This window comes from Empidonax traillii, unplaced genomic scaffold (genome assembly GCF_003031625.1).
Source record: "Empidonax traillii isolate 1590-97213 ecotype Southwest subspecies unplaced genomic scaffold, ASM303162v1 scaffold608:size386988, whole genome shotgun sequence".
NCBI classification, from domain to species: Eukaryota; Metazoa; Chordata; class Aves; order Passeriformes; family Tyrannidae; genus Empidonax; species Empidonax traillii.
This window is the reverse complement of record NW_020955801.1, coordinates 236,215-379,551: the sequence shown is the minus strand read 5'-3', so window position 1 is coordinate 379,551 and position 143,337 is coordinate 236,215. Positions and strand designations below refer to the sequence as shown.

At 45.3% G+C, this 143,337-nt stretch overlaps 4 protein-coding genes across 8 annotated transcripts in view; 3 read left to right on the top strand and 1 right to left on the bottom strand.

The window, feature by feature from the left end:
* Positions 1–10,781, top strand: part of LOC114065036 (nucleosome assembly protein 1-like 4) — a 17,635-nt gene extending 6,854 nt beyond the window's left edge. Inside the window, exons 4-9 of one of the 4 annotated variants that reach the window (XR_003572859.1) lie at positions 933–955; positions 1,311–1,430; positions 1,723–1,752; positions 2,975–3,052; positions 4,232–4,269; positions 9,499–10,781. Coding sequence is in view for 2 of the 4 variants with exons in the window: in XM_027898616.1 (XP_027754417.1) it covers positions 933–955; positions 1,311–1,430; positions 1,723–1,752; positions 2,996–3,052; positions 9,499–9,537 (269 nt within the window). In the remaining 2 variants the exon portion in view is untranslated. The remainder of the gene's footprint in view (positions 1–932; positions 956–1,310; positions 1,431–1,722; positions 1,753–2,974; positions 3,053–4,231; positions 4,270–9,498) is intronic. The other 3 variants (XM_027898617.1, XR_003572858.1, XM_027898616.1) reach the window with 3 other exon arrangements.
* A 17,298-nt stretch (positions 10,782–28,079) lies between these two features.
* PHLDA2 (pleckstrin homology like domain family A member 2) lies at positions 28,080–29,579 on the top strand. The gene is made up of 2 exons (XM_027898618.1): positions 28,080–28,627; positions 29,153–29,579. Exon 1 carries the CDS (start codon positions 28,195–28,197, stop codon positions 28,591–28,593), a length of 399 nt encoding a protein of 132 aa, XP_027754419.1. The 5' UTR covers positions 28,080–28,194; the 3' UTR covers positions 28,594–28,627; positions 29,153–29,579.
* A 1,428-nt stretch (positions 29,580–31,007) lies between these two features.
* SLC22A18 (solute carrier family 22 member 18) lies at positions 31,008–94,524 on the bottom strand. 2 transcript variants are annotated; one of them, XM_027898620.1, is made up of 10 exons: positions 94,006–94,524; positions 91,820–91,917; positions 89,718–89,863; positions 88,428–88,560; positions 56,035–56,150; positions 55,435–55,545; positions 50,132–50,232; positions 40,214–40,315; positions 36,338–36,458; positions 31,008–31,289 (listed from the first exon to the last, which is right to left on the bottom strand). In XM_027898620.1, exons 1-10 carry the CDS (start codon positions 94,180–94,182, stop codon positions 31,102–31,104), a joined length of 1,293 nt encoding a protein of 430 aa, XP_027754421.1. In that variant the 5' UTR covers positions 94,183–94,524; the 3' UTR covers positions 31,008–31,101. The 2 variants fall into 2 exon arrangements, with proteins under 2 accessions (XP_027754421.1, XP_027754423.1); XM_027898622.1 differs by lacking the exon at positions 40,214–40,315.
* Positions 94,525–112,777: 18,253 nt separating this feature from the next.
* LOC114065039 (cyclin-dependent kinase inhibitor 1C-like) lies at positions 112,778–114,166 on the top strand. Its single transcript, XM_027898619.1, has 3 exons — positions 112,778–113,504; positions 113,595–113,721; positions 113,863–114,166. Exons 1-2 carry the CDS (start codon positions 113,054–113,056, stop codon positions 113,714–113,716), a joined length of 573 nt encoding a protein of 190 aa, XP_027754420.1. The 5' UTR covers positions 112,778–113,053; the 3' UTR covers positions 113,717–113,721; positions 113,863–114,166.
* The last annotated feature ends 29,171 nt before the right edge of the window (positions 114,167–143,337 follow it).

The window sequence follows — 143,337 nt, the reverse complement described above, 5'->3', positions numbered from 1 at the left end:
GTCCTTCTAATTACAATTGCAAATCCCCATGTACATGGGGGATAAGAACCAAGTGATATGTATTTCCAAAGTTGGGGGTTGTTTGGTGCAGAAATACCCTTTAAATTAATTTTCATTGCTGCTTTCAGAAGGGGATGGAGATTTGTTTATATCGTGTTGTGTTATACTAGTTTTTGAAATACTTAAAGCACATACTCTGGAGGCAACTGTGTAAGAAAGATAAGACTGACATCTGCTGGTAGCTGAGTTTTCAACTAAGGAACAGGCTGAACCAAATGATCACTTTTGTAGTAGGATCACAGTGCCATGGGACCCGAGTAGAAAAGGGAAATCCGTTTTGCTTTGTGTTGGGGTTTTTTGGTTTGATTTTTTTTGTTGTTGCTGGTTAGTTGGTTGGTTTTGAACAAACAAGAAACCCACCCTCTTCCTTACTGGTTACGGTATTGGGCCTCTTCGCAACAAATTTGCCTCTTTGCAAATTCATGGCAAAATGTTCATCTACGTGGTATCACCTCTGTCAGGGGAGATGAGAGGGTTTGTAGTGCTCTAGCGAAATAGTTACTGTAATTAAAGCATTAATGCAGAAATAAAAAAAAAATTCCCCTGAAAGAGGAAATGTGATCTGCATGCCTTCTGAATCCATCTTTGTAGAAAGAGTATTTTCTGTGCAACAATCTGTGACATCCTCATGGCAGCTTTGATGTTATTACAACATATAAAATTCTTACAAGTACAATATCTGTAGGTTTAACTTCATATGAATTAATGACATAATGACATAATGAATGTCATTAAAGGTTCAATAGCTACCTTCTGAAGTCTTTATAGCCCCAGTGTTTTCTGGTATTTATACTGTGTTTTGTTATCTGGAATATTGAGGTGGGCTAGACTATACATGCTTGTCTTAAATTTGCTGTCTTTTCTTTTTGCAGTATCTGGTGATGGAGAGTCATTGGTAAGTTTGTTTCTGAAATGGCACAATTGCACTTTGCCATGTCCTTTTTACTAAGTCACTATAGTGACTATTAGGGTTCTTTTATTGAGTACTTTGTATTTTTACTGTTATTTCTGCTTTTGACTCAGTAGTCTATATGTAGAAAGTAGGAAACTTTTACAGTAAATCTCAATTCTACAAATCTAGATTTAGACCTTAGATTTTTGTTACAAATTATACAGAAAGTACATGTGACCTGAAGGTTGATGATGACAGTGTAATGTTTTCTTAAACCTGTAACTTTGAAATACTTTTGTCTGCTTCTGTATAGCATAACACATTTGTATTAGAAAAATCAAGCTGACTTGCCTTACAGGATGAAGATTCAGAATATACTTTAGCTGCAGATTTTGAAATTGGACACTTCTTCCGTGAAAGGATAGTCCCTCGTGCTGTGTTGTATTTCACTGGTGAAGCTATAGAGGATGATGATAATGTATGTATGCTCTTAGCATTTTGTTTATTAATCATCATGTAGATAGAAACATTCTCCTCTTTTTCTAATTAGACTGATGTGAAGTATTAATTACAAGAGAATAGCAAAAAAACTGAAGAGATTCCTGTTACTGGGGAATAGGAAAGAATCATTCAGCTTGCTATGGGTTGTTAATCTGCTTCTGGAAGGGGCTTAGTTTCAGTTACTGTGTTTGAATATGTTACATCCATTACTGCAGAGGTTTTCATGCAAATATTAGTAGAGCTAATAAAACCTTGGGTTTGTTTTTCAGTTTGAAGAAGATGAAGAAGGTGAAGAGGAGGTGAGATGCACACTGTATCTTTTATAGATAACTGATTAGCTGCTGCATCCTAGTACCAGAAATAGTTCTATGCGGAGTAGAAAATAGTTGTTTGTAAATGCTCTCGTGGATAATTCTTTCCAAAAGAGTTCAGCATGCCTGACTTAAAAAAAATTCATGACTGGTTTTTCTTCTTCATAAAAGTACTTTCTGCAAGAACATTTATCCATTTTTTTTCCCCAGTATTTTGAAAGCTGCTTTCTGACTTCAGTCAAAAATTAAAGACAAGCTCTTAATTTCTTGAGTGCTGCATAAGAATCTTCAATCTCATCTATTACTTTGGAGGTAGTGGAATTCAGCTGTCACCTTTTAGTTACAGGCTTAAAGACTTTTACTAAATGTAAAGTAAAGGGAGAGTGTGCAACTGCTCAGGATAAAGGCTTGATTTAGGCTGGAGTTTCTAGTACACGAAGAGCTCTGCTCTGTTTGCAGTAGCATTGTGTGAATACAAGCATGTTGTGAAAGGCTTTGCATAAAACCACTAAATGTTACCACACTTCAGTGAACTAATATCCTTTACAAAGAATTACATTTTTTTGTTTTACTGCCTTTACTGTGATGTTCTTGCTAATTTGTCAGAGGTGCATACCTGACTGTTGTCAAGTTCACCATACTCTTAATACATGAGAAGTTATCAAGCTGGGGGTCTGATGTGAGCTGGCAGCCTTCAGCACGCAGTCTCTTTTTTTCCTCTTTGCTTAGGCTGTTGAATAACTAAACATTTTTTTTTTAAGATGGGTATTGATAGAAGTGTATGTGTGTTTTTCATTTGTCTCCCATGCCATATTACTTGGATGTAGTTGTGTATAGAACACAGTGCAAAGTACTGCAGAATCCTCTGTACAGGAATACATAGCCTGTCCACAGTAATCCAAATAAACAGACTCTTTGGAGGGACATCAAAACAAAGAACAAAATTAGACATATAGACCTGTTACCAGAACTAAAATTCCAGATCATATTAGATAAAAGTTTAAAAATTGCTAAGTGACTGGAGCAGAGTCTGAAGCCATGCTGAAACCTTTAAATCATCTTTTAAAGATTTTACAGATGCTGAATTCTTTTATATCAGCCCAGTGCTGACATCTGAAACACTCTGGAATACAGTGATAACATAATTTGCTGTTTTGCTTTTTGGCCATTACAAAAAGTTGCATTTTTAACCTGTTTTAATTTCTGTTAGTTTATCTCTATTTTGTCATAGGAGTTGGAGGGGGAAGAGGAGGGAGAAGAGGAAGAAGATGCAGAGGGTGATCCTAAGGTAAGGATTTTTGTGTACTTAGTCACAACACAGACTAAAATTACGAGCAGTGTAACTGAGGTTATAATAGTTTGTGAAAATATCAATAAATTATTTTAAAACCCCAAACCTCAGCCTAACTTCTGACTGCAACATTTTCATCTTCTTCAGCACTCAAATTGCCCTGAAAAGTTAAATCATTCCATCAGTTGAGAAAATGTAGGTTTTTGTCTTCCAACCTGCACCAAGAAAAAGATAACTTCTGAACTGTGTGCCTTTACTTCTTAATGGCATCTCTGTGTAATGCTGATAGATATTTTTCCTTTAGAAAGCGCATATTCAAATGTTCCTTGGCTGGACTTCAACTTAGACTTAGTCTGACAAATCTCAACTAGCTTGTTTGTTTATTTTCTTTTCCTTAGAATTGTTCTTTATCGTTGTCCTGATGGCTGCAGGTTAGACTCCACATGTCTGTACTTGGTTAGAAACCAAAAAAAGTTAGTCCTCACCTTTGAATTTGAAACTTTGATACTTGACGTAAAATTCAGCCTTAAGGGTTAGTCCTCCTTCTGATAGGTCTTTTTCAGTCCTTCGGTCCTGGTAAAGTTAATGCTTATCTTTAGTGAAGCTGGGACAGCGATGACAGATTTGGGTTCATTTAGTTCTTAAAACATCAGCTTGTAATTTTTTATAAAGACAGATGAAAAAGTGAAAGGTGTGCAAAACTGCTTGATCTTTGGATGAAAGTCTTAACAGCAGCTTAATCTGTTACTCCTCTGGTGTGGTTTTATATACATCATCATATCACTAGTAATGCTTTTTGCTACTGTATCGAGAATCAAGTTAGGTTTTCTTTAATGAGAAATACTGTGTACTAAAGAAAGTCTGTCTTGTGCAAAGATTAATCAAACAGGATTAGAGTGGCAGAAATAAGTATTCTGACTGCTTGGTAGGATCAAGATGCAGTGGTGTACCTGTAATGGGAAACAGTTGGACAGCTGAGAAACAGCGTTCGTTCTGTGTCAACGTATATTTTTGTCAAGTATCAAATATCCTTCCAAAGGATTTGGCATTCTGTAGGGGAAAAAAAAAAAAAGGTTAGGTTATCTTGGAAGGTTATGGTTTGTTGCCTCCTGTATTATTTTGTACATTTCACTTTTCATCCATGCTGACAGTTCCTTTCAATTTTTTCCCATTTAGGTGTAATATAAGTCTGTTTATCATTCATACATTTCTAGGTAAGGTGGAATTCCATTCATACCTAACTTCCAAGAGTCCCATTTGTAGTCATGTAATGTGGTTTGTTTTTTAGGGTTTTCTGTTTTGTTTTTTATTTTATCCTTTTATGGGGAAAAGAAATGTGGAAATTGTGACTTCAGAATTTAGGTTTTATTAGTAAAAAACAGGCAAAAATGTGTATAGAGATGAATTGTATAATTAAATTAGATTTTTCAGGACAACTCTGCCTTCCTGCCTTCTGCTTTGCCTTTGTAGCAGTCAAACTGTGTTTCGTATACATATGATAAAAGATACTGAGACTTGTCAGACTTTTTTCCTTGTTTCTGGTTGGATGTTGCATCTCTTTACTGTTTCTAGTGTACTTGCAAATTATTTCTTAAGTATCTTCTCTGCTCTTAAACTCTTGTAAGTCATCGGCTTACTTAGTATGTCTTTTCCATCTTATTTATGATGCCTGACAAAGGCAGTCAGTCACTCTTAGACACCTTTTCTTGATCTTTCATGATTCTGCACAGGTATTGTTCTTCTGCTCATCTGTCTCTTCGTTTAAAAGAAGAAAGAAAAAGTTCCTTCTATTGGATACTGTCATCTCTCACCTTTCATCCCATTCCTCATAGAGAACAATGCCTGCAACAGCCTCCATACTTCCCTGCCCACCCCCCCAATATTTTAGCTTGTCTTTTATTTTGCTTATTTAGGAGAAGCTATAACCTTTCCATGTCATTCCCTCTGCATAGATAATGCCCTTCTTTTCCTTGGTTAAACTCAAAATTGAGCTGTGCTTTTGTGTTGGTTTTTGGTGTTGATTTTCCGATGGGATGTGCTTCAAGACACCAGCCCACCTGCCTCAGCACACTTGCACTGGTTGTTCACCTGCAGGAGTAGAACATCCTTTTGTCACAATGGCTTATCTGTTGTCCTGTTGCAGACTGCTACACAGCTCTTTTCCCTTCCCACAATTAAAAATTGTCAGCCACTGGCTCCAATTTTTGAAGTCAACTTGAAATTCTCTGGTTTTGTCTTTTAACACTCATACCTCAATCCTGTTTTCCATTCTTTCTTATGTTTGTCCCATTTTCTGGTCCTGTCCCCTGCCTCTTTTTCCCTTTCAGTTCCCACCCTTGTTTTTTCTTATCTAGAATAGTTTTCTTTGTCATGTACAAAAAAATAATTGGTCTGTTCTCCTTTCAAATCCAGTTTCCTGTCTTTTCCATATTACGTCCTCCTTTAGCAAATGTATAACAGTACATGTCAACACTTTCTACTTTAATTTTTACTCCTTCCTTCCTCTCACTCTTGTCTGTTTTAAGTACATTTGAATTGTTCAGTTACAACCAGATTATTATCATCTCTTACACAAAGCACTTATATATAACATAAGTTGTGGCTTTGGAAGACTGAGCAGTCAGATGATTGGAAGTAGCTTCAAAAGATGCTACAAAACTGGATAATGTAGCTTGTTTTGTCTAGTATATTTTTCTTTGTGCTTGCATGCCCTGTGTTCCTTTAGCTGCCTTTATTTCACATGACTGAGGCCACGCTTGAATTGAGAAGTAGCTGACAGGGTTATACAGAGTATTGGTTTGAATCATGACCAAAAAAGCTGCTTTGGAGAAAGACTGCATGTGCTTCAAGGTGCTTTGTCTGTCTTCTAAGTTATAGAGGTAGTTTGGACTGCTTGCTGACTTAACTCTGGTTAGCTCTGGGTTTACTTCCCATGTGTATGTTTTAGATCCTTGCTTTTTCTCATTCAATAACATAGAATAGAAAATAACCCAAGATAGATTTCGGCCTTAGGACCCCTAACTGGACTATTTTATGGAAACCAGTTGAAATACTGAAAGGCTTTCTAACCTTCTCTGCTAGAATGGGCATCAGCTGTAATGCCTACTGCCTGTGTTGATTCCATTGTTGGCAGCAGAGTTGTTTGGGAGTCAGATGAGATCTTGGTGAGCTGCCTGTGCCTGCATGGCTACTTTTAGCAAATGGAAAGCTTCCCAGAAAGTGAATTGGAAAAGTAAGGAGAATAAAGGCTTGATTGCTCTTTGCATCACCTAGGAATGTATCCTGTCTAGTATGTTAAAACACTGAAGACCTATAGAAATAGAGTATTTCTTTTAGTAGTAACTTCATGTGAAGAAGGATCAGTCTGGAAAAAACCAAAATTATTAAAATAAATGGCACGGATATTTTGGGCTTACGTCCCCATCCTGTAGGACAGCAGTTTAACATGGTGGGCTTTGTGTAGGAGAGTCATGAAAGCAGCTTTTCAGACCTGCTTTTCTTCTCCATTTTACCTTATGTTCCTGCAAGTGTTAGGTGACATTTTTAATTCCAAGCAAGCATAATAGATTAGAGGCAGTGACAAAAAGCTTTATATTGAGCTTTGTTAGCAAAAGGGAAAAAATAGGTGGGAGTCTCACCTTGTTTAGCTCATTCACCTCGAAGTGCAGTCAAAAGCCCAGAGTAGTTTACACTCCTTGCACAGAGTAAGTAAATACTATGAAATACTTTAAAGATATAGAAAAAAAATTCTAACAGTTTTAAAATTAACTTAATTTAGTCACTGTAGCACTGGTAGTGATCTTCAGCACATGTGTTTACTGCTAAATTTATTTTAAAACAAGATGCAATTCCTCTTTATCTCTGCCAGTTAAGGCCTCTCTGGTCTATATTTGCCTGGCCAATGCACTTCACCACCTTTCTAAGATGTCCTAGGAAGGTAATTTAGGGAAATACAGATGAATGGAAATCTTGCTAGAAGGGGGAGATAAGGGTACAGGGTCTTTCTAAGGCAAATCAGTGGATTGGTAGCGATTGAGTGACCAAATGTCACTAAATAATCCAGACACTGCAGGAAGAACAGGCTCAAGCTTAATAGCACTGCCTGAGGGAGTGTGGGTGTAGGATCTCCATCCCACTCACAGCTTGGGGTCTGGTCCCTGATCTTAGAGGAGCCATTAGAGGCCAGAGATGGGTTTAAACATGCACGTGCCTGATGGAGCAGCTGTAACTTGAAGGGAATTGTAGGTTATCTGTGCTGTTGTTCTCTTGTGATCAGGCCGTGAGATGCTTTGCGTGAGGCTGACAGGGTAGCTGAAGGCAGTGTGGAGCTCAGGGCTGTGCTGAGGAAGACAAAATGGTGGGAGAAAACTGATTATGTTGGAATCTGGATCTGAGATACTGTCTTGATACTTATGACCTGCTTAAACACTTTGTATATATGGTCAAGATAGATACGCCTTCAACCATAAGCTAAAAATAGCATAAAGTAGTATTTGTTTCAAAATCCTCCAAGAACTGACTCAGATCCGGGAACACTGTTTGATTTTGGTTGTGTTTTTTTTTCTGAGAGCAGTAATCAACACTGAAAGATCCTTAAGAAGGAACTCTGTGATTTGTGTGAATCAGTTTTTACAGGATAAAGAATTATATGCAATAAATACAATTTAAATGTTTACAGAATTAAAATACGAAGAAGATAATGCAGTTTAATAGAAAATATAACAAGTGTTTTGGTTGATTATTAAAATTTGGCCAAAACGGTTGCAGTGGTCAATCTTGATGTGTGTTCTTGGTATAAATATAACAGGTGAATAGGAAGGAAGGAGGGAGATGGAAAGACTTAAGTATATTTTAAATAAGATTTGTTAGTTTATCATGGCTCTTACCCAGCATTCAAAGGAGAGAAGTGATGCTGTGCACTACTCTGTGGCCATGTTCAAATACAAAGCAGTTATAAGAAAAACATAAACCTTTAGAAAGTTTTTGATGAAATGCTGCTGGTTTTTGCCTGCCTCTAAATAAAAAGGAGTAGCATGCAAGGTACTACCAGTGGCAGTTAGATTTTTCTTTTTTTAAGAGCAAGAATGCTAATTTTGTGTTCTGGTTGAAGGTATCTCTCTTTTCCCATGCTTAGTCCCAGATCAGTGCAAATTAATTCACATCAGTGTTACTTGGAACCCCAGGCAGATAAGAGAGAACAAAGTTGAAATTAGCCAGATGTGCTGGGCGAGGAAAAGCACAAGGGCAAAGTCTGAAAGGTCCCTTGACGTATCTGCAGAAGAGACAGCATTTGGCTCTAATCCAGACTTGCAGTGGGAATGATAGTGACCACTCTAACCCTCAGGCAGTTTAGGTGAGGAACAGAAAAATAGTCTGGGCTTAGTGCAGGTTATCAAGGGCAAAACTATCAGGAAGCATAAACTAGTTGCACCTATTCTTCCTCGCTACAGACAAAAAGCTTAAATTGTCTTAGCTCTTGGTTACTTGATGTTTAATGAACTCTTGCATGATTACATCTTTTATAACATACAGAGCTCTTCATGATAGTTACTAAGAAACATTTTATGTTGTGTCAGTGACATTCAAGTCATGTTTTATACCTTTATTTCTCTTTACTAGTATTCAGTGACTGCTATTTGTTTATAACAAACTATGCTAAGAATGGTAAAGGGAGAAGCAAAGCAAAAATTCACTGAATAAATTCTACTTTCTAAGAATCCTATTTTACAACAGAAAAAGCAAGAAGTGCAGTGTAAACTTGAAGTTCTTAGCTGTTTAAGCACTTGTTCTCACTCCCAAATACACTTCCTTTTGCCAAAGGGGAAGTTGTTTTACTACCTAATCAAGGTGTTTCTACTTTTACATATTCACATTAACATATGGACTTCTTGCCCAGCATTAAATTCTTGAATAGTTACCTGCTGGTGATGCAGAACCTACAAGAAATCAACACATTAATTACATTTTTATCACCTTACCAGAAAGGGCAAGGCTCCTAAGGAAAAACTGGAACGTGCTGCAGAATAAGCAGCCTACCTTCCCTGCCTTCCTCCTTCCTCAGAGTTGGAGGAGGTGGCAGTTTATTGTTAAAATTGTTTAATGGGAACTGAAAGTCACATAGAGCCTCTGGTTGGGCAGAATGGGAGGTGGTTTACTGTATTGTTTGTTTGAACCTTGGCCTACAGGATGGAGTGTTAAGAACACAAAAGTAGATTAAAAATTACGGGGTACCAAGCAGCTGGGGGCAGGGGGGAACCCAATAAATATGGTGACTGCTGTTGGACCTTTATGATGTGGCCTGAGTTTGCATGTAGCATTTATGTACATGCTAATGACACCTAGTTAATTTGAAACTGCATAACCAGTTTCTCTTATTTGTTGAAGTGTGTTCTTATATGCCATTTTGATTTGTAACTGTTTATTTTCTTTTTCATTTTACACAGAAAGAGTCCAGCCAACCTGCTGAATGCAAACAACAGTAATAAGGAAATACCACTTGGAAGTGATATTTGAACAACTTGTAACAAATAGTTGGATACCTGGCCTGCAGTTCAGGATATTCCATCGCTGCAGCACAATCTTATTAACAATGCTTACAATTAATTTGTTTTAAAATGCATGATTTTCACTAACTTTATTGCTTAACATGTACAGTGGCAACTTCAATGCATTTGGGAAATATGAGGTTTAAATAAAGCACACTCTACAGCCGTTGGTACACTGTAGCTAAGTATGTCAATAGGCCTTTAGAGCCTTTTGCCCTATGCATAGGGGAATAGTCCAGACTACCATGTGAGGATTATCCATTTTCTCATTAAACATTGAAAATCGTGGAATAGCAATGTGCTGAGAAGCTAAAGTAAATGGATTACATGTATGGTAGCTGAAACAGATAGAGCAATATGACTTTTTTGCTAGTTCCCTCCCCCCTTTTTTAATGTTTCTGGCAACCTACAAATTGAACTAGTGCTTGAGCAGCTTTAAATGTCGTATTTATTATCTCAGTACAACCAATCGAGTTGAAGTAATTTTACTTCATTGAAGAGGGTGTCATATTTGAGACTTAGTTGTTCATCTTACTATTTATTTATTCATGTTTGTAAGTACTTTGACAGGATTAGTGCTTTTTAATAGTTTTTAATATACTTGAAAAATCTTCTTCCTCTTTTGCATACAATATGGGTACTTGTAAAACAAATAATTCAAATTGGTCTCAATGTAGTAGTCTAGACAGAAGAAACAAACTTGCATCAAAATGACAACTCTTCTGGACGAAGATCAAAATGCAAAGGCCAAACTGTTGCTGTTGATGGAAGTGGGTTGCAGCCAAAGAACCAGAACATTTCCAGTAGTCTTACTGCTTAGTGTCCAGCATGAAAGGACCTTTCGCTCTGAACACGGAAATTTATCAAAATGAACCAGTTCAATAAATCTGAAGTTTGGGTGTCTTACTTGCAACACTGAAATTATTCCATTCCACACTTTGTTTTATTTAAAGTTCTGAAGTCTTCAAAACTACCTTTTGTTGTTGTGTGGCACTTCAGGTACACGTTTCTAGTTTCAGCATCCATTGCCAACCTCTGGCAGCAGTTGAATAGCAGCTGTATCAACACTGTGACCAGGCATGTAGAGTGCTCCAGCCTTACCTTACACATTTGTAACTTAATACAGTGTTTTCAATTTGTACAGAATAGATAGAATATTCTATTAAAGTTGTGAAACATGATCGTTGGTGCCTGTCTGATCCGTGACGCTTCCTGAGTTAAATGAACACCTTTGCCTTCGGTAGGGAATGGTGAAGTGTTTTAACACGGCGCACTCCGGCTGTTTGGCCGTGCGGCTCCTGGCTCAACATCCTCCTTTGTTGTCAAAAGCCAAAGAACAGGAGCCCTTGTAAACATTAAATTATGGAGTTTTTTGATGTAAATCAGAACAAACTTGCTTAATTTGCAAATAAACAGTCTGCAGTGTTTTGTAGGATTTGGGGTTTTTAGGGAGGCAGTGCTATAAGGTTCCACATTATCTGTGCAGTTTGGTCATGGACTGGATGAGGTGCTGACAGGCAAACCAGTTTATGACGTGTTAAGATATTCCCACATCAATACCTTGCAGTCACAAAATGTGTAATGCTGATGCTCAGGTGACATAGTGCTAGGGCAGGAATGAGGGAAGAAGGCAGGAGGAACAGCGATGGGTTCTGGGCCTTATTTTTTAAAAAAGTAGATTTTGTAACCTACTACAACTGCAGTGCCCTAGGGCAGGCACAGGGTAAAGGCGTGTCTGACACGCAGGGAATAATGAATGGAGCTTGCCCATATGCAGGCTGGCTCAGGGCAGTGCCAGGGATGCTAGGAATTCCGAGTTCACCAGGTTTGTTCCTCTTTATATTGGAAGAAATTGAATGACAGTCCCCCCATCCTAAAGAAGCACTTTCCACTACATGGTTAAAGAGGAGTGCTGCTACCTGGAGATAAACATCTGCAAATTAGCACACTGAAGTAATTTATGTGCCTGAATCCTGAAAGGCGGACTTCAGTTTTGAGAAAACGGGAAATTCCAGAACATGGAGAGCAAATGTGCCAGCATCCAGGGAGTGCAAATGAGATGGGTGGGTAATGAAGCTGCCTAGCAAGATGTTCATCCTGGGGAAAGCGATGGGAAAGCTGAGCTGGGATTCGTTCAAGCAGAGTTCATGTGAGTCTACACAGCCTAATAGAAAACAGATCTTGTCAAAACCCAGCCGTGCTCTTCCCATTGCAGATCTCGCTGATAGTGGCAAAGATGAGCATTTCTTAGGCTTCTCTGTTTTCCATAGACTTTGTCTACAGGAAAGGTAACTAACTGGTACTTGCACAGCCCCTTCCTTTAACAGAAAGGAGTATGAAGAACTGATGAGTTGGTTGGCAGAATGTCATGGCCAGATAAGTCCAGGCTGGATGGTAAATACTGGGAGTGTGGGTGTGCACAAACCAGAAGTGATTAATTGTTTGAAGAGAAAATTTTTTTAAAAATCAGTGCTGGTGTTTTTTGAGGATTGGGCCTGAATGTGAAGCTAGCCGGAAGTTTGAAAAACAGTGAAGCGATACCAAAAAGTAAGTCTAGGTGCATCTGTGCCTGATTGCCATCACAGCACCTGATAAAAAACCGCTGAAGTTTAGTCTGTGGGAACACATTCTCATGATGCAGCCTTCACGTTCGTGGCTTCTCATTTGAGGGCGGGAAAAAAAAAAGCTCAGTTTCTGGATCTGAAAGTTGAAGCAGCTGGAAGTGCTCCAAGAGAAGTTCATTTGGCATGTTGCCTACTCAGGATGCACCACGATTAACAGCTCCTCCACGCCTGGGTTGTCTAGGAAGAAAGCCTTGGAGGTACTACCCTGCTGCCCTATCTGATACAGAAGCAAATGGCAAGTACTCTTCTTCCAGCTGAAAATCAGGGACAGTCTGTGGTTTCTCAGGAGTCTTGCACAGTGTTAGGGTACCTTCTGAGGAGTTTGGTATTTGGGATAACAGAGCTTTTGCTTCAATTTCAGTATGTTCAGTTATCTGGGGTTTGCTATCTGGTTAGGATTAGGATTTGTGGTAGCTGGAAAAATGAAAATGGTCTCTGTGTGTTTCCACTCTCCTTATTAAACAAGCTTTTCCTGTTTTAAAATAAAGGAGACTTGTAATAAATTCATCCTTGGTTAAATGCTGCCTTGATGGCAGTTCCTCAAACAGATGAGGTCTCACCGAGGCAGCCAGCTCAGCACAGTGCAGTGTGGAGGAGGCTCTCACTGAAAAAGAATGCATAAGAAGAGGTCAGGCTAGTTACAGCACGAGGAAATCTCTCGCTGCTTGCGAGCTCGGCGATTCGGGAGGCAAGTTTAGGATGTGAGACATGCCCCGACTGCCCGACATTGCATTGAGGTAGCACATAACCTTAGGACCTTGTGCACCTTCTTCTGAGGCATCTTAGCTTGAACCCTTTTGGAAACAATTACAGCCAGAAAACATCCTTTCTAGTTGAGCCTGTAAGCGCAAGTAGTGGGTTATGGAGTTGGGTGGGAGACTTGCTTTTCCTGCTGCTGGAACATGTGTTACATGCCCCAAAGCCTTGCCATCACTGTACTTCACCCAGTCCCGTGTCATTTTATGCCCACCAACGGATAAATATCCGAATTATTTCCTAAAGTCCACAAGAAATTGATTTTGTGTCAATATCTCTGTTCAGGACTTCTCCCCTGAAGCTCAAGTCCTCACAGTTTTTAGCTTTGTTTCCCATGTTTTTCATTCCAATCAGTGTGCAAACAGCTCTGTTGCATAGCTGTGACCTGCCCATGGAAGAACCTTCATCCTCCCTTTCCCAAACAGTTTACAGTCATCACACTAATAGCAGGCAGAGCTACTTTTTTCCATATGCTCATATTGCTGTCCTAAATACCACCAACCTCTGACAGGCCAGAGCCATGAATCTCAAACAATAAATGCCATAAATCACTCCTGTTTGACAAGCATCCAAAAAAAAGGGGGAAAAAAAAAAATAAGTAAAAAATTAAAAAAAAAAAAAAAATCCAGGCTTGTGTGTTGTTAATGAGGCATCATGTGAATGAAGACGGAACTGTTTGCCAAATGCCAGCTTTTGTTTCCAGACCGGCTTTCCTCTCTGCTGGTTCACCTCGCCATTACACAAGCAAAAACGCACGCTCCACCCAGCAGCGCGCTCGCCTCTTGCACAAGCTGCCTTACCCTCCAGATTTTACCGTGGGAATTTGGACACCTTGTGGGGATGCCAAACCAGGTTAACACAACCCAGTGAGTGTGTGCTCCAATTGCCAGCACAGCCCCACGCAGCCTCCTGGCTCGTATGAGCCTTCCTGGTAACAGTCTCGCACTGAGAGAAAAGAACCCCACTCGCAGATTTTCCTTTCCTAGAAGAGCCACCAGCAGGGACACAGTGGCCTCTCACTGACTCACCCCTCTTGCACTGCTTGCCCTCAGGATCTGCAAGGTAGACATAACCTATCTTAAGAAAAAGGGCTGAAAAGAAGGGAAATGGTAGATAAAGGAATTTACTCATTATTCAACATGATGCAAAGGGTGGAACAAAAAAACCCCAAACTAATAATTAGCCCCTTTTTAAGGCAGAAACCAAGCAGCACAGGATGATGCTGGAAAAGAAGGACCATTGGTCTAACACTGATGCAAATTTTTGCACTGTGCAAATATTCCTTGTGAGCTGTTAAACTGATCTTTTTGCAAAGTAAATTCACTCTGGTTGCTGAGTCCAGCTTTAAGGGATAAAGGAGGAATTTGCTTAGCATTAATGTCTACTCGATCAACTGCGTTACAGCCACGCTTAGGAGGGGGTTGGGATGCTTTTTCCCTTTTTTTTTTTTTTTTTTTTTTTTTTTTTTTTTTTTTTTTTTTTTTTTTTTTTTTTTTTTTTTTTTTTTTTTTTTTTTTTTAATATTCTTTTTTATTTTACTCAATTATCTGGTTCTCCCTCTTCCTTTTCATGGTCCTGACTTCAGGCACATTCCAAACTCTTTGATTTGCCTGAACAGAAAGAGCATGAGAGAAGGAGGGTTAGGTGAAAAATTAGTATTGGAGCTGCTACCAAAGCAAACTCCTGAAGTCGGCGATGGGATACAACTTGTTAGGGGAGTTAAAGCACTTGCTATAAAGGTCACGTAGAGCTCCTGCATGCAAGTGAATAGTTCAAGGCGTTTTGATGCAGAGAAAAAACAATTAAGATATAACTGCTGCTGACATTGCCCTAAGCCGTTTCATCTCTTACCGCTTCAAAAAAGCAGGGAAAAACAAATTATGTACTTTCAATCTGAGATTTATATAGGATGAATTGTTGCTTAGCCTATGAAAAGATCAAAAAGGAGATCTTTGAAGACAGATTGCCTACAAAGAACACTGGACTGTTATTACACCAAAAAAAAAAAGGTTAATAAGCACGGTTCAGGTCAAAACGTAGGCAAGTGTGTGTGTGCAATAAAGCGTTTGCAAGGGCTGCTTGCTCAGGCGTTTCAAGCCGAGCAGCAAGAGGGTAAATCACTGAGCCGACATCTGGAGCAGGAACGCTGCAGCATTCCATGAGTGTTCAGCTTGGCACTTGTAGTTTTGGTAGAGCTTCCTTGGAAACTCCTGTGGTTAGAGATGGCTTGGCTCATGTTGGGATCTCCCGGCCAAGAAGGAGAGGGGATGGAGCCCTCCCTCCCGCCGTACCCAGATTCATTCTGTGCCTTCTGGGGACCAGGTGGTTCAGTCCCTTTCTCACAATGAGGCTGAAGAGGCTGGAAATAATCTGTGTCATTTGGGACTGAACCCTCTGGGAACTGATTGCTGGTATGGACAGGGTCAGTAACCGAGCAGCACTGTGAATGTGCACCCCCACGTCATAGCATGAGGTCAGCATGGTTCCCAAAACCAGGCAGGGGTGGGAACCACCTGTATGGGTGCTCCTGGCCCTGGCAAAGAGCTGCTGCCGGCAGCAGGAAGGATCCCTGAGAGATGGAGACCAAAAGGTAGAGCTGCAGGAGTAATTTTAGAGAATTTTTGGGGTACTTTTGGAGTATTTTTAGGGCAGTTTTTTAGTATTTTCGGGGGTGTTTTTGAGTATTTTTGGGAGTCTTTTCGAGTATTTTTGGGTTTTTTTCGAGTATTTTTGGGGGTGTTTTGGTGTATTTTTTGGGGTGTTTTTGTGTATTTTTAGGGCAGTCCTGGAGTATTTTTGGGGTTTTTTTTGGAGTATTTGTAGAGGAGTTTTTGGGTATTTTTGAGGCAGTTTTTGAGGTTTTTTGGAACAGTTTTTGAGTATTTTTGGAGGTGTTTTGGAGTATTTTTTAGATAGTTTTGGAGAATTTTTGGAACAGTTTTTGAGGAGTGTTGCCCCGCAGTCCTGTCCTCCGTCCCTAATTCCCCAGAGCATCCGTCTCCCGCACTTGGCCTTATCTACGGGTGCAGGGGAGGAGGAGGAGGAGGAGGAGGAGGAGGAGGAGACAGAGGAAGCATCCCGGCCTCCCTTTTCCACTGCAGCATGTGGCAGTCTCTCCCGGCATCCAGCCCGACCAGTATGCAGGGTTTGCTGGGTACGAGAACCCGCCAGCATCATTTCATTCAGGGTCCTATTTCAAAGCCGGCCCTGATGAAGACGCTGGGTGAAGGCAAAGCAAACAGACACCGTAATTGCGGTGTGCGCTTTCTCATCTCCGCGGCGAGTTGCAAAATGTGCCGCCTCCTCCCTTGTCAGCCGGGCTTTAATTGGCTTAATGAAGAGGCAATTACATGATTTCAATTTTTAATTAAAGGGGGTGGCGGTGCAGGGGAGGGGGGACCGACCTCCTTCGAGCATGTTAGTGGCACAATGGGCAATCTCCGGGTATGGTGTGCAGTAGGGGTTGGGGGGAGGCTCCCCTTTCAACACCCTGAACTGGGAGGGCTTCATGAGGGGATCTGGGGTGACTGGCAGGAGTAAATCGAAGCAGCTGCCTCCCAGCAACGCTGCCGGCACTTTCAGATCCTGCCCCGGCACCCCCAGGCAAGCTGCAATCAGCTTTTTTTTTGTGTCAGAGCCAGCAGATCAAAGGGGCAGAAAATAGCTTAAAAAACAAAACAAAACAAAACAAAACAAAACAAAAAAAAACAACCAAAACCAAACCCAAAAAGTCCTCCAAAGCCAAAACAAGCCCTCCCCACACACTCCACCAGCCAGAAACACCTCCTGGATAAAGCACTGGGTTGTTGTTGGCATGGGGAGGAGCTGCTGGGGTGGGATGGATGTCTGAAAGTTAAAATAAAGTAGAGCCACAATTAGAGGATTATTTTATTTTATTTTATTTTAATTCTATTTTAATTAATGCCAAGCAGTAGGCATCCGTCCTCTGATAGAAACACCGTCCCTGTGACCCTATACAGTGAGCACAAAGGTGGGACTGACCCACCCAACTCATGTGTTCATTTTTCCTGTAGACACAACCCGGTCTGTGTGTCCTAATGCATGACTGGGGAGGGAAAAATGGAAGCACGTGGTAGAAGTCTCCCTTGGGAAACGGTGATAATTGCAGGGGCCAAACTGCCGGCTTAGTCTCTATGTTTTATTGCCTTCCCTGGCAGCCAAGAAACCAGAGCTTTAGCCTTGACTTGGTTCCATATTGCTGGGATGTCCGTCCTCATCATGTTTCAATAAAACATAATCGCTTTACGACTTCCTCTTGCCAGAGATAAAAAATCATTAAGAAAAGAAGCTGGAGGCTTTGTGGCTGCACTGCGCCCTCGGCATTCCCTCTGCCCCAGCGAGGGCTGCTGGGCTTGCCCTCGGATTGCAGGGACAGGTGGCCCCGGGACCCCCGAGCTGCCGACGGCGCTGCCCGATGTCACCGCAGCGCTGCCCCCCGGAGCACCGGCCGCAGGCAGGGCGAGCTGCCAGGGAGTGCCACTCCGGGGAGAGTGGCTCCAGGGAGGGGAAGGGGAAAAGTGAAGAAAAGTGACAGAGGGCAAAGTCCAAGGTCTTTCTGAGCAATGATCAATTCACCTGCTCGACAAATAGAGCTGGAACTGGATGGCGGCAGCTGCGTGGGCGGGCTGAGTCACCCTGCTGCTGCCGGCCAGTCGCCCCAGCCCTGCGCAGATGGGAGAACAAGGTCGCCTTTAACCAAAGAGAAGTGAAACCTGCCTTTTTAAACACCCGAATGAGAGCTGGGACTGTCAGCACTGAGCCAGCAGCCTCTTGCCTTTGAAGGCTGGGGCTGAGATTCCACTTCAGGCTCCCTGCCAGCCCCCCACAAACACAAACCTCCTCCCTGCCTTCCCACTTCCTTTGCCCTGGGGTCCCAGATGCTGGACAAAAGCTCATCTGCCTCGACGCCCGCAACAATCATCTGTTGCAGCCTGGAATTGTGGAAGGGACTTTTTTGCAGTGACACACAACCTGTTGATCTGAAGAAATGCCGTCTGCTCCTGTAGGGATGGCTGCTTCTCCATGCTAGTACACAGCTCTCTCACAGGGCTAAGGCCTTTTTTACTCCTGGATGAGAAGTCAGTCGATCCAAGATGACTCGCAGCAACTGCTTACGAGGAATGAAAACCACCCTCCTGCAGTTTAGGCTGGGGAACGAGGTGCTTGCGTGTCAGCAGCACTGAGCAGCTGCCCTTCCCTTGTTACAGGCCCCTCATCCTCATCCTCATCCTCAGCTGTGAGCAGACATCACTGTTACAGCCATTCTTCACGGCACAAGAGGAGCAGCAGAAACAGCGAGCAAGACACCGCGGGGTGATAAGCGATGCACTGAATGTGGCTAAAGGGGATTTCTGGGTGCTGGTGTGGCTGTGCTCCTCCTGCCCCTGGTCAACACTTCAGAGTTTTCCCATGGAGGAGGCCACCAGCCCTTGACGTGCAAGTGAAACAGGAGCAGCCATGAATCACCAAAGATAAAGGTCAGGCTCCTTATCAGCCGTGGGAGAGGCTGTGGGCTGGGTGCGCTGCAAAGAAATGTGCTCAGAGGCCAGCCAGAGCCAGAAATCCCAGTGCCATGGAGACCTCTGCCCAGGAGACCAGCCCAGGGGATGCTGGTCTTCTTCTTCTTCCATTGCCTATTTCCCAGTAGCATCTGATGATGATGATGGGTTTCAGTGGTGCCGTGAGCCAAGTGGCAAGAACAGGGTGGTTAAAGAAGCTGTGGGTGGTGAAGCACCCACACAGCTCCCTGCAAGGTGCTTGGCTGTTGTCACACATTGCTGGAGTGGCCACAGCTGTCCTTTATGGCCAGAGGAATAGAAGGAAGAAAGGAGATGAAGTCACTGACATCAAACATTTTTCCTCCTGTTCTCACACAGGTTTTCACCTCAGGGTCTCATAAGAAAAGCTAAGGATGGAGAAGTGCCTGTGTAAGCCCCAAGAGGCTTTTAGAAAGAGGCCGTGAAACCAGGCTGGCAGTGTCTGAGTCCGGAAACTCACTTTGCCAGTGTTTTGGCCAAATGAGTGATTTGCTATTTCTGCTCCTTGGTTACTTTTCTTGCAAAGCACTCACACTCATGGACATCAATCTCCCTTCTGGAGCTGCCCTGCCCATGGCCCCCCCCACCACTCACAGCCCACCACAGCTTCTGCTGCAGCCACGGATCCCACAGTTCTGACCAAGGGTTTCCAATTATGGGAATTGTGTCCGGTTCCATGACTGACTCCTGCTCCAGTAAGGCTGGAAGAATGACTTAGTCATCTTGGCTGCCTGCCAAGCATTTAACTCGTTTTACTCCATTTGGAGGTTATTTCCGGGCTCCAAAGGCCAGCAGGACTCCAGGCTTCAAATGTTCAATAGTCAGTAAATGGATTGAGGAAACAAGGAATTTAAAGCAGTTTTTCCCTGCTGTAGCAACATCTCTGGTCACACTGCCTCCAGAACAACTCAGATAAACCTGTCCCAGGTGGTAAATGCCAGTCAGGCTTTGTTCACAGGGATACCCTTCTTCTAAAGGACAGCAGTAATTTAGCTAAGCTTTCATGACATTTGTCCCAGAGAGCTCTCAGTGATTTCCCCACAGTAAGGGGATTTCTGTGTTTTAAGCTATCACACAGTGTTAGAAGGGTCCTGTGTTTTCAGCTCATTGAAAATCACTTTTTCCCCCACAGTTCTACCAGGCACTGAGCAGACAGAGGGCATGCAAGGGGGAAAGTATGGGAGCCAGGCTCCAGGAAAAACCCCTGGGAAAGGGGGACAAACCTGCCCCCAGTAAAGCAGGGGGATGCCCTTGGCTGAGTGATACATCTCTGTCCCCTCTGATCCCCTGTGTGTGCCATGGCTGCATTCCCCTGGCTCATCATTCAGGGGCTTTAACCTGGGTGCTGGCTGCCGTGCCTCCAGGGAAATCTATTTTTGGCTTGTCCCTGGGGAGCAGAGCCTAGCCAAGGTTATGTGCCAAGCACCCTCATTTCCTCCTCTTAACTGCCTCCCTGCTTTATCACGAACTTTCTCACTTCATCTTTTTTTCCACTCGTAAAGGCTGCAGTCACTGGTGCCTCCGGCAGCACCAGCACAGGCTGCCCCTGGGCCACCGGGCCACCAGGCTCATGCCCATCTCCAAAAGTCCTGGCTTTGGCTCTCTGCACCAAACACACTGAGGTTTCAGTGAACCCTTCTCCCTGCCCCCAGATTGTGGTTTCTCTAACAGAGCAGAAGAGAAAAATCAAACCTCCAGCTTTTTATGACTTCAGGTTCACCCAGGAGGCATCATTGATGCTCACCCAGCCCGAGCCCTCAGCCCAGTGGGACAGCTGGTCTTGGCCCCGGGACCCAAAGCTGGGACGTGCCCTGTGCCAGTTGTTGCAAATATTTGCCAAGGTGGGGCCTGGTGTTTGAGCATGAGGTGGGCTGAGTAACTGGCAGGAAAGAAGAAAGTTTGACTTTTACATGTTAGCCCCATCAGAAAATATTAACGTGAGTACTGCGTAGCAAGCAGACTGCTGCTGTCCCCCGCTGCACGAGCCAAAAGGCAAAGGACAGGTACAAATTAGGTGGCACATGGAGTTTATAGACACCATAGCCTACAGCTCAGGGCTGTCAAACTCACCCCATACCCTTTTATTTGGTGGATGGAGTGGGGAAACAAATCAGTGACAGGTTAGATTTGGGAAAACTAATCAAAACTGGAAAAATACGTGTTGTTGATTCCCCTTCTCATTGTATCCCATGCTTTTAGGATTATTTTTTTCTCTCCTGTGGTTTTTGGATTTCACTGAAGCACCTGAAGCTGATGTAGGGAGAATATTTTTTGATGTATGGAGAAGGTTTTTGCCAGTCAGGCAACATGGCATCCTCAGCTCCCAGCTGGCCTTGGGTGCAGGTTTAGGGTGAAGCAGCAGGGTAATGGTAGCCACTAAAGATCAGGGCAGCAGGAACATAGGCAAGGGTGAGAAACCCTCGGGAGAAGACAGGCAGAAAAAAAATCCTAAACCCTCATCAAACTGCTTCCCTTCACACCTGCCACAGTGCAGTGTCTTGGCTTCAGAAAGAAAAATCAGTGGCCATAGGACAATATGAAACACAGGATCAACTCTACTACCTGGCCTGCCACTCACACCAGCTGCCCAGAAGGGAAAGGATGCTCTTTGCCCTCCAGCTACTCCCCACAGCCTGGCCCTGGCCACTGCTGGAAATGAGGGTTTTGTTTGTGACAGCTTCTTAGCCTGCCTGGAGACAGGAAATGTCCCAAAGCTGGACAGTACCGTGACCTCATCTTCTCCCCAACTTCCTAAAGTTTGCTGATGTTGTGGTTAGGCAGTCCTGTGATGCTTTTCAGTGTTTACTCTTGAAGTTTACACACTGTTAGTTTAAAAAAGAAAAAAAAAAAAGAGAGGGAAAAAGCAGAAAGCAGGGCCAGGAGGATGAGCCAAGCAGGGAGAGCTCGGTCACCCACTGTCAGGACAGCCAGGCTGGGGCGCCAGGACACGGGTCATGCTGACGCCAGACAGCACAGCCCAACGACACACTCAGACATGATGCAGGACAGCCTGCTCATGTGCATTGTCAGAGCTGGACCTGTCACAGCCTCCACACATAGATAAAAATAGTACAAAGATGTTTAAAAGCCACTTTACTGATCTTTGCAGATTTTGAAAGGGCAGGTAATCTGGAGCAGTGACCTTCAGTATGGATTGTGATGTCAGCATGTTACTACAAGGCCTCACCCTTCATAATCTCTGGTAAATGCTACTGGTGTAGCAGAGCAGGGTAATAAAAGCTGGCTGGTACCAGGCAGGCATTGTCAGTGGCATGAGCTGTAACCACTGGAGACTTCATGCACAAAGAGCACATCAGCATCAGTCAGGGTCTCAGACATTTGTTACTGCTGCTGAAAAATAAAGATATCCCAAATATTTGTCCCAATAGACTTCGGAAAACTGAATGATTCACTGGGGGAATTTCCCATAATTTTAAAATTGTGAACTGTAGTCTAAACCATCTCTTGAGCTCATTAGATATAAGAAAATGTTGACAGCATTCAGAGGGGCCAGTAAATAACCTAATAGTTCAGGGCAGCACTTGGCAAGACACTGGCTGGTCTTTCCATGCTCTTGGCAGAAGTCCTTACTGAAGGGCAAGTACTGAGTCACCATGGGTCCCACAGCAACCAGGGGCAATGGGGCTCTCTTCTCCCTACTCACATAAATCTCAAGGTATTTGTGGATCCCCCCATGGTGCTCAGCAAGCCACTTTGTGAAGGTAGGCATGGGAACAGGCTATATCAAGGTCTGCCACCATTTAGACAACAGTCCTGGACCAAACCCAACCTGCTGGGTCGATACCTTCCTTGCCTGCGTGAAGATGCATCCAGGTTCCTCTGAGCTGCGCCAAGCTACACAGGGACCTTGCAGCAGCTTTCCACCTGTTGCACTTCTGCTGTATGGGCTTGAAATTGGGCCAAGAGGCTCAAAGATATGTGTGTTAGGTGGGGGACCAGAGCAGGGAACTGCATGACCAACAGCTCAAAAGAGCAGATAACACAGGGCTCTTGTTTTCCATTTTTATTTTCGTAACCAAACCATGCAGCTATATCATGTCCAAGAGTGGGGAAACACACTAGAAACAACACACACAACAGCCAAGGCTGCTGGGGAGAAGGAAAACAAAACAGCTGCTGTCTCCCCAATTTTTAATCCTGGTATTGGATTAAAATACCTGGAATCCTCCTAAGGCAGTTTGGCACATTCTACCCTTATTTGGCTGTCTCCTGCAGAGCACAGCCAAGGACTGGCTTACTGGAAATGACATCTTTTTTTCCCCAGCCCCTCAGAACTGCTCCATGACTGTCTGCAGCAGTTTACAACACGTAATGGTAACACACTGAGTCAGTGGGATGAGACATTTCAGGCTTCTCAGGAAAAAAAGAGTCTTAGTCAGATAAATATTAGTAAATTGAGCAAGCGGGTCTACGTGCTATTGCTGATTAATCCATGGCTTGCGTATGGTACAGAAAAAAATCTCACAGATTGAGCAAAGATGCTTCCGCTGCTGCCCTTGTTTAAATTAACCCAAAAGCTCCAGCCTTGCTGCGTAACATTTGCTGTAATCACATAATGAGCAACCCTGGTGTCCTGGCTGAGACCCTTGTAAGTGAACTGCCCTTAAGACAAGAGCTTCTTCCCCTGAATTTGGGCATCTTGGAATGAAGTGCCTGAGCTCCCTCTGTGCTCATGGAAAGACCTGAACACCGTCAAAGGAAGACTGAGCCTCCTCACAGGGCGTCTCCATTATAAGCAGCTGGCCCTGATGGGCTCCATGTCCCTCCAGGAGGTTCTGCCTGCAGAGGGACTGGTACCCACCAGCTCACCAGTGGGTTTGGAGGGACCCAGCGGCACCAGTTTGTTTCAGGACATTTCTGAAGGAAGACAATAATAAGGAAATATAATCAAAAACTTCCCAGATATAGTCTGAAATAGTCCAATTAAAAAAAAAACCAACAAAACAACAAACAACAAAACAGTATGAAAATGTAAAAGAATTGAGTAAAATGTGAAAAGCATGGAAAAAGCACTGCTCCTCACAGCCTTTCCCCAGTAGTTACCCACACTTTTCATTTACAGCTATTTAGGGATTTTTTGAGTACACGTTTCCTAGGAGATCTGGTGGCCACTATACTGAGCTCCAGCTATAAGTGCCTCTGGATACAGCTACGCCTTAATATAAACATGGAGGGTAACAATTTACAGTGCAAGACCATATGTTTCTCCATTACTAATCGACTTCAGCTGCCAGGATTATACTGTCAGTCCTGTAAACCAGCTTTTTCCCCTACAGATGTCATGTTGAAATCATTATAATAAAAGCAATTTTACAGCCTTCAGTATCCACTTCCCTCTGCTGCTGAGAAGTCTGCATTAACACCAGCCAAATTAGGGGTCCTTCTCCATGGACAGGCCCCTCGGAGAGGAGGTGCATGCCTCCAGGATTACAGAGTGATAGTGGGAATAAAACCAAGACAGCAGCAGGAACACCAGTACCCTGCAGTGGCTGATGGCTGCAGCTTGAGCTCCTGCATCTTTTGGGAGGGAGATGCAAAGCTGGGGCCAGCTGGAAAGCTTGGCAGGCTAAATGTAGTGCTAAATCCTACAGGTCTCGCTGATGGGCATGTGGGAAAAGTCACTGTGGAGTTAAATTGACAACCCCCCCCCCCCTTTTTTTTTTTTTTTCATTTTTCCTCACTGTGAGTGCTACCCATCCTCATCCTTGACCTTAGAGCATGGGCTCCTCCTGGCAGTGCCTGCATTGGTTGCTGTGCTTTGTTACCATGACTCACGTAGCTAAGGCAACCCCATGTTGCCGGGAGCGGGGTACATGATGCCTCATACTCGGAAATGATGATCAGATCCTTTCTCTGGAGCAGGCACTCACTTAAGAGACGTGTCATGGTAGAGCCAGTGACCCAGCCTGCAAAAGCTGGCGCCACCAGCCCACCCATGAAGGCTGAGTGTGACCATCCCATCCTGCCCATAAAAAAATCCCTATACACAACACCAACCCCCCACATCCACATCCACATCCACATATACAAGCATCCGCCCTCAGTGGCCCAGTGCTGTTCCCTTCATATGGGAGAGGGATGAAGCCACACTTTCATGCCAAATTGCCATGCAGGCTTTTAAAAATGCCCTTAATAGAATAGAAATTGCTTTGGGGCAATGCAGAGGGTGGTACCAGCAACCCTGGTCAGTGCAGGAAGAGGGAGATGGCCATGTGGGACAAGGCTACTATGACTGAATGTCAGTCCATTTCCCATCAGCTTCCCCTGGTTAACACTCCCTCCATGTTATTTCCCCTTCTTTCTAAGAACAGAGAAAAATTCCTAAATTGCCAAATTCCTGCAGAGGTCTTGTATTTGGTGGGCAACAAAGAGGTGGTGCCTGATGACTTCTATTAATGGCAGCCATGGTAGTTGTATTTGGGATCTCATGCACTGTTGAGGCACAACCATGGTGGCGTGGTGAGCTGCAAGAAAAAGAATTCTTGTCTTGGTCTCACTGGTAACGCAACTAAACCTAAACTAAAGGCAGCAACAGACTTCTCCCAGCTGCCAGCCCCAGCTTGGACAGAGACAGAGAAGGCACCTGAGTTGCAATCACCCAGAGCTTCTATTAGCTAAAGTCATGGCCCTTATTTGTCAAAGCCACCCACTACCTACACATACTCAAACTACCCTGTGACACTTGTACCAAACTTTGGTGCCAGGGTGTGGTGCATGGCTGTATCACGTCTCTTATGCCTCTCCACAAGTGCACTGAAGATGAAATTAGCACTCTGCTGTCAGCTCTTCACCTAAGTTATAACATTTGTTATTTAAAAAATAAGGCAATATACATATTTTTTCTTATTAGCAAAGCTAATGCTGTATTCTTGTCAGCAGTGACCAGCTGCCACAGCATGCACTACGATTAGTGCTGCTAACTTGTAAGCAATTGCCACGTTTCCCAGGTCAGACTGCTCTGAACTTCTTGAAGTTCTCCATCCTTTCCTGAGGCATGTTTCCCTAGGAGATTGCTCATGCTTTAGCTTTGCTGCCCACTTTGAGTTCAGAGTCACCTTTGCTTTCTGTCTTGGGTAAATAGATTTTTTAAAATCAGTTTACGGAATTTTTGCATGGTCAGAATATCAGACACCTAAAATTATGATATTTTAACACAGTAGGCTTTCTTTTTATATTGTTATCCACTTAACAGGCCCATGTTATGTAAAAAAGTGGAGCCTTCATACAGTGGACATATGTTCAAAACTAGGGTCCCTGTTCTTCAAGAACCTACCATTTTCCACACTGCAAGAATTTTTTCATGTTTTTTTTTTCCTAGTAATTTTTTTTCTAGCAGTTTTCTAATTTGGCCAGTGTTAAGGCAAGTTTACTGAGGTGACAGCTGGGGGAGGCTTTGAATATTTTAAAATGATGGATAAATGTACAAGAAAAATCACTCAGATGAAAGCAAAAGCAGAAAGACAGAGAACAAAGCAGGCTGCTGACCCTGCATCCATTGATACGAGCTTCACTTAAAAGCGAATTCATTTTTTTTTGTTTTACCAGAACTTTTGAAGCAAGGTGTGCACAAACATGCCAAATCCTGCAGCCTTTCCTCACCGGGAGTCTTCCACCAGATGTTGCTTGTGCTCCTGACTTGCTGACTTGTTTTTTTGCTCTTTTTGAAGTGGTGTCTCATTTCCTGTGCACAAAGACCATTCCCTGTTTCATTTTGGGGTCAATTTAAAAATACTCTAATGATTTCTGCTTACATCCAGCTCTACTCCTTGTTGGTTTAAGCTCCCTTATTCTTGTGGGGCCTTTTGTTCGAGACCTTGTTTTACAGAGCAGACCAGCATTTGTCCTGAAAATGTAGATGTGCAGCCTAATTGTAAGTTAATTTGTGCTGTTTGCCTTAGTGAAGAGAAATAAATCATTATGAAAATAAATTATTATGAAAACAGTGCCAGGGAACAGCCTGCAGCTCTTCACATGCCAGGGCCACAGCTACATGTATGGTCTGCAGCCACTCCCCCACCCCACAAGCAGTGATGGCCAGCGTGGTCTTCCTACAGCGGTCCCCAGCCCACCCCTCCCTGAGAAGCTCAGCCAAACCATTCTTGGCTCACTCACCAACCCTGGGAGCATTGCACAGCCCCCACCTTTGTTCTGACCCTCCCCACAGATGTGCACACTGCAGTTGAATTATCAAAGCGTGGTCGTGTACTCCAGCAGATGAGTGATTTTCAGCGGAAATGGGTTTGGCTCTATCTCTGATTTGTTCCTGGGAATGGGCTTCTGACCCTGCCGAAGTCCCCGGGAATGCTGCCAAACTCTTCAAAGGGGCCAGGCCTCACTTTGTAAGCTCTCCTCTGGGGGTTTGGCTTGCACCTGTTGAGGTGTCGGTCCTTCAAGGAAGATGATAGAGGAGAACAGGGCTCAAAGTCCAAAGGGTGATGCTGCACAAAGCATCACCTTTGTTCTGATTATTGTAGCTGAGCAAATAACTGCTTTGGAAACAGCGTGAATGAGTTCATTAAGCAAAGCCCTGCCCTTGGCTGCAGCATCAAGGCAGTGGCTAGGAAGCTGCATCAGCCTTGTGTCAACTGTCGTAAAAGAGTGATACAATGAATGGTGTTCAACAGGAAGGAACTGCAGGCTTACACGTGCTTCTTAAATACTACCTCCAGCTGCCAGAAGCTTTACAGGGCACTAGTCAAACTACAACTGTGGGAAAAGGGAGTGGGCTGGGGGGAAGAAAATGAGATAAATCAAGTGATTGCAAGGAGTAAAAATGGGGGGAGCAGTGTTAATACAAAACTGGAGAGGTGGACTGCCCTGAGGAAAAGATGAAGGAAGGGCTGATGGTGATGGTGCAGAGCCGGGTGGATGTGGGGCCTCAAACGAAGCCAGTGGGCTTGGCCAGGCCCTGGCTGAGCCTCTTGGGGTCACCAGGGCTGGACTCAAACCAGATATCCATGGGAGATGGCAGCGACCCACCACAGGCCCTGCTTGGACCCCTCTGCTCCAAGTGGAGATCGTGCCAGGGCAGACCCAGTGTAGTGAAGTGTCCCCAGTCGAGGACCACAAGAGCACAGTTTTGGGAGCATCATGTACCCAAGTGTGCATCTGAGAAGCAGCAGGGAGTGCTTAGAAGGCAAGCTGGGGGTGTCTAAAGTCGCAGTGGCTCCATCCTCACCGTGGAAGGGGGAGGTGCAGGGGGGCTAACCCTGCTGGGCAGAGGAAACGGGGGGCGAGGGGAGCGGCAGGCAGAATTGGGGTCCCCTCCTGCAGTGACCGCTTTGCCCCTGCCCACAGCGGCAGCAGAGATGGGGCTCCTCGGGGAGGTACCCCGTTGCCCACACCCAGCCCACCCGGGGCAGCTTCCAGTACCCTCCCCTTTGCTCCCTGCAGCCCCTCACTACCCCCAGCCCCGCTCCGACAGGCGGGGAGCGGCCCGGGGGGGCGGGCGGGAGGCGGGGCGGCGAGGGGGCGGCGGGCCGGGCTCCCTAGGGGAGGCACCGGAAGGCGCCCGGCGCTGATTCATTGCAATAAATTGTTCCCATCGCGGCAGGGCTCGGTCATCACCGCCCGAGCAGGAGTCGGGGTAACAGCTGGAGCCGCAGCCGCAGCGGAGCCGCCACCGGGGAACGAGGATGAAGATGCAAGCCGAGGTGATCCGCGAGGGCGAGCTGGAGAAGCGGAGCGACAGCCTTTTCCAGCTGTGGAAAAAGAAGCTGGTGGTGCTGACCAAGGACAGCCTCAGTCTCTTCCCCGACGGGCACAAACGGGCCAAGGGCAAGGAGCTGGGCTTCGGCTCCATCCTCAAGGTGGACTGCGTGGAGCGCACGGGCAAGTACATCTACTTCACCATCGTCACCAAGGACCGCAAGGAGATTGACTTTCGGTGCCCGGACCAGAGCTGCTGGAACGCCTCCATCACCATGGCCCTCATCGACTTCCAGAACAAGCGGGCCATCCAGGACTTCAAGAGCCGCCAGGAGATGGAGCAGGCGGCGGGCACCCAGGAGCGGCGGCTGGCCCGGGCGCCCTGAGCCGCCGACACCCGCCCGGCCGGCCCGGCCCCAGGTGAGCCCGCCCGGCCCCCTCCGCGCTCCTCCCGCTGTTCATGGGGTTTTAATTTTTTTTTTTTTTAATTTATTTTATTGACCTGCGCCTGCTTCGGGAAATTGGACGGACGTGGGGCTCCCCACGCACCGCTCAATCCCTTTTTGGCCGAAGGGGCCGCCGGCCCGCGGGGCTCCCCGGCCGCACCCCGAAACCGGCCATGCTGCCCGGCCGCAGCAGCGCAGCGCTTTGGGACCGCGCTTCCCCCTTCCCAGTGCATCTCAGGGTGGGGGGTTCCCCTTTTCCGATGCACCCCCTGAGAATTTCTGGTGGGAGCCGGACTTACACAGTGTGTTGAGGGTACGGCATGGAGGTGGTGGAGTGGAATAAGAAACGGCTCTTGGTAGCGCTGTCCTCACAGAACTTGCTAAAAATATGATATCTGTGAAAATAAATACTCAGCGCTTAGTCTCCCTTGAAAGCCCCCCATTTTTTCCTGTGCTGTGCCGTTCGTTTAACTAACCCACTTTCTCTTGTTGCCTTCAGAGCATACCACTGAGTGATAAACCAGATCGAGTGTCTTGGACTGAAATGGGACAGGGTACCAATGAAGGAAAGCAAAGAAGAGAGCTGGAAGCAGCTTGGTTTTCTCCAAGCCCGTTGCGGCTGCTGAGCAAAGACCCCTGAGCTTTGCCTGAGATGCATTAAAGAAAAACCAAAGACTTTCTTACAGGACTTCTAGCAAAGCGTCCACGTGTTTTGAGTGGCACAGCTTTGTGAACTATTATCTTCTATTTATGAGGCGCAAGGAAGATTCAACACTGACTGGTGGTGTTAAACAAAGTTTAAATTATTTGTAGTATCTATATTTGTATTTATTTTGTTGAATGTCTTTCAGCAGTTACTGGTCTTAATATTGCTTTTGCATTAATGTGTCCATTCCAAATAAATTACTTGAAATGTTCACTTTTTATTACCGTACTCTGGGCTGCAGTAACTTTTGTTGAGGCATGTTTGTGGATATGGCAGTGGTGAAGCGGCTTAAAAAGAGTGGGTAAAGCTCAGCTTTTTGGTGCCCTGGACTGGGCAGTAGGAGGTGGAGGAAGCCCAGATAACCTGTTCATGTTTGACCTCGTCTCCTGACCAGTGAGGGAGAGGGTGTTGAGGTTCAATATTGGTCAGTGGTGGAGGTAGAAAAGCCTACCACAGCTTGGATTAGTGCTCCTTGTGAAGCGCTTTCCCATACAATCGTGTAATGGAGGCTACAGAAGGCACAACAGCTCCGTGCAACAGTAAAGCACTGCTCTCTGCAAACACTCCCTATCCTCCCCCCAGCCCCCATAGCTTAGTGCCGTGCTAAGGCAGGAAACTGGATTCTGATTTTGGAATAAGAGCACCAATGCTCCGTGGGATTCCTCAGCTTTGCAGCAAAGCAAGCTGAACTTGCTCGCCTCTCCTCACCTCTGCAGTTTCTAGATAGATTTAAATTTCTCCAGGATAACTCTGAAGAACGGAGACAGGCTCTTTTCCTATAGCACCTGCACCAAGAAGCTTGGAGAAAAAAAGAAGGTGGGTTTTTTTTGGATAAAAGTACTGAAATTTTATTTTGTGGAGCTCAATTATCACTAACTAACCTGGGCTTCCTTGAGAGCACACGATTCAACTCTGGCAGTCAGGACTGTGAGCTTAGCAGGCAAAGTACTTGCTCCAAATTTGGTAATTTCAAGCAGGTATTTTCCCCTTCTCAATATCAGTGCAATTCTTGCAGGAGACTTTGTACTAGAGGAAGTTGCAAAATATGTAATTACATAAGCCCACAGTAAGAGCAAGAGAGACTCAGTACAGGGGGGAAGAAACCTGGAAGGAGGTTTGGCCCAGTTTCTGGAAGCAGCAGTGTGGCACTGCAGTGTGGTACTGACAGGCTTTGCATCCTCCTTGCTGGCTCTGCTACCACCCATCAGGCTCATGCAGAGTCAGGGTTACAGATGACTGAGCTGTGGATGTAGCAAACCTCTGGCCACAGCGTTTGAAAGCCTTTGGCCTTGTTCCCCTCTAGCATGAGAATGCTAGGAGGTACATTTAATACACCAAAATAATACCCACATTTTATTCCCCACCATTTTCCTTGGTATCATTTTGCAGGAGTGAAATAAGAAGCCAGCCAGAGCAAAGGCACTGGCTTCTAATCCCCTCAGTTTCAGTGAATTCAAGCAGGAATGCTGCCTGACAACAGGTGAGGATCAGGGGCTATTGCCTACAATGACAGCCACTGCTGCGGGGGGTTGGGGGGAACCTGATAGCTCCTGGGGTCTCACGGGCCCCAGTTGCTCCAGCATGATTCCAACGGCTTTGCAAACTGATCTGCTCCTTACTCTAGATGCAAACGTTGACAAAATGCAAGGATTGTTCACGTTGTTTTATTCTAGGTTTACAGAATCAAAAATAAAACCCAAAACCATCTTTATGGAAAAGTAAGGCAGTCTCTTGCACATGAGTTATTGGCCTTTCACCTCTCTCAGTGGGATTTTACTCTTTAAGAGGTAAACAAACAAACCTATATTGACCACTAGCTGTAAATAGCCGAAGGAGGAGACTCCAAACTGTTTATATAAAACTCCACCAATGGTTGGGCCCACTGTCCGTGTCAAGGGCTGCACTGAGGCGCAAATCCCGAGCATGGCACCTAGGAGAGACGGCAGAGACACACAGGGTGAGAGCAAGTCTTGGGATAGAAAAGCAGAGCAGAGCATGGGGGATCCCCTGCATCCCTAATGGCGTTCCTCTGCAGTAGTGGCAAATCACTTCAAATAACTTCTTGCATTAATTTATAGCGGTCCAATTAGGGTTTGCTAAGGTTAAAGACTCCTGGAGGCACGGGGACTAGTTTCCACCACGAGCCAGCTCAGCTCTTTACTGAGCAGTCTGTGTGATTGTAGCACTGCCCAAAAGGCAAGTCGGTGCTCACCACTGCTGTCACCAGGGTCCAAGGATGCCTTTGGCCTCAGAAGATACTGCTGAACATCACACCCGGCAGGGTTGGCAGCTACTGCATGGGATTAGGGATGGAAAGGTACTTTCTAGGGTTGTTTTTGAGACTTCCAAGCAAATCACACAGGTTCTTTCAATCTCATAAATACCTGAGTGGGCCTTGTTCTGCTCAAGCTAGTACTGCAGTTTATTCTCTAGTGTGGAACAGAGAAACAGCTCTTGAGGGCTCAGCAGGAGCGAGAGGGTTAGGCCTAACTAGATCTTTAAGAATAAATAAATAAAACCACAGATAAAGACTGAACACCCTTGAGATACTCCCCCAGCTCCCTTTGCAAAAAGAACAGATATTTCCATTTGGATGGATATGCAAGCCCTTCTCCCGGCTGGGCTGGTTCCCCCTCCAGCAGCCCTCACATTTGCATCATTTACAGGAACTCAGAGCATGGGGAAGCACCTCCAGTTTGGTAAAGGCAGGGTTTTTTCACGTACAGACGGACAGCCAGGACGTCACCCAGAACACAGAGCTGGCCCCCAACACAGCTGCTTACGCTCTTCTGTCTTGTGGTCTTTGTGCACGACAGTTGTCATGTTCAGTGGAGCAGAAAATACATTAGCCCCAAACACTGAGAGGAATGGCAAGCTGGCAGCGTATATAAGAAATCTGTGCCCAGTTCTGAAATTATTTTTGCAATGATTTTTTTACTATCAGTATGACTATTTGGGCTGCTGGCATCAATTTTCCATCAACATTCATTGAGGTGGTGTCACCTCACAAGGACAGCAGCATCTGGGAAGGATGAGGAGGATGCTGTCCCATATACCAGAAGATGTGGAGCTGAGTGTGATATTTAACATGGGCAGCCACGGGGAAATGATCCCCAGCTCTCAGAGAGAACAGGCAGCCAGGTGTTCTTGTAATGCCGGCCAGCGACTGCTGGGCTTTTATCAGCATGCTTAAAATACTTGTGCAATGAGCCCAAGCTGAGGGCGTAGCCATGTGGAGAGGGAAATCTCCCGGGAAGCGCTGCTGAGCGCTCCTCCCGCGCATGGGAACACAAAGGCGATGGGTGGGACCTTGCCTTGACCCTTTGCCAATGGGAACCATCCCACAACCACTGAACTCTCTGGGCAGGTTTTGCAATTATTTTTTCCCCTCCAGGTATTTGAATTAAACTAATTACTACGTACAATTGCCAAACTGGCTCTTACGATTGAGGAGGCACTTTTTTCCCTTTCCTTTTTTTTTTTTTCTGGAGCAGAAATCCATCCTCTTAAAAGGCTGGGCTCTCCCTCTGCACTTTTCCAACATGTTGCTGAGAAAGATAATTTCTATTTAATGGGTTTAAATTAGATCCCTCATGTCAGACACCCTCAGGCTTTGGGACATTGTAAATCTCAGCTCTGCAGCATGTCCCTAGCTCTGTTGCAAAGCTGCACATGTGATGGATCTCATTTAAGGCAAGACCTTTAACTGGGATAAGTCACCTTATCAGCAGAAAAATTCCTGCATTGCTTTGCGCAGCTCTGCCAACGAACACGCTCCCCTTCTTCGTCATTGCTATTCTACTTTCTGCACCTTCCTTGCCCTTTTTTCTCCCTCTCCAGCTTTTTTCCCCCCTTTGCCTATACCTGGCATGACCAGTCCCAGCCAGGAATCCAGCCTCCCCTCTCACCCCGGCCCTTCTCTCCTCCCGCAGGTTTCAGGGTTGGGTGCTGGCAGCTCTCCAAGACGGGCGACTCCTTTCCAGCTCACATCCTGTTGCCTCGCTCAGATGATGGTGCTGGCCCAGATCAGCCACAACGCCCATGGGGCGATCGTGGGGCCTGATTTAACGATTAGGTCATCATTGCCAGCGGCTGCCTTTGAACCATCACAGCCCGAGCGAAGCTGGGGGGTTCAGTGCACCAAGCCCTGCCTGGCTGCAAACTCTCCTCCTAAGGTTGTGACGTGCAAGTAGAATCATGACAGAGGGGCCCGTTAATCAGGGAGGTTCTGCTGGGCTTCCTGCCTCCCTCCCCCCCCCAAGAGGGGGAGGGGGGGGAATCTGTGCAGAAACAAGACCTCCATTCTTGAGGAAGGACCAGGGTGGACAAGGAGGGTTTGTGTGAAGATGTAAGTTTCCCTGGGCTTGGGGCTGCCCTCCCACCAGCTCACATATTCAGCTGAACAGCACGTGCATGTGTCGCTGAATTTTCTCTTCCTGCCTTTGAAGATGAAGAGAAGGAAAAAGAATATCAAAGGGAAACTAATGAAATAATTTCTGCTACCTTTGCTTCAGTGCAAAGCCCCAGCCACAAGCAACGAGCAAGTGCCAAACTCATCAGTCTTGGTAGGAAGCAACTTCAGATCAGTCCTGAAAGCAGGACGGGTGCAAGGGATGGTGCCATCCTACCTCCCACTCTTCCCTTTCCAAGACACCTATTTAAAATGCAACGATGGGTGACTCAGTGTCTAACAAGGGCGGACAGGCTACGCTCCTGCAACGCCCCATCCATTCCAGCCCTGTACTGAGATGGACACCTGAGCTCAGCCCAAATTCCAGCTCCTCGGAAAACTTTTTCCTGGCCCAAAGAAAAACCCCCTTTGGGCTCTAAAGCTAACAAGAATATCAGGAAAAGACAGCGGCGAGGTTCAAAAGTCGTATTTCCACAGGCAAATTCTCAATGTGTGATTTTCTTAAGTAAAAGTCATTGCAAGTTAGTGCTCAGATTTTTGACCAGTGACAGGAAAGCTTTTCATAAGAACAGATTTCCCATGCTCACAGCAAGGGTTTCTAATGCCCCACCAAAAAGCTCTGTTTGCAGAGCTGGTCTGGGGCTGGCATAGGAAGGAGCAGCCTCTGGGAGGCTGTATGGGTGGAGTAGCAGTTGCGGGGTGCCACCCACGGCCAGGGATGGATGGCAGGCATTTTAATAGCCGCATTTCTCTGCGAGACACCCACGCCATCACTGCTGCAGCTGCTGTGGAGAGGCAGCTTGCCGGCTCTGCTGTGTCAGGCATTCCTGCCTTCGCCCCGGCCTCTGCATGGGTACATGCAAAACAAGCACAAAACCATTAGATGCCTCTTCCCTTGGAAATGTTGCAAGGAAAAAGCATGCTTTGAAAGGTGAGGGAGAAGTGTCAGAGACAGGGGTTTGGCCCAGCACCACAATCCTCTGTGCCAAAACGTTCCTCCTCAGCATGCCCAATTATGAGCCAGCTGTAACTCTGCAGTTTGTAGTAGCACTTGGAATGACATCGGACCAGGATAGATGGGCAGGAGAAAGCCCCCAACAGCCCACGGCCGCCCTGATGATCTGCAACTCTCTCCTGACCATGTGCACAGCTCCACAGGCTGTCTTCATCCTAACCTGCAATCCTGCCCTGCAATCCAATCCTGCCAAATGGAGACCATCCATCCCACCAAGGCACAGGCTGGCCTAAAAACATACGCAGGCAGGGAGCAGGGTGAGGCAGCTGAACCCATTTTCCTCTGACCAAAGGTTGCCTCAGGGCTTTAAAAGCCAAGCAGTGCTCCGGTTTTCCTCACAAAACCCCTTTGAGAAGAGCCTGGATGAATTCCAGCTTGGTTTTATGTCCCAAAGCCGCTTGGTGCCCTTCCCCTCAGCTCTCCCTCACATGAATGTTGTGCCAACTCATGAAACAGCAAATTTTCTTCTGGGCTGAGTGGAGGGGCTGAGACAGTTCCCAGAGAGGTGAGGACTGAGGATAAGTGGTCCTCCCGGGTAGAAATATCACAGTTGGAAATCACAGGCTCATAACATTTGTTGGAGATGTGGTGGGTCAGCTCTACAAATAAACTACTGAAGTGATTTTCAGAAAAGCTCTTCACCCAGAAGCATCTCAAAAGTGCTTTATAAACTTCACTAATGGGCTGTGCAAACTATAACTCGCATTCTCAGTAGGCTCTGTGCAGAGGTGTCTGCTCATATGGCTGTTAGGGAAGATGAAGGGTTCAGACCAGCCCAGGAAGGCTCAGCTAAAGCAAAAAGTCTCTTGGGTACCTGCTCTGGGATCAAATCCTGGAAGAGCTTGAGCAAAAGGCGTCAAACTGGGTTAAACCAGCTCCATCCCAGCACAAACCCAGCAAGGCTCCCATGACAACTATGTAGGCATATTTCCTTCATCGACAGAACTAGAGCCCCAGGTATAAAGACTTACATGTCTACCACTGCATTTCAGCTGCCTTGCTCAGAGAAATACAGTAACTCTTTGACTGAAACAAGGCCAAAACAGAGAGAAAGGGGGCAATTACTGCATCAGGCAAAGCATGTTTGTGAAGGGCAATCCAGAATACCCTGCTGAGATGCTCTAAGTTAAACGGTGTGAACAAACAGCCCTCTCAGTCACAGTGGAAGAGCAGCGTTTGTTGGGGTTTTTTTTGTTTGGTTTGGTTTGATTTTTAACCATACCTTGGCTTTCCATGGAAAGGAAAGTTTGGGAAAGCCTTAGCTTTCTGCGCCCACCACTATGGATGTCAGCAGATGGAACAGGACTGGGAGCACTGGGTCATGGGACGCTTACTCAGTGTTGTTCAGGTTCATTCCATATAGCCCAACCAGTCCTTGTTCATCTGCTCTGCTGACACCCATTGTATGCAACTGCCCAGCCAGATCTGCTGGAGAACTGGGCATTCAACATGAGTGTATTACAGTGCTTGACAGCGGTGGTGTGAGCTGGGAAGCACCTGATGGACTCATATCTGAGAAAATACCAGTCTGATCTTTTCTGATGAGTCTTACCAGTGTCAGAGGAGGGGACAGCCTTGGTGAGGATGCTGTCGGTGATGGTGGCCAGCATGCTGAAGGCAAACACCAGTGGCACTGCAATGATGCAGTAGTGCCACACAGTCCTCATCAGGGCCTAAGGGACAGAACAGAACAGACCACAGATCATTAGAGAGTACAGACGGTGACTTTGTGGCATGAAACAACCTTGGGAAAAAAAATCACGAGTCAAACCCATGACTTAGGGGAACTGTGGGAGCCACAAATGATACAGGATGGTGCGGCTTTGGCTGTTGCAGGGTCTTTCACAGCCTGCCATTTGTATTCAGTGAATTATTCCAAGTATGTGGATCAAGTAGCAAGTGATACCCTACAATCTGGCAGCACGTTTCTCCGGCACTGCTGTGGGTATTTTTAGCATCTGGGAATTAGTGACGTCCCTGCACCCTTCCCCCTGTCTTCTGTCTTCTGTCCAACTCCCGAGGAAATGTTGAACAGCAGATGTATGTGGTGTACTTCAGGAAGCTTCCATTACTTATACAAAAGAGCCTAGAGAAGGCTTTTTGGTTCATTATCATAAATAATTAAAACTAAACTGAGGTTGTCAAAATAAATGAGCACGGTGCATTATGTAACACTGTACCTTTGGGATTTCTAATCCTGTTCTGCTGCCTCCTCACTAATAAATTCACCAAATTCAGTAATCTGGAATAGGTCTTCTGGCCATAAATGCACATTAGCGAGCATAATTAAGGAGAGTAATGATTTTGTTATTGCACATATTCTTAACGGAGACATCCCTCCAGCTGTTTAATACTGAAACAAAAGCGGTGAGGCTCCCTAAGCCGTGGGGCTAGAGCGGCTCTCAGCTCATTCACATGCCCTGCTGGTCAAATGAATGGATTTCTCTGGGGCATGGAAAGGAAATTCCCCCTTTATTGCAAGTCTCTTGCCCTCACCCATGTCTCAAGGTGTGTTATTGTGGCTGGAAAACATTTCTGTCACTGGTTTAGCCAGAAGTTTCATTCTCTGGAGTTCTCTGCCCCAAGATCTTGTCCTTGCCTTTTGGCTACAGAAGATGGAAAAGCCCAGAGACATTGCTCACTAATGACTTGGAAATGTTGAGGTTTATTCTTAGTTCCTCTCTAGAGTCACACACAGCCAGGTTTTTCTCCTCGAAGGAGCTTTTTGCCTACATTTTGGTTAAGATCTAGGCACTTCTGATTAAGGAACCAGAGAAAAAAGACACAGGAACAAGTGTTTGGTACATAAACAGAAGGAAGGAGAGTAATTCCTTGCTAGGGTAAGTGTCATTGTGGGACAACACTATGGAGCTCATAGGAAAAATCAGGTGTAATCCCTCCTTCTTCGTACAAATTCCCTCACGAGCTGGAGTAAGTGTGCAGGAAAGAGCAGAGCCACATCTGTGTCTCCTGTAAAACCAGGGGAAATGGCTCCTTATTTCCCTGGGGCTCAGGAAGAACTGTCTTTGATACTCCTCAGCTGCTGGGTAGGTAGCAGATTTTTTGACCTGAGCAGATCTGAAGGTGTTTTTCTGGTGAGGGAGGCAGAACCAGGAGTTTCAGGAGACAGACTCTGAAAGCGAATGCCTGGGAAATGCAGGCAGTGAGGCAGGATGAGGCACAGCCGTGCCTTCAGACAAAGAGAAAAGCTTCCCCGTCGCAACCGCCAAGCCCTCCTACAGCCCTGCCCACGCTCTCCTGGCTCGCATCTGCAGATCAGACACTAGTTCTCCCCTCCTCTCCTTTTCCAGGTGTTATTGCCGAGCTCCCAGCCCACCCTTTTCCTTCTCCAGCTGCCTAGTGCTGGGAACATCCTGCAGCCTCTTCCCAGATGCAGTGCTGTCTGCCTGCTGCTGCTTGTGCTAGCCTCCCAGAAACGCTTCAGCTCACCTCCCAGGGATATAAAGATGGGTTCTGGAATCTCTTTTATTAACAGCTAGTCTTTTCCCTCACTTCCATCCTTTGAGAGGGGAACTGCTGCATTTGGAGGCCACATGCAGCAGGGGCACAGCAGGTGGGATGCTCCTCCACCCGCAGTTGTGCAGGATTAAAGCTACACCCATTAACTTCCACATTTGTGCTTGCTGCTGTGCCGGCGCTGATCCCCACCCAGACAGAAAGCCACCCCAGAAACGGATGTTTCCTTGGTAGCCGCTCAGACAGAGAGCTTTTTAAGAAGGCGTCCCGGGCAAAGAGAATCACAGCTGCATTTGCCTATGAATAGTTCTCGTGGGAAGTCACTGCTGACCCTTGTCCCCAGGACTGTGCTGTCAGGATGTCCACAGCCCTCCGGGCTTGGCATAACTGCCAACTCTAAGATGATTTCCCTTCCTGGCTCCCAGTTCCCCTCCCTGTGCAGTCAGTGTGAGCCTCCCCACACTGGGACATCCCTGTGTGTGCCCCTCCACTGCCACTGAGGCTTTCTCTCCAACCTCCACCTGGCACCAGCCTTCCCCGGAGGTCTGTGAGACCTCAGTGCGCCAAAGCTATTCACTCCATATTGCTCCTCTGCCTGATTCCCATGGGAGGGGTTTCAACTCACAGATGCAATCCCAGCAGCACTCTGCCCTGCGACCCGCTAGGTGTGCTAAGGTCTCCAGATGGGCCAGGTCCACCTTGGCCCCACCTAACTGCTCCCAGCCATGACCAAAAGATACTGGTAAGACCTTCAAAGTCCTTCCCAGGCCATGCTTTGGAGGACCAAGCACTGTGCAGATGTCCCATATTAAGGGGGCATGGCAATGCCAGCTAAAACTGTGACACCAATCAGAAGGGACCCTTTCCAAGCATTCTACACCTAACAGAATCTCTGTGAGCCCCAAAATCCCAGAGAGGGGGACCACACTCCATCTGCAGAGCCAACCCTTCATCTGCATCCATCATCCCTTTCCAGCCTCATCTCAGACACATGATTTAGCCTCAGATTAGCTAAGCTGTGTAAGTGCTTCATCTCATCCATGTAGCTGGGAACCACAAACCTCAATCCCCTCCAGAACTTGGCCCTGACCTCCCCATGGCTGTGGTATGGCTGTGGGAATGGCACTCATCCTACCTGCACCAGTGGGAGCCCCAGGGCCCCAGCAGCAAGGCTCGAGGCCAAATCCTGCAGGGAATATTGAAAGGCTGACGCAGCTCAACTGTCCTTGGATGGGACACAGAGGGGACCGTGCATGCCCTTCCTCAATCCCTGTGGCCTGGGCAGAGCTATCAATTCCCTGAACGTGGCTTATCTGAGCAAACACAGCTGGCAGCAGAGCTGCCTACATGAAATCAGTTTTCCAATTACCCTTTGAGATTGGCATCAACCGTCACCCAAGCAGAGACACAGCCAGCAACAGGTAGCGTCACTTATCCCAAAATGGAGGAACAGCATTATTGCCTTGCTACCTCCTTCCCCAAATCATCTCACCTTGGGAGATTAGGTAAAAATAAAAGCCCAGAAGAAGAGGGCACAACCTTCACCGTCTCACAGCAGTGTACAACTGCAGTGATTTATTTCCCCTCCTCATAATCTTCATTTACTTTCTGGGTAGTTCAGGAAAAGCAGTTGCTGACAAGACCGGGGCAGGATTTCTGTGCAAATCCGGTGACTCAGGAGGGACTTAGCAAGTTTCTGTGCGAGATTAATATTTTTCTAATCCTTGTAACTATTACTCACGCGGCTCTTTATCATGGTTTGGCGCAATGCTTACGTTGAGCGCAGCTCTGTTTGCGCAGAGGCCCAGGAGAGATGGTTTTCCCCTGCCCTGAGGACCACCCAACAAAGCCAGGGGTGGCATTTCAAGGGGCAGAGCTCACAGACAGGTCTCACGGACCTTGTGTCGCTGCATTACGAAGGGCATTGTGGATGATCCCACACCCGCCTTACCATGCCCAGGCCCACGCCGGCAAAGACGAAGACGCTGAGTCTGAGGAGCGTCATCTCTGTGCAGTGGTTAGCGAGTTTTCCAACGACCAAACCCTGGACAACCTGGGAAAGAAACACATGAGCACCATTAAGCCTGATATATAATCATTTAAACAAACGAGAACTGCTATGGTGCTGCAAGCAAACGAAAGGCATTAAATGGGTTATTCCACTGGGAGTTTTTTGAAAAAAAGGACCTCATTGCCACAGTAAACAGTTGGAAGACATGTTCAATTATTTCAAGCATTTTGCATCCTAGGGAGAGAGCCATCCCATCAGCTGGAAGTCTTTACTCAGGGTGCATGCCTTAGTTTACCGTCACTGCCTTGCCACCAGCACTGACCAAAACTTTCTAAAAACTCTTGCAGATACAAATTGTTTTTGCTAACTTGTGATGTTGTGAAATACAGTTAATACTAAGGTCTTCGTTCTTGGCAAGTCTTTCCAAAGAAAGACTGTACTTTTGTACGCAGAGGAGGAAAATGCCTGTACCTTCTCTTGCCATTATTTTAAACTATAAATATACAAATCGGTTGATGCATAATTTTTAGGCATGAAACAAGTATGGCAGAGATGCTAATACCCAGTCCCAGCAGTACATGCAGATGTAAGGGGTGGGGAACTGGTTTTACAGATTTTAAATAAAAACTGGGGGAGAGGGGGAGGGAAGGAGGAGCAAAAAATTTAAATCCCAGGAACTGTTTGACTTTTCCACCACTTTGCAGAGTGAATTCCCTCTTTTATTTCAACATCTCCCATACTTCAGGTGATGCTGGCCCAAGTGACCAAGAGAGGATAGAGGCTGGAAGAGATCACAGAGAAAATAACCCTTGATTAACTGCAAGTCAGGGGAGGGACAGATAGGAATCTACTGAGTTTTCTCTGCCTTAAAAGAGTTTGTATGATCCAAATGAAAACCCCACTGACTTGAAAGAAGAGCTCTAGTTCAAAATGCTCTGTTTGGTGGGATGGATTTGTTTCTATGGCAGTCCATCCTTCAGAAAACTGTGGTCTGCTTGGACCAGGAATGACTCTATGCCACACTCAACCTTGCTGTATTAGTCCTAAGGCTGAAACTCAAATTCAGCTGGAAGGAAATGAGTGCAAATTAAATGAGAAAGTAAGTTAATAAAAAGAAAGGAAATGTCAATCTATAACAAGCCGTCCAGAAAAATCAACTTAATTACTAAAACAAACAAAAAACCAAACTAAAATGCAAATAGTAGTAGAGTGAAAATAAAGTTGATATAAAGAACAATAGCTACAAAATGAATATACTTCCAACAAGCTGCAACTTCATGGAAAACCATAAAAATTTAACTCTTCACTTTGATTCAGAGCATAAAGGATTTTTGACAAAAGGGCACATCACGACAAGCCGACGTTTTGGCTCCCAGGAAGTGTTTTTTTTCCTGCCTCCTATTTGTCCTTGTCCCTGCCTTTTGCCAGGGCTTGAGAGCTTGGCTCACGTGTGCCCAGACACCGTGTGACAGTGGCACAGGTCCCGTGTGAGTTTCCCTGCCCAGAAGCTTCTGGGACAGCGGCTGAGCTGCTGTGGCGCAATGCTTGGACAATGCATGGGGTGACCTGAGTCATCCTGACTGAAAGCCCTGCTGCGGACACGAGAGGAGGCTGATACTGCCCCCGCAGCTCCTACTCGGGGGGTGGGTGGAGAAGCCACTGAGTAACGCTTCATTAAGCTGAGTGCTCCAAAAATCGTCATTAACTTTTTGCAACTTCCCAGTCCCTCCTACAGGCTTGCCCCAGCTGGGGCTGTGCTGAGTCACATGGGATGGGGGCTGAGCCTCATTGCAGGGCATGGATTGACTCAGCAGTGGCATCACCCAAACCCCAGTTTGGCTCAACTGAGCCATTGAAGGAAAGGACATGTTTCTTAATTTGCCCAGGCTTGAATGGCATATTTAACTGGGATACACCATACAGGCACAGCCTCGTCCCTGCCCTTCCCTGAGTCACTGGGGTACAACATCTTCCCAGAGCAACTTCCCAGAGCAGCCCTGCCTGATGGCCTTGGGAGTGGTGTACCCAAAAATGTCTCCATCATTACGTATGAGCACCTAAGCACAGGCAACAAGCACCACTGCAGCAAAGCCCGGCACTGGGCAGGAGGACCTGGGGATGTGCAGACCCCGTGCTGTCCCCAGAGTGAGCAGAGCAGAGGGGTGGTCCTTGTGCCAATACTGGCATTCCGCATGGGCTTTCCCATCACTCGGGCTGTGGCAATATAAGCACAAGGTAAAACATCACTGCTGAATCAACCAACTTGGCAGTGGGACTATTTCCAGGGGCAAGCATGAGCCCAAGTCACCTGCTTTCCCTTTGGGGCTGGGCAGCAATCCCTGGGTTACAAAGCCTGCAGCCTCTCCCAGGGGTTATCCGGACTCCCTGCCTCTCTCCCCAGCATGGTTGCTGCTGATCCATCCATTAGCCCAAGCAGGCAAGTCCCATCATATTGAATCTGGACACAGAGCCTCGATTTAAGTGCTGGATAATATTTCCAGTCACCAGGAGCTCTGACGTCACTTTCCAGTCTGAATTTTAGACCTGAAAACCCATTACTTCCAGCCTGCAATATTCCCTGTCCACAGAGCCCTTGGACTGGCATGAGCAGCAGCTGTCTGTGCAGGCACATCTGGGAAGGTGACAGTGAAAGGTGGTTCATGTGCACTCTCCCATGTAAGATTTTGGACATGTGTTTCCATTACCACAAGGTAGCAGGGACATCGCAGATGGCTTAGCCATAACTGCTCCCATGGATAAGCTCTGGTGGCTGACAAAGCAGCAATGGGATTTATCCTTATTTTTATTGCTGTTGGTGTGTTCTGGGCTTTTCCCTTGCACATAAACTCCCCTGAGATCAACTGAGATGGGCCTTCCCCTCCCGTATTTCATGATGCTGGATGGTGCTTGCCTTTGTAACCTGACCTCCTTTGAAGTTGGGGAAGAGCCAGTGTACCTGGCTGGAATGCCTTCTGTCATCAATAAACAAAAGAGAGAGGAAATTGTTTGCAAGTGAAATAACAGGCACTGCCTGTGGCTGTGTACACATGTCACAGGAAAAACCAACTCATCTTTTTTTCTTCCCCCCTCTCCTTCTTTAAAGGCAAATAAAAGTCTCCCAGTAAATGCATAAGAATAGCCAAATCTCTCCTTGGCCTTAAGCTGGATTCACCAAACTGAGTATTTGTTACACTAATTCAGCGAATCACATAGAAAAATACTCCCTGCTTCTGTTGCTGTATTTGTGTTCTGGGAAGGCAGCAGCTTCCGTTTGCTCAGAAGAGCCAATTACCCATTTTATTGTTAACCTCTAACAAATTTCAGCAATGTCTTTCAGGATGGAAAAGACTGTTTCTGTTTGAAAGTTTAAGGTGCTAGTTTTTGGAAGGCTTTTGAAGCACTAGCCTTGCTGCATGGAGTGGCTGCTGAACAGACTGGCACCTGCTAACCTCACCCGTGGAGGTTAGAGGAGTTATGCAGATGCTCAGCTGGTCCTCCATGCTCAGAGGACATGGCACTATTTCTAAAGAATCTTTCACCAGCATCAACTGAAAGCTTGACAAAGCCCAGCAACAAAATAAGTTCCCTTTCACCCAACAGCCTGGAAATGAAAAGATATGAGAAGGTCGGAAAGGCAGGTGCAGCAGGCCAGATAAGCTGGTACAGCCTAGTAGAGAAGATGCAGGGCCCCATCCCTAGTGCAGATAGCATGATTCACATCAGAAGCAGCCTCCCACGCCCTGGACCTGTATCTCTCCCCTTTGAAATTGTGCCCATCTGGCAGTTCCCAGGGCAAGCGCAGTGCTGGCTGGGGTGGGACGCGCGGGTGGGCACCAGCTGGGGCAGACCACAGGGGGTCAAACAAATCATAAGGCTTTTCTGCACAGGGTAAAGGTGGTACAAAGCCCTGGGCGGGGCAAAAGGGAGTTGTTTTACTGACACGGTGATGCCAGAAATCATTTGAGAAGTATTTCAGGTCTCGTAGAGGAGCAGGAGGGCGGTGGGACTGAAAGGAGGGCTGTCGGTGAGGACCAAACTGCTGAAGGCAGCACTTTGCCAAACTGGGGGAAGAGGACGGTGTGTTTTGCTAACTCCAGCCTAATTGCTTTCTCTCCCCCTCCAGCCCGCCCCCCTCCATAGATATAAATCCTTCAAAGCGAGGAAACTGGAGAACTTTCTGTTTGTTGTTGCAAGGTCCTTTCACCAAGTGGGTTTTCCCCCTAGGCATACCTGGCTGTAATTAAATCCTCGGCTCTTTAATCATCTCTTTTGCTGTGCAGGGAAAAAAAAAAAGTGAGAGGGACAGACTGGTGATAAGATGATACGCAATGTAAATCTCTCCTCCAGGAATCTCTCTCATCTTTTCAGGATCACTCCGTACCAACTTGTCCCTCCAGAAGCTGCACGGCTGGAGGTGGGGTTTGTCTAACAATACAAATTTAAATGCAGTAAATAGAACAGATGTCTTATGATTTCTTGATCCTCAGGGTTATAAATATCTACCCCTTTGTCCCACCCAGAGTTTTGTTTGGTGCATTTTGCTTTGGTTTTTCTTTTTGAGAAAAAGTTCTTAAAGGAAATCTTCCCCCACCCTCTCCCGTGGTTTGAAATCTAAGCAACAGATGTGACTTCAGATATCAGCCAGGGACTTGAGGTATTTCACTTGCCTAATCCTCCAGCAGTACTTTCCAAGTCACATACTATACCTAGAAGTTCTCCATGCTATTGTGCTTGCACCTCCAAAAAAACCCCCAAAAACCTAGAGCCTAAGTCCATTTCTGCCCAGTAAGCAAAATAAAAGTATTTTAAACCATTATGAAATTAATTATTATCCGGAGGGAGATTGAACGGCATTTCACACTCCCAGGCATTCACTATGAGGGAAATTTCACTCACATGCCTTCTGAGATGAGAGGACTCTGTAAGCCCAGCCTGGGGGACAGAAGGATTGTGTCCCTGACAGGCTCTCAGACGGCTTGCCTGAAGACCTACAAGTGATCAGATAAAGATGCTTCAAATATATCATGAGCAAGGGAACCTCTACAATGCAAGCTGCCTGGCACAGAGGTACCTCTCCTGCTGTCAGCCTTCCCCTCCTCATTTCGTTATCTCCCACACGACTTCTCCTCTGCAACTTACCCTGGCACGGTCCCAGTTCATCAGACAGCCCCACGCTATCAGGGTTCTTCAAGCATCCCTGCTGAGACCTAGATGGCTTGAATTATTACCCCCATTCGCTATTTTGATTTCCCCATCAGTCCACTCCAGCCTCAGTCATATTCCATCTTCTAAGCAATAACTTTGTTTCCTCATCAGACAGTTCTTTGTCTCAATGCTGTGACACCGCCTTCCCACACATCCTTCTCTGACCTTGTCTGGCTCTGTCCTGACCCAGAAGTTAGCCCTCTTCCCACCTTCCTACCTTCACTGTGCCTAAGCCTGCCCCCTACTTTCCCATATCCTCTGCTATTAGATGATGCTCTTTGCCTAACCACAAAAAACAAATTGGCACCAGTTTCATCCAGAGAGCCAGAAAGCCCCCATTCCCTGTGGACAGTCCCTATGAAATTTGCTGGGAATGTTTGTAACATGTATCAGCAGATGTATTATTCTGGGCAAATCAAGACTGGCTGGGAGCAGCAAGGCAACTCATGTCCCTTCATGCAGGGGGACAAGTTGCAGCAAGATGTACCACAGTGCCAGGGTGAAGGGTGACCATGCTGTGGGCAGCTAAATTGGTGAAGGAAGAAGGGTGCTGAGAACGGCCTGTGCCATGAGCAGTGGTCATTGGTGCTACATGTATGGTGTGGTGGGGACAAAACCCATCACCAGTGCCAGATGGAGCTGCTAGCAGGTGTCATGATCCGTTCCCATGTGGACAGAACTGATGCTCAGAGAGGGAGGCACCAAGAGAGTTGCTCCGGGGAGCGGTCAGCCAAAATGCACTTAGCTCCTGGGCTTCAAAACAGCCCCTAATCTGCCCTCTAAACCTGCAGGGATTCTCTCAGGGACACTCCCCTTCCCCCAGATTCTGGGGTCCTGCATGGACATAAAGCAACAAGGTGGGACCAAGCATGATGAGGTGAGGCTGAGGAGCTCCGGATGGGATCCCTCAGGTGATCATGAATGAGGAGTGGGGCTAACTAACATCCTCTGCCTGCAAAGGGGCAAACACCTCACCTCCTGCAGGGCTCATGCTTCTGTGCTGATCTCCCCATGCAAAGAGCTGTTTGAGATACTGATGACAAAGAACTTGAGTTGCCTACTTAAAATTAGGTGGACTGACCCAAAGCCACTCCAAATCTCCTCTTTAGGTACTCTGCCGCTGGCTTGCATGGGAGGAATGAGGAGAGACAGATGCTTACAGTGCATTGGCCACTTCTTACCACAGCAGGTTAAATGAGGCTGAGAAACTGAAAAACTGGATTAAGCAATTGGAGCATAATATCCTTGGGGTGGGAGAGGAAAGCAGGCAGACACCATCGCTATTTGAGTCATCCCGGGATTGCTGATCAAGCTGGGAAAGGGAGCTGCAAGATCACCTCTGTGCAAGAGGAATATGTTAGTTTTGAGAATATCTAATTTAAAAACCAGAAACTACAATAACACAAAGAAATAATACTATAAAAATTGCCAGGATTTGGCAGACCGGACAGTGCTTTTGTCAGTGTATGACTTCCAGGGAAGAGCTGACTAAAGGGCTCAGAGAAGATTTGCTTGCTGTGCTGCTCCCTGTGCACCTCTGAAGCCACTCGGTGCACGCAATATATGCTGGGAGCAGACAAGACCCTGGGACATGATGCTGGTTGCATCAGCTGGCTGTGCCGTGCAGCTGCCCAGGCACTGTGTTCAGTGCCTGCAAGGAGATTTAAAATAAACAGGACACGGATGGATACTTATTTTCCCCTTCATTTCTGTGACATCCCCTTCTATCTTTGAAAGTCCTATCCATTTTCAAGTCCAGGGAGAGATGCAAATGTGGGGGACATGTTTCCTCTAACAGGGGGGCTCAGAGCAAGTCCAGGAGGGTGGAAAAATCCTCAGTATGTTTTACAGAAAGGCAAACTAAGGAATGAGAAATCAAAACTGAGGATTTGGTTGATGAAATTAGTTGAAAATTACATTATATTCCTTATGAATAAAGCTATAATTTACTCAGTGAAGTGGGGAAGCCAGTCAGCAGATACTAATCATCGTTCACCTATGCAGACTGGTGGAATTTACTTGCACCTTAATCTGCATTTATATCTCAGCAGTATCAATTCACTGTTACAGCAGAAACAAAGGCATCTGAAATGCCAGCTCAGGCAATGGGAAGGCACACAGGCAGCTCTGGGGCTCAGCAGGACAGAGCTCACACACATTCTACACCCTGCATATACCTTCCACTGGAGAGACCCCAACAGAAAGCAGCCATAAAACATTACCAAGTCAATATCTGCGAGAGATATCCTTGGGCAGTTCTAGCCAGACACCTGGAAGTAAAGACACAAAATCTAATGTTTTACAGTAATTTAAAAGCCAGATAGTGAGAGTCTAATTTGGTCCAGTCGAGGATCTTGTCATGCTTAAACCAGAGCAGAGTTTGAAACTGCCAGTGATAAAGTGGAAAGAAGAAATGACAAAGCAGAAAGCAGTGCTTTGCAACCTGTCGGGCGAGATGGCTTTGCTGCCTCCAAGAATCAGGCATCCTGGCCTCTTAAAAAAAAGTATCACATTATCCACTTTCATTTTTGGTGTTCTTACAGCAAACCTTCAATGCATGAACATGAAGAAGAGAAGTTTGTACCCTATGATCACTTCACTTCTGTATTTCTGATGTCCAGTGTCATGCCTTATATGAATAGCAACATGGATAGAAACTGCATGGATAGATGAAAGCAAACTGCCTGATAAAAGCCAGTTTCTGTGTCAAATGTCCCAAGGCAAAGACTCTCCAGCAAAGTAGATACTGCACCCGAGCCTGCAGGCCACTGCTGGGTTAGATCTAGATTGTGGCAATAGGCTTGATTGGCCTCTGCGGGATGAAACTCTATGACTATGGGAAGGGTCAGGCCCCTGGTTAGCACTGCCATCTGATTATCCATTAGGAAGCGGAGTGGATGCTGTAATTCCTGTATCTTCCAGGGCTGTGTCTCTATGTGGGGTGCACCAGCACGGCAGTGGAGGTAACTTTATCTACAGTAGTTTCAACCAAACTAATCTGGGAAACAATAGCAGTGAAGACAGATAGATATTCCAGACATAACAGCAGTGTCCTGAAGACAGATATCCTGGACATAACAGCGGCATCCAAGCTCCATCTAGCAACACTAAGCCACTCCTGTAAAAGTACTATTGCCACCCACATTACCCAACTCGAAACAAGCACACCACAGCCATGCTGCAACCCAGAGTTTTATTTCAGTGTAGACACATGTACCAGGGATTTAACTCATATGTCTAAGTGAAAAGCACAGTTGTGGGGAGTCCCTTTACATTCAAATGGGGAAGAAGATGGGTCCCTCTAAAACCTGAGTGATTCCTGCAGATCCTGGTCTAGGAGGCAGCATACAAAAACTAATGTAGGGAAAGTCTCTGTAAGCAGTGGAGTTTGGGTCAGAAGCTTGCTTTGGAAAGCAGCTGCTGATCACCCCACTTTTCGTGCTGCAGACCAGTAAACTGGTCTTCTTTACAATAAGACCAAAAGGGAGAGTGCATCCAGCTGATGGGAGATGTTGAGCTCACAGGACCAAGAGACAGCTAGTCCAAAGTCATCCCCACAGAACTGACATGGCCAAGGCACCACCTCCTCATCTCCAGCCAGTTTGCCCTCCTGAATCCACTTGCTGATGTACAGCCATGTTCATCTGCTGCTCTACCATGACACCCAGATTCGGTGAGATCAGAGCAGAGCCCAAGTGACTGGCAACACCATGCCAAATCCAAATCACAAGGGAAGGAACTAAAGCTGTCATTTCCCAGATGAGAAGCTCCTCCAGATCCCACAGGAACTCTGTGGCAATGCCCAGGAAATGAAGGCGGATTTAATAACAAGACCACCCTCCTTTAGGGTATTGCTTAACTTGCATTCCTACCTTGAGGCTTGCTTATAATCATCTGCTGCTCTTTCTGCAAAATTATTAGCCTCTTCCTCCAGAAGGAACACACTCCTATAACAAACACCATATTTTTTCAGCCTTGCTATTGCCTAATTCAGCTGACTTTTCCCTTTTACCCATTTTGGTAGTCTCTTAATCATGTTCCATTGCCCACCTTTTTTTTTCTTTCTTTCTTCCCCCCCCCCTTTTTTTTCTTTTTTCTTTTTTTTTTCCTTTCTTTTTTCTTCCTTTTTTTCTTTCTTTTTCTTTTCTTTTTCCCTTTTTTCTTTTTTCAGAAAGCATAAGCTTGCTGTGCTTGTTCCCATGCAGCAGAAACAAGTTCTTCTTCTACACTAAAGGGATCTGTGAAAACACCAGTAAGATCATCCACTTGCATAAATGTACAGGGTGCTACTACGTAAATGCAAATCTGCTAACCTGCACCAGGAAAAACCCCAGCCAAAGCACTTTAGGTTCAATGTAAGTTTTTTTACAAAAAACAAGATATATCAGTCTGAGGAAATTTTAGCTCCACATCTTAAAGATCCACAAAGAGAGACGAGGCAAAGAAAGCTTTCAGGATACTCCTTCCTCCAATTTCTTCCCATTTCAAGGAACAGAATAAATTTGGAGTAACTTCTATTTTTGAAGCCAAATACTGTGTGGCAGAGCTAGGATTTGCCTGTCCATATCACAACTGGATTTGGAAGAGAATGTGTCAAAAATTAGATAGCAGTGTGGCTAATCTGTCTAAGAGGGGGACTTGCACTTCACTTACCATTTGAAGGACACCAAAATATGACATCAGGTATCCAGACTCCACTGCTTCCAAGCCAAAGAAATCCATAGAGATGATGGAAAACATAATCATGAACAAACCTAGAAGGAGGGTTAATGCAAAGAATACATCAATGCACTTGTATTGCATATAGTGGGCCAGATCCTGCTCTCAGTCACCCCCAGCATGAGCCAGGAGCTCTCCCTGGGGTTGCCAGCACTGGATATAAACATGAGCAGAATCTTATTCAAAGTCATTGTAGTAATTTAATCTTTAAGTATTAACTTTTTTATCCCTCTTTCTTTCATCTTTAAATAATGTGACTATGTAGGCTGCAGTTTCAGCTGTTTATTATAAACTGGTAAATATTTGTATCACCGAATCCAGACTAACCATTAAGACAGCAAGAAAACATCTGTTTTCTTGTTCAGACAAGACTGTAACCATAAAAATAATCTGATTGGATTCCTCTCCCCTTTTGCCTGACTTCAGATTTTCACCATGGGGAACAATCCAGTGACATCAGCCAAGATGCACAGATTTCACTGCACGCCTCAGCAATGGTGTCGGTGGCGTGTGAAAAATGTCTTATGGAGACCAACAGTGGTGTCCACACAAGCAGTCAGGAAAGCACAGACAGAAACAGCTCAGGCTGAGTCTGCTTTTCAGTTGAGGCGGTTTCTGAAAGTGTAACGGAAAATGCCCACTCAATCTCAAATGAAAATCTGACAGCGCGTTTCCCCCACCACCAAACACACACAAACACAGACGTGCTTACACACGCTCCCATCCTACACAAAGAGCCATCAAATTAAATGCATTATGACAAAACACTGCGCTCCAAGCGTGGTGTGGGGTAGGAGTCTGCTGCTTCCCCTAGTCTCTTGGGCACCCTAGACAGACCAAGACAGTAGGAAATTGGGGCTCCCTGTGTGTCAACAACCCCACAACATGCCTCTCAGAGACCACTGATCCTTCTGGGGACAGAAGAAGAGAGTAGGCAACCCTTAGAGGTCCTGCCTTTTCTTGTAGGATCCTCTGAGTTACAAAGACTGGGTAAAAAGGGAGCTGTGGTCCTCTTCTTCCTGAAAAAACAGGAGTCCGGGAGGCAATGTGCGAGGATTGAGAAGACAGCCAGTGGCCTGGCAAACTGAATCACTAACATTGGAAGGATTTGCAGGCTTTTCTCAGAAGGATGAAGAAAGTGATCCCAAATTGCTGGTTAAAATGTTGTGGAGGACTCATTCCTTTAACAAACGAGCATCCAGCAGCCAAACTGCATCACTACCAGTGGAGCACCTGCAGCAACAAGGACCTCCCTCCAAGCACCACAAGCCTTTGCCTCAAGGCAGCACCACCCTTCCAGCCCAGGACTTGCCACAAAGCCTTCCTGAACCCCACCAGAGACATGTCTTCCCCCCTTAATGGGAGTAGCTGAACTCCAGCTGTCCCCATGACACTGGGGAGGGGGATGGGGGGCACAAAGGGCGCCCTGCTCTGCTGCTCTACAGATATTTGGAGAAGGTGCCAGGGAGCTGAGGCTCATGAAGATCTATGGCTTCGCCACACCCCTTCATGGAGAGCACCCCATCCTTATCCAGTTACTTTGAAATCGCTCTCAGCTCAAGCCAGTTTAAGGTAACATGCAAATAGCAGTATTTACTCACAACACCCAAATCAGGCAACAGGGTTGCACAAGTTTATAAAAGGCACACGTGAAGAAATGAAAGAAAAACCACACTTGGTTTCACTTGTAGGAAGATCAGATTGAAGCGGGCCCTTCATCCTGCTACCCCACTGCAAGTACTACCTAGGAGGGGCTCGTCCTTCCTACATACCTGGCTCTTCTTCCTGCTATCGCATGCCAGCTTCTACAGCTCCTCTCCCCTTTGAAGTCCCTCATTAAGTTAAGGCAGATTTGGATCTTTCTCCTCCAAACAAGCTGCTTTCTTTTGGAGCAGGGGAATAGACTGTGCTCTTTAATTAGCGCTATACATTGCAGGGAGATGCAAAGGTCTTTTTTTGCATCTGTTTCTGCATGGTCTCCTAAAGCTACCTGGACAAGGGAGACTCACTTGCCCCTCCTCTTTCAGCAGCTAAAGGGGTCTTTTCAATTGGCAACACATTTCTTGGTGAAACCCACAAGGGGAGCCCCAGACTGATCTAAAAAAGATTTTATGCTCATCAGAACAAGCATTTCTTGCAAAGATCTCAGCAGGTTCCCATGTGGGTAGGCTACAGGTCAGCTGAGTGCAGTCACATGAGTAATTCACATTGCAAGGCTCAACATGAAAAAAAAATGGAAGATGGCAAAAAATACCCTCAGAAACCTCACCTTTTTTGAGGGGATCTAAACAAGGGGTGAATTCCTTAGAAAAAAACCTGGCACCGGTGGGATGAATAACTAGGATTATGCAGCAGAAGGCAGGGAAATTGTTTATGAGGTACAGTAACGAGAGGAAAAGCACCAAGGAAAAACAGGACTGCAAACCATATTTAAAAAAAAAAAAAAAAGAAAATGAAAAAAGGTAACACGTCTGAAAGCAGCCTGTGGCTTTGGAGGGCCAGTTTAGCAATCCTCATGGCAAAATGGTGTGAGTAGGCAAGCACAGCCTCTGTGAGACTGTCAGCCCTCCTACACTGGACTGAAAACATGATGAGATGCAGAGCCCTAGGGCTCACTGCAAAATCCTGTTCCACACGTGAAAGAAAATCCTTTCAAAAATGGGATGCAGGTGCGAAAGCAATTGTGTTGAAAACAGATTTTCCAAAGGCATCAGACAGCCAAAGATTCATACAAGCAGGTATTTTATCAGTATTTTCGAGGCCCTGGAGATTTCTGGTCAGTAAGAGGTATGTCCGAGATTTTTATCCTCTTGTTTTTCTTTCTGTCTCTTATCTACCATAACGAAATGAGGCTCTCTTTTCCCAGGTCAGTTGAGAAGGTAATTCGGCTGTGTTGGAGCCGTCTGCTGCCTGTCAAATCCCTGGCAGCTGCCCTCCTGCAGGAGGCACAGAGCCCAGGTCTCTGCTTTTATGCAACACAGGGAGGAGGTTCCTAGCCCTGCAGCCCTCCTGGGGAGGGTCTTTCGGTCTCAAACAAGCTAATTTTAGACAACAATGAGATCCATAAGGAACAAAAGATTTTCTTCGGTGTATATCACAAACTTGTTTACAAAGTAAATAGAGAACAGCCTGTAATTAGGGCAATTAATTAATTATACAGTTGCAGCCTGGAGATGAAAGGTAAATGAGCTCATGAGGAGCTCAGCCTCTAGCTGTGAGATTCAGAAAATTAAGTGATGGCCAATTCCCCTTTCAGCCACCATCAGTTCAGCAGTCACCTGAAGTGAAGAGAGACCTGCAAAGAGAGGTCACTAGGATTTCAATCACTTCTCAGTGTAGTGCAAGCACTACCCTTGTAGCTCGAGTCCCTGAAGTGAACCCATTCCTATCCTTATGGAAATAGTCCAATCCATTCAGTGACAGACTATTAGCCTGCCTGAAATCTCTGCTTCCCTCTCTCCATCCTCTTTGCCTAGAAATTGCAGTTTTCAGCAGGAGAAGTTTATTTTGGTCGGGTGAGCAATTTTGCTTTGCACAGGGAAAGAAGAATGGATTCTCCAACAGACAGGAATTTGCATTTCAGCAGGAATGACTAAAGCAAAGTGTATCTTGTCTGGACTCTGGAAAAAGGAGAGCACACAGGAAATTACCACGCAGATCCCATATGGATGTGGTCTGAGGCATTTTTAAACAGAGAAATGAATGTTACATGAAGATGAGAAATGAGCCAGAATCAGCAAAGAAAACCCTTCTAAAACATCTATCTCATTCTATGAAATGCTGTCATTTTATGCACCTTTTAAAATACAGTTTTAAAAGTTTAGCTTTGTAAGAACCAAAAAAATTGCACTATTAGGGCAAGCCAGCAGTACATTCAGATTGTATCCTGCCTCCAGTGGCAGGGGTAGGACCAACTGACATAACTGATCTCAGCCAGTGCCAACTACACACAAACAGGGAAAAACAAAATCAGAAATCCTTTACTTCCCTATGTATTATTCCACAACTCCAGTTGGACTTGTTGCCCCACTGACACAGGAAGGAGTGACAGATGAGCCTGACTAAGCCCAGAAATGCCACCCCCTTCTGATTCAGCCACACTCCATAGCCAAATCTACTTTCATTTGTAAACTGAATTTACAGTTTACAAATTAGAATTTTATTTGTAAATCATGTTTCTTATTATTTAAACTTTACGAGCTTCTCCAGACAAAAATGAATTGGAAAAAAAAATGCAAAGTCTAAAAGCTAAGGTGCCCTAAGTCCTCTCTTCACATTCCTGTTTGGAAGGGAAGTGCCTTAGTTTGTTCAGATGCATGATGTACATGTGTTTTGATGTGCACAAAATTCAATTCTTAAAATCATCATCAAGAGAAACTGCAAAAACGTGTACATTTTTGGGAAAGGAGCCATGAAGGCTTTCTGTGTGGAAGGGCAGAGAACATCACCTTGTCCTTACAGATCACTGACAAGGCTGACATGCTAACTTGTCTCTGATCAAGTATGGGGAGAAAGGAGTTAGAGGGTAGGCAAAAATGAAGATTATTAAATCGTGGCCAAGGATATGTAGTCAGTCAAATTGGGAGATATGGACCATGCCAGTACAGCAACTGACTCAAAGGAAGCAAGGAAACAGGCAGGTTTGGGAAGGGTTTGAGGTATCAAAGGGTTCCTACTGTGACACAAAAAACTGAGCAGAACATATAAGGAAGAGAAGAACAAGCACCACCATCACGTGCAAGGGAAGAAATACACTGTGTCTCCCCTGTGTGCAATCTGATCCTCTCATCCACCAACAGTTTTTTAGTTGTTGGGAAAAAGGTTAGGATACACATACACTTTAAAATCCCTAAGTAAAATCAGGAAGGACCTCAGTGTTTCCAGCAGAGGACAAATGATTTCCTTCTGCTCCGAAGAGGTTACAGCCTAAATAGAAATGACAGACAAGAGAAAAAAAAAACCAGTTACAGCCAGGGGGATGGAGTAGAGAGGTTAAGTGATTTGCCAAATGTCACAGATGCCTATGACAAGTAGTCGGTTTTACATTAAGTCCCAGGGGTTTGACCCTTTGTAGCTGAGACCATGTGAAAGCATCCAACATCAAGTTAGGATCTGAATCCTCACTGCTCCATGATCAAATGCAATGTGCTCTCAGTAACTTGAGACAAGCCTGGTCTACAGTGTATGTCATCTTGTTTTAAATACATCAGCAATCGTGGGAAATGGGTGAGATTTACCTATGGGAAGTCCAGCAAAGACCTTGACTATAAAAACTTCCATTACTCCTGGAAACTTCATCAGACGAAGGATTTCTCTGATGCTAAACAAGCTGCCAGACTGTGATGTACCTACAGAAGATGACATATTGATTAATACTCTATTTATATAGGTTGAGGGTAGAAAGTAAGAAACTCTGAGACTCTCTGTTCAGGTTCACCACCCCCTTTCCCAAAAGGCACTTTTCTTCTCTGCTGCACCAGCTTTCTGCTGGTGGCAGGAGGTTGGGAGCTGGTGCCAGGTCTGCATGCAGAGGAACCCAGTGAGACAGTGGGATTGCCTCCCATGCCAGACCAAACTAATCCCCAGCAAGGGGTCCACATTTACCTTTTCTGAGATGCATATCAAGCACCGGGCTGGAAGACTGCAATTCTACATAGCAGAGATTGACACATAGGGAACAATACCATAAGCACAGCTTAGGCATTAAAGTGTCAGCATTTCAAGGTCAGGACCTTTTTGCCCTTAAATGCAACTCTGAGGTACTTCAGCAGTTCTTGCATCGTGTCAATCCCCTGTCCTTATTCATGTACTTTTTATCAGAAGCACTAAACACTTACTGTTCTCTGTCACATGCTGGTTTAACTTCGGTTTAGTCTGCAAAGGGATCCAAACCACTGCTATAAGGGTATTGATGAGACTTCCCACCAGCGCAACATATATAGGAACAAAAATGCTGCAATCAGAAAAAATACAGGGAACAGGATAAATATAATGAACAAGACATTTATAACTCCATCTTTCAAAGTCTTGGGCGTATGGATGAGGAACTATCCTCTTGCAGTTGCGGTACATAAGGCTATTAAAGAACTCATATCCCTTCATGGAGGATTTGGATATGACCACAGTTTGAAATTTCATCAGAAGGTGGCTATTGCTATCAAGATAGTTTATAATTTTCATTATTATTAGAGTATAATACAATGCTTTTAAATCTGTAATTGTCAGGGGAAAAGAGCTCATCTTGGTTTAATGAAGTTTAGGATTGGGAATGCTCTCCCACAGACAGCTCAGCATCTGCTTATTAGAATCCATCTAATCCCCATCTAATCACCAGTTTCATTCATCTAAGTGTCATCTCACTTCTTGAAATTTCTCAGTGAAATCAAATGAAGTTAAGGAAAGCGAAGAAAGTACTTAAGATGATTAAGGAAGGTAGAATACAGCCTACAGCCAGAACTAAACCCACCAGAGATACACTACCGCTTGAAAAGGAGCCATTAAAAATAACAAACATGATTTACAAAACCTGAGAAGGTAATCAGCGCTTCGACTGATGCATTTACTTTTCTCCAGAGGTGCCCAAAACCAAATCAACACCCCTGCAACTGCCCATCTGAGCCTCAAACATTGAATCTTTAACAGAAGTGGGGCCATATCCTTAGAATGCAGACAAAGAAACAGCAATTATTAACTAGAACTGCACAATGATAAAAAGCAACAATTACAACTTATCTAAAAAAACCCTCATAGACATGAAAAAATCAATAGAGCCAGTAATTACTCCTCAATTATTGCTGTCCTCTTAAAAGAGAAGATTAGGAAATGACTCCTCCTAGTCTCTTAGTCTTTAAGGGTATATGGGAAGATTTCATACTCCAAAGTGCTTTAACTCTGGCAAACACAGGTAGAGCAAAGTCCAGGGCTGGAAGACTGAAACTTAGAGAAGTCGAGCTGAAAACAAAGGGAGAAGTATGTTTTAACAATGAGAGCAATTATCCACTAAACTAGCTCATTAAAAGTCTCCCCTGTCATAGGAACCGAGTTATTTGAAGGGTTTTCTAAAACATGTACTTAAAACCTAGCACAGAAAGCAGGTTTGGGGTGGGAAAGCCCAGCAGAAATAGCAAAGGCTGGCATCACAGAAGGCACAAGACGAGGTGCCTTGGAGGCATAAAAATTTAGGAAACCTCAGACTTCAGCAAAATAATGCCTAGATTTCACCAGAGAAGCCTTCAGGATGTGTGGGTCCATGCAGACTCAAAAGTGACTGTGCCATCCCTGCATTCCCAGCAACCCAGCTTCACAATTCCCAGCTGCACAAATAAGATGTAAAAGTGAGCTATGAGCCACCAACTGATGCTCCCTGTGAGCCTGCTGATGAAGGATTGCTTATTGCCTGAGTTTTTACTGCTGATTTCCTTGTCAGTCCATGTTGTGTGGTTTTCATGGAATAACCAGCAGCACTAATTATAAATGCCTCAGGTTTCCTCTGTGCTAGAAAAAGGTGCGGTCTGAATAATTTCTGGAGTATTATTTAAGTCACAGAGCAAGACAGTCAAGGATTGAAATGCAAACAAGTAAGAAAAGCATCAAAGAGAAAATACATATATATATATATACACATATACACACAAACACATGCATTCCTACTAATAGCAATGACAAAAATCCCAGCTGAATATTTTGGTTCTCATTAATTACTATTAATAACAACAAAGTTAGATAGTATCTTTCTGCAAATGGACTTTGTGGAGTAATTTAGACCTGCTGCCTTCCATCCTCCAAGCTGTTCCACTAATTAACTCAGACCACAAAATTAGTCATTTACTGGATCATTACTTTTTATTTTTAGTGCAGCAGATTGCCACTTTCTAATTTAAAATTATCTGCCAAACAGTTCCCAAGTGACTGAAACCAAATTTGTAGACACAGATTTTTATCCAAGAAATCCAGAATTTCTACTTTCTACTGGAACAAAATTTAAATTTACTAACAAAATGAAAAGGATAAAATAACCAAAATAAGTAGCTACAGCTGGCTAAATGTTTGGTGGTTTTCTAGTTTGTGGTTTTTTGGGGGGTTTTTATTTTTGAGGTTCTGTATTTCAAGCTTTCATTGTGATATTGAAAAAACACATCACAAAACCTTTCACTGGACAAAAAAACTTCCTTTCTAGCCCTATTTTTTTCCTGGGGTTGTCCAGAATCCTTCATACCATTTAAAATATGTTTTACTCTTGTGATCCAAGAACAATTACAGCAAGCAATGAGGGAAGGATCCCCCTGTAGAACTAGCAAGCAAACGATGCAGTATTTCACTGCTGGCATATGATGATTTGTTGCTGTGAAAGGGAAAAGAGAACTTTGATAGTTCATGTATTTGGGAAAACTCGAGCTTGATCTAATGGATTTGTGGAATTTTTTACCCCTGGTCACTGAGGTCAGAGAAATCCAGTAAAATGTGCAGCTCAAAACTGTGTTTATCAGACAAGCCTGAAACTTTCAAAATCCTCCTAAAATCCCTCTTCTTAAGCACAACTTTCTGTAACTGTTTTATCTTTTTCCATCCATGTATTAAGCACTGTCATTCCTTGATGGAAAGGCAAAGGCGGTGAAGGTACACCATCAAGTTAGCTGCTCCATTATCTCATCCTTCAGCAGGGTTAAATGCTAAAACTTGACACAACTCACCTGTGTCCAGAAAACCACCTTTTACATTTGTTTGTTTGCTCATTTAAGAAAGATGAAGTGAAACCAAGAGTCATAAAAATGCCATATTGAAGCAGCAGGTTATTAAGTGTTTTTTCTGATGTATCCTAATTTCTTTTTTTCCTAATGTTTTCGTTACAACCCATGAATTATACATGAAGACACCTCTTGTGCCACCCCTCCAGTATGGCATCACTAGAGCATATCCTCCACAGTGAAAGGCAAGTGTTTTACAGAGCACTGCTGGGCTGCTTTCCTGACACATGGTCACCTCTGAAGCTCTCTGAGGATAACTTTGGGGTTTGGGTAGGTGAGGGGCTGCAACACAATTTTTTTTCCTGTGATAGGAAGACAAGCAAATATTTACACTGCTATGTAAAGGGGCCAAGGTGCTAAAACCAGGGCACATGTGCTGAAACATTACTTCTGGCAGCAGGAAAGAGAAATCCAGTTGATTGAGAAGACAGTACTCTTGCAATGATGCTGCTGGATGCTCAGCTAGAGCTGTTTCATGTCACTGCCAAGGAGGAAAACTCTACCTTGGATGCTGTTGAGAGAGAAGCTGCAGCCTTGCAGATGTGGGTGGGAAGGAGGCAGTGGTGGCTTAGAGGAGTCCAGCAAGCAGCAAGAGGGTAAGGGAGAGTTTGCAGCCCACAGCAGCCCTGAGGAACGACACTTTGGCAAGGGGTATGGTGATGCTATTGACACCAGCAGAGAAAACAGCTGGCAGTCAGCACTCTGCTGTGCTCACTGGATCATTTTCTGCATGTTAAGTGAGCAAAAGACCCCAAGTCAAGCTGTTGCCCTTATTTCTTCCTGGTCAAATGAGGAACAAGTGGCACAAATCATAGCAACAAAGCTAAAGGTAAGACACCATGACCCCTCAGCAGAGCCAAAGGGTAGGGGAGCAGGGGTAGGAATGCTTACAGGGTTGGTAGCTCCTGACCTGGCTCACGGTCACTTGTCCATTTTTTCATTTTAAGATTTAAGCAGGAACTCTCATCTCTGCTGATATCAGCCAAAGTCCTTCTTCATTCAGTTGTACCTGTTTGGCTTATCAGGAGGAAGCTTCATCAAGAAGGGATGCAGTAGCACCATTAAGAAGCACATCAAGCAGGTTGCTCCCACAGGACCTTTTCCCATCCTCTTCCCCTTCCTGCCCTCCCTCTCATCCCTCCTGGCTGTCCACAAACCAGCCATGTGGAACCAGAGTGAGCCCTGCCAAAACCAGAAGCAAATTTCCTGAGCAGGGTGGAAGAACAAAGGCTGTGGGCAGGACTAATACAATTAAATTAAAGGGAGCAAAAGGGCGCAGCAGCTTTGACAGCTGAGTTCATTGTATGGCCTCTTCCAGCTTTGTGCTGATTAACAGGAATTAAGAGCTTTTACTATCCTGGGCTTTATGGCCAAAATAACTTGGGTAACTTTATCTGTGTATTTCAGAATGTTACTTATAATTCCTTTGCTTTTTCATCTGGAGAGAGAGAGTTTCTTGCTGACTTTAGTCAGCAGCCTTCCTTTTCCCCTGCGGATTTCTGCTAGCAAAGCCCCTCTCAGGCTGTCAGCTAAGACCACAGCTGCCCACTCTTCTTCGTTTTCAGCCTTGCCATGAAATGGAGAATAAAGCCCACTGCCCTCTCCTGCATGGGACTGATGTGTCCCACGGTCCTGCTGTCAGGAGGATACAAGGATTTTGGCTGCAGGGAGCAAACACTTGAACCTGGAGGAGGAGTAATTTTTGCAAACAGGAGCAGCTGCAGCTTGCCCTGACTTAAAGCTTTCAGAGAAATAAGACGAAAATGTGAGCAGAGGGCCCTGGAGCCCATAACATCCACCAAGCACTGCTTAACAACCTAACAAAAGGCTCTCCTTTTCACTTTCCTGAGGCCATTAGGCAAATGTGGTGGATGCATTAAAAGCATCCTTTTAAAGAGTTCTAAAGAGTTTAAAAAAAGTGGGATGGCCAGCCCAGGGCACACTTGCCACAGGACCCACAGTGTGGCCTGGTACAAGACTCACTTGGTAGCCTGTGGCCATGGAAAAGGGACAAGTGCCTGATCTGGGATTACACATTTGGAAACTCCATCCTTAATGCTGATGGTCATGGTAAACAGATTAAACCCCAAAAAATCCTATCATCCAAAGCCAGCTGGAGAAGTGTTGCATTTCTACCCTTTTAACACTTAGCCAGCCTCTGTATTTACTGGCAGGTAGATCCCAGCGTGCACCACACCTCCCAGGTGCAGCACAGTGATGACCTACTCTATGTTACTTCATGGCCTGCTCCCATCAGGATCAGTTAGTATGAGGCAAATGAATGCAATCAGGGTTCAGTTTCTGAATCAAGACATGACAGTCACAGGTGACAGCAAGGGCTCACAGAAGTTCTCCAAATCCCGTCACACGCCCCTGAAGTCGGAGGTGGCACATGTGAAGCACCAAAAATATATGGCAAGGTTTACAGCAAATGCAGCTCTTGGAAAGTAAGGTCTGGCCAAACAAGTATGTGTGGATGTACAAACACATGTGCAGAGCATGTCCCAGTAGCTTTGAAGCAATGCTTTCTGCAAAACTTCCATGAAAAACACAATCCCACAAAGACAGGTGCACCATGCGGGCATCAGGCAGTGGCACAGGACAGCAGAGGGGCCACCGACCAGGCATTTGTAGGCAGATAATATTTTCAACTTGCACACAGGGTGTTTGAACGGAGCCCCTGCTGGTACCTGCCAGCCGCACCCCTCAGGCAGCGCCCAGCCGGGATGGGCACCAGAGCCGCCTGCAAGGAAGGGTACAAAATAACAAGATGGAATACAGTTTTGGGCTCCAGCCCGAATTCCAGTCCTGTCTCTGACCTTGTTGTGCGGCAATTCCCATCTTTAGTTTCGTGTCCAAAAAGGCTGGGACAGACCCATGGAGGTACTTAGGGGCTGCTGCCAGCCAGGAGGCTGCATTCAGGCTGCCTGTGCCACGAGATGGTATCAGTTGCTTTCCAATTTAGCATTCCAGCCACAGACCCTGCTCTACAAAACCCAGGAGAAAAACACGCTGGTGTAATTGCATAATTAAATGTTGCGTCAATACAGTGATTCTTTCGAGGAGGAAGCAGTTCCCAATGATTAAAGATCCCTGAGGATTAAAGGATCAATGTGTATTTCAGCAATGAATGGGATTGTGTTTGTTTTCTTTCTCTTTTTCTTAATAAAGTCAAAGTTGAGCATGGAGACAGCACAGATTGTTTTTTAGTGACTCACTCCTACTTCAAAACTGCACTGCATAAAGCCGGCATTCATAGCCGGCCCAGATTCCTTCAAGAGCTCTGAAAGGACTCTCCAAATATTTCTTTGATTGCAGTTCGGCCACACTATCCCCTCATACCCTTCGAGGGGCAGCTATGGCTCGTGAGTTAAAAAGCAAAGAAAAGCAAAAAAGTGAGGTGAAAAAAAGAAAGTTCAGGTGAAATCATGACACCAAACCACGTGCTCCAGTAAACAGCTTTGAGTCCATGAGAAAGTGAGCAGTGACCGTTGTGTTTCTGGTAACTTAATGACACATAAACTTAGCATGTAATGTAACTTATTGTAAATTAGTGATAGTTCCATTCAAGGAAGCTTGTTTTACTGCTTTGACAATGCTTGCTGAATGCATTTCATTTTCGACCCACTGTGGTCTAGTCTATATTGTTGAGATTCCTCCTAAAGAAAAAAAAAGGGGGGGGGCCCACAAAATTTCACCAAAGTTTCTTAAATAAACAAACCCAGAAAAAGCCTCAACCAAAAAAAGATTCACTGAGCTTACAAAATTTTTACACATTTCCTGGTATGTTCATGCCAATGTACAGAGCCAGTCCGGCTTCCCCAGCCCAGGGCAAGAAACAGCACAGCAACACACACAAACCCAGACAACCCAGTGCTCAGCAGACTTCAAGGCAGTGCTGCTGGTGAAGGGCAGCCAGTACCCAACAGGACATAAACGGTGCCTTTGAGAGGAAAACGAAAACAAAAACAAAACAATCAAACAAACCCAAATTTTCCTTTCTGCAGTTCCTATTCCCTCCCTTGTGGACAAAACATCAGACAAAGACATGAATAAGTGTGCTTTGAATCTCTCTCCTGGCTCTCCTGTCCAAGCACGTGTCCGAGCACATGAGACAATGGTATGTGAATCACAGCGCACAGTTAATGCCAGCTGAAGGGGTGTTAAATCCCAAGGGGGAACAAATGCGGCCTTTAAGGGAGATGTGCCACAGAAAGATGCCCTTTCTCACTTCTTCCTTGTGATCAGGTAGAAGGTCCTTCACAAGAGGTAGGACAAATTGCCTGTAATAAATCACCTGTATTTCAGCATAACCCCTCAGTTAGACTTCTTTGGTTGCAGTTTGCACATTTTTTCACTGAGAGCCTGGGATTTCTCTAGAAACAGAACATAAAACCTGAGTGGATAGCCATCTCCACCCATGCATCAGCAGGAAAAGGAGGGAGTTTACTGCCTTGACGAAACTGGAAACCACGACCAGGGGTGTCCTTTTTGCCTCCTACGCTTTAGATGAGGAGCAGCAGAAGTTGGCTGCTGCTCATCTGGGGAGAGCAGGAGGCTTTTTTTCACTTGGTGAACTTGACACCAATGCAGGCTGTCCAAGGAGGTGGTGAGACTTTGCATCCACACCCTCTGCAGAGCCCCTCACGGGGTGAGAATGAGTCATCTGCAGACAAGTGCTCATTCGGCTGCTTATTTCTAATGGCAGCCACATCTGGAAAATTTGAGTGGTGGGAAAGGAAAAAAATACGAAGAAGGTTACAGGCAGCCTGTGTGACCTGTTTCCGTCAGAACTGGGTGAGGCAGGGATGCTGAAGATTGGCACTGGTGCATTAGTAGGGCAAGGAGCCAAGAGTGCTACAGTGGAGGTACATCAGAGCTGCCTTGTGCTGGAGACATCAAACACAGGATGGGACAGGGCCAGGAACTCACAGTGATCCCCAAAGTCAGTGGAGCCACCTGTGTTTTAACTTCCCTTAAGGGACATTCACTCCTTTGTGTTGTCACTGAACCAGCAAAAGGAAGGTTACTGGTGGGACTTGATGCTCCATCTTGAAGAAAAAACATTAGGTCAGTGCAGGGCACTGAATAAAAACACCTGGGTTTCTTCCATAGGGAAAATCCTCCTTTGGCAGAGCTCCCTAGGTAAACAGTGCTCTGTATGAGCAGATAAGGCTGGCTGTCCATCAGAGGCTCTGCAGCAAAAAAGTGATCTGTCCCCCACGAGCACCTGCTGAAGAGGAAATCCCAGCTCGAACTAACCAGCCCCTGCCACAGCCCCTGCTCAGGCACGGGAGATCCTGCTGCCAGGGTGTGAGGGAGATGGTTGTGGCAGGATGCTAATTCCCAGGCAGCTGGAGCAGCCTGGCTGTGCCAGACTGTTCTGCTGCTTGATCCAACACAGCACTCTTCCGAGGAACTCGCCTAATTGCCGGAAGAGGCGTATCAGTTACGCTTCAAAAAGATGTGGGCGGATTTGCATGCTTTGCCCATAATCCGCCACTAATTTCGAGCATCACTTATTCTCGTGAGCTCTTTTCTGATAAAACACCCTATTTTCAAATACTGCGCTTTTCTAATTCAAAGCTTCACTTGTACGGGTGATTATTGCTTTTCCCTGTTGCATGGCAGAGACAGTCCCACTGGTGTCTTGGTGCACTGAACACCTGCACATTTACATGAATTTATAACAACTGGCAGAATAAGCTGCATTCCCCAAAAGATTTTAGTCAGCTGGCTGGCTAAGGCATTGCTTGACTCACACCCATATATAGTATCACCCTATATATCTAGAAATGGGGAAGAGTAGACAAGGATGAGATGTGACCTGCACTTCCTGAACGGGGGCTTGCAACATCTGGCTTTGATGCCAGCAGTGCTAATATTGGATGAGCTGGGGCAGGTCAAGATAGGCATCAGAAAGTAGGTGTAAGTGGTCAGTGCTCACATCAGAGGCATCCCACTGGTGAGGCTGGAACATGTGCTCTTCAATCTGTCTGGGAATGGTCTGGCCCAGCAGTGAAGTAAGAAAGTTTTCTGAGGATACACAACTAAAAGAGTACTGGGGAAAAGCGCAGCCAGTGGGGAATTGCATATGGCCCTTAGAGGGCTGAGGGACTGGGCAATAACATGGCAGCTGAAAGTCAGTGCAGATTACAGTGATGCATTCAGGGAAATCGAGTCTTAAATTCACATGTGAAATTATGGTTTCTGAACTCTTATTATTACTCAGGAGTGAGACCTTTGGACTATGTCACAGACTATTCCACAAAACCATCGGCTCATTGCTCAGTTAATCAAAGATTAGGGATTGCCATGAAAGAAACAGCAAGATGAACAGCGAACCTCATTAAACCACTGTGTAACCCGTTGGTTCACAAGTGCTTTGAATAGTGCATGGAATCCTGGTCCCCTCCTCTAAAAAAAGGCATCTAAGAAGTAGGATAGGTTCAGTGGATGGCAACAAGGACAATTCACAGTAACTGGTTTTATGCTTGAAGAGGCTGAGAGCCTTCACCCCAGGAAGGAGATGTCCAAGGGACATCTAATAAAAGTTCACAAGTTTTTGAGAGACCTGGAGCAGGGAGTTAGGAATTGACGGACAAGGTCTTTTCCACCACAAAAACTGGGAAGCACCAAACAAAACTGTCAGAAACTGGCTCAAAAGAAAGAGAAAAGCCTAATTCTTCTTGCAACATATAGAAGGTCAGTGGAGTTTGTTGCTGCCATTGTTGGCGAAGCAAAAGGTTTAGACAAATACAAGGAGAGATTAGATAAACACTTGGAAGAATGATGCATTGAAGGTTACTAAAGAGTCACGAATCACAGTCATTCATTCATGTCAGGAAATCCCCTGAGCTGAAAATAGTTGGAGGCTGGAAAAGTAATCAGAGAAGTATTATGCAAGTTTGTCCCATTCTTTCTCTTCCCTAGGATTCTTACTATGATTTTTATCATAGAAAGGATAAGGATACCAAATCACATTGAGATGCAAGTTCCATTTCGTCCTCTACATTCAAAATCAAAGCCATGCCTCCCATCACCACCTCACAATTTTTGCTCATTCACTGGAAAATGCTGCTTTTTTCCCTGCAGTTCTTAAACATTCCAGAGAATAAATAAGAATAACCACAACTCTCGCTTCGTGCTTGGGACATGCAGTTGGGAAAGGGTAATGTTACATTTCAGTCCAAGAAATGTTAATGTTATCTTATCAAGTGTCTGTTTAATATAACACAGAGATGCAATCTCCCATCTCTTAGTCTTTTTCTTGGATACTCTAAACAAAGTAATGTAAAGTAGCATTACAAAGTAATAGTTTTTGGAGGTTCTCCCCCACCTTCTTCTTCTTCATGGAGGAGCTTTGTTCCCTAACAGGTGGCAAATCCTTTAGGATTTTGTTGCTTCTTTTTTTTTTTTTTTTTTAATTATTCAATTAAGCAACTAAAACTACTCTTCCAAGCTCAGAATGTGGTAAATTATTAAAACACTCATTTTGGGTGTGTCGCTGGGTAAGGACTCCCACGCACAGACTGGTTAGAAGGTGAGCAGTGCTTGCTAGACTACTCGGTGACTCACCACCGAATGCATCGTTAATTATATGTTACAGCATGTCTGACTTCATAGAGTACTGTAGGTGGTGTGAAATAATCTTTGAATGAGTTCAGCTTTTTCCAGCTTTTATGAGGTTACAACACTTCAGACTCCAAAAGACTCAGCTGGGCAGGAAGCTATTGAGGATTTGCTATAGTAACCTGAGCTGCACTCGCAGCACATCAAGTCTCGACTCACACCAGTGGCTTTGGAGAATCTGCAAGTTTGGCACGGATTGGAGTTGTTACCCCTCACTATCCTGAGGCACTCACTTACTCAAAGCTGGCTCAGAGCAGTGCGTGGGCAGAGCTGAATTTTGCTCCCAAAGATGAGGGGTGGGGTCTGGGTAGTTCCTGTGAAGGGAAGGGGTAGGATTTGACTGGAAAAGAAAGCACGAAGAGAGTTCTGGCTAGCCAGGAGCCTGCCTCTTATGCTGGCACTAAGGAGGCAGTGACTGCTATTTCCAAGAGAACCTCTCCCACCTTCCAGAAACAGACACAGACACCAGATGCTCTGGCTTTCCGCAAAGAGCACGCCTTCTCAATACCCTGGCACAGGCAAGCAGACAACAGGGCTGTGGGCAAATAGTCTGATGCCATTGGTAACAAGATATTCTGCCAATGCTTGGAGGTGTCCCAGCATCAGCCCACCAAAGAACTCTAGCTTCTTCCTCTGTCAGTCCTTTTTGCGAGCAAGGATCTGGCAAGGCTACTGCAATGATCCCAGGGAGCAATCCTGGTGTCCACAAAAGCAAGGACTCCCTCTACACCCCACACCCACAGGCTATGAGGTAAATAAATAGTGAAGACATTGACTAGCCAAGTCTGACACTTAAATTTCATGTCTTACGAGGACTGGGTTCACATGATTGACATTTTTAAGCTACGTAATCCCTGGCAAAACAAGTTAATTCTTTACCTTGCGGTAAGTAACTGTAAATGCAGTATCCTACCAGACATATGGCACAGACTGATCTTGCCTTGGAACAAGCAGTGGCAGCCAACACCTCTTACTTCGAGGTGTGAAAAATCTTGCCCTGCTTCATCAAGGACTCTAGCATCTGTTGTCTAATAAGACCTTCTAATGAAATTGTACACGTAAGGACTAATTTTGTATGGGAAGCAGTGTTGGGACGCTAATACCCAAAAGTCACGAATAAAGCATTTCACATGTCAGGTGGAAGACTTCCCAGTATCCCACTCCAACCTCTTTGGTTGTACAACAGGCCCCTTGAAACCAATCCTTTCTCCAGCAAAGACAGAGCCTGAGGGCTGTGGTGCAGCTGATTTGAGTTCATGAGGAGTTTGACCCCAGAAGGAGGCATCTGCATGAGATGAGTGAGTCACTCCATTTCAATAATGGGCGAAACCATTAATTGAAGGTGCACAGTTTGCTTGTTTGGGCAGGCTTCGTATGCTCAAACCAGGAGTTGGTCTCTCTGCTACTGTATTTACTGAACTCCTCCAATTAAGTACTTTGTTTCCCTCATCCATAATGACAATGGTTTCTGCATGTTAAATATATTCAGAAAGGAGGCTGCTCCGTGTTTCATAATTGCAAATTGTAGTTGCTTTCTCCTCTATACAGTTTTTAGGAGAAAGACTAGCCAAGGAATGGCTTAGAAGCTTCTCACTGAGTGATGTACCTTAAATTGCTTTGTTTAGCATAGTAGGAAATAATTTTTGTGGTGTAAAAAGCACATCCAATACTAACTAAAGTTGCTTGCACTTTTTGGAGCAATGAATCGAAAACAAATTTATTGCCTTTCATACCAGTCAAACATAACTGCAGAGTCTTCTATGCATCTTGCATATTTCGGTGGATTCCAGTATTGCCAAAGCCCTGAACAAGAACACTCTTTAGCTGCAGACCTGCTGCAGCAATTGCATCTCAATCTCTGCCTCACACACCTTTGCTCTCAGTTGGAGGCACTCCCCCTTAGGGAGAAAAAGCACTTTGTTCATTCTTCTCACCACATTTCATCTTGGCCCCACTACAGAGACCACCTACAGGGATGCCAGGTAGTATCAACTGCATTATGCTGAACTGGTATTTATGGGAGCGCTCGGTGGGAACCACATCTTAGGCAGCCTCATGGGCAGCTCCCCACCCAGCCACTCGCTTATGGCAGAAGCCTACTCTGTTCACCACCAAATGTCAGCAACTTCAAGCTACCTGATGGACTAGTACAGAAAAATCGAGGCAGAATGTTTACTGTATTTCTAGTTGCATTTAATTGCAAATTAGCAGCTGGAAACAAGGAGGGGTGAGCAATGTGTGAGCCACCAGCTGTCTGCAGAGGAGTTTGGAAACATCCGATTATCCAGAATTACAGAACATTCTGAGCTGGAAGGGACCCACAAGGATCATTGAGTCTGACTCCCAACTGAATGAGCCATATGGGGATCAAACCCACAGCTTTGGTGTTATTAGCACCGTGCTCTGATGAGCTGAGCCATCTCTGTAGCTGCGGTGGGCGAAGCGCTGGCCCACTGTACACCTGGGATCTGCTGTACCTGGAAGATTTACATGTTAAGCCATCTGCTGTTGCAAGAGGCAGAGCCCACACACTTCTTTGTCGGGACATCTTAGGGAACAGCTGTATTTTAGGTGCTACAGCCAGGTGACTGAAGGCAGCAATGGGCCATGTTATTTAGTGGCTGGCAGCAACAATGATTTTAGACTGGCATTTGTGATATCCTGGAGCTTTGCAGAAGCTGGCTGCTTTCAGCACACCAAGGAGGTCCACTTAAACAGATAAACTTACTGATGGGGAAATTATTTACCTTTTGAGGCTGTTGGCTTTCTTCTTTTCAGCACAGGGAAAAAAATTTGTGCGTTTTCATTTCACATTGATTTTATTTTCAGCAGGGCAAAAACATGAAAATGGAGACTCCAAAGTGCTGCCAAGACTGTTGGATATACATCTGTACAGCACCAGGGAAATACTGGGGTGTCCAAAGTACACAGATCCCAAGACCTGGGTCCACATCAGTCTCTGTAATAGTCCTGTTATAAAGTTTTCCTTTCTTACATACAGAAACAGACCTAATACAGTGGCAGCTGAAAAACCTCACAGTTTAAATATAAAAATTTATCTTCATAACATCCCTGTGGGTAACAGTGGTGTAAACACCCCAGATGTACCCACAGCAAAATGAAGCACAGAAATCCTAAGAGCCTTAGTAAGGTCCCAGAAAGATCACGGTGGAAAAAAAGCCCTAAAAATCAGGTGTCACACATGCAAGTTTAGTACTCAGACCAGTGGACCACAATTTTCTCCTCCTCTTTCTTTTCCCTGGATCTCCCAAAAGCCATTTTCTACCCCAGCCGTAACTCTGATGCACAGGAACCCACAGCTTGCTGTGTCTTGCAACACCCTGACAACACAACACCAGCACCTAAATATTACAGCACCGCTGATGAGAGAAGCACACACATGTAGATTTTTGAATTGTGTGACATCCCTATTACTGTTTGAAGAATTCTTCCCCAGGAGCCTTGATATTACACACTGGTGTCTGCTGGCCCAGCTCAACAGGAACCACCTGCCTTAGAAACAACTTTTGCCCCAGGGACACATCCTGGAGCCCTGACTCAATTTAAGCATGGATTTGAGTCAGTAGAAACTTGTCTGAGTAAAAACCGCAGGGTAAGAGTAAAACAAGCCATGCAGATCCTGAGGAATTAGTAAGAAATGCTGCAATCCTGGCTGCACCAGGGGCATCATGGAAAAGGGGTCGGAAAACATCAGCTGGGGACTATCAACTGATAGCTGGAAAATATCAACATGGAAAAGATGCAAGCCAGTAAAAGCTGCAAATGGTTTACAGGATCAGGCCCAACGTCAGCACTGTAGGGGCGATGGCTGCCAATCCCCATCAAAATGGCAGCACCCAATACAGAAAGCTCAGCCAGAGTGCAGAGATATGGATTAGCACCAGGAAAAGACCTGAAATTCATTGCTCTTCAGTAAGTTATCAGATAGCAGCAGCTGAGTAAAAAAGATGGCATGAGTTTAGTACCAACATTTTTACCTTTAATCCTGCTTCAGGTCAAGACTAATAATGGCCTCAGACAAAGTCCTTTTTTTTTTTTTTTTTATACTAAATTATGCAGAAGCTAATCACAAGTTATTGTATTTGCAGATACAGCCAACAATTCCTGTATTTCAACTATACTTATATTGTGATACTCTAAAGCACCATGAAATTTGAAGGCATTAGGGATGTTCTTTTTGGGTTGCTTTAAGTCTGCCTAATGTTTGCCTTTAATTTCTTCCACAGACCTGTTTCTTGTAAAATCCAAGCATGACTGAGAGTCTTAAAAGATCGCTAACATGTGGAAAAAATTTATCCCAGAGGGAATATGAAAGCCATCTGCCCAAGACTCCCTCTGCACTCATCCCGCAGACGCGAACAGCAAGAGATCGATGCTCTGTGGGGAACACAAAGTGCGAACCCTGGTCTTGCTGGCATCAGAAGAAACTGCACATCCAGCTGTCCAGAGAGCTCGTTTAGCTAAAAGCATATTAGCCCCTAGGCTAGCCAAGACTTTATCGGCTGGAAAGTCCCAATCATGAGTGCTAGCTGTAAGCGGAAAGAAAGAAAAAAAAAAAGTAACAGGGAAAGATCAGGCAGGACAAGCCTGAACATGTTCAGTTTGTCCTTCCTACGTTACAATTATATCCTCATTCCTCAACGCAAAAGGCAGTTCAAAGACACAATAAACCCCTTTCTAGTCTTACGCTTCTCAGGAACGTCACTGAAACAGAACTGAAGTGGTTCCCAGAGATAAGGCAACAAAATAAAATTAAACCCTTCCCTACAGCTACACTTTGGTAAAATATCAGCAGAGAAATAGAGGCACCGTTCAGACATAATTACAGCTTTTATCTGAGGAAATAAGACTTTCCTTAGAGGTTTCAAGCTGATCAATTTAGTATACTGCTCCTCAAACTCTGCAATGTTCTTTGCATTGCCTCTAAGGGTCATACTAATTTCATTTTATGGGTTGGATAATATTTTATTGTCAGGATATGTGATTCCCTTTTGGAGTACAATTTTATAAATTCTTCAGTTTAGGTCCCAAGAAATTTGGGCTAAAGCAGTATAGACCATAGGATGGCTTTGGAGCAGGCAAATCCTGAGGGACCAATTAAAACAGCCACCAAACTGGAGATTTCTAAAGCTTTTCTTTCATACCCTCAGGCCAACAGAGGGGACAAAGAAAAGAAATAGAGCTGAAAGGCAAGGCAGGAAGCATGCTCAAGATGGACCTGGGAGGTCTCCGAGGGCGCACCCATCCCATCCTGTCTCCCTCCCAAACCCAATATAGCAAAACCAAAGGCACAGGGCATAATGATGTCACAGTGAGCAATTAAGTGGCAAGGGGAAAATAATTGGATTTTCAGCTAAAACCATGAGTCCCTAAACAGGCCTAACAGCAAAGCATTTGGCAGCTGCAAACCTAGACATTGATGGGACAAGCAGAAACAAAAGGCTCCACCATCTATTACCAAACCACACCGAAACCATCAAGCACTTAGGTTGAAAACTTATGATAAAGTGAAACAATAGTGCTTCTAAAAAATAGTTTTGAATCTCCTTCACCAAGACTTTGATAGAGTATAAAAACCACTCTGCCCATCATCCCAGCTCTGGGATCTCATTTCCGATGCACAGTCACGTAACTGTTACAAACTTCAACCTGGCACAGGACAGACATCTTTTCTAACCGTGATGGGGCTTCATGGGAACTTAATTACGCAACTAAAAAGCCACAAGTATTCCAGAGTGACTCAGTTTGGGTGCACTGGATTTTTTTTCTGACTTTCACTGGGTCAGGGAATTTCTTTCCACCCTTTCCAGCCCTTAGGAAAGGGGCACATGGCTGAAGGAGTCAGCAGTCATGAATAATCAGGGAGGGACTTCTCTAGAACAAGGCAGCAATGTGAAAAAGTCTTTCTTCTGGGGCGACATTTGCATGACCGAGGGATGACATAATAAGTCCACAAACAAAAAAGGCTTTATACCCACATGGTGGCTGTTGAAACTTCTCTGCACTGACTTAGTCCTTCCCTTCTGTACAGAAACATCACATTTTGGGGGCAGGAATTTAAGCTCCATCTGCACCAGGTCAATTGCCTTCTCTGCAGCCATGCCTGCATCTCATTCTTTCCGACTAACGCAATCCTACGACCCACACCAACTATGCCATTTTATGGGGCAGTGTTTCCCTGTAGGACTGGAGGGATTTATTTCTGCTCTAGTAAAAGGGCAGGCCCAGGGTGACAGATCTATTCGGATAGGAGAACCATCGACATACAGCTGGAGCCACCTCAAGAGGCAAGGCCAGTGCCTGGACATCAGCTTGCAGTGGTGGAGTAGAAAGAAAAGATAAAAACAGTATTGACAGAGAGTGAAAGAGGAGCAACATACTAAGACCATGCCACCCCACACCAAAAAAAAAAAAGAAAATCAAGTCCTTCTTAGACACCTGGGAGCTGCTGAAAGAGCTAAACAAAAGAGGAGGTGCTGAAGTACAGCCAGAGGAGCTGCATGCCAGGACACAGGCTGCAAAGGCAGCCCAAGTACTGTATGTACCGCCAGGGCACCAAACTGGTGCTGGAAACCCAGCCAGGGTATAAACTCATGGTGCAGATGATCAGACTGAAGCAGAACTAATGTTTCACTTCCAGCATGGGCTGTTTGCCAGATGTAGACCTCTGCTGAGAGTTAACTGAAATGCATTTGAAACTCTGCACAAAACCCTTTACTTTGCAGGTAACTTGTTTTTAAGGAGAGAGCTGAGCAGTGCTCTAAGGTTTAAAAATTAGATAGTTCAGACCCCACAGAAAAGTGTCTGGGGACTTCCAGAGCGGTGAAGCAGGTGCTACAGGAATGATGGATGCTGGACCAAACCCAGCCTCCCAAGCCTAAGGGGATTCGCTCATGCTGCCGGGAGCAGGGAAGCTGTTTCTCACCAGTATAGGAAGTTGAGTGCTTGGCAACAAGGAAGGCAGCTCTCCCACAACTCCGGTTACGCAAACAGCTGCCTTCTGCTGGGTTTCAACATGCTTCACTGCTCCAAAAATAATTTCCTGCTTGGTTTGATACCATTAGCAGGAGCACAGAGTGCAGCATGAACAATTATGCCACTTCACACTGGATCCAGCTAGCCACTGAGTTCTAGCAAAAGCCCCAATTTCTTTTTTTGGCCGAGGGGCCCAATTGCGCAGGAGGGAAGGTAAGCGGGGTGACAGCACAAGCCTTCTCTTCCTCTCTGAGGGGTTTTGACGCAAGCCTGGACAAAAGTACCTGTCACCTTTGTCCTTCCAGGTCCCTTTCCAGAGCTGACATTTCCCAGCCCTTACAACTCCTAACACTCATGGCATATAACCAACACTCAGCAACCAAGCAGGAATATATATGCCAATACAAAGCTCAGTGACAAAGTCACTGCCTGCTGGGAAATTAGGAGATGTGCTAGTCCCGGACAGAGTTGCTGGAATTCCCCCACAGCACAAGCACCCAAAAGCTACTATCACGCCTTCTTGCATTTTCACTGGATGACTTTGTGTTCCCTTTGGGGGTTGCTGGAGTAATACCAGTCCAGCCCAGTGCTTTGGGAACAGCAGCACTTTCCTTTCCTAGCTGGACTGGAATTTGGATATCAAATTTTGCCCTAAGGTGCATCTGATTTCCTGTTCCCTATTCCCAGCCCAGGCATCTGCATGCCCCTTCCCAAGGGCCTGCCTTGGGGGGATTCCTCCAGGGCCCTTCATCAACAGTGCTTTGGAAAGCTCAAGTAGTACAGAGTTAAAGATTCCAATTCCCAGCACATCAGCACCACACTCCATGGCCTGTGCACCACCAACAGCACAGCACAGCAGCTTTCCCAGCTCATGGCCTTACGCAGCAGTTAACTGGTACCTTCCAGATGCAGTTCAAGTAATGTTCAGCAAAGCAAAACTCAGTGTCACCAATTAAAACAGCAGCTGCGAAGCAGGATTCAGAAGGTGAGAGCATGACCAAAAAATCAGCATATTTTAAGGCAATCCTCTTATACTTTGAAATCAAAGTTGTGCAATGGCACATGTTTATGCTTACACATTTTAAGCCCAAAGAGACCGCGAGGGACCGTTTAATCTGATCTCTACCATATGAGCTTTACCAACCCTTTTTTTTTCCCAGTCGTTCTTTGAGCCACACGACGGCCTATGAAAGATGTCCCTTGGCCATGACTAGAAGAGTTTAAGGGATGATGAACCCACCACTGCTTTCAGGGAGCTTTGACAGAAACTAACCTTAGAAGATAATGCCATAAAAAGAGAGGAAAAGTCCCCCCAGCTGTCCTGCACAGGACATAACTGCAGGATGACACCTCAGCTTTCACATACAAGACAAAATATGAATCTGAGCTGACCCAAATGCCAGGTGAAGCCCCTCCTGTCACAGTCACAATAAAAGGGAATAACGCTGTAAAGAAGGTGACTCCTCAGCTGCTAGAGGACCTGAGCTGGGTGGCAGGGCAGGACTGGTGGGAAGAGTGTGCAAGCTGGTTTCTGTGCTCAACTGACCCACGTCTGCAGGAGCTGCTGCTGCTGCTCCCACAGCCCGAGGGAGTGCCGATAAGCAGCAGCTCAGCTTTTCCAGACATAGCACAATTCCTGTTTACAGCCTCTGGGCTAGTCTTTTCAAAAGAAGGAGCTAGGTGTCTATTCTTGCAGGAAACCAGGTGTGTAAACAGTTCAATTAATATGCCCAGCAAACTGTGCTCTAGTACAGCACAGAGGGCTAGTGGAGACAAGCCAAGAGCACAGGAGCCGATGAAGGAAAATACTTTTAAAGAATATGCCTAATTAGAGATGGGCCTGGGCCAAAAGTTCATATTTGAACACCTGGAATAGCCCAGGGGAGAAGAATGGTAACCTGAAGCCAGATCCATATTTTGTAACTCTCTCCTCTCCCAAATGAAGTAAAACCCAGCCCCAGACCCAACCATCTGAGCTACAGGTCTCCAACAGCCAAAGCTTGGAGGTCTGGTTTTCTACTTCCAGCCTGGTTTTGGCCATCACTGTGCTTGGTTGCTGGTGTCCTCTGTTCCTCTCACCCCACTCCACCCAGTGTCCTGTTGAGGGCCCATTCTGCCCACTCAGGAGCATGCCCCTGGATGACTGACTCATGGTGGAGATGCCTGTTCAGTGTCTGATGGCTCATCCATTTGCCCCAGCAGCCTTGGCACCCTCAGCACTGTGACCAAGCCCAACTTTTCATTGCTCTGCCTTCTTCCTGCCCTCACAGGTGACAGCTGCACCTCCTGGTCAAAGCAAGACTGCCCTAACACAAAGCCAAGTGGCTCCACTCTTGTCTGTAAGACAAATATTGACAATGACCCTTAGTTTTGTGCCAGATCCTCAGATTTAAAGCTTGTTTTGAATGGCACAACCACTGTGGTAGGGAAAGCTCTCCCTGTCCTTTATGAGTACTGGCAGAAGTGGCAGACTCCCTTTTCTCCCCTACAGCTCAGTTCTCAGGAACTGAAAACTAAATTTTCCCTGCACCTTACTATCTCTTTTGACTGCAGATTTTCTTTATAGCAGAGTCACATTTGACAAAGAAAAGGTCAGACCCATCCCCATAAAACTGCTCTGTCGCAGGCACATCAAGCATTTGAGACAGCTTGCAAGGCTGACTAAACATTTACTTTTAGATGGCTCATTTCCAAAGTCCAGAGAGAGATCCTAGTGCACAATAAGAGAGTGCCTGGATGTGCCATCAGATGGCTCCATTGCCTTGTTACAGGGTGCCATTTGCATTCCTGTGCCTTCCCCCTCACTGGGTGCCACTGCTGAGCTCAGTCACCCCTCTCAGGGTAGACCTGCAGATAGGTGAGGCCTTAGCTCCTAGCTGGATTATTCTTGTTAGGTATTTGTCACTCATTTTTGCACCATCTGATCTTGGGTCCTGTTAGGCTGAGGTAGGTGACTAATGCACGTGGCTCTTGATTGCTTTTCTGGTGGGCACCCGACCTCTCACCAGCACAGAATGGAATGAATTGGCACAGCTGGAGAAGAATAAATGGGATTTGCTAACACTGGATGCTGCAATAGCCAAGGCAGTGTTTGTGTTTTGAAAACCTTTGGCACAGTTGAGCTCCATTGCTATTCAGAGCAGTTGTGCACCATGGATGCACTTCTAGAGCTATTGCAAATTCTTCCCTGCTGTGGCTGAACCTCCATCCCAAAAAAATGAAACAATTAAAAAAAATAATGATCAGACTTCATACAAAAGCACAGGCAAAGTTTTATGAGTCTTTCAAGGGCCAAGAAACTCTGTCTGAAAGTGTTTGCCCCACAGCACCCAGGCAAAATCAAAATGATGCAACTTTTGGTAGGGTGTACAGATTACAATCAGGCAATTAAACATCCCAGACTGTGTAATCATATGCAATGAGAACACACGTGGGTGTAGTGTGAGGTGTGAGCCTGGTGTCACCAACCACAGGCTCCTCTGGTTACCCTAAAAGAGTTATTCAACAAATGCTTTAAAAGTTTCTTTTCTAAACACCAATAGGTCCATCTAGAAGAAGGTCTCTTTCTGTCATGAACAGTAGTTCCTGGAAGACTAGGAAATGTCCAGAACTACACTGGAAAACATTAGCCATAAGAATTGATTCATCATCTGTCTCATATCCAGCTGTGTCTGGACAGTTGGAAAGGGGAGGGAAAGAAACCCATCACAGACAATATAAAATCTGTTATACAGCTTTATGTCAGGAAAGAGCCTCTCTAGTCTTCTGTAGGAAGTAAGCTTAAACATCTGACACATGAGCATCCTCAGATTTAATAACCATTACTGTCTTTCATCCTCCCCATTTTTTTAAAGTCTGAGAACAGCATTTAAGACTCTGGCCCCTGTAAGCATTGCTCAGATGCTCCCCAGATGGCTTTTCCAAGGGGATTTATAATTGTTCAGATTTTTTAAAATAAATGTCCTACAGGAACTTTTAGGTTTCTGGGGCTTGCCTTCCTTCCTCTACAAATTTCTTTACCCAGAGCCTGATTTAAAACCAAACTCAAAGGAAACACTTCCAATGACTTCAATATGTCTCAGATCACATACCCTGGGGTAAAAGAGAAATGAAGCAAATCCCATAAAAAAAAAAGATGGTGCAGATTTCAAAGGGTTTCACAGTGAAGTTTTGTAAAGAAGTAATTAGTCCAAAAGTCTTAGCATAGAATATAATGAAATAAAGGAACATTTAGTAAGATGTTAGTACTGCATACTGACCACAATGGATTTGATGTATAATCCCCTCTCCACCAAGAAAAATAAATTAAAATCAAAGCAACAGTTGCTATAACAACTAAAAAAGGAAATCTCTGATTACCAAAAACTCTCAAAGTTTTCAGATTATGTATCTTAAATGGATCAGGTTTCCAAAAGTACTAAATTCCTATCTGCTGAAAATCCACGTTAGGCATCCTCAAGTGGGAGGTTGACATAAAATCACAGTCATTTCTGGAGAGGTTGATGACTGTGCTTCTGCATTAGAGGGCAGCTGGAGTGCAGAACTGAGCCCCTTACCGATGGTAAAGCAAAGCAAATTATTCTAATGAACATATAAGGTCTCTGTCTGTCTCAGGCCACCTAAGTAATTTCCCAAGCAATAGTTAATTAGAACAAGACATGCTACTCCTCCAAAGCTGCTGCTTCACATCCCCCAAAATGGGGTGCAACCCTATAAGACATGTTGTCCTGCCTCCTGCCAGTGCTTACTGGGCAAACCACAGGAGTTTCCACATGTGCTATGGCACAGACACACTGCTGTCTCAACACCCAGTGCTAAGCCCTGTACACTAACAGACTCTCTCCATGGTGTCTGGCCTTGGATCCCACCATTAGCACTGCCCTCCTCTTGGATCAGCATCTCTCCTTGCAGTACTTAAGGTAATTTCCTGCACCACTTGGCGCAACACAGAGCTTAGCCTGAGTGGTCAGGAGCTTGTAATTTGAATGCTAACAGAGAACATCTCATAGAATCATAGAATGGCTTGGGCTGGAAGGGACCTTAAAGATCACCTAGTTCCAATCCCCCTGCCATGCACAGCGACACCATTCACTAGACCAGGTTGCTTTACTGGAAGGTGCTCTAACAGTCTCCCTGGAGCCACCTTCTCTCTAGGCTCAAAAACCCCAACTATTTCCATCTGTCTTCTTAGGAAAGGCGCTCTAATCATCTTCGTGGCCCTCCTCTGGACTCACTCCAAGAGGTCCACAACCTTCTTATGGGGGGGGCCCCAGAACTGGATGCAGGACTCCAGGTGGGGAGTCATGAGAGCAGAGCAGAGAGGCAGAATCCCCTCCCTCAAGCTGCTGCCCACTCTTGGTGCAGCACAGGATGCTGCTGGCTTTCTGGGCTGCAAGCACACGTTGCTATGGGTCACGTTGAGCTTCTCAGCTGCCAGCTCCCTCAAGTCCTTCTCAGGGCTGCTCTCAACCTGTTCTCCACTCAGCCTGTATTTGTGCTTGGGATTGCCTCAACCCATATGCAGGACCTTGCACTTGGACTTGTTGAACTTCATGATGTTCACACAGGCTTACCTCTTCAGCCTGTCCCTCTGGATGGCATTCCTTCACCCTAGAGTATCAACCACACCAGTCAGCTTGGTGTCATCAGCAAACTTGCATTTAAGACCCACTGTCCAGGTCATCAACAAAGATGTTAAATAGTACTGGTCCCAGTACAGCTGCCTAAGGGCCACGACTTATCACTGGTCTCCATCTGGACATCCAGCTATTGACCACAATTCTTTGACTGCAGTGATCCAGCCAGTTCTTTATCCACCACGGGGTCCACTGATCAAGTCCATGCCTCTTCATTTTAGCAACAAGGATGTCATGCAGGACAGTGTCAAATGCTTTGCACAAGTCCAAATAGATGATGTTACTCATTCCTGCCTCAGCCACCAGTGCTGTATCCCTATTGTAGAAGGCCATCTAATCTGTCAGGCATGATTTACCTTAGTAAATCCTGTTGATTATCACCACTAACCTCCTTATTTTACATGTACCTTAGCATAGTTTTCAGGAGGATCTTGCCAGGCACAGGATACTGGCTATTTAGGACTCTCTATATTTCTCCCAAGCTACCTGTCCTTGCTTCAACTCTCTGAAGACTTCCCTCAGACACTCTCTGTGTCTGAGTTTGTCCAGGAGTTCCTTGTGCATCCGTGCAGGTCTCCTGGCATTTTTGCATGATGACTTTGTTGGGACACATCTCTCCTAAGCTTGGAGGAGGCAATCCTTGAATATTAACCAGGGGGGGGTTGGGCCCCTCTTCCCTTCAGGGCTTTATGCCATGGTACTCAATCAAGCAGACCCCTGCAGGGGCCAAAGTCTGCTCTCCTGAAGTCCAGGGCAGGAAGCTTGCTGTGCGCCCTCCTTGATGCATTAAGCACCTCAAACTTCACCACTCCATGGTCACTGCAGCCAAGGCTGTCCCTGAGCTTCACATTCCTCACCAGCCCCTCCTTATTGATGAGAACAAGGTCCGTTGTTCCACTGTCCATCTCCTCATTGGCTCCTGTATTGGGAGGTATCATCAGTGCATTCCAGAAAGCTCCTGCATTGCTTATGCCCAGCGATGTTGTCCCTTCAAGTACCAGAGCTTATGAACATGAGGCCACTCCTGCCTGTCTATAGATGGTCTCATTTGCTTGGTCTCCCTGGTCAGATGGCTTATAGGAGACCCCCACTATAATGTCACTTGTCCCTGCTCTCCCTTTAATCCTTACCCATAAGTTCTCAGTTGTCTCCTCATCCACCCCCAGGTGGAGCTCCATGCACTCCAGCTGGTCACTGACATAGAGGAATCTGAGAAGCATCAACAAGTTTCTGATGCTGGAAATACCTTCTTGCTTGGCTGCAATAACCCATGGTTGAAGTGACAAGCTGTAACAAGTCCTGGGGTTAGCCTGGAGATGGCCATTCAGAAAATCCTTTGCCCTCTGGCTGCTTTCACTGCAGGAATGCTTCACATACCTTTGGATCTGGTGGTGTGGCTGGGAGCAGGGTTTCATAAGGAGACTGCAAGGAAATGAAAACCCTGGGTGGGGCCACAGAAGCTGGTGTAGTTCTTGAGAAGGTCACACCCTTTTCATTTCATTCTAAACACCCCATTCAAGTAGCCTGGCCTTCACCCTGGGCCATGGGGAACTGGAACCCCATGATGGTGGGGTGTTGCATCTCCCCATCCACACAGCAGCCTCCTGCTCATCCCACCAATCTGGCAGCAATGGCCAAGAGAAGCACTGGGAATGGTTTAAAACCCATCCCCAAAGTTTTCCAAAAGGGCTGCTTTTCCACCTGTCCTTTATAGCAGTCATATTCCAGGCAGGAGGAAACCAGGAGAGCAGCAGTAGCAGAGGATGCTGTTCCCCTTCTTCCCCTGTGGCAAATGAAGGTCCATTTTGGAAATACTGTTTCCTTCCAGCCCAAGCCCATTGGTGCCTTAATTGTACTGCCTCAGGTGACACAATACATCTAAAGCACTGTCTCTTGCAGAGCTTCACTCCTCATCTCCTTAACTCCAGGAGTCTTACTTCCTCCCAGTCCACCCTTCACATGCCAAATCCACATGTTTCCGTTCATCCCGACCTTCCCTTCCTCCCTTGTCTGATAGTCCTTCCCACACAGGCACCACATCCTTCCTGCCCCAGCCTCACCACAAGGCTGGGTTTGTTCACTGAAGCAGATCAGAATGAAACATAAGCATGACCCTTTGAATCAAAAGGATTAGGAGATGTAAAGGAGAGAGCTGCCCATATGGATATGTACAGACATGAAGGGAGGAAGGCAGTGCCACCTCATGTTGCCCTCAAGGTCCCTCTGCTAGCTCTTGCTGGGCTCAGCTCTGCACTTCAGTCCCCTGCCTCTGGGATTCTCCCACAACCACCACATTCTGTGAGGATTTTTCTTTGCTTTGCTAAAACAGTAAAAAGCTGGCACTGGCTCAACTTAAAAAAAAAAAAAAAAGGATGGTAATTGGGCTTACAAAGACTCTGCCTGTCCAGGACACCAGGGAATGAAAAAGAGAATATATCCAGGAAAAACAGGATGTATTCCCTCAAGGCAGTAGATATTTGCATGAGCACACCTTGTGACACAGAGAGTCTGCATCCCAAAGGCTGTATAATCTAAACAGCAATATTATAAATGTATTGGATGAGGGAAGGAAAAACCATCTCAATGCCCTGTATTATGCAGGAGGAACAGCAGTGCAGAGGGATGGGATGACTTACTCGCATAGCAGGAGAATCACAGCAGAGCCAAGTCCCAAATCCCAATTCAGGGACTTAACCATAGTCTATTCTGTATTTTCTGTTAACAAAGAAAACAGTGTATCTCTGGATTTCAATCCCCAGCAATACTGTTGGATTTGCTGCCCAGTCATGAAATATTCCAGGAGTGGGAAGAGCAGATGAAGCTCTAATGAGTCATGAGCAGATGCTGCCTGACTGTACAACCTGCACTATGAGGGTCATATTCAGCCCTCCAACATGACTTCTGCTAATGAGGCCAGACCCAAAATATCTTGTGACCTTTTATAAAATTCCAGTTTTGGTTTTATTGTGGGTTCCCTCCCCCCCATATTTTACACTTATTCCTCAGGGCTGTCAAGCCAGGCTTAACAACAAAAAGCAGCCACCACCTCAACGCAGCCTTGCAGGAACACAGCTAACAAGCAACCAGGCAGGGCATCATGCTGCACAGAAACCTCTCACTTTCAAAGCACCAGGAGAGGGGAGCAGTGTTCAAACATCCATAATTGTTTAGCAGAGTTGACTTCACAAACACACACGCTTTTGATTGCGATCTGGCGACCACGCACGCAAACCAGGGTTTTGCTCACCCGCCGCCCCCTCACTTTCTGACTCCAGGCATGGGGCGGCAAGGCAGGGCAGCCTCCCCCAGCACACAGGCATGATGAAAACTGCAAAAGACAGCAGGGAAATTTCCTTAGCTCCCCTGGAGATATCTTTTCCCCTCCTTTTATTTTCTAACTGCCTGTTTGCTTGGGAAACTGCTGTCAGCCCATGGAGAGACACCAGGCACATCACATCAGGAGTCTCTCTTTCCCTGGCTCTGGTGCAAATTGATTTCCAGCAGCCCCCAAACCTCAGCTATGTCTAAGCAGAACAAACCAGCCACAGGAGGAAGTTCTGATATTTTCTCAAAACTTTTTTTTTTAACGCCTTTTCGTGTTGGTTTCCTTGGGAAAATGAAACAGCTAACCCCAAAAGGCAGAGATATCCAGGAGGAAGGAGAGTGCTGTGCAGAGAGGGGCAGGTGGCCATCTCTTGTGAGCTGGCACAGCCACACTCACAGCCCTCCCATCACATTCCTGCAGAAGGTTAAGAAGCAATGAGGGTTTTGAAAGAAAATGGAGAGTGCCTGATAAGGCTGAGGAAGGGGCTGCCAGTGAGCCCCCAATTAGCTCAACCCAAGCCTAGCTCTCCTGAGCCATACCCCATAGCCTTGAGGGCAGCCACAAGCTGCTAGCTCCTGCCCTGAACCCCACTCTTCCTCCCTTGGGAAAGGGCCCCACCTACAGGTGAAGGACCAGGAAGGAGTTCTTGGCCCCATCACCACCCCCTTCCCCACTGCAGTTCAGACTGGGGGTTGTAGAGAGACCATAGAAGAGCCACGTTCACTGACGGTCAGCAAAGGGGGAACAAGGGTACCTTTGCAGGGCAAAAGTCATCTTCCAATAGGTAAATGGGAGAAAGTCAGGGGACCCAAACTTAAAAATCAGTGGCCTAGAAGTGAAAGGCAGGTTAGAGGTTTGCAGGAAGGCAGGGCTACAGATGAGCTTAGTGCGTATCTGTCTGTTGCATGAAAGCAGCACAGATGAAAAACTGCCCAGGACCTGCATCCTGGTGAATTCTGTTCATAATCCAGCATCAAACTCCAGGACCATTGACCACAGGTACAATGTGCTGATGGCCAGAGACAGTTCTGGTGTAGAAGCACCTGTGCCTCTCCATCAAACACATAGTCTGAAAAGCAAAATTAGTGGTAGCTGTTTCTGCTGTAAATGTCTAAGATTAGGTGAACTCCACCCAAAGCACACTGAGGCATTTCTCAGGTTCAAGAGTAGGTTAAACATGTCATCAGAACTAGAAAACTCTGGTGCTGGGAACACAGGACAGAAGTGCCCTAAACCTGACCTCTGAACCAACAAGTTGTTGAGGGATGATATGCATGATCCTCTGTCATAGACCTTACAGAAAATCTTTGGGACAATGGCTTCCAAAATTAAGATAGTTGTCATGCAGAGTAAATGAGAAGAAGAATCTCTAGATCTTGTTTTATTTTTTACAGAAAGCCACAGCTGAGGGCCTCTGCACCTTCCTCAAACCACCTTGACAAACAGCTCATTTGCTATTCTGTCCCCATCTCTCCAAGGCACCACAGAGCTCAGCCAACAGTGACAGACCATGTTGCAGATCATGGATGAGTTGCTTGCTGGCAAGTAGTCTCCATGTCCCTTTCTCCAAAGTCCCTTGATACGGAGGACAAAGCGATGCCTGTAAAGCATCACCAATCCTTGATGCTTGGCTGACCAGCATCATCCCAGGCAGAGAAATACCATAGTTTCTGCTGGAAGGGAGCAGGAACAGCTCCCAGAAACAGAATGCCCTGCTTTGTCCTGAAATGGAGCACAACCCTCTCCACCCTTTGCCATGTGCCCACCCGCCTTCCCAGCTCCCAACCTTTAGCCCTCTCTACACCCACAGTTTTTCCACTCTGCTATGGAGCCATGAGAAATTCCCTGCCAGAGGACATTGTTCAAATGGGTTATTGAAAAGAAATGCAATTCCCTACTCCAGGCAAACAAGCTCCTTCTTTTCCCCTTGAGGAAGAAGGATAATAGCACAGGCAGGAAAAAACAAAACAAAACAACAAACTATCCCCAAAGCCTGCTGTAATAATATTAAATAAGAAACCAAAGGGGTTTTGCCAAGAAAATTCCAAGTTCAAAAGAATCATTGCTCCAAAAAGATTTAAGCCTACAGCTGAGTCACTAAAATGAAGAAACTTCTCCATGTACATAGCAAGCAAACAAATCTTGGGTCATGCAGCAGAGCTTCTCTACATCCTTGTTAGAAGGAAAGAAAAAAGAAGCCAGATGCAATTAATCATAGTCCCAGAAGAAAGGATGAAATCGCTATAATTAGCTACGTGGGATCATCTTTTCACTTTTGAAAACTAATTCAGCTGCCTTTTACCTTTCACCTACAGCGCTGCCACAGAAGTCTACTATAAATGCCAAATCACTTCTCCCCAGGGGTATACTCACTTGCAGCAGGTGGTCCCATAACAGCTTTGCAGTAAGTATACAGAGAGGGGAAAAATTTGCAGAGTGAAAATAGAGCTTCTTTTCTTAGTCACCTTTTGTGGATGAGCTGTTACGGAGTTTTCACTCTCTAAGAACCTGCAGACCTCAGCTGAAGTAGAGTTATTTCCAAGCTAGGTATTTTATCCACAATCCTGATCCAACTGATCAATTACCAGAAAACACAAAATACATTAAAAAAAAGCATACAAATATGAAAACACTTTTCCAAATATTTAAAGATTACAACTGCTTGTCTTAATAAATTTTCTCATACCACAGCCTCAGGTGGCTGGGTAATTTGCCTGGCCATCACCCTGCCCATAGAAATCCTATTCTTCACAGCTGTACACATAGTTTGTAGAGAGGTGAATATACAGGGCTATATATTCACAGAATCATAGAATATTCTGAGTTGGAAGGGACTCACAAGGATCACTGAGTCCAACTCTTAAGTGGATGGCCCACACAGGGATCAAACCCACGACTGTGGTGTTATTAGCACCATGCTGTGACCAACCGAGCCAACCTCAGGGTGCATTAAGAGCAAGATCTCCAGCAATTAATTTCAGTAAGGCAAAGCCAGTTCTTAAACAGTGGAAAAGGAAAAACCACATTTCACCAATGAAACATGTCCACGTCTGACTAAAAGTCATAATTCCTTTACTACAGCTTCATTCAAAGTTTTGGAAAACTTGGGGGGAAAGTGTAGCACTTAAGAGAGAAGCGAAAAGGCTGGAGCTGGTGCTTACAGCTTAAGAACAGTGGTCAGGATCTAACATTCAAAAAATCCTATGCAAATCAGAACACTACATTCAACTCCCCCATGGCTCCCTTAATAAATAAGGGTTGATAAATATTATTCCAACAATGAAAACAGTAACAGATCAGCTCTTTAGGTCAAATACATGAACAGTAAATACAATACAGAAGAATAATATCAAAATTACATCAGCTGAGGAACTGAGAGTGATTTCTACTCCCTCTCTTGTGTACAAAGCACTGCTAACATATGAATAATGCTGTACACAACAGACAGAGAGCGCTGGCCAGCTTTGTGGTGAGGGAGAGCAGAGAACACAGAGTGGACACAAATCTCCCGCTTTGCTCTTCCATGACATAGCAGAAACAGTTTTTAATTGGAAGGTGATTGAGTCATTCTTCTGTAAAAAAAAAAATGGAAGTGACTACACAGCTCCAAGTACAGCTGGAGCCTTCCTATACAAATGTGGGAAACAGGCAGGGATGATTAACAGCCAGTCCGTGGGATACCGCAACAAGGCCAAAGAGCCTCGAATATCTCCATAATGCAATATCTACTCTTTTCCCTCCAGGTCTCTGCCTCAGACACAGCCAGAGGTGCTGGAGAGGCTCCGGGGCTGTTTTGTTGCACAGAGCTGCCTTCAGCTGCCTGCACAGTTGAATACCTGCTCACCACCAATATCAGCCAAAACACCAAAGCCCCGTAGATTGTTCCTCTAATCTTTGCACTGGAATCTGGCAGAGGAGCTAAGCAAAATGTCAAAGCAAAGGTGGGATTTGGCTTCAGCAAAGGTTGCTACCAAACACCCAGAGCAGCTTTCTGAGCCTGAAGCTGCTGTTTATTAAATCATATCAACCCTCTGCATACCAGGGTGCTGAGGAGGGCCCTGCCAGCACGGTAGAGTCTGTCTCTTGTTAACAGAAATTCCTGTCATCCTTCCAGAGGGATGCACAGATTCTCATGGAGAAAACCAAATGCTGCCGCTAGACAGTCTGCTTTCCCCAGTCCTGCCACGGGACCGAAGAGCAGCCCCAGATCCACTGAGACAGGCTGTTCCTGCTGCCGGGCAGGATCACCGAGCCGAAGCTGCCCTCCTCTGGATGCGAGAGAAACAACCACTCCATGGGAAAGCCAAACGCGAAATTGTTTTCCAGGTGCGGGTGCCTGACCTTCCCATAATTACGGGCAACGTTCACTTTTCTCAGTGTTACGCTGCAGGTACAAAGTTTAAGGTCCAGAAACTTTCAAAGTAAGTGGGGAGTCTGGAAGCCTCCTGTTGTCTGACACACCAAGCCCAAAAAGCCACACTGCAAAAAGTCTGACTGCATTCAAATGTCTCTAATTAAATGAAACAGGAGATTTTCTCCTACTGCTGGTTTTTCTATAAACCAGTGACTGATGCACACACAGGAAAGGTGAAACCCCAAACATTTTTCCTAGATAACAATGCTTCAATGTTGATGTTTAAATAATGCCATACAACCAAAGCCGAGCACTGAGGTAACCTTTACTTTCACACAGTTACCATGCAGAAGGGACACAATCACTGTATTTGATTCAAAATTATACTTACTAAAACCAGCAATCAACCAGCAACATCTATAAAAACTTTTAAATGCTGATTAGTTAGTATTATTTATGTCTCCAATTTTCATTTTATGCAACCACGTAGCAACTACAAAACAAATCCTCCTAGCCAGCCTTGTGTCACATGGCCAACACAGAACAGGTACCAACCACAGCAGAATTAAAGAAAACCTTTTCAGGTATTCAAGCAAGAGGAAGAAAACCACTGAGATTCTGCGACAATTAATTTGGCCCAAGGTTGCCAAGGTACAGCAGCAAAGAGTTTTCAGGGTATTTTTACCCTCCACCTTGTGGGGTAGAGTTATTTCAATGCCAGCCTGAATCTGCAAAAGCAAGTGTCCACAATAAAAAGAAGTAGAGAAAAACAAATCCTTGAAAGTTCACAAGAGATTTTTTTTCCCCCCCACCGGAGAAATGCTGGGGAATCTTCCAGGGAGGCTACAGCCACATGCACTTCCCTGCCTGCAAAGTTCTCCAACACTACACCTTTTGAGCTTCCTTTACTATGAAAGGAAAATGCTAAATTTAGTAAAACCAGACATTTCTTTCCCATGGCAGAACACAAGAGAGGGTGGCAGCCTACTATGATGTGCCAAGCTATGGAAAGCAAACAGGAAAGTGGCTGGCATGTGCTTCATCTTGCTGTCACAGGGCTAGACCTGCTCAGTCTTTTCCTCCACTGCCCCAAGCTTGCCTTTCCCTTGCCCAAGGTCTTGCTCTATACTGAGCATCCCCCAATTCTCCACGAGCTTCACACTGCTCCCAGTTTCCATTTCTCAGTTGCACAACATCATTTCTTAAAAGCAGACTATGTCATGTGTGCTGCTTTTCAGCACACTCAGCTCCAAAGGGAAGACAATCAGGAGAAAGACAGAATCCACTTCCCAATTCAGTTTGTTTTTAAATCAATTTAAGCACACAGATTAGAGAGGAAGTGATATTTTCAACAAGATCTCTTTAAAAACACTGGAAGTAATTCTTTAGAGCAGTATGGAAAGCAAAATTTAGAGTTCTGATATGATCCTCTACTGCCACCAGGAGTATGATATCAGAAAAGCTGGGGGTAAGCTAAATATGCCTTAGCAGCTCCCTCTCAGTGGTTGCAACAAAATCAATAACAAACAAGTGGGCCACTCACCCAAATTTGTTGGAGAGAACACCTCCCAGGGCAGAGCCAGCGATGATGCCTATTCCAAAGCAAAGACCCAGCTTTCCCAAGGCATCAGCACGTTGGGAAGGAGAAGTCATGTCTGTAATAACCTTCTGAGCACCTGCAGGGGAGAAAAAAACTTCCAGTCTCTTGAAAGAAGCTTGCCATAGGGTTTGAGCAGGTGCTCCAGCAGTTCTCATGGTTTTATTGCTAAGCCATTAAGAGCCTTTTTATTTCTTTTTTTTTTCTTTTTCTTTTTTTTTCCTTTTTCCAGTTAAAACTGCTGGGCTGGTTTCTGTCCAGAGGCAGTTTCCCCAGCTCACAGGTTTAGGACTCTAGGATGGAAGAGAGCCTCCAAATCAGCACTGACCCTTCCTTCTGGGAGCCCCACAGTCCATTAGTTTTGAACACAACAGCCTGATCAGCAGAGATTGTCAGATACATTGAGACACTCTACCAATTTAGTGTGGAGACAAAAGCCCCTTTGGGAAGTACCTGGTGCTGGTGTGGGAGAGAATTACAGAGACCATATTTCTGTTGGACTATAAAAAGTTCCTTTCCAACCCAAATGATCCCATGATTCCATACAGATCTTCAGGTCACAAAAACAATGCCTGCCACAAAATGGTCCTTTCAGCCCCAGGGCAAATGCTCATGCACACCCGCTGATTGAATGGGTTCAACCCATCAGTCATGGGAAACAAAAACATTCAAACCACTCAAATAAACCACTTCACAAGTGGCAAGAAGCAGCTTATCCCCATATCAACTTGAGTCCTCTTGCACAAGTTACATGAACTTCTAGTAGCTGAAGTTTGTTTTTCACTGGAAAAAGAGAGGAAATGTGAACTGAAGCAGAACTTCTTGGTGGGTAATGGAGGTGTTTCTGTAATAACATTATTTTTTTGCCAACATGCTCATTTTTCCAGAAGAAAGGGAAAGCTCTACTATAAAATATTGTGGCTGCAAGAAGGCAGCTGAGAATTCTGGGATAGCACTGCTGTCAGCAAGTGACTTTCTCCCATGTCTGGGTGGTCAAACCCAAACAATTTGCTCAAGATTACACAGGAGGACGGAACTACAGGCTACTAAGTGCTGCTTCCCATAACTAATACACCTGCTGCCTCATGTTCTCGCCATTTCATCCCTGAGGACCATTAAATGTTTCTCCTGCCCTCCTTCATGCTGTTCAACCTGTTGACTACCAGTAAAATGAGCACGAGGGGAAACAAGCAATAAAAGCAATTTGGAAAGCCACTTAGCCCTCACTGACCTTACCTGGTATCCCATGCATGAACACCGCTGGCAGCCTGGAGAGGAAGAGGAGGGGGATGCTGGTGGAGATGGACATAAGCAGGAAGAAGACACTTCCAGATGCACAGGAGAGAATTAAGGCTGCTCGGGCACCAAACTGGTCTGCAAACCTGGTACAGAAATGGTGAAAGGTTGTCAGTTTTCTATTTAGAGTTAAAACAACAACAACAACAACAAACTTCACAGTAGGAAATCAGTTTGGCTTCTATTTGAGGGAAAACACAAAATACACAAACAAACAAAAAACTCCAGCCAGATCAGGTTTTTGATCTGACTCCAACTCTTTGCAGCAATTCAGCTCCAATATACCTCAAGCTAAGCTGGTCAAAGTCTGAGAGTGCCACGGAAAGGATTCTGAGCAACTGGGGACTACGATGACCATAAAATAGACTTTGTATAGTGGTTTTTGCTGCAATTTCTCCTTCCTTTATTTTATTGAAGTTGCATATTTACAGTTAGTAGAGGAGCATTACCTTGCATAGCAATTAGCTGTGCTTACACCAAGAGGAACAACCTCCCATAAAATGCCAAGACCGGTCTACAGACAATGCTAAGCATGAGTAATTAAAAGGCTTTCTGTTGAGGAAGAGCTACAGGTCAAAAACTTAATTGTTTACATGAAAGCCAGGAAAGTTTACATTTGCTATTTGTAACCTAAAGACCACAGTTTGCTGCATAGTCCGGGGTTGGTGTGGATTTTTTAGCTCTGTTATTTAAGAGTAAATTTGATGCTTTATCTTCTTATGGCTGATTAGGAGCACCAAGAAAGAAGAACACAGAAAACTGACCTAGAAAACAGTTTTCTCTCTCTTATCCCCCTTCTTCCTATTTTTTATTTATCTAGCTTTATACGGAGGTAAAAACAGCGTCACATCTAGGAAAATCCATTTTATCTCAAACCTACATTGCAAATTTTGGCTCCAATCTGGTATTAGACACCGTCAGTCCCAGATAGATTCTGCTTTGCCATTTTCTTTCCCTTCAGCAGGTCTTCTGGATATTAGTGAATGACATGTACAGAGGAAAGCCAGATTTCATATGGTAGCAGATCCAGAAGGAAGTATTCCTCCAGATATGTGTAATAATAGAAAAAGTATTTTAAAAATGGGCCCTTCGCACCATCTCCATTCTCAGGAACGTATTTTCTTCCAAGCAGTACTATTGGATCAAATGTTATTGTTATTTATTTTAAAATGTGTCCAAGGGCCACACACTTTAGAGATAAGATCCTCAAAGTGGAGCATGTGCTAGAAGATCCTGTAGTGCTCCCAACTACATTAACCAGAAAAGTAAATCCCATACAGGAAAACTGAGGCCCACACCAGCTCCCTATCTATCTATTACTTTGTTGATCAGTAGCAGGAACAAGAAGAAAAGTTAGATTTTCTCAGCCTCGTTTTAGGTTTTTTATCTCTGGATTACATACCTCTTTCATTTCTGTTTTTCTGCTCTTTGGGAATGCATTTTCCCACCACTCAAATTTTGGGGGTTATTTTCATTTCATTAGGATCAGGAAAGTGTATCCCAAGGGGTGAAGAGGCAGAAACCCTGAGTCTTTTCCACTCTTATTTTGACAGATGAGTTTATAGATGTTCTTAAAAGAGCCATGTAAGTCCAACTTTGTATTCAACATGAATGCAGATACAGTGAGATTCAGTTGCAAAAATCACATGACCCTCAATTATTTTCACTGACAGCTCTACTTAACTACTCTTTTTTTTTTTTTGTTTCCAGTCACAAGACACTTCTAAGGTTACACATGGCTATAAAACATTTGCAGGATTAAGCTGTTAGGACCTGGACTCTGAGGACTCTGATGGTTTAAGCCATTCCCAGTATATTGTTACACTTAAATGTGCGTCATTAAAATCTACCTAAGTTAATATAAAGCCTGCTTCTATGTTGCACTATTTCTAATTATAGCATTTATTTCTCCCTTGCTTGTTATTAAATCTTCAAACTTTTCAATAGGACCACAAACCAGAACTAAATTATTTTTATGAAAATATAAAAATGTCTGGCCTTTTTCAGCTGTGCAAAGGGTCATGAGAGTCATTCTCACTTACCTTCCGAAAATGTAACCTCCCACGAGCTGGAGGACACCAAAGATTGTCTGGAGGTAGCCAAACCCCACTGAATCCAAACCCAGGCTCTTTGCGAAGTACTAAAAAAGAAAAAAAATGAACAGGTCAGGGGAAAAGAAGCATACTATATTTATGAATAATGAGCTTAATGCGTGTGTGGAGAGTACCATAGCTCCAAAAAAGAACATTCTTCAGTTCCCCATATCTGCCTACAGATGAAATCTTCACTGGGGCAGACACAGGCTGCTTAATAAAGACCAAAGGTCTCTATCCCACACTCTGAAGATCAGGGGAATGGAATCAAAATCATGAGTTTTGCAGAAGGTGACAAATCTGTATCACCATTTACCTTTGTGGTCCAACATTCAGCAATTTCTAAGGGCGATGAGGGAAATTTTAATTGCCTTCCTGCCTCCAGACCCTGCGCCTGGGGCAGTCCAAGCACCCTCCAGGAGGTGACTGCGGTGAGGTCTTGGAGCTGTTGTGTAATCAAGCAAGCTGAAATCAAGGGAAGTACCACATGGGCAAAATATTGCCTTTATTTATAATCTGGATGGTGCAGCCACAACCTGAACTTGCAAGAAGCCACAGAGGCATACCTTGAAAATTCACAATACTTCAGGTGTGGATTTTTGTTGTTGTTGTTGTTTTTCGGTTGGTTTGGGGTTTTTTTTATTTAAACACTGTATATTCAAGGGACAGCTATTTCTGACTCATGTTTTTGGTTTGTGCCATCTGCTAAGATTTGTTTAAAACTCTGAGACAAATTCAGCTCTCAGAAGATGTGGAGGTGCCTCAGTTCTGCCCACTTCCCGAATACATGGTCTTCACCAGGTCCCCAGATTCCCTATAACTGATCGGAGATTGACTACACCAATCTCCCATACATAAACTGCCTCTCAGGTCTAATGACTTAGAGCACCATGGTTTAGTTCCAGAAGAAGAGAGCAGTTTGCCTCTGGAGGCACAAACTATCAGAGAGGTCTCTGAGAAGGCACAGGCTTTCCAGAGACAGAGGTGGACAGGCATATCATAGATCCAGGAGCTCACAAGAGCAGGAAATCTGCCCAGCAGAAACAGACCTGGTGGTGCTGGTTGACAGCTGGCTGAATATGAGCCAGCAGTGAGCCCAGGTGGCCAAGAAGGCCCACGACATCCTGGCCTGTATCAGAAACAGCATGGCCAGCAGGACCAGGGCAGTGATCATCCTGCTGTATTCAGCTCTGCTGAGGCCACACATCAAATCCTGTGTCCTATTTTGGGCCCCTCAAGACAAGAAAGACTTTGAGGTGCTGGAGCGGGTCCAGGAAGGGCAACAAAGCTGGTGAAGGGTCTGGAGCACAAGTCTTACAAGGGGCAGCTGAAGGAGCTGGGGTTGTTTAGCCTGAAGAAAAGGAGGCTCAGGGGAGACCTTATCACTCTCTACAACTACCTGAAAAAGAAGATTGTAGTCAGCCAGGGTCAGTCTAGCTGGTCAGGTCTTGCAAATAACAAACAATAGGACAAGAGCAAATGGCCTCAAGTTGTGCCAGGGAAGGCTCAGATGAGGTACTGGGAAAGGTTTCTGTACTGGATGTCAAACACAAGACAGCCCAGAGAATTGGTGGAACCACCACCCCTGAGGGTATCTAAAAGATATGTAGATGTGGCACTTAGGGACATGGTTTGGTGATGGACTTGGCACTGTTAGGTTTATGATTGGACTCAATGATCTTAAGGGTCTTTTTTCAACCTAGAGTACTCCCTGATTCTACAAAACCAGACAGAAGAGTCCAGTGAGTGAGAAGCAATGAATTCTACTCAGAGTTGGTTTATTACACAATCAGGAAAACCCTCCTCTGATCTGAAATCTCTGATTTCTGCTACCTGCTGTTTGGGTCACTCTCACACTGAAAGCAAGCAGACACAAATTACATCAGCTTTACCCAGAGCCATCAAAGCAGGCTCTAGGTGCTACTGCAATGCAACAAATAAACCAGCTTTTCTTGCCCAGGCATACCCTGAACAGAGTCACAGCTTGCATGCTAAGCAGGAATACCAAGTATTCCTTTCAGTATCAAGAATACCTTTCCCCTTTCCTGCTAGAAACTGTCTTCTGACTTTGCTGGAAAACTACATAGCCCGGCACTGAAGGAAATGTGCTGTGAACCAAGAGAACCCATACTCACAGGCATGATTCCCATCTGCATGAAGAGAAAGGTCAGGTCTAGGGCTGCAATCAGGTAGGCAACAAGGATCACTTCTCCCCTCTTAACCTCTCCTGAGTGGCTACTCTCCCCCAGGGTCTTGTTCCTCGTTCCTGAGGCTTCTTCCTCACCTTCAGAGGTGGCTTTTGCATTCATCATGCTCCTGGAACAACTTCTTGTAGGACAGGCTGAAAACTGACACGAAGGCACTTCCTAGGTGAGAATGTGAAGCCTAGATAAGGTGCAGAAGCTGAGTGTACAGTTCAAAGCTTGCAGTGTAAAAGGTCCTGAGTCAGCATGCCACGGATTTATTGTTCCTTTTTTTTTTTTTTTTCTTTTTTTCTCTTCCCTCTGCTTACTTGCTAGGCAGGATCAAAGGTAACCACACACCAAACCACAGATTTGGTTCTTTAGCCTTGTCCCGGGTGGGCTCATTGCTTCAAGTGCCATCACAATGAAGACCAGCTTGAGTGTCCCAGCAAAGTGAAAGTGGACGTTGCCCTAAACAAGACCATGTGACAAACTCTTCAACTTTTTAACTGTTTCATGTCCTTCACTTTTATTGCCTCTGGTGGCTCAGAAGAGATGACTGTTTTAATTCTTCATAAAAGGCATTTTGATATTGTTGTTGGAAGCTGCAAGGGAAGTTTGCAGCAGAACAGCTACTTCCAAATCCTCTTGCTTCTTGCAGTCAATTTACACAGATCCTGGAACATGAATAGGTCTTTCATGTGGTTAGAACCACTCTCATCAGTGCCTCTAGTTGAGCCATTTTCCCTCCTCTATCAGGTGCTGCAAATTTATAGAAAGTCTGAGCTAGCAAATGTTCACATGTGACTCCACTCAGACTACAGATTACCAACCAATGCCAAAAACATTTTAAAAAAAAGCATTACATCTACAGAAATCATGAGGGTGACTGCAAATTGGGGAATCAAATGAATAAACTCCTTTGTCCTTTGGAGGTTTTGTTGTTTGCTTGCTTGTTTACTTGGGGTTTTATTTGTTTGTCTGCTTGCTTGTTTGCTTGAGGGTTTATTTGTTTGTTTTCTTACTTGTTGAAGCCTGGAAGTTTGGTTGAGCATTATCCTTATTTTAAAGAGGGAAAGAAAGCAGAGATCCCAGTGCTCTGACTTTGTAGAATTACAGGGAAGGAAGGGAACTGGAGATCTCATCCACCCTGTGGCTTCAACACATCAGTTCAACTGTGCTTTTTTTCTAGGCAACCTTTGAAAAACTCAAAGAAAAGAGATTTGTCCATTCCCTGGGTATCTGGGAAAGACATGTTACCTAATGTCCAATCTGAGTTTCCCAAGCTGCGGCTTGCACCTGTTGTCCCTCATGGTATCAACTGCCAGTACCAGCAGGAGTCCGGATGCATCATCTCTGGAGCTGCCCTTCAACTAGTCGAAGATGACTGTTAGATCATCCCAGTCTCCTCTTTGCCGGGCTGAACAAGCCAAATTCCTTCCACCTCTTTCAATATTAGGTACTCTAGAACCCTGAACTTCTTGGTAGCTCTCCCTTGGGTCCAATCCAGTTTGTCTACACATCTCTTGAACTGGGAGTCCCAATGCTGGGTCAGCCTCACCAGCACCAAGCGAAGGGGAATGACATCTTCCCTGATTGTCCTGGTTATGCTCCTCCTCAAATGCCCCACTACATGTTTTGCCTTATCCCTGAGGAGAGTGCACCCTTAGCTCACACAGCATTGCTGTCACCCATGGTCCTCACACTGTGGGTGCTACACGTCCAGATAGGCCCCAGCCAGCTTTGATGCAAGTGGATATTCTGCCCCAGGCTTGGGGCAAGCTGTTGCCACTTTCATGTTGTTGAAAACCTTAAAGTTTTTGTTGATCCAGCTCTGACATTTCACGCAGACCTGAGGCTCCATCACTGACTGTGTGTCAGCCAGTCCCTCTAATATAGTAACACCTCCATTCAGAAACAGAGGCTTGACTCACCATGAAGGCTGACACAGACACATCAGTACAGACACACGCAGAGGTTTTTGCTGGCCTGAATCTGGAATGGTTAACAGGGCTTTAGTTTTCCAACCAAGTCTAGGGAGAGTGAACTGTAAGATCTCTGGGCACACCTTTTTATTCAACACATCATCATCGAGCCCTGGGATTTGCTGAAGATTGCCAAGCTCTACTTCCTGAGGAAGGAGGGGGAAGACCAAAGGTTAAATCTTTCACTGGGTGTGGATACCATATCACTGGAGACTGCACAGAAACAACCTTTCACAGACTCATAGAGAGCATGAGTGAAAAAGCACCTCTGAAGAACGACTTACCTACAGCAATGCTAGCACTCAAACAGATCCAACTCAGATCCTGGACCCCGGGATTTGTAGTTGTTAGTGAAGAAAAATGACTATCCAGCATGCATCCCAGTTTAGCAGAGGATCAGTGCTCGACATTTGGTTCATCTCAGAGTGAAACAATGGTTTGCCTGCACTTTGAATGTCCTTCAGCACAGTACCAACATCATCCCTCACTCATTTGCACTGGATAGGCACAATACACAAATTACCAGCATTGAATAGAAGAGTAAAATTAATGACAGAACCCTGTTTATGGAGGTTTTGAGAAAACCAAAAAGGAAAGTCATGCAAATGCAATGTAAAACGCTGCTTACAGGAAACCTTGCTGACTTGGACTTGAAAGGCGCCAATATTTTGACTGGTGAATTTGTCTCAGCAGCAACTGAAAACAGATCCCAGCGAGGCGACCGAGGGGAGGGGGCAATGACTTGCAGATGCCGCCACTCTTCACCAGATATGAGCCTCATCCTGCCAGGGCATGCAGTGCAGACAGCTAACCAGCCACATGCTCTCACTTGGATTTAGCTTCTTTTTACTGGCGTTGGCAAGGGAAGTAGAGTAAAAAAACCCAGAGTTTCATTCCCAGTCTTTGGAGCAAAAGACACAGTTCTAAAAAGCAGGAAACTAAACGTGATGCTTGGTGCGGAGGTGTCCATGGAGAATAAGCTGTGATCATCAGCTTTGGTTCCTGTACATCTCTGGGTGCCTCCTGGTGGCTCAGTGCACTAGCCTGCTCCTTAGCATCCCAGATCAGGCTGCAAGTAAGAAAGTGCCCTGGGTCCAGCTCAGTGATCATCTTCTTGCAATAGCCTATTGGGCAGGATCATTTATCTCCCCATCCCTTCATTTTGGCACAGACAGGACAAAGGCAAGAGGGTGGGAGTGTTAAGACACCTTTACAAACCATGAGCCAAGTTGTGCCCATGCTGCCCTGGCACCAAGGATTCAGGGATGCAGCTGTATTCTCCAAACTTGGCCAAGACGCTGGCAACCTCAGATCATCTTAATATCCTCTTGCAAGGTCTTCTGCACAGGAACTTGGACTTTCCTGACTTTCAGCACCCAATTTTTGAAACCTTGCCCCATGAATCAGTCAGTCTAAAGGCTAAATGTGGCAGCAGGAGCACTGATGGAAATACAGCCAGTGTGATCGACGCAAGGCAGATCCTCCTCTTCCCCTGAGTGAGAAGTCTGACTGAAAATGTCTGCAGGAGCCTAAGTATGATGGAGAATAACTCTGTTCACAGCTACGCTCTGCTGAACATCACCTTTGCAGCCACTCAGCTCAGGGCCAGTTCATTTCTACCTGCAGTGATAACACACCATTGATGACAGATGGCATAAACTGGCACTGCATTTTTATCTAAAAGCTCCTTCTGGCTCAGTTATAGACTACACCACAGGTAGCACTTGGTCACTGACAAGCCATTTCGGAGAAAGAAAAATAATTTTAAAACTGGGGAGGAACAGGTTATGAAGAGGAAATTAATTTACTTGGGTAGGATAAATAAACTTTAAATGGACAGATATTTCAGGGAGACTATGGTGAAAGCAAGCAAGAAAATAAATGTCTTGTGATAAAATTGCAGATTAGGCCATTAGCTATGCACTAAGCCTTGACACTTATTCCCAACATTTTTGGAGAACTCATAGTTGCCTTCCCTGGAAAATCTTTTCTGAGGCCTTTTTATCTGGTGATCTCTGAAAAAAAAAAAAAAAAGAGAGTGGGAAACCTGAGAACATCTTTAAAATTTTTCAGAAAGGTTAATTGTTTATGTTACTTGGGCAGAAATCTTTTCTTAGATTATTGAAAATGGGAAGCAAGGCCAGCACAGGCATGGGGAGGGGGAAATCCACTCATATCAATACCAGAAGTTGAAAATGATGGTTGAAAAAGGATAAACTGCAGTGAAATAAATCTTGAATCCTTCTCTGAACTTGTATTTTTAGACAGAGGAAGCTTAACATGAATTGGAGGAACATGAGGTACCCTGGATAGGATTCTGCTGTCTACAGAGGGTCAAAACAAGCTTTACAGCCTCAAAAGAACCTTGAAGAGGGATGGAAGTTCAAACGTACTGCCCAGCAATGAAGGACACCTCTCAGGCTCAAATCCTCTCTGAATGTGAGCTAATAGGTCTCTTCAGCTAAGCAAAAAATCAGTGGGATGACCCAAATCCTGCTCCAACATAGATCAGTCCCAGATCTTTGCCCTTATAGATATGCATCTATACCCATGGCAAGCACAAGAGCCAGAGGGGAGTTGCTGCCTCTTGCATTCAGCCAAACTCATTTCTCCTTGCAAAGAGAAACTGCATTTCCATGGGCTGTGTGCTGGGGGTGCCTGGAGGGACACGAGATGTCAGATGAATAGTTATGAGCAAACTTCTTCTCTCTGCCCAAGAAGCAACAAAGATAACCCTTCCTCCCTTCAAAAGAACATCAAGAGGCCACCACATGAAAAACAGTGAGGCATGCAGATATTCAGACAAGGAGGGACATAAAAACCCTTTACGGAGACACAGTCCTCAGGGAGCTATTGTCCTTGAGATGTTTCTTAAACTCTGTAACATGAGAAAGGAAATGGAAGAAATATCTTGAAGTGATTCCTCAATAGTGGGAATGCTGAATTGCTGTAATGAGGGAAACTGCTCAACACCAGCCATGGTCGTTGGGAGCCATCAAACTGCAGGATCTGGCCTGATCCCTCTCTTCCCCCAACCCTAAGACTAAGGGAACAGGCCTCATTTGTATTCTGGTGAAAGATTTATACAGTTAAGCAAATAAGAGAATAAATGGCCCAGTATTGCCAAAATTACATCCCATGTTTGTTGACTGATTTATTCCTTTGTCTAATTGTGTTCATGAAAAAAGCAGCTCACTAATGAATGGAAAAAGACTCCACATGGCCAGCAAAAAAAAAAAAAAAAAAAAAAAAAAAAAAAAAAAAAAAAAAAAAAAAAAAAAAAAAAAAAAAAAAAAAAAAAAAAAAAAAAAAAAAAAAAAAAAAAAAAAAAAAGAAAAAAGAAAAAAAAAAAGCCATGTTTAGTTTACAAAATAGCACAGTCTTCAGGGATTTTCATAAAAACTGCAGAGACAGTCCAAATTGACAATGAAATCAGATTCCCAATGGCTGCTAAACTCTTTTGGCTTTTTCTATGGGTGTATTAAATTGCAGAAAAGCAATTATTTATAATTTGTTTTTATAAAAATGCTGGTGCGCTTATGCTGTTTGGCAAATTATTATGTGAAATGGAAAAGGCTATTGTTCATTCTCTTGGTAAAGTCTTTGTTACTTAGCATATTAAACTGCAAATCACATTTTATCTGAAAGGTCCCTTCCAACCCAAACCACTCTATGATTCTATGAAATATGGCTGGTTATTATTAACTTTTTACTGGTAAAACCCCAAAGCTCCAACTAATATCAAGGCCTCATTTGGTGCCCTGTAAACACAAAAAGAGGTTGAGACTCAGATGAGAGAAAAGTATTAAATCCTCCTTGTCTTGCAGATGGGACCCTAACAGACAGAAGGGTTTAATGGCTTCCCTGAAAACACAGAGGAAGTCTGTGGAAATAAGCTGGAGTCAGATTCAATCATCCTTTGGACACCAGTTCCGTTGCTTAACCACAGGGCAGTTTCTTCCCTCTAATATTCTGGAAAAATTAAAATAAAAGAGAACATTTCTGAATGCTGGAATTTGACAACAAAACATGCAAATGGGGCAGAGACTGTGTCAATTGTAAAGGAGTTTTGGAAAAATCCCGTGGCCTGAATTCATGAGAGTTACACCAAGAATAACATGACCAAATAGGAAGAAAAATCTCAGTTCTTTGTACCCATCCAGTCTTAGTGGCTCCAGCAGGACCTCACCAGGGCACGAGTCTCACATGCTTGCTTATACCGAGTGGCACCTTGCTTAGGATTATTTCAGCTCAGCCAGAGAACTCACCTCTGAAATTACCCCCCAGGTGCTGCCCTGGCTGTGGCTCACCTCTACCCAGAATCTTTCCTGAGCAAGCAGAAACCCCTCAAGTTTCAATGAGCTGCTGCCATGCAGTGGAGAAGGGCTGCTGGGCTGCCCAGAGAGCAGCCACTCACCTCCTTCAAGTGAGGCCATCAAAAGACACAAATGCCACCAGTCTGCTATGCTACGACACTGAAGAATCAGCAAGCAAAAACTGACTCTTTCCTTAGTGAAAGCCCAGGTCTGCTGGGTGACCTGTCTCCTGGGCAAGGGATGGTCTCCCCCAGACTTGACATTCTTCTTCCTAGTGCTCAAGCCACACTTGTTTTAAGCAAGTGTGACCCATCAGTCTCTACAAGAAGCTGTGAATAAAGGACTCGTTATACCATCAGCTGCTGAGCAGGGTCCAGGCAAAAATCCACACGTTAATAAATGATGGTGACAGCCCAGAAGCAATGGATGCTTCTGCTGCCTCTGTGGTCGTGTCTTAAGCTTCCTGGCATGTTGGCATGACTGACCTTCAGACAACTCACTGCTGGATAATGGATGAAGCCCTGGGCTCCAAGATACACACAGTGCATTGGAAATCCAAGGTTTACAGCCAAAGAATATGCTAGAAGTGACAAATCTGGATACACACAGAAATAGAGCCTCATACTTAGCCTGCAATATGCAATATTTCATTCAGCTGGTATTATACAGCCACCTTCTGGAATTGCAGCAATGTCTGGAATGCAAAAGCTGTTTATCATTTAAATAACATTTAGGCCATTATAATTTATATGAGAATTGTAACTGATTGGGGCTGTATGGAGCTTCTTGTTGTGGTTTGCTGTAGGAATGCTGCAGATTTCCTCTGTACACATTACATTCTGCACACAATGGGAGTCCCAGACATTTTCAACTAGTCTCAAGCCTTCTGCCTTTACCAAAACATTTTCCTGTGTCAGAATGAAACAACTGCCTGATTTATAAATCTCAAGCATTAAGGAGACCACCAGCAACACAACGTAACAAGAATCTCTCTGTCATTCAACCTTCCAACAAAGCTGTACACAGCACAAACAAAGCATGGATGTTTATCCAGCATTTCTGCTAATGCCTGTTCCTGTATAGAGCAATTAGAAAAGGGCAAAGCAAGTGTCTGTAAGACCTTGCACATCCAAAATATCGCTTCCCCACACAGAGAAGGGTCTGTGCTACAGGCTCAGACAAATCCTTACCGGCTCAGGGCCAGAGGAGACATATCTCCTCCCAGACTTGCTCCATTCAGCTGGCTGGGTTCACCATGTGGACTTGGGACCTGCAAGGAACCAACATGGCATGTGGGGAAAAAGGAACAACTGACCCCATGCCCAGCTGGCTCCATCCACTGTATGGGCTGGGGACAAACCTGTGTTGCAGGTATTTGCTGCCTGTGGGTGGAAGAGGTTGGACAATGTATCCAGAGTCATGCAAGGCTGGATGTATCAGCAGCTCAAAAGTGGTGGAATGTGCAAACATGGCTTGAAAACCCTTGCTCTATTTTGGCTCTTAATGCCTTACAAAGCCTTTTCCAAGGTCATTATTTTTTTCCCTCTAAGCAAACACCTCATTTCAGACTAAGGCTTGAATGGGCTGTGTAAAGTCAGAGCAAACCCTGGAGTTCACACTATTGCAAGTTGGAGCAGAGCATGCACTCCTGCCCATCAACCAACTCACCCAGGAAAAACAAAGCTTTTAAAGATCTAGAAGACACCGGCCCTTGGAGGTATCTGCTCTAACAGCTAGGCCTCCATCCCCTGCACCAGCAGTAAAGGCTGTAGCAAGGTCTACCTTTAGATTATGACAATCTCGATTTTGGTCAGAAATACAAGAGCAGTGACAATCTTATGAGTGCTGGTTTTTTGTTCAAACCATCAGAAGGCTTTGGAGACCCTTCACTGTTTCCTCCTGCCCTTCCAATCCAACCTTTGGATTCATCTGAGACAAAAAGAAATTGAACCTCCTTTGCTGGAGGTGGAAATTCCTCATGGACTCCTTAGCACTGAGGTTGTAGGGGCAACCCACTAACAGCTCTTGAGGGGGATATGAAGAATCTTCACAGTGGTTTGGGGAAAATTTTCAAAGTATTTCAGCAAAACCAATGTTGAACACTGCATACAACTGTATCATGGACACATGGATAGAAGTAGAAAAGCTTAGAAATCTAATCTATCATATAAGTAAGTCCTATGTAAAATATATCTGAAACTTTGCTGTTAAGAAGCCAGAATCTGCATGGAACTATTTGCTTCTCTTCTTTCCAGTTCAGCATCTACAGACATGGCCTTTCTTCAGGGCAAAGGATGAGGATGCATTTCTAACATGCTGCAGGTATGTCTGACACACACACAAGAAAACCCCAAACCTGTTGAGTTGTGTCTTTAAAGTGTTCTCTTGAAAGCTCATTGTTCACAATAATTTTTCAGAATTATTTTGGAACAACAACAGAGCTATGAATTAAATTTGTCTCTCTTTGTAAAGAAGCAGAGCAAACTTGGCACACTGTTATAATCCAATCCTGGCATCAGGACATGAGTGGCACAGAGGTTTTCCCAAGAGAAAAATCCCTAAGAGCTATTTATTTTTAAGAAATATTTCAAAATAATTTTTAAAGCTTGTCTCCAAGATGACCACAGGCCCACAACCCAGAAATCAAGCAAGCCCTACAAATTTTTAGACTAGCTCTGTAAACCTGCCCCAGGGAGGGTGCTAGGAAGAAATTCCCCAGCTTTCTACATCATCTGGGTTCTGGAGGCCCCTGTTAAAACTGACACCAATCTACTCAGCAGCTTTGCCCTGACTCTCTCCTCACTACCTAAAAACAAAAAAACACACACACAGAAATACCCAAAAAACAAAACCAAAAAAGCCCCCACAACCACAAAACACACACAAAAACCAACCAAACAAAAACCACAACCCCCCACAAAAACAAACAAACCAAAACCAAAACAAACAAAACCCCCAAAACAAGGATTGATTCCTTGTATTTATTGCCCAGTAGAGCCAGGGGATCTACAGATTATACTCCTCCTGAGCCTCATCAATCAAATAATTTACCAAATTCAGTAATTTGTGTGCAGGTGAAGCAACAACCACCACGAATCCCACTGGAGGTGCCCTCAGAAGCCATTGGACTGCAGCAGGGCCCAGGACCTTGCTGGAAGTGCCAGGACAGGTCAGAGGAAAATCTTGCTTAATGGTTCTGGTGGATGAAAAGACTCAAGATTAAATTTGCAGCCTGGTGGTTAAAAAAAAAAAAAAACCACACCAACATTTTCCCATCTTCAAAGCAAGTACATTTGATCTAGAAAGCAATAAGTCTCCATAAACATAGCACCTCTTGATGTATTTCTTTCCTTCCAGAGCAAACTCACAACCACTTGGCCACTGTCAGCTTAAATGATTTCACCTGGTTTATATTTTCTCTTTGAATATCAATGATGACCAGCTGACTCATTTTTACTTTGAGAAGTGCAAGAACTGGATTACTTGGCTTAGGACTGAAACCCTGGCCCCAATTCACCAGGAATTTTGTCTTTGATTTCCATGCTACCAGGATTTAATCTTCAGGTCTTTCATCCAGCTCCTCCTCTGCTTTTTCTGTTAGGAAAACATGAGTTTCAGGCTCATTCAATCCTGACTATGTTTGAGAATGTGTCTCATGGCTCACACTATAAGAATTTGTACCATGCCATTTTGAAATGCCTTCATGTATGACTGCATGCTCACTGGGGGCCAGTGAGATATCTGTTATCTTGCACAGTGTCAGGGTGTGTCTTTAATTGCACCTGTATGGAATTAAAGTGTAATTGAGAGTCAGGTACAAATTCATCTTTTTATGCCTGATCCTCCCGTTCTCAGTCCAAAATTCAATCTATGTGAAACTGAGGATCAGGCACCTGGAGCTCCTTGCCCTGCAAACTTGTTTTAGCAATAGCTCCTACCAGAAGTTTCAGAGCAGCTGGTAAGGGTAAATTTTAAGGCTACCGAATAATCTGATGATTTTTCAACCTGGTCATAGCACAGGAAAAATTATCATCTTCTCCTGGTCTCCACCATCTACCAAAGGACACTACAATCACATGTAATCAGCAACATTCCTGATCACAGCCCAAGGTAACAGGTCCTTCCAGCCTCTGTCCAGAACTTGAGAACTGGCTCATTAAGAAAAAGCTATATCAGTGGATGAAATGTAAACCATTAAAAAGCCTTCAAGTCAGTGTCATCTGTGATCTTCCACCTTCTCTGCTCTGTTAGGTTACATGGCACTTGGTTTCTCTTTGTGTCTATGGGATACTGAAGGCTAGTGGGATTTGTGCTGACTGCTGTTGCAGATGGCACGTACAAATCCTAAAATGCTGCACCATATATAACATAGGCTGAGCTCCCAGCAATGAGTCACAGCACTAATTGTTCTGCATTATATAAATGTGTTCACAGCATGCTGCTGGATCCAGATGCAATTAACTCCTCATTCCGTAGGAATACATACCATATTGTGGGCAGGGCAGCCTTATTATAGTTAAACTGCTGTAAAATGAATGTGATGGACTCCCCCAACAGAGCTCATTGAACCACTCCCTTTGCAGGTTCACCACTGGGTGATGCTTGGTCCACATTCAAGGCCTGCAGCAAAATAATTCCTATGATTCTAGCAGGAATATTATAGAGTGATTGCTTTACAAGATTAAGAGCAAATAGCATTTTAGTGCTGTGACTTCAGAAAGTTACTCCACTAAAAGCAAATCTAAAGCTGTAGGCAAGAAGATAAATTAATTAAAGAATACAAACAAGAAGCCAGGGGGTGGGGAGGGAGGAAAAATTATCTCATCATGCTGCGTCATTGCATGATATCTCAACACCCCATCACAGGCAATGCAGGGAGCAAGCCTGAGGGAGAGGCAAATAAGAAGAGGGAATCCAGCTCAGGGAGAAAGAGAAGGAACAGCCAGATCCCACAACATCATACTACTTTGCCACCCTCTCATGGGGAGGGAACGAGCCACAGATACAAAACTCCAGGGGTTCCTTGAGACATGCCAGCCCTGCATGAAGCCAGATGTGTGTCTCGTGGCCCACATCCTCTACAACTGCATCTGCTTCTCCTGGACTGCAAGGGTTTGAGCTGCATTGAGCTGAGCCACTAATTGTTCTATTTGAGCAGTTGTGGCAGTCCAGTGATGTTCCCAGTGACTGGAAAAGGGGAAACAAAATGCCCGCTTTTAAAAAAGAGAAAAAGGAAGACCCATGGAACCACACACCCGTCAATCTCACCTCTGTGCCCAGAAAGATTATAGAGCGGATCCTTCTAGAAACTACACTAAAGGCACATGAAAAATAAGGAGATGATTAGTGACAGCCAGCATGGCTTCACTGGGGCAAACTGGGCCTGACCAATTTGGTGGCCACCTACAACAGGGTTACACTGTTGGTGGATAAGGGAAGAGCGACTGACTCTACCTGGACTTGTGCAAAGGATTTGACACTGTCCTGCATGACATCCTTGTCTCAGGAGAGACATGGATTTGATGGGTGGACCATCTGGTGGATAAGGAATTGGCTGCATCTTTTCAGTCAAAGAATTGTGATCAACATCTCAATGTCCAGGCTGAGATCAGTGATAAGTGGTGTCCCTCAGATGGCTGTATTGGGACCAGTAGTATTTACCAACTTTGTCAGTGATGCAGACTGTGATATCGAGTGCACCCTCAGTGAGTTTGCCAATGACACCAAGCTGTGCAGTGTAATCAGAGGGAAGTGATGTCTTCTAGAGGGACCTTGACAGGCTTGAGAGGTGGGCCTGTGTGAACCTCATAAAGTTCAGCAAGGCCAATAGGAAGGTCCTGCACGTATGTCGGGGCAATTCCAAGCACACATTCAAAGTGAGCAGAGAATGGATTGAGAGCAGCCCTAAGGAGGAAGAGTTGGGGTGTTGGTAGATGAGAAGCTCAACATGCCCCAACAATGTGTGTTCACAGCCCAGAAAGCCAACAGCATCCTGGGCTGCATCAAAAGCAGTGTGGCCAGCAGGTTGAGGGAGGTGATTCCATCCCCCTACTCTGCTTTTCTGAGACTCTATGTGAAGTGCTGCCTCCAGCTCTGCACCCCGCACCACAGGAAGGATGTGGACCTCTTGGAACGGGCCACGGACACAATCAGAAGGCTGGAGCACATCTCCTGTGAAAACAAGCTGAGACAGTTGGGGCTGTTTAGCCTAAAGAGAAGGCTCCAGGATGACTGTAGAGCAAACTTCCAGCACCTAAAAGGGACCTAAAGGAAAGATGGGGTGGGACTTCTTATCAGGGAATGTACTAACAGAATGAGGGATAATAGTTTTAAGCCAGAAGATTTAGAATAGATATTAGGAAGAAAGTCTTTACTGTGAGGGTGTTGATACACTGGCACAGGTGGCCCAGAGAAGGTGTAAATGCCCAGTCCCTGTAAGTGTTCGAGGCCAGCTTGGACGGGGCTCTGAGTAACCTTGTCTAGTGGGGTCCCTTCTAGGTCCCTTCCAATGCAAGCCATTCTATGATTCCGTGACAGCCAAGTCACACCTTAACCCTAATTTTTCACAGAATAAAGTGAATGTATTACTCTATTCATTAATCTTGTCAAAGAGTCATATGGACTCGAAGCAACTTGAAAAATCTCATAAGATGATGATCATGGCTACCATGTATTTCATTACTCAGGAAGCACAAAACGGGCCGCAAACGCGGGGGGAAAGGGGAATCGCGGTGGCGGGGGCGAGGGAAAGCGGCGGCGGGGCGAGGCCGCGCTGCCCTGGGGCGAAGGGGAGCGGGGCTAGCGCCCGGCTCTCAGGGCGGTGGACATTAGAGGGCACCATTGCCCCGCGCATCGCGACATCCCGCGGGCAGCTCCGGGACAGGGGCGGGCACGCCGCGCTCGCCGGTGCGGGGCAGCCGGGCGGGGCGGGCAGAGCTGCCGCAGGGCGGGGATACGCGGCGGGCCCCAGCTCCCCGGCCTGACCTCCCGGAGGGAAGACGAGGGGCAGGGACCTGCAGAGCGGGGAGAGGGAAGGCGGGAGGGGGGCGCGGCCGGAGCGCAAACACTTCTCGACGGGATCAGTTTTCCGCCAGCTCGGTGCCTGCGCCAGCGCTGCACGGACTGCAGCGATTAAAATTTGGATTCATTTACTCTCCCTTCGAACTGTTTTTTTAAGGTCTTTATCGTCAGGATTCTTTAGACACCCTCCACTTCTTGAGTGTGTGTCGCTTTCACAGTCAGATTTCAAGAATCTTCTAGTGTTTGGGGGAGTTACTTGATACTCTCTAGATTTTGTTCCCTGTCGGTGTGTTTTGGGATCCTTCTGAAGATGCCCCTGATGCACTTACCGCTGCTCTTCGGCTTGCCTTCGGACCACTCATCTCCCCTCTGCAACAGTCCGGGCCATGGATTATCTCCTTCAGGACTTGTGCTAGACTACTACTATTAAAAACCCTGTTTACTTAAGAAACACGAAACCAAAAATAAAACCTATGTAATGGCCCCTTCACCACCACCCCCCTCACTAAAAGTAGAAACAACCTATGAAAAGCTACTCCAAAAATAATATTACCATGGATCAAGATGAAGGGCGAGGGGAATGTCAAAACAAGCAAAATGCAAACCTTTCGTTTAATGCGAAGAGTGGCAATGAACAGGACCTGTGAGCATAGAGCATAACTTTGACAGAAATTGTACCAACAGAAAACCAGGGAATATAAATAAATGGAGTATTTAACTGCTGCTCAAATATGACTACACACTCAGCAAAAAGAGCCACTCTCCACGGGTACATACTGTGAGCTCAAAGTGCTGTTTGGTACCTGCCATCCCCAGCCTGCTTTTCAAGTCAACAGCACAGCATTGGTAAGGCTCCCCACACCGCACTTCACAGACAGCATCCTGCAAACAAGTCAGGCTTCCAATCTGTATGAAGGGCCAGATGGTGAGTGGACTTCATCTAGTAAAACAACATGATGGAAAGAGCAAAAAAAGAGTGTGAAAAGAGAATGCGATGGCCCCTGGTGCACTGGCAAGTCCATCAATAGATTAGGCTAAATTCACTGCTACCTTTGTGCTACCCTAATGATGCGCAGCAGCTGGACAGCAAAGCTGGCTATTCTTTTAACAACCCAGGACAGAAAGAATACGAAAAAAAATAATTAAAGGAAATTAAATTAAATGAAGCATTTTCCTGAGATGTTAGCCTTTGCATATTTTTGAGAACACAACAGAAAGCACTTCAAATTGAATTAAAGCTGCCAGAATCTTCTCAGGGTTCTGTTCAAATTACCTTTTCCCATTTTAATCCCTAAACTAGTGGGGGTTTGCTCAGCTATCTAATAATTTGACATTTTAGGACCTTAACAAGAAATGGAAAATTCTGAGTGTACACCAACTTGAATAATTTGAAGTTTCACTTTGATGGTAGAAAAGTCTTGATGAGGACTTTGAGTAGTCTATCCTAACCTGGACTTTAACTGCAATCAGTTTATTTAAGCAGGATTCCAAAGTACCAAGCAAAATTGCCACTGGTGTAAATGCAAAGTTGCAAATTACTTATGATCACATATACAGTAAAAGAGAAGTGCAAGGGTGAAAAAGTACCGATGTTTAATGCCCTGTTCCTCTGCTAAAGCAATTATGGGATATAACATGTTCTGAAATGAAGCAATCACGTGGATCACACAACATTTGAAGCATCGCAAACATTGTTGAGTGTAGATGGTAACAGAATATTAAAGGAAATGAAAAGAGAGCAAAGCACAAACCTTCAAGCCTCAGGGACCCAACAATAGGTCTGCTTCTCTGGCAGCATGCTGAGGACTATTCCTGCAGGAAAAGTTCACTCCAGACTTACCAAAAGACACAGGAGTGTTCCCCCATGGCACCATGTCATGGGGAGTATTTGCCTCTGTATACAAGTATCTCACCTGAGCTTTCTCTTCTGAATAAGTTAACCTGGAGCTGTGCAACAGCCAGCCCCATCAGAATGACAGTGCAAGACACTTTCTTTTGTTACCTCCATAACTTCTTATCAAATTTCCTTGGTTACTCCTTGCTCAGTTTACAGTGCAAGGACCTCTCTTCCCCTATCTGCCAAGCCATCAGACTCAGCCCTGGCTCTGACAGTCAACCTGGACTCTTTCCAAACAGGAATAGTCAAATGCAATAAACCTCCTGCAATTACATTCCCTTTGCAATGATACACAAGCCTTAAAGGAGTTTGCTTTCCCTTCCCTCACCCCTTCAAAACAGTGCAGCCAGGAGGAATACACACTAGCTAAAGTCATTATTTTTTCTGACATAAGCAGATATGACTTGGATATTTTGAGCAAAAATGTTTCATTCTTCTGGGGCATTGTTCTAACCATAGCGGTAATTACTCTGCTCAGCCTTCTGGAGCAGGAATTTCTAAAGAAGTTAATAGGCTTGGTGGCAGGAGCTCTTGGGTAAGATTTTGTGGCTCATGTTAGGCAAACTGCTGGTTTAGAGGATCATAACCTACCCCTCTGGCCTTAGAATTCACAGATTCACTAAATTAAAAACATCTCTCTGTGCATACAGTATTTCCTCCTCAAATGGGCTGGATGCTTTCTATCTCCACACAGAAAAGAAGCACAGACTCTGCTAGAACTGGCAATGGGGAGCTGAAAGTGCTCAGAAATATCACCACCAGCTTAAAACTTAAATGTTTAGTGGGAAAAAAACAACCAAAAAACACAACAGTCAAAGTACTGCGGTGCACTGATAGTGAGGAAGCCCAAGTAAAAAACAGCGCTGACAAACCAAGACCAACAGACCCAAGCTGCTTTACCTCCCAGGTGAGCTGGAAGGTGAAGTGGCCTCAAACACGAGGCAACCTCCAAACATTCAAACCGTCGTTCCTAACGTCCCTCAAGCACTGCGTAAACATTGGCTAACCTCCGAAAAGGGTTTGGAAGGACAACGATGTGGATTTTGCAGAGGGCACGCCCACAACTTGCAAATAGCAGGGGATCTTGCTCGCTCAGCTTTCATTGCAGGAATGTATAAAACCGAGGAGGCAGAACACAGGAAAGGCGGACGCTGGCCTCTCCCAGCATGGGGAGGGGTGGGAGGGAGGACGGCAGCAGGTTCGTGAGGGCTCCTCACAAAGGGCCCCTGTCTGCAGCGACCTGGCCATTGCCTTTTGGCTCACATCTTGAATAGAGGGCACTTTTTCAGCAGGTTTCTTGGGGAACTCAAAGTATTTTCTCTGCATAGCACATTTATTTCTAAAACCACCCTAACTTACATCCCAAGAGATGTGTCCGATGGCTGCTGGGACAAGTCCCAGTTGAACACTGTACTGTGTTCACCGTGTTCCCCAACTACCCCAGCTTAGTGTGAGACCAACCCCTTCTCTCCTAGCTGAACCCTTGCCAAACTGAAGCTCACCTCTTGCTTTCTAAGATGATGTGCTCTTAGTGATGAGGAACGAGGGGAGCCTTTTTCAGGGCTTGCTTCCTAAATTATATCCTTTGGGCCAACAGAGATCCACATGGGCATCTTCAAGGGACCATTTTGGGAAGGAAAGGACAGTGTGGTAACATTCACCTGAAATAGACATGGGGGTAGGTTGTGGCCCAGCTCACATGGGAAACCAAGAATGTCTGTTGAGACCATCACATCTGAACAGCTATCCTTTAAAAAGAAAAAAAGAAAAAAAAGCCTTCTCATGTCCTAGAGTACTAGTGCTGCCGGTATTAGTGAAATGAAAGTGGTCTGTCTGTACCACTGGTTGGCAAAGTCTTCTGCCAGGTGTGACTCTATGCCTGCCCAGGAAACAAGTAGGGATCTGCATATTGAAGACATTTGCTGCATCTTCTCTTGGCCACAAAGCTACAGACCTCTTCTGCTGAGCAGCACACCCATCCCCACAAACATCAGAAAATGATTTCAGGAGATCAAACCTGCTGCGGCATGTCATTGTTCATCAGCCTGAGCTGGATAGACCCTTTCTGTGCAACGAGACAGGCTCCAGCATTCTCTCATTTCTCTCTGCCAACAGCAGCCAACCCTGGGTCCATGGGTTCAATAGCATGGGCACTGCTGGTATCTCCTGGCACAGCCAAACTTCAGGAACACCACTGAAGGTGCAGTGCCTGGGACACGGTGGGAGCTGTCCCGGCTGTCCCAAGCTCCTCACCAGCATGGCAAGGTCAGGAGTGAGTGTTTTCGGCAGTGCTGGAGGGCTTTCACAGACTCTGTCAAAGACATGGGCTAAATGTGGAAACACCACAGAGGAAAATTACTTTTTTGGGGGCAGCTGGGAAGTGCTTTCCATGGGTGCAAAGACTAATACCCCTTTTCTTGAAGCTGACACCTGCCTATAGTCACCATTGTCTTAAGGGGCCTAAAGCTGCAACCCTCCAGCCCTGTAGTAAGGCAGCACTTGGGCACTCTCTGCAGAACCAGCACATCCTAGGAATTCATACCATCCAGGTTGTCTTTGCTCAAAGTTTGAATATCCCAAAGACAAGAGCTGTGGAAACATGAGGAGCTAGGGTGTCCTAGTACACACAACATGATAAAGATCCATCTTTCTCCTCGTTGTTTGCAGATGAAAAACTCACTGTGGTAAAGACCCTCTGAGATGTGCATCAACACTGTGATGATGTTCTGGGCCAAATTTTAGCACGGTGTCCGTTATGCTCCCCCTCCTTTTCCTTTCATATTCTTCCATCCCAAAACAACAAAAGGCAATGATTGCAGTGACCTGCAGAAAATGTAAAGCACAAGCCAGCTGATCTCTGGCAACACAATAGCAAGATTAGTTCATCTGCAGTGAACAAACACGTATTATGTGGGTTTTAAAGTTAGGAGAGGAAAATGCTGTGGTTTTCATGTATTTCTATTCACTAAGGCTGCAAGTTATTACTTCCATGCAGCTGAGAAGCCCTATTTTTAAAAATAGCCTTCAGCTTGTTTTGAAATCTGCAAGCATCTCGCTTTGTTTTGCAGCAGCGTAATAAAAAAACCCGAGCCAGAAAAGATCCCGTTTTCCACCACACGCTTCACCTCCCCCGCCCCAAACCCCCGCGCTCCACGGATGCTGAAAAAACTCCTCGGGGAAGGGAGGGGGGCGGGTAGAAGGCAAACAAACAACAACAACATAGTAAAAATAAAAATAAAAGCACTCCCACACGCACCCTACGCGCGGAAAAGGCAACACGGAGGGGGGAAAAAAACCAAGCCCGAGAGTCGCCGGGTTGGAAGCGGCGGCGGAGCCGCGACCGCCGGCAGACAAAGGGAGCGGGGTCGGCCGCGGGCGGGGAGCACGGCGGCCGCCCCCCGGGGCCGGGCCAGCGCCGGGGCCGCCCCCCCGGTCCGCGGCGGGGCCGGGCCGGGCCAATGCGGCCGCCGGCGGAGCGGCGCTGCCGCCGCAGCCAATGGAGGGCGCGGGCAGCAGCGCTGCCGCCGGAGGGACGGGGGGCGGCGGGGGGGCCCCCGCCAATCGCGGCGGGCCGGCGGCAGGGAAACACTATTATGCTAATGGTGTTTTGCTCGCACTCGCGGCGAGCGGGGTTTAAAAGGCAGCGGCCGGGGGCAGGGGCTCAAAGGCGGGAGGCAGGGCCGGTGTGAGCGCCAGCGGACGGGTCGTGAGGCGAGGCGAGGAGCGGATCGGCGGGGGGGGCATCCGCGCCTTCCCAGCCCGCCGCGTCCTGCCCGGCGGCGATGTCCAACGTGCACCTCTCCGGGGCCGCCGCCCTGGAGCGCCTCTCTGCCCGGAGAGCCCTGGCCGGGAACGGCCGCAGCCCCGTCTGCAGAAGCCTCTTCGGACCGGTGGACCACGAGGAACTGGGCCGGGAGCTGCGGGAGCGCCTGCGGGAGATGGGGGAGGACGACCAGCGCCGCTGGGACTACAACTTCCAGACCGACACGCCGCTGCCGGGGCCCGGCCGCCTACGTTGGGAGGAGGTGGAGGCCGGCGCCGTGCCCGCTTTCTACCGGGAGACTCTGCAGGTGGGACGGTGCCGCGTCCCCCTCCTCCAGGCGCCCCCTTCCCCGCCGCCACCCCCCGCCGCCGGGAAGGGGCCCGGGGGGCGCCTGAGCCGGGAGAACCGCGCCGCGCCCCGCCGCCGCGGCATGCGGCCCCGCCGGAGGGGCCCGACGGCCCGCATCACAGGTGCGTGGGGGTCCTGGGGGGGCGAGGGGGCTGGGGTCGTCCCGCCGCATTGGCTGATGGACCCCTCCTTCCTCTGCGTCCCCCATCCAGATTTCTTCGCGAGGAGAAAAAGGCCGGCGGAGCCCAAGGCGGCGGCGGAGCGCCCAGCCGGCTGCCCGCCGCCCCCCGCCGCCGTGCCGGCTGAGCAGACCCCCCGCAAGCGGCTCCGGTGAGCCAGGTGAGGCGCGACCCGGGGGCGGGCGAGTCTGTCCGGGTGCCTTCTGCTGCACTCTTTTTTATTTTTTTTATTTCTCCTATCACCACCGATTTTTTTCTGATCATATATTTTTTTTCCCTCCTCCTTTCTGTTCTTCCCCAGACTTTTGCACTACTGCACCCACGGGAGAGGCGTGCCGCCCCCGAAGGCGCGGCGCCCCGGAGGAACGGGGGCCGGGGCGGGCGGGGCGGCGAGCTGGGACCCCCCCGTGCCTGCCTGGACCGGGAGCGGGAGCTGGAGCCGGAGCGCCTGCCCACCGGCCGCGCACGGAGCAGTGTTAAAAGTACAGCTGTGCAATGTATGACGTTCTGTATAGAAATGTGTTATGCCTAATATTGAGTACACTGGCCAGAAGTGTAAAGCTTTAAAAAGTCATTTATAAGAAATGTTTAATCTCTGCTGAGCTCTCAGTGCAAAAAAAAAAAAAAAAAAAAAAAAAAAAAAAAAAAAAAAAAAAAAAAAAAAAAAAAAAAAAAAAAAAAAAAAAAAAAAAAAAAAAAAAAAAAAAAAAAAAAAAAAAAAAAAAAAAAAAAAAAAAAAGGAAAAATGAAAAAAACACAAGTGTATATTTGTACAAATTTTTTTAAGAGTTATACTAACTTATATTTTCTATTTATGTCAGAAACGTGGATAACTTTGACATCCAATAGTCTTTTTTTTTTTCTTTTGGTTAAGCCAAAGGGCACTATATTTGCTTTTGTTATTTACAAAATGTAAATTTATTTTTATAGTGGATTTTTTTTTTTGCATTCATAAGATGTAGCTATGAATCAAAATATTTTTTAGACTTTACTTGAAGACAAATCTGTTTCAATGGATCCTGAGCCGGTCTGTACCACTACCATTGCAAGTAATGCCACAACTTCGATAATAAAATAAAAGGAAACGCCTGCAAGGCTGCTTGGTGTGTGTTTTGGGGGAAGTCCGGAGGGGAGGGAGGGGGGAAGGGAAGGGACAGACCCCGAGGCTTGGGCGGTGGAGCCAAGCCCGGCTCTCCGCGGGGGTAGTCCTCCCTCGCCCCAGGCGCCCCTGGAGCACGACCCGGCCGCGGGGAGAGCGCTTCCAGCTACGCCCCCCGGCGAAAAGCTGGCGTGCAGTCCGGAGGGGAAAGGAGGGCTTTTTCCCTTAAAAATAAGTGTTCCTGAGTACTGCTGGAGTTAACCCAAGCATGAGGGGAGTACGCGCCCTTCGTGACGCCCTCAATTTGGCCTTTCGCTACATTTATGGTTACTTTTAGCCGTTTCCCCTTTCGTCCCAAAGCTGTATCTGCCCCCTTTCGAGGACCCGGGCTGCGCTGGGGCAGCCCTCTCGCTCAGCATAGGGGCTGGGCCGCTGACTCCCTCCCTTGGGCATAGCCTGGGGAGGGGGGGACTGGTGCCTGCGGGCTGTGACCCCCAGCGGCTCAGCACTAGGGGGACGCCCCTGCCTGGGTTGTGCAAACCTGCCCCGCCCCAGCCGCGGGCCCTCAACCCCCTGCCCGTAGCTCGGAGCTGTGGCTACTGCAGGAAAACACTTCCTGGTACCTCTTGCCCAGCAATGATTTACAGGGCAAACACACCACAGTTCTGGGAAGGGCAGCAGTTCCAGCTCGCCCTAAAAGAGGTAAAGAGCAAAACAACAAGCACAAAATAAATGCTCCCAACAGGCAAAGCAATCTGCATTTTGACGTTAACGCTTTGATGGCAGCGTTGTCACAACTGTGCATCCACAGCACTTTGTGGTGTCACCTTGTCCCCATGGCCTGGAAGGGGGTCAAAGCCACAGGATATACACACACAGCCCTGTGGGGTCAGGGCAAACCCTGTGCTGCTCAGGGAGGAGGGACAGACCAGGGCTGGTCTTGGCTACAGGTGATGCAAGGATTGGGGTGCTGGAGAGTACAGATGGGTAGCAAGGATGCGAGAGGAGGACCAGGATTCTAGAGGCGTGGAGACTGACTGGCCAGATTTATCCCTTTCAGACCCCACTCCCCACTCTTGCACCTTCGTGAAGCACTGCACCCCCATGCTGGACCCAGCAGGTGGGGGCAACCAAGAGGGCATCATTCTCTGGCTTTATGAGCTCTGTATGATACTCTTTCACGGAGGGGGGAGGGAGCTGAAAGAATGAGGTTCAGGGTGAATAAGGCTCAGGGTTTATCCACATCGTCTTTCCCCGGTCCCCGCAGCGCTCCTCTCTGCCCCCCCGTCACGGCCGCCAAACACTCCTGGCTGTAAAAGTAACATTGATTACCTCCAGCTCCATGATCGCTTAATCAGAACGGGATTATTTTACACGCCCGCATCAGTGGCCGCTGACTCAATACGATTTTCCCCCCCTTTGAAAAGAAAAATAGCTTTTCCCTTTCCTTATGAAAGCCAACAATACCCGGAGTGAGGCAGCTGGATCCTCCAGGATTTATGGGCTTTTCTCTCGCTTTCATGAAAGCAGGTGCCTTTGGGACCTCCATTGTCCCAGCCCCCAACTAATAATAGGACTTTTTGCAATGAAAGATCCCTGCTCCGAGCTCCCAAATACCTCGGTCAGAGGAGCCACCGCCTGCCCCGAGGTGTGCTCAGCCTGGCTCAGGAGGAGAGCTCTCACCGCGGGGAGAGTTTAGGCACGGGGCTCTTTATTAAAGCAAATAGTTCCAGCCCATGGGCATAGCCCGAGAGGAGCCGGAGGGTTCCCAACCCGCAACAGGGAGGGCCACATCCCGCAGCCCCCTGGGCTGTGCTTTCCTTGAGGGCCCGGGGGTGCGGGAAGGTGTGCGGCCGCCCCCGCGCCCTGCCCCACCCAGCCCGGCCGGCCCTCCTCGCCCCGGCACAAAGCACACTGCCCCTATTCTTTCGGCCTTTGTAGCCATATGGCAAATCCATGTAGACACAGCCAACATCCATTTATTCAGGCACATAATGTCCCGCAACAGGGAACAATTGGAACTTTGTTTGCTTCTATTATTGATGCGAATGGGCGACAGAGAGAGAGAGAGAGAGAGAAAAAATCATTTAACTATAAGAGATATCCAGCTAATTATGAACCATATGTGCCTATAGTTTCAAAGCAATCCAATGAAGTTCATTTTAAATCTAGACTACTTTATTAGTACGGAAGACAGATGTCTCAACAGTACATGCATCAGAGGAAACCATGTAAAGAAGTTCTTGAAATATTTAACTAGGACTCATTCATTGTCAGAGGGGCTTTAAAGTGCCCTTTATCATGAGAATGCATAGGCAGAAGCGGAGGGAGGCTGCTGGTTGTTACTGCCAACCCACTTACCCCTTAGTGCTAAATCCCAAATTCCACTTTGGATTTGACAACAGGAATATTTTTGGAAAAGATTCAAAATATCAGGGATCTTGAAGGACTGAGCTTGCTGCTCATTACAGCTACAAAAAGTCAGGTCATTATTTGAGCCACTTTAATCCCAGACTGAAACCAGCTACGCAATTAGAGGAATAATCTGCTCCAAATCACCACTATTCCCTCTCCCAAGGAGCAGAGCCATGCTCTTTTGGAGGATGGCTACTGCAGTTCCTCCCCTGTCCCAAGAGAGATCGAGATGGGAGTGTTAACATTACAAGACCTACAGAAATGTTTTCATACAATCATCTCTCTATGTGAACCTGTGGTGGGCACCTAAAGGGAAAGGGCTCTGAAGGAAGACTGGAAGGGAAGCCTGGTGGGAGGAAGTCTTTCAGATTTATTTTTTTTTTAGGGAATGCAATTATCAGCAAACATTCTTGGCAAAAAGCTTAGCGCTACCTTTACGAGCGCAGCAACATCTACCAGTAATTAAGCCACTTCAGTTAGATGAATGCAACATATGGTTGACACTGGGAATCATTCTCTGTCCTAGCCACAACTTTTCTTTCTGCGCCAAAACTTGTTCTATTATCACTTAAAATAAACAAAAAGCTGCTTTCCACTTCTTCAGCAAATATTTGTTGCTAATGAGCAGGAGGTGTAGGTAACAGGATGGGGAAGAAATCTGTAGTTTTTAAGGAATGATTTCCTAAGTTTGGATATGGAAATAAAATTAATTCACTAAATGCCCAATTCACTTGCAATGAGCTACAATTGCTTGGTAGGATGGCTACACAGGGAGATTTGTGTGAAGGATCCTCACAGAGAGATGTAAATTGAATTGACTATTTTTAAGCACTGAAATAGTTATGAAGAATACTTGCATATATACAAACACACACATGTATATACAAGAAATAACTAATCAGGGAATATAAAATAATTTATCAGTGAACTGGATTTTTTTAAGCCACATTGTCACCTACTGCTACAGGATAAACTCACAGTGGTTTTCCAGTGTCTTCCCTTTCACTAGCCTGTACTCTCCCAGAATTGTTCCTCTTGACAAGGATTTTTGGAACAGAGCAAGCCAAAACACAAACCAAAAGTCTTTACCTAAGGTGAAAGGATGGGATTATATCTGACTCACAGAGGATGGAGAAGAATCAAGTACCTCTCTCCCATTGCACAGTATCTACTGCTAAAGACTGCATGATCTCTTTAAGTGTCAGTGATGAAATTCCCAACGGGAAGTGCTTCATTTTTTGGTTTATTCAGTTGTTTTTTAAACCAGGGGGGATTTTTAGACATATATTTCCAATAAACCTTTGTTGGGACAGATTTTTGGGGGAAAAAGAGAAATGAAAGATGCTAAAATGGTTAGATGATATATGGAATGTAAAAGCCCTGAAAGCAGGCCTTTCTGTGAGATAAAAAATAACTCAAACTCTTTTAAACACAGAACAAATTAAATTTTGGAGCCACTTTCCGCAATCTGCACAGTCAAGCTTCTGCTTCAGGAAAACTGTTGGCCAGTGGTGGTTGCACAGCTTCGTGTCTGTATCTGTGGTGCCACATGGGCCCCAGTCTGTAGGATGAGGATGCAGGGAGAGGGAACAGGAGAATTGGGAGGCAGCACCAGAAAACACCTAGGATAGGGGTAAAAGGCTGTGGGTAGAGCAGAAGCACAGTTGGGGTACACTGGAAGAGGCTGGGAAGGGGACACCAAACTCTGCTGGTGTGATCAAAGGGAGGGAGAGAGGGGAACAGATTGCAACGTTTATACTTTGCATTATATATTAATTTCTGTTTATATTCTGTGCATTCCTTCAGAGGCTGCCGGGTCCCAACACACTTCTGCTGTCAGCAAACACCCAGGAAACTCATCCAATAACATCGCATTCCTTCCCTGAACTCATCTACAGATGTGTGTTAGCAATAATCTTCTCTTTTTTGTTCCTGCTTCCCAGGTCAGTGAGGGATCTAAAAAATTCCCCAGACCTGCTGAGGAGTCACTGGGCTTCACATCATCACAAGATTACTTCCTCTCCCCTACCAGATTTGCTTGAGCATACTTGATGCCCCCTCTTACACATACTGCACTTGTATTACATGGAGAATGAGCATTGGGAAGGAAATACTCAAGGTTTGGAGCTGCCCAAGCTGTCTGAATGATTTCAGTCCAAATCTTTTGCTCCCAGTACATTTTCACAGCCACACACATAATTTTTTCCTTCGGCACACACACTACCCAATTCACCCAGTGCTTTCCCTTGCAGAATGAATCTGGGCTGTGCAACAAAGGGGAAACTGCTGGATAAACTCCTGCCAGAGAAGCTGAGAAAGTAAAGCAAGGGCCTGCAGGATGCTTTCATGCTTAATCCAATGCCAACAGTTGAATGCAGGCTTTTATGCTTCAGAGAACAGTTGGCTCCTCTAGGACCTGCAACAGAGGCTTTGTGCAGTCCAGGGCAAGGTGCTTCAAGTTTTCATGAGCAGACACTAATTGTGCCCACCTTTGTTGGGCAACTGATACGAGATGCTCTGGTCTGACTTGTGAAGGTGCTAAGCACCTACAGCTGCAGCTGCGCCTGGCTCTGCATGTGGTTTTGGCCAGAAGAAGCCCAGGTTTTGGAAGGGGAACAGCCATGGGGTACCTTGGACCAACACTCCAAATTAATTATTAGCTCCCATCTCTTTTTATTTGTCTTTCCATCACTAAACAAGGAAAATATCATCATTTATATTTTAAAACAGTAATGTTTGGAAAGGACTACCATGAACAGCGCTCTATAAATCCGGTGGGGAAATTAATAATGACTTTGAGCAGGGTTTAAATAGTGTTTGGTTAATAAGACATAGCACCGTCCATTGAACGTCAAGAAAAACAAAATTGAGCAACTGCTCATTAAAGCGAGAACTGTTCACTCTGTGCACTCAATGCGATCATTTAATTAAAAGATTTTATCATCATGCACAGACACAAGGGGGCAGAGCCAAGGCCCCGTCTTCCCTCATCCTTGCCTGCTCCACATCAAACACACAAGAGTATTTCTACAAAGGGAACCTTAAAAAACATTTTTTTTTTTTTCAGGCCCCTGCATGAACAGAAATCACTACCTGAGCTTTGACAGGTCTTTTCACCTTGCCAGATCTTTTTTCCCTGCCTGTCACCCTTAGTCCCACCCTCACCCTGCCAACCTCTTCAGGACTGGGGAGACTCCTCAAGTCTCACCGCTTCCCAGACTCCTGCAGGTGAACAACTTGGCCCCAGGCTGTGGTTTCCACCACCTTTGTCATCATGGCAAGCCTAGGAAATCACCTCTGTGCCTGGCTATGAGGTGGGAGGAAGGAGAAGAGCTTTTCAAAGCGGGAAGGTTCTTTGGTCAGGGTCGTTTTTGAGTGATATTGAATTAAAGGGACATGAGCATGCAGCTCCTCTTGCACACCACTCTCTGCGGGGACTGGTTGCAGTAAATGTGCAAACAGCCATCTCAAAATCCAACAAATGAAACCAAAACCACCTTTCCTCAAGAATACATTACCACCATTTCCTCTGTTTTTACATGGAAGTACTGAGGAAAAGTCCCTGTCTGGGTCGTATAAAGCAGCTTGAGACATACTGAGATCTACAGTAATTTACTGTGGAAAACAGTGAGCATGAATTGTTTTCATATATTTGGTAACTGGTTTAGCAAAGCCAGCTTTTCTTAAGACCTTCAGTCAAGATGTTTTCAAACATGAATCTAGTTAGCATCACTTCAGTTTTGCAGATTTGGTACAACATTCCGTCCACTGGCTGGTGGTCCAAAAAGCTTTAGATATTTTTTTAAAGGTTTTTTTCTTTCACCCAGATAACTGAGCAGGACTGGGAATACTGGCACCTGGTTCTCTATTTGCTTCTGCACATCATTAGGCAAAACCTGTTTCTTTGTCCTGCTAGCTCAGGGAGTCCAGACATATATCCATCCAAAGGAGAAAGCCCATCTTCTGTGTCAAGACCAAACTTTTAGGAGGGGGTTTAGGTAACCCTAAGCTGTTAGAGACAGACTTTTCTGCTTGGAGAGCTGCTGGAGAGGGTGCGCTGGTACCCACTTCTGCCTTCCCAGACTCCCAACCCTCCTCTCCACCCACCACCAGGCAGGATTGTCATGCTACCCCACGCCGCAGAGATGAGGAGTCCAGGGAATGCAGCAGGTTACGGGATGCTGCAGGGGAACACGTTACACGTTTAATTTTGCTGATAAGACAAAAGGCACCTGCCTGACGCAAAGTCTATTCACCTGCCAAATTGCACACTCCCCCTCCAGCGCCAAGTACGTGAGTTGGGGGGCAGGGGAGAGAGCAGGGACACCCCGCAGCTGCCACTGGGAACCCTTTTTCTCCATCAGCACAAATCCTGGGCTGGGCGCTCCGCTGAGAAATGGCCAGGCACAGCCTTTCTACAGCGTAAATACAATGAAAGCAGCAGATCGTGTTTGCTCTCGGGTGCGCAGCACAGGAGAGCACAGTTCCAAGCAGCAGCAGTTACCTCTGCAGGGGGATACAGCAGGAGATTTAGGGATAATTTCCATAACAATCGCTGTTAGCAAACACCCATAAAACACAACGGGCAAAGACACCTTATCAGAAGGAGTTAGCTGCAAATTAAAAGACGTACTTGTTGGTTTCGGCTTTGTGCCTGTCTGCAGAATTTCGAGGACTTGGTGCAAAAATTCTCTTTAACAATATTAAAGAAAGTAACACCGATTTCATTTGAGAGCAAGCAGAGAGAAAATACAGAATTTATATATGAAGCTTGATCTATGCTCACTGAACTATTCTGCCAGAGGAAGAACAACGGCGGTAGGAGAAGAAAAAGGAAGAGAATAAAACTTTCCCAATTATCATATTTCCTTGAAATTCAGCTATGCAGAACCACAATAATTACAGGCTGGGGAGAAATATTGCAAAACGTCGGCACGGAAGGGGCTTTTTCTTGACCCTTTGGACTATAATGGGAGATAAAGAGATTGACCATTTTGGGAGGAGGATGCCTTCATTTCTCGACGTGACTGTAGATTATTTCGGCTTCAGGAGACAAGAATGTCCCTTTAACATCTGACCTGGCCTTTATTTAAGAGCAGCACTTCACGGTTCAGGAAAGACAGACAATTTTCTAATTCTCAGCTCTGCTGGAGGCTGAGGCAGCAACTTCCAGACAGGACACCTGCTAACACTAGAGAAATGGCATTATTATGTCTACAAGTTTACAAATCTGAGGATCAAAAAGCCTTTGCTTCTGCTGCTACTCCACAGACCAAAGACGACGACTTCTTCAAAACAGAGTTTCACAGAGGTTTTTCTTTCCCCCCCTCCAAGAAATGGTTTCTTTTCACTTTCAGCAGATCGGTTTCCACGTGAAAAAGTCAATAGTCAAAGAGTTTCCTAAGTTTCATTGGTGTGTAGCAGAAAGGGGATTAGACCTGGGGCCTTTTTACTGGCAAGCCTTTAAGCAAATAAATGTTCTTGAATTCTTAGAGAAACAAACCTAACTTAAACAAAATCCAGAATATATGCGATTTGCCCCTCCCCAACACAAATTTAAAAGAGGGAGAGGGAGAGAGGAGTGAGAGAGAAAGAAATAATTACTAAATATTTAAGGGATACTAGGGCTAAATCTTTGTCTACTGTAATTTTTCTTTTATTTTTGCAGTTAACCCAAAGAGAATGGCTGCTTTCACATATTCACAATGAGCTATTAATAGTAACTAGTGTAATGTAATATCAGAGATAACAGAATGATTAGAATAATGCAATATAATAAATACATCTTAGAATAGTGAAATATCCTAATACCAATGTAATTCAATGATTCATTTTTAACTAATCAGGTCAATCCAAAGCTGTGATATCCCAGAATCAAGAAAGGCAAAAAGAAGACAGCATGCACAGCCCATACCTCTTTTTGGAGTCCTACCTGGTAGGAGAAGTCACTGCTTAATTCCTTTGCACTTATAAGTCCCAAAGCTGAAGCTGTGGTTTTTCTCTTAGGATACAGTTAAATCACAATGGATGATGATTTGGGGTTTTTTTGGTGTGTTTTTTCTTAAGCTCCATAATTACAATAGACAGGTCATTCAAAACCCCAAGCATTTAAAGTGTATACACACACATATATATATATATATATATATATAAATTTGTACAAGCAGGCAACTGCTGCTGCAGAGCTGCTCCCCCAGCCTACAGACACAGATCCAGGTGTCTGTGCCAGCCATTTGCCAGCATTCAAAACATCTGGGTCAGTGTTTCCAGACTGGATTTAATTAAGCCAGAAAACTAAGGAGAACTCAGGCAAAGCAGTTGGCTAATATGATCCAAAGTAAACATCAGCATCTTGCTATAACAAAACAAATCATACAGGAAATATCAAGAATAGGTTTGTGACTGCACAGAAGATGATAAGCTGTCTGCTAAGTTTGCCTCTCTGCATTATTAAATGCAGTATAAAAAAACTTTTCGAACATTAATATACTTTCCCCTCCCTGTACCTCTGTGAGCCCAGACTGCAACTATCACCTGCCAAAGTACTACTGCTGTGTGGAAGTACCACCTCTGATTTCACTGTGAACCATCCTACGGCTCTGCCTTTGCATGCCCCCAGCCTTGGTCCATCTGAAAACCTTGATGATGCCTTAATCCACATCCAACCCCATAAGCAACTGGGGCAGATTCTTGGACCTTTCTCACTGCTGAGGGATTTGCTGTACAGCACACTTCCAAACCCAGTACCACCCAAAATTCAGAAGTGCCTTGAAATTGTGACTGAAGGGAAAGGAATGGAGAGTTTTGCTTGCTGCACTAGCAGCACATCAGTCAGGATGGTTGCCTGGCTGATCTGCCTTGAATAAGCCTCCTTCTAGCTGAAAAATCAGGAGGCAAACCTCCTACCCCAGGGGCAAAATCCCTCTGCCGTTGGGTGAAGAAGAGGAGTACAGTCTCCTCTCCTCCCTTCCAAAGCCGTGAGTGGTGTGCTTACATATTCACGAGAATGAGTAGCCCAAGCCCGAGGTCCCCCTGTGCTGCTGAGTTGCCAATATGCAGTAGTACATGTTAACTTGCATTCTGACAAAAAGGAGGTGTGAAGGCACATTTATATATATATATATATATATATATATATATATATATATAAATGTGTGTGTATACACTTTAAATGCTTGGGGTTTTGAATGACCTGCCTATTGTGTTTCACCCTGTCCAGTTGCTGCAAGAACTGTGTAGCTGTCTTTAAAGAGAGGGAAGAAACCACTTTCGCTCTTTCAGCACTCTTTTCCTTGTTAAGAGCAAGCATTTAAGTGTGACCATTTTTCAAGGCATTTCAAAGGTCACAGACTCCATTTGAGGACAAGTTCATCCTCCTAAAACTGAGCGACACCCTGGAGACCCCCAAAGAAGAGGGCACACCTCCCTCAGCATCTCTTCCTGACCAGTTTTGGTGGCTCTCCCATGTCTCCCACACGTTTGGAAGTGCCTGGGTTCCTCCCGGGGGAATTACACACTGTGGTGCCAGCAGCTGCCCACAGGGGCCCTTTTGTACACTGCGGTCCCCATCCCCACCCTCAGATACCCAGACCTGTGGTGGCACCCACTCCCCACCTACCATCAAGTCCCACACTTGCCTTTTCAAAAGGAAGTTTAAAAAAGAAAGAAAACACTTTTTTCCCATGGCAAATCCAGCTTTCTGACCCTACCGATGGCAAGATGCTATCTATAGGAATCTTATTTTCAAATTGCCCCAAGAAGATAAATTTTCCTGGAAATCCTACCTAGATTTAAGCAAAATCCACCCTGTCTCTCTCCCCAAATCTCTTGCCTCAGCTCAGGAAAGAGAAGAATTTGCCTTTTTCCTGGGAGGAAAGAGGCAGGCAAGGTAGGGAAGCAAGAGAGCTTTAAAGGGAGGGAGGGAGGGAGGGAGGAGGCCGAGCTCATGCACGGATTTTAATCTGATCACTTCCCTGTCAAACTAATCCCTGCCTGACTCAGATCGGATTTTTAGAAACGTGCCTGGAAACCAAAAAGCAAACCTCATTTGAATGAAGCACACACTCCGCAGCCCCCATCTGCAAAGGGCTGCAATTAAATGCAAAAAAAAAAAAAAAAAAAAAAAAAAAAAAAAAAAAAAAAAAAAAAAAAAAAAAAAAAAAAAAAAAAAAAAAAAAAAAAAAAAAAAAAAAAAAAAAAAAAAAAAAAAAAAAAAAAAAAAAAAAAAAAAAAAAAAAAAAAGAAAAGGGGGGGGGGGTGAGAGAGAAAATTAGCATTTTCCGCGGCCATCTGGCATGAGGAGCAGGCGATGGGGAACAAAAGGAGATTTAGGCAAAGGGGAGAGGCGAGTGTGCCATGGCATTGACCTGCAAATGAGCCTTTGTGAGCGAATTAAAGCTTCCCGGACCCCCCGGGACACCCCAAAACAGGCACCATTACAAACCATCCGGACAAAAACCCACTCATCAAAATTGTCTGCGTTTGAAGGGAGGGGGGGGGAGAGGCCATTTAAATCTGCACCTTCCCTGCCCCCACCCCCAGTAATAGGCGGTTAATAGGGGCTTGGTGGGAGGGGTCGGTCCCCCTGCACCCCTGGCTCTATACCCCACTCTGACAGTATAATGGGGGGGACACCTTAGAAACGTGTCTATTTCACAAAACCCACCCAAAACGTTATTTATAGCCCTAATCCTAAACAACAGGGAAGGAAAAAAAAAGGGGGTGGTGGATTTGGTGATATATCAGCTTCCAGATGCTCTTTATTTAATTCGGGGGGGGGGGGGGGGGGGGGGGAGGCTGTAGGCTTATATATAAGCATATTCCTAAAGCAATTATTACTAATTTTTTTCTTCATGGAGATGCTAGAGAGGAAAGGGATAATCAGGAGTGCCATGGCCCAAAAAGAAATGGAAAACCGTGAGGGTTAGAGCTTTTATCTCCTACCCCCCTTCCCCCATGACTCTTGCCTTTAAACTGGGAAAGCTTGAGGATTTGGAAGTGAAAGCACAGATTTTGGCCTGGGGTAGATACATGAAAAGGAAGGGCGAGGGGGAAGCCATCTCCCCCCATCCCCTTGCTAGAAAGGGAATAAGGACTAAAGTCGGGGGCCAGCTGGGGGAAACTTGTAAATGAAACGTGTTTCTTTTATGGTCCTCCCCCCCGGGGGACAGCCCCATTATAACCCACCAGCTATATAGACTCAGCTGCCGCCTCCCCGGCCTGCGGCAGGTACCCGGGGGGGCTGCAGCCGGTCGGACCCTCCGCCCGGGCCGGGCTGGGGCTGCCCCCGGGGTGGCTGGACGTGCGTGTGTGTGCACGGCTGGACAGGGATGTGTATGTGTGTGTGTGGCTGCACACGGATGTGTGCAGGGCTGTGCATGGCCGCACACGCGTGAGCACATGTCTGTGCGTGGCTGGGTGTGTGTCTGTCCGTGCCCGCGCCTGCAGCAGGTGAGCGCGCTGCCCGTGGGCTGAGGGGGCGCCGGCGCTCGCAGCCCCCCAGGTGCCGCTCACCCGGGGTTTGTTTGCAGTCAATATTCATGTGTTTCTGTCACCGGGGCGGCTCTTTTCACAGTGATCAGCCGGGCAGAAGGCTGAATGACAGGAGACTCGTGGCTCGGCTGCTTTGGGGAAAGGGTAGGGATGGATTCCAGCCGCCCAACCCGTTGCCTTAGTGGTTTTTTTTGGGGGGGGCTCAGCCCCTGGGGGAAGGGTTGTCCTGCTGGGGGCTGTTACCCTTCCCTGGGTGGGCACAAGGCAGCAGTGCTGGGCACCGGGCAACATGTGCCTCCTGCAGCAAGCCAGCAGCTGTGGCTTTGGGGGACCCCCACCCCAAGTATACACACACACACACACACACACATACACACACACACGGCCTGGGGGCTGCAAGGGCAGTGGGCCTGGTTAGTCACCCCCCCACACTGCGTAGCGTGGGTGACCCATGGATACCATAGGACGGGGTCCTCCACTGCGGCTGGAAACTACTGGGGTCCCTTAGAGCCACAGAGCACAGGGGAACCCCAGGGTGGCCGTGAGCCAGCTGGCCTGAGCAGGTAGGGTGGCATCAGGCCTGGAGGGTGGGCTACCAAAACATTTTTGGTTTTTCTGCACACTGAGTATCAGGGGACCAGCAGGAGCCTGTACCTCACGTGCCTGATGCTCAGGGCACTGCAATGCTACGAGAGCAATGCTCCTTTGGGGTGCACAGATCATCTCACCCCCCAGGGTATTTCCAGGCTGTGCTGGCAATGCAGAGGCAAGGGAGGAACCTCTACTCCCAGCTGGGCACGGTGGGGGCTGCCCACCACAGCGGTGTGCATGAGCCCTGCACTGGAGGAGCTGCGTTTTGTTCCTCCCCACTTGCCCAGACGCCTTCCCCTCGCCTCTCAGCACTGCTCTGTGCGTGCATGTTTTGTTTGGTTTGGGGTTTGTTTTTTTTTAAAGTCCACAAACTTACGATTTTCTATGCAACTTGTGGGGGGGCGAATCAGTATGAGGGAGGGCCCTTCTCATTGAAACCGGAGGTGAATAAATTATGAACAGGCGAAAATTGGAACAATGTCTCTGAGCGAGTGTTTTCTAGAGAGTTACTATTCCAGTCTTTGAAATCAATTGATACATAATTAGATTCCTCAAGAGAGGACAAACAAGGGCTGCCATTCACCCCCTCCTTCTCCCACATGCATCCCAAAGAGAGACCGGAGGCTTTAGCAGAAACCAGACAGCCAGCATTCTCCAGCACTAAAAACATATTCTGGCTTTGGGTGTTCATTTAACAAACAGATCCTTGAACCTTGCTTCTGTTTTCAGTTTATTTCGACCATGTTTCTTTGTGTTCAGTTCATTAAAACACGTCTCTTTTGAGATCTATTTTTACATTTCAAGAATCCAGTATTGTACTTCTGCGGTGGCAGATGGCCCTAGACATCCAAGCATAAGCTCTTTCCTGCTTTTTTCCCCTCTTTCTTAGGTTCTTTCTGTGCTGCACTTGAAGCTGTTAGCAGCAACCTCTTTGCAATGTCTGGGGCTGGCCCGGGGTACTAACATTGTACAGTCCCTGCTGTACCCTCAAGGTGTATTTTAGGCATGGTGGATGCTACTGTCTGTAAAATAGGAGCGCTCTGCAGCTGGATAGATCCTGGTCACGTGGGTGGCATAAAGACTAATTTTGCATCTTTGCCTCATGTTTGCCTTGTCTTAATGTTCTCTAGTCCCCCAAATGAATTTATTAGCTCTTAAGGTTGTGTTTCATTCTGGAGGGAGAGAGAAAATAAAGGCTCGGCTTCATAAAAGATGGGAAAAGCATGCAGTGATTAGAAAAAATATCATATGAGCTACTGAATGAAACATCAGCACCCCTAGCCAAGGCGGCCACCTAACTGAAGGCAACAGCTTGGCTTCTCTGGCTACCCTTGCAATTGATGTACTTACAACAACCACTTCAAAACCTGGTATCAAACATGGATCAGAGTGCTGCATCCATTAGCATTCATTATGTCACATATGAATAGGATTAAAAAAACCTGTACCAGTAACAAGAAAAAAAAAAAAGACTGCCTGAGCTGCCACAGACCCATCTCTTAGGTAAGGCACCAGTACTATGGCCTGCAATAAGCTGGGTGTTTTGAAGACAGTACAAACAGAATGACCAATTCCTACATCTTATTAAGTCATGTGATCTTTAGAAGGAGGTAAGATAAATCTGACATATGTGGGTTTTTTAAGGATTAGGCAGAGGTAAATCTATGTCCTTGGCAGTAAAAAGAAAAAAGGCTGAGGGGTTTTCCAACAAAGATATTTGTTTGGATAATAACCAAAGCAGAAGCACTAAAATATATATAAGAGGAAGCTGTTTTGTATATATTTGCTGCATAGATGGTATATATTTTTATCTGCATGTGTGTATGTGGCTGTTTCAATACCTGATTTTGTGTGGTTCACTATTCTACCAGAGTTAAGCAACAGTCTACATGCAGAGCCAGCTGGAAGATCTTGGTCATTGCAGGCAAGACTGATTTTTGCTGCTCCATGGATACTTGCACAAACATGCCAACACAGTCTGCTTCCTGATGGAAAGCAGGACAAGTTCAGAACCACACAATTCTAACTCCACAAGGCAATGCTCTTCCTTGATGCCTGATCCTGTATCCTAGCCTTGACCACAGCAGCCATGGTGCTCTGGCAAAGACGAATTTGATGTCTTAAGCAGTTCTGTTGCTTTAAGTAATATTGCCCACCTTGTGCCTTGAAACAGCCCTGTCTACTGGCTAACTGGGAAGAAGAGTATGAATTGGACTTAGCCTCAAAGGGTTGGGTGTTTTTTTCCTGCCCTCTGGCCTTAGCACAGTCATGAAATCCCAGCAAATGTCTTTCTGCCTTTCCTGGTGATTTTGGACAGGAGGTTAGTATATCAGTGGAACAGTTTAACATCACTGTTGCAATTCCTCTTGTGTTCCTGGCCCCAGCCACAACAGGTGGGACCACCAGTGACTCCTGGCTGGGTGTATGAAATGCTTCAGCCCTACCAGAATATAACCCAGGATGACACAGCAGCAGGACTTGTACTGGCAATTGCAGACTCCTCCAAGATGAGCCTATTTTAGGTTTGCCTTGTGTCAGCCTCCAAAGAGCCCCAGGTTTCTGGGAGTGCACAGGAAGCAAACAACACAAGCTCCTTCCTCTCTCTCCCCTCTATCTTCTGATGGGACCACAGTCAGAAATGAGAATTGGCAGAAGAAATCACTGTGTTAGAAGCTATTTTCACCTCACCAAACACCTTGGACTTCTGCAGCCCAGAAACCATCCTTTTAACCTTCTTTTGATTGCCCCCTCTCTCCAAATTCAGAAGGTATATTTGGAGACAGTTTGGAAGTGGCACAACCCACAGACTTATAGACTGGATAGAAGGGGACTTCAGCAGCTGCAAGCCAAGTCTTAGAAAAGTCAGAGAAAGGCAGTAAGAACACAAAAGTAGTGAGCAGGAAGCCCTCAAAGGGCAGGGAATGTTTTGGGCTTGTCAGGAAAGGAAAGAAGAAGAAGAAAAAAAAGCTCTGCAGATCCAAGCTTGATTACTCTTAATCCGCCTCAAAAATGCCCAGATCCTTCCAACATTTGCCTTTTTCCTCCCCCATCATCCTTGTTATTGCTTGTCTTGGTGATTTGCTTTAAAATGTGCTAGACAACTCCAGATCTTTCACTGTTAGAAGCATGAAAATAGAGGATAGGTAGTATTATCCACTAAGTAATGCTCAGTCCTCTAGAGAGACCTGCCAGATAATGGCTTTTGAGAGGAGCTTAGAGACATCTGGAGTAGCCATTTTACCTCATTGTACATAGAAAATAAAGATTAGCTAGGGCATGGGGAGGGCTTAGATTATAATGAAGGGCAGTGGACAAACCGATGACACGTTGCCCATCTGTGTTGCTGACTTCAGGTCTACTCCTGCAAAATGACTTGTGCAGACTCCCCTGAAGTCTGTGGATTTCTGTGCAGGTGGAAGACTTCTCCACCAAGCATTCATTTGTGAATTTGGGGTCTCACATTACAATCTCTTTGGGGTGGATTTTGTCTATAAAGCAGCTAGTCTTTTCTGAGTGGCAGATGCAGAAATATATATACATATATACATATATACATATATATATATATATATATATATATATATATATATATATATATATATATATAATGAGTAAGTTTTTCCAAGAGTTTTCATTTCTTTGGATGACCTGGTTTTCTTTTAAAATTTTGGTAATTTTCATGCAAAAGACTTATTCCAACCAGTTCTGCATCAAGGGCCACTAGAGTTTGGGACTGAGATCAGTTGCTGTTACCCTGTGGGCCCCGTGCCCTGTCAAGAGTGTGAGCACTAGTAATCAGAGATGCTCCCAGGGATCACAGAGGTGATGGTCATGTTTAAAGCATCAGTGGAATACTAGGGATGACACTCCTAGATATGGTGTCTGTGTAAAAAAGACAGTGGGTATTTGTGGGTTTTGTAGTGTGTTTAGGGAAGAGATGCTCTGAAAGACAAAGCACACCATACAGTCCTTATGGCAAGGGTTCAACCCCGCAGCAGGAACTGCCCAAGTCGCACTGCAACGCAAAACGATGGAAGAATCATATTCGCGCGGACGGCAGCCGAGGTAGGGAAAGGGCAAAACGTGGCTGTTTCGGAAATACGTTCATTTTCCCCAAACACACCCAACCCTCGCCGGGAGCGGGCCCGGGAGCGGGGCCGCAACAGCACCGCGTCGTGTGCGCTCCCTCTGCTGGCCCCGCCGCGCCAGCGCGGCCCCGCCGAGCCCCCCGCACCCCGAGGGGGCACTGACCCTCCCCGAGAGCCCCCGCCGCTCTGCCGGCCGGCAAACGCCACGGTAAAACAGATAAAACGCGCCTAGCCAATTCCTCTCGGGAAAGGATGAACGCCACCGGTGCAGCCTCCGCTGGGGTGCTGCTGGAGAGGGGAGTGTGGCAGACAAAGGTGGGGGAGGATGGGAGCCTTGGAATGCGCTCCCCCGCATCCCGGCATTCTAGACAAAAGGTAGTCCGAGCCATTTTCCAAAATCTGCTTTGCAATTGACTCACACAGACGCGTTCCTCCCAGGAACTGCTGAGCATCCACCCAGAAAAAGACACCATGTCTGACTGCAGTCTCACTTCTCAATTTGGGGGAATAAGCCCAAAGGCAGTGAGGGAGAGGACAAGCAGAAACACATGTGCTGCTGTGTTTCTGGGTGAGGAGCTGTGTGGGTAGCCCCACTTCTACTCCTGTCATGAAGATCTTAACCCTGAGCAAGAAACGAAGCTGAAGCTCCAGACTACTACATAAACTGGGCTGTGGGGATAACTACCCATGCTGTCTCTGGTTACAAGGGAAGGGGAAGTTACAAGTAGAAAAGGGCAACAAATAAACAGCTCTTCTCCGGGACAGAGACACCTGTCCAAAGCCACCCGCCAGGAGTTAAAGTCACTTGTTCAACCTCAGTGAGATACAACTCATGTCAGGGCTGAGCTGAACGCAGCAAGTTTTAAATAACAGTTACAAGATACTAAGGGCAGGGTGGGTGGGTGCAGCTAATGATACTTGAGAAAACAGAAAAGTTTGTACTGATGCTTTTCTCATAGCTGTTGGACTTTTCAAACAAGATGGTTGTCACTGGAACAGTAAAAATACCTTTTTAATGCAGCACTTCATAATGATCCTGGTTCTGAGACAGAGGGAGCAAATTGCATCAACCAGTTGATTACCCATTGAGATCATCAAGTGCACTTCCAAAACCTCGACAGTTTTGTCTGTCTCCTCAGACCAATAAAGGCAACAATAAAAAGGTTCTGACTCATTTAATATTTAAGATGTTTATCCATATGGTTGGATGAAAAGGATTGGTTTCTTAAAGCTTTGTTTCTATTTCACTGAAACATCTTCCTATATTTCATTTGTGACTAAACAGAGGAAGTTTGGCCCTTGTTACCACCATGTTTCCCACTTGGTCCATCCTTCCCAAAAACCCTCCAAACCCAGAGTCCAATCTGAATGCTGCAATTAGAATAGAAATCACAGAGAGGCAAGTATTTTAATTGGCCACAGAGCACATGGCACATTTAAATCTCTACTGATAACACAGAGAACATGATGAGCAACCTTGATGATTTTTAAAACTAGCTTGTAGAGTTTTAATTTTATTGCATAAAAACACCTAAAGTAATTTTAAATTGAGGATAATGCTTTTTCACAATAGCCATGTGAGTGATAGTAAAATTAAAGTATTTAAGTGTTGATTTTTGGATAGATTTTAAAAGCTCTAAGTGTCATGTTAGGTAACGTCTCATTATATGAATGATGTAGATGTAATTTGGCCAAAGAAAGGTGGCAGAGTTGTTCCAGGAGCAAAATCTACCATTATACAAAATCAAATGCAGTATTTTTATGAGGAGTATTTAGTAAAAAGAAGTGGTAACAAAACATACAGAATCCCAGAGTGGTAAGTGGAGAAAAAAGGGACAGGATTAGTATTCAAACAAGGAGATAAAGCTCAAATCTTCGCAAATGCTGTTTGAATAAACACATTAGAGATCTAAAAAAACATAGAACAATCAGTGAGGCCAACACTAAGGGTGTACAGAAAAAAAAAAAGTTTAATCAAAGTATGAAGAACTAGAAGGCAAGATTGTGACTGTATTTTGAAAATTTGGTTTCCTCATGGTGGGGATCTCAACTGGTCCATAGTTTAGGCTGGCTAGTGCTTTGTTCTTGCCAGAATCCATCTTCAGGAGGGTTCAGGCTAGGTTCATTGAAACACAGGGAGCTTACATTGCTGGCTAGGTATGGAAAACTTGCCTTAACTTGGTTTTGTGCAGTTGAGAATGGAAAGGGAGGAAAAATAAGCACATGGAATTGCATTGAATGAGTCTCTGGGAGGAGGGGGAGCAGTCCCAGGGTAAGTAGGGAGCCCTGAGCTGGAGAAGGAGCACACAGGTGGATAGATTGGGGATCAAGACACTGTGAAGAAGGACGCTCTAAAAAACTGGCCCGATCTGATCTGCCTTGTCTCCTTCCTAGAGGACCCTCAGCTGAGCTGAGACCCCAACACCTGAAATTGTTCTCCATCAGTAACATTTATAGACCTACCAAATGGCATATTGCACAGTTTCCCTGTACAGTATGCCTGGTTAAACCCTAGCTGTGTACCTGAGGATAGCATCAGAGAGGATGGGGATTTTTTTGACAGCTCAGTGAACATTTTCTGCTCTTGGTCTTTGCCTGAGAAACAGCATGGAGTAGGTTTCTCGACTAGAGGCAAACCTACTTGGCTAACAACTCCAAAATACACCACAAGGAAAACACTCTCCTAAACTTTCTTACTTGTGATTAACAGAAAAAGAAGCTGGTGAGGTTTTGTAGACGCCTATATAGGTAAATACAGAAGGATTAAAACATCACCCCTGGATAAGTGTACCTCCATCCTCCTTGGGAACAGATTAGTAGTGGTACTCACCCAGGACGTGGTCTTTCCCAAGGCTCTCTGCAGAGGTAATAATTAGGTAAGGAGGGTCAGCAAATATCAAACAAGGAGGAGAGGAGCTTTATTCATGGAGTTACTCCTGTTTGTCAGATTGCTGGCAGTCCCACATCTGCGACCATAATGGATCTAGCAAAAGGCACAGCAGTGCTCAGAGGCTGCAAGCTGAAGTCAATTATGTGCCAGGTGCATACAAACCAGGTTTTGCTGATTTTCAGGATGCTTTGCAATCTGATCACACTTCCTAACCCCACCCCACCTCCCCCATCAAAGAGAGAGTTAAAAGGTTCCTTTTTGTAACAAAGCAATCCAAAAAAATTTTGTGTCCTCCTATGGGAGAAACTGTGATTCAGAAAACAGATCATCATTGATCAAATAGTGTTAAAGCTGCCATTTTGAACAGCTGTCTCCCCTGTCATAGCCTAAATACCAATCATTTCAAGTCACCTTGTGATATCTAGCAGCAAATTGGTGTGACAGGCTGGTTTCCTGGGAGACATCCACCTTCATCCTGTGGTTTGTGTAACCAGGAGATGGCTAAGCCTGGCTCAGTTCCCATTGCATCCCCTTGCAGTATGTTCACCAACTCCATCAGGAGGTACGTCAGGCCTGGAGGAACAGTGCATTTATGAAATCTCAATGAATCCTCACTGTGACAATAGCAAAAATCTCCTTTTTATTTCACCTGTGAGCAGTGAATGTGCCAGAGAGGAGGCACAAGGCAGATGGAGGAGAAACAGTTCTTCCTATATTGCAAGATAGCATGTTATCTCATAGGAACTACTAATGTGTTTGTAGCTCTCTATCCTAACCTTTAGGGCAGGTTAAAGCTGGAAGTGCCACCAATATCCTCAAGTCCATAGGAAACCACTATCTCGATAGTCCTGATATCTGGTATTTTCTCAGCATGCTTGGTAAATGAAAACACATTTTGCTATATGTAGGGCCCAATGGTTGAGATAAGCATGTGACAAAAAATCCATCTTTCATATCTGGATTTGTAAAATATGTGAAGCAAAGTCTTTTCAGGAAAAAGAGAGCTGCTGAGAAGAGTCATTGGCATCAACCTCACCCTATGTGGAGGACAGGAATGAAGCAGTTGCTAACCCTGCCACATAACATTTTGAAGACATACAAATTTTTCTCCTGATAAACCTGCATTCTTCCATGCACAACTGGCTTTGAGGGAATCCTTCTCCTATCTGTTGGTTATTCAGAAACATCTCAAGGACCTGTTTTCAGTATTAGTTCATAAAACACTTTCTTGTTCTCTTTTCCTGATGAGCTTAGAAGAGGAGGGACTGCACACTTCTATTTTAAGTTCAGTTCAGTAGGTATATACTTCTTCTAAACATGTGAAAGGACATTAACCAACACATAAATAAGAAATTCTAATGGATAGCTTAGTCTCCAGTTATAAACTGTATGTGTTTTTATGATTTTTTCCCCCTAAATATAAGCCATTTTCTACTGCAGAGATGATGGACAACAGTCTGACCCCTCCTGGCAATTACTGTTTTCATTTAGAGGAGTTTTGCAGGCTGGAGGTTGATCCATTCACCATCAGCTGCTGGATTTTACACTATATTAAATGTTCTCTTTTGCAGAGCTGTTACTTACACAAGCTTCATTGGCACAGGGAAACTGTTGCTGTAAGTTTCAAACTGAAAACAGGAATCATCTCTTCAAGTAATTTTACTGCTAGAACAGTCTTGTACAGCTGTCTTCCGTCATGCCCCCTTTCAAAACAGAGCGCCAAACTCATGTTGACGTAAGCCATCCCAAACCATGATGCACTTCAGACCTGTCCAGTGGGTTTATCTCACAGTGGACATGACCTGTATTTGCTCCCTTCATAAACTCCTTTCCTTTCCTGGAATGGTGAAACAAACTCCACCCTTTCCTGGAATACCTGTATTGGTAGGCTTATCCGACTTAAAAACTTTAAATAAATGCTGTCATTTTGGTTACTAGGCAACTTGCTCCTCCCCAACAGAGTGAATTCCATCCCTTTTTCAGGTGTTTTTTTTCTTTAGGTGTACCTTGTCATAACTTGTTTAGTTACTGACAAGTAACCAGAGCAAAACTGTCGTTCTCCTCTTGGGTATATGGGAGGCTTTTGACCAGTATTTTAGACAAAACAAACACTTCACAGCTTCTGCAGGCCAAGGGCAGGAGGATACAGAGAAAGGGCAATGGGAGAAGGACTGCTGCTCCTGCAGCAGGGGCCAAAAATCCTCCTGCAGATAAAAGCTCTCCCAAAACTGCATTAATAAACATAGCTACATTAAATAAAAAAATGCAAGTTAAAACAGTGTGAGGGCTTCTGCAATTCAGAACAGATTTTCTTCTTAATGTTTAATTTCCAGGTTTGGCTGTACACTTCCTAAATCAATAGAAAACACTGGTTCTGCATGTCTCACTTTCTGCTCATTGATCTCCTTACCTGGATCATACAGATCCAGAATCCTGTGGCCCATATTTCTACCCTGAGCCTCAAGAGCTATTTTTAGGTGAATGCCTTGCCTTTGCTCCATTTCCACACCAGCCAGAAGCTCGTTTTGGATGTGCTGTAATTGTGGCGCCTCTAACATGGTGACAAGTTGTTCTCAAAGTCTATACCAGACATTAGGATTTCTTTTGGCGTTGCAGCAACAAAATTCTGCAAGAGGATTTCTGTGAGCTCAGGATGAAAAGAAAGAGTAAAATAATTCACAACCTGTACCTGTGGTTCTGATACAAAGTTCAGTGACTTACTCTGCATACTCCCCTCCAGTTTCCCAGAAATGTGGAGGGTTTTGCAGTATTGGCACCTGGACGTGCAGCAGGAGGCGACTGTGCAGTCCAGGTGACTGATCAGGGACTGTTGGGACACGCAGCATGCAGTGAAGCCCAGGACTTGTGTCACAAGCATGTTAGTTGGGTAATCCTTGTATTATTACTGATCTCAGAATCATTAATGTTGGTATTACCATGGACTCCCAGTACTGCTGGGAGATGCCACACGTGAGCACTTGGACTGGTATGAGGTGGAGACCACTCAGTGCCTAATGATGAATAAACCAAACTGAAGAGATGCACCAGACATTTTACAAGTTATATAATTTGAGCTCCTGTTTTTTCCCTCTGACTCATAAGGTGGTGTTACACGGTGTCAATACCAACAATACCATAGTCTGACAGCAGAAACACATGTCATATATAGTTAGTTACTAGTTATCAAACGTGTCCTCTCCCCGCCTTCTTCTTCCCCCCATCTGCTGCTCAGCTTGTTATCCAGCCTGGCTCCTTGGAAATGGCATCTCATTTGGTGGGACACAAATTTGGAGTGAATCCAGACACACTCGCCCAGTCACAGACTTTACAGAAGCATCCATAGTGATGTAATGATACAATAATTAAAAAAAAATAACATTTATGAGCTTAATCCGAAGCTTCCATGATGTGAGGGGAGCCGTATGAAGTTCAGTGGCACTTGCTGATGCCAATAATCTGCATGTGACGATGCATAATTAAAGAATAAGGGGATGATGGTTGCAGCTGTGGAGTTGACAAGGCTGATGCTGTTCAGGCTCTTGGTTTTCTTTCCACAGACCTGGAAGCCAGACTTTGGTAAAACTATCAAGTTCTGTAGGTTTCTCTGATGGTTCAGCAGAAATATTCTCCATTAACTGTTGCAAAAATGTCTCCTACAGATCCCTCCCTATAGATCACTGCTGCACACAGGTTTTGACAGCACCTGTGTGGGCTTTGAAGGACCTAAGCATGTCCCCTGGCACACGGCAGGCAGCGGTTAGAGAGGAATCAAAGATGGTGTAAACTAGAGATCAAAGCCCAGCCTGAAGCGCAGCTGAAAATGGTGCCAAGTGGCATTTCTCTGCAATTTTTAGATGCTGTTTTGCTGCAGACATTGTCTGTAGTAAAACACACACAAACGGTGTATTACAAATGCTGCTGGATTTAAAAGTTTCCTGGAGAAGGAATGCAAGTTTGCAAATCCAGAAGGAATATTACTGGGACTTGTTGAAGGGCTTAATATAAACTGTAACACATAAGCCATTAAAATGAGGATATTTGGCATTCAGAGTCACACATATGGGCCTTTCAAAACCATTCTTCTCGTTTGGCAGCTCCTACGGTCCTTGAATGATGCACAACCTCCTTTTATATGTTCCTGTAAGATGCTTCTGCAAAGTTGGCATTTTTTAAAATAAATTGTGGAGGAGAAATCTGACTAAGAAACACAGATCTGGCCTAAGGGAAACTTTGGAAAACTACTTCATTTGCATGATTACTTTTGCAAATCCTAGCTGATATCTGTGCTTTGTGTTTGGTTGTTCATTTGGCTGCTTCTAGATGTGCAAATCTGGAAGCCTACTTGTTCAAAGCAGCCCTGAGCCAGGCTTTGCAAACAAAATGTCAGCGCTGTCCGAGGCTGGGGACACTTTCTGTGCTGATAAGCAACTCCTCTGAGTGGCCAAACTGATCCATCTCCCGCTCTGACAGTGCCATTGTTTAACCTGACTGTTGAGCGAGGCTTTAAGGCTAAGCAAAGGATAAAACCCTACAATTGACCATGTCCAATGACTGCCTCCATCATGTGACATTTCCTCTACGTACATAAAGGCATAATTGACACTTTGGACCTTGCAGATGTTTTGCAATTCGTTTGGTTCCCACAAAGATACCAGAAAGTAAGTCTGGTGAACTGGCAATACCCTGTTTTCCTCTGAACACGTTCTTATCTCTAAAATGTATTTAGATGCAAATTACGTCATGTCTCACGGCCCCACTTGTTTTGTTTTGCTTTTTCCTCTAAACAGACTGTGCCATGATTTTTTTTTTTTAAAGAATGAAAGTATTCAGATGTTCCTGAAAAAACTGAGTATCTTTGACTTCTTAAATCGCATACAAACAACAGTATATTCTTCTGCCTTCTGCTCATGGCAGTCTGCTTTATGGTTCCTAATTTAATTTCTTTTTCTGACTCTTCAGTGCTCCTTCCCACACAGAAACCTTTGCTAAGAAGCCACTTGCTGTACTGTCCATGAAACAGATTATGTGAAAAACTGGTTGGCTTCACCTGGGTTTCAGAGCTCTGAACAAAGGCAGAGCAGCATGGTCAAGTGTGGGTCTCAAACAGTGCAGAGATATCTTAGTATAAACCTAGAAAAATTATCATCTCATGTAATTGAGCAAAGTTTTATACTTTGTGGCTTGTCCATCCTCTTAGTAAAATGGGAAAGAGGGTAATTCCCTCCTGATTCAGCTTTTTTCCTATAAGCAGCCTTTGATTTCACAGATGGAGATTCCTTGGGCTTTCTTTTCACTCCTATTTGCTCCTAATTAGCTGCCCTGAAGTGGCAGGACAGTAAAGGCAGTGATATTGCTACATGCAGTATCTGCCTGGCTTACCTTCCTCACTCAGGATTTATCAGAGGTAAAAAAAAAGGGCAGTTCCTCTTTTCCACAACAAAAGAAATAAAAATAACTCCTCTGGACAAATGCTTCTGGCTGAGTTTGCAGTCAACAGCTTCTTCTAGAAATGAAGTGAGTTCTGTCATCTGCTTCCATACTGCATGTATCACTTGTGCTTCTGTGTGCCTTCCCATTTCTTTAAATCGTCATCAAAAATTTCAAATATATAATATATATATATATACATATATATATACATATATATATATATAAATAATATTTCCTTCTCTGGTGATGGATGCTACATGTGCATACATTATACACACACTCCCCCCACCTTCTCAGGAACAGCTTGGATCAGCACAGGACAGGGAATTGCCCACAGTATTGTCCAGGAAAGAAAGCAGGACCAGTCTTGCCCATTAGGCAGCACTATGCTCTGGCTGGTGGGAAAAAAAAAAAGGAAAACACAGATCCCATTTTATCTTTCTTTAAAAACATATAGGAGACCCATTCTCAATCAGGGGTCTTATTGTAATAATTTCTAGTGCTAGAAGGCTTTTTAATTTGTCAGTGGAAAGCCTAATAAGTAGATAGTTGCAAACAAATTCAGACCAAATCAAGAGAAGTTGTCCATTTCAATAGCAAGGGGATTAAGGTTGGGACTAACCTCAGGGAAACAAATGGATCTTGGTCTCTTCATGCCAAGACTGAACGAGTTTTTGTAAGATAATGCCTAAGTCAGAAAAATTGCTGGGCTCAGCAAGGAGTCACCGTGTGAGATCTATGGCCTGTGTCATACAGAAGTTCAGACTAGATGATCTAATGGGCTCTTCTGTCCTTAAAATCAATAAAACACTGGAGCAGCACCGATGTTCTGAACCACGGGGATCAGTTCCCTGACTTTGCAGGCAATCCCAGCCTATGATCTCTTTCAGAAATTGTTCAAGTGACATCTTAAAGCTGGGAGTTTTGGCTCTCCATATTTACACTGGAATGCTGTTGCCAAAAGCCCCTTCTCTGATGTTTAGAAACCTTCAGGAATCTCTTTGTGGACAACCCATTATCTGTTCTTTTGGTAACATTGTATTTTGTGTGAAACAGCAATTCTCCTTCCTGTATATATTTATGGAAACCAACCTTAGCCTTTTGCTTTGGTGGGTTAGACAGAGAAACTCCTAAGACAAGCTCCTAATTCCTCTGACCACCTTTGTTACCCTCCTTCTGCTCTATACCAGTTTCAGGAAAGACTCATCCAGCTCAAGTAACCAGACTACTACACACTGCTCCAGCTGAAGGCTCAGTGCTATGTGCAGCTTCCACAATTTCAAGCGAAATATCTAATCCATACCACACTGAGAACAAGAGTACCTTTTGCAGGAGGGGACTGCCCTCTCTGGTTCACTTTCAGTTGTTTTCATGCTCTGAAGCTGGAGAGATGCCGATGGACCTCAGGGCTGCAGCTCTCATCTCTGATGCTGGGAGAGTGGAGGTAGGAAGGCTTCGAGAAATGGAGAAGGGCTGTGTGACTGAGACCTATTTGCCAGTATATGGGATAGACTTTGTCATATGGACTTTTCTTGAGCGCTCACAAACTCCTCAAGCCCAGGTGCTTTTCCTGTACCTTCCCAGCTGGCCCTGCTCAGTTAGCCGAGGTGGAAGGTTTCACATCTGCAGAGATAACCTAGAGGCTCTGATGGAGTAAATTGCTGATATCTTTCCATAGTTAGATAGAAAAATGGGAACTCCAGCCCTTCCTCCTCCCCACTGAAAGCTGCCAAGCAAAACACAGCTAAGCAAGCCTTGCCCATGATCAGTTCTTTCTTCTCTTGCATATGCACCATAGCGTGGTCTCTACTTTTTGATCACATGCCATCTCAAGCATGTGATGAAGTAAATGCACTCACTGCCACGGCACACCTAATGAACAGGTCAGGGGCAAAACATGCTGCAACAAAACTGAATTTCATTAGAATATTTAAAATCAGTCTCAGGCTCAGGGTTGCATTCGACTGTTATTTTCTGCCACCAGTTCTGAGGTCCACAAAAAAGATCTTGTCTCATGCAGGGAAAACCCTAATTTTTTTTCTTCTCTTCCTCATAGTAGATCTGAAACATTTTAGGCAAATATTTTTAAAGATTGCCTTTAGGTTATGTAACTGTATTTTACAAGTGTTACTTTGAAAGTAAAATTTCCAGTTATAAGTTAGTGAAAATAATGTATCAGACTTGATGTTACAGCAAACTTACCACAGTATCAATATACATATATAGCTATTATTATTTGATACATAGATACAAAACTTCTCTTAACTGTTATTCTTGGTTCTCTGATAGTTGACCTTAACCTGAGATACAGTGCAGTATTTTAAAGGTACTCATACCTTGACTGAGGTCTTCAGTTCAGCACAAGTTTGCTTAGACATCTCTGCTACTTTCCTAGTTGTGTGTTTTTAAGGAGTAAACCTCATGGTTGAAGTTTTAAATTTTAAAATAGCTATTTTCAATTCCATTGAAGGAAAATTCTACTCCATACAGATATGAGATGAATTTGGTGGGATTTTGGCTGGTTGAGACAATTACAGATATGTGAGGAAGGTAACATTGCTAGTATAATTGTTCTGCAACAGAGTAAACCATTTAGTGGGGAATATGACTTCTGTTGGTGGAGAAAACATTTATCTACTACTTCTTTTTGCTAATTAAGCTTTCTGACTTAGGTTGCTGAAATTGAATGTCAGGGTATTAAACACAGTGCCTGTCCTTGGTCATGGTTATAGGTTAGACCTTGTCTCTTTAAAGAAGTGGAGAAAAAACAAAGTCACTTCAGAAAAAAACCCACAGAAAATTAAAGGGAAGGTGAATCCTCTTCTTTTTTTAATCCCAAATAGTTCCCCACAAGGAAATATCCAGAGACTTGCAGTCAATGAGCAGAGCTACTTCTTCAGAGCTGACTTCTCTATGGAGACTTCAAGCTTTTTTTTTGGATCTGAATTAAAACATGTGAGCACCTAAAAAACCTGAAACAGACAAATAAATAAAGTCACCTCAGTGCTTCACGGATACCCTGCCTTTTGCAAATGCTTGTTCAACCACAACCTAAATAATTCAAACCATCGTTGTCAGGCAGCAGCGCAGCCCTCCTCAATAGGCACTTACCTTATCACTCTACAGCAGATGCTTCAGTCAACCATTGGATATTGAAAACATAAATAATGAAACAAAATTTGGAGACAATGGTTTCTGGGCTGGGGACAAAATACTGATGGATATTGTCAGTCTCGGTGTAACCAAGCAGCAAAAGCTCAAGTGACAACAATAGGGAGGAGAAGAATAGGGACAAGTGAGGAGCCCTGAATCTCAATAAGGCCTGGAGTTGCACATGCTGCTGTTACCCTAGAAACTAACCTCTCCCCTGAAGAGGTTTGCTGGGGCATTGTCCGGGGGACACAAGATGTGTCATACACCAGATGGTCGTGTGCTGTATAACTCAGTTATCTGAGCGGTGGAGTGGAGGAATGCACGCCATGGAGAGCTCCGGAGGGCCGCCCAGGGCACCATCTGTTCTTTCAGACCCAAGGCACTGCTTTGGCGTTGGCTTTTTTTTTTTTTTTTCCTCCTTCCAAGAAAGGAGGGGAAAATAAAATTAAAATGATTCACCATTCAGCAGGGAGAAAAAAAAAAAAAAAAGAAGCAGCTTAATACAGTTGCCATATCTTGCTTTCATTTAGCTAATTTTATCCCTGGGTTTTATGTCAGGTGAATTGCTTTTTTACGCTTGGGAGAGCAGCAATTATTTCTCTCTCAGGAGTCTATCAT

Excerpts from the sequence above, each read along its gene's own strand:
- PHLDA2 (XM_027898618.1), top strand. The coding sequence starts at position 28,195 with ATGAAGATGCAAGCCGAGGTGATCCGCGAGGGCGAGCTGGAGAAGCGG.
- SLC22A18 (XM_027898620.1), bottom strand. The coding sequence starts at position 94,182 with ATGATGAATGCAAAAGCCACCTCTGAAGGTGAGGAAGAAGCCTCAGGA. Across the intron at positions 50,233-55,434 it reads CTTTGCTGGACTTCCCATAG|GTTTGTTCATGATTATGTTT; the intron begins GTAAATCTCACC and ends CCCTCCTTCTAG. Across the intron at positions 36,459-40,213 it reads CCGGCGTGGGCCTGGGCATG|GCCCTGATGAGGACTGTGTG; the intron begins GTAAGGCGGGTG and ends TCTGTCCCTTAG.
- LOC114065039 (XM_027898619.1), top strand. The coding sequence starts at position 113,054 with ATGTCCAACGTGCACCTCTCCGGGGCCGCCGCCCTGGAGCGCCTCTCT. Across the intron at positions 113,505-113,594 it reads CCCGACGGCCCGCATCACAG|ATTTCTTCGCGAGGAGAAAA; the intron begins GTGCGTGGGGGT and ends TCCCCCATCCAG.